The 108,440-nt window shown below is 45.5% G+C and overlaps 3 protein-coding genes and 1 non-coding gene across 5 annotated transcripts; 2 read left to right on the forward strand and 2 right to left on the reverse strand.

Annotated features, from left to right (window-relative positions):
- The first annotated feature begins 1,691 nt into the window (after positions 1-1,691).
- On the forward strand, positions 1,692-22,711 carry cdc37l1 (cell division cycle 37 like 1). Its single transcript, XM_033018430.1, has 7 exons — positions 1,692-2,019; positions 5,760-6,041; positions 7,421-7,523; positions 8,996-9,111; positions 11,985-12,107; positions 16,125-16,307; positions 20,436-22,711. The coding sequence occupies exons 1-7, from the start codon at positions 1,870-1,872 to the stop codon at positions 20,541-20,543; spliced, it is 1,065 nt and encodes a 354-aa protein (XP_032874321.1). The 5' UTR covers positions 1,692-1,869; the 3' UTR covers positions 20,544-22,711.
- Positions 22,712-31,544: 8,833 nt separating this feature from the next.
- Positions 31,545-52,779, reverse strand: ak3 (adenylate kinase 3). Of its 2 annotated transcripts, XR_004411476.1 has the most exons (6): positions 52,415-52,777; positions 39,481-39,600; positions 36,518-36,690; positions 34,886-35,004; positions 32,566-32,893; positions 31,545-32,452 (listed from the first exon to the last, which is right to left on the reverse strand). XR_004411476.1 is itself a non-coding variant. In XM_033018431.1 (5 exons), exons 1-5 carry the CDS (start codon positions 52,560-52,562, stop codon positions 32,794-32,796), a joined length of 660 nt encoding a protein of 219 aa, XP_032874322.1. In that variant the 5' UTR covers positions 52,563-52,779; the 3' UTR covers positions 32,572-32,793. The 2 variants fall into 2 exon arrangements, 1 of the variants encoding a protein (XP_032874322.1); XM_033018431.1 differs by lacking the exon at positions 31,545-32,452 and having other exon boundaries at positions 32,572-32,893; positions 52,415-52,779.
- A 4,986-nt stretch (positions 52,780-57,765) lies between these two features.
- trnal-uaa lies at positions 57,766-57,848 on the reverse strand. The gene has a single exon. It is a non-coding gene; the product is annotated as a tRNA-Leu (tRNA).
- Positions 57,849-64,076: 6,228 nt separating this feature from the next.
- rcl1 (RNA terminal phosphate cyclase like 1) lies at positions 64,077-94,790 on the forward strand. The gene is given in 11 exon segments (XM_033018432.1): positions 64,077-64,265; positions 71,764-71,835; positions 74,436-74,467; positions 74,470-74,536; positions 74,539-74,612; positions 80,008-80,082; positions 81,741-81,865; positions 85,024-85,149; positions 86,340-86,496; positions 89,351-89,454; positions 94,179-94,790. Coding segments are annotated over 11 exon segments (1,134 nt in total). The 5' UTR covers positions 64,077-64,111; the 3' UTR covers positions 94,327-94,790.
- The last annotated feature ends 13,650 nt before the right edge of the window (positions 94,791-108,440 follow it).

The following is a 108,440-nucleotide window of genomic DNA, read 5'->3' on the forward strand; positions in this document are numbered from 1 at the left end:
AGAGGTTAAAAGGTAACTGAGATAGTCATGAATACAGACAAATGTTACTGATACATCAACCACTATTTTATTACAGAGTGGAACAACATGATGGGTCATAAGTAATAGGAGCAGAATTATGCCATTCGGCCCATCAAGTCTACTCCGCCATTCAATTATGGCAGGTCTGTCATTCCCTCCTAGCCCCATTCTCCTGCCTTCTTCCCTCAACCCCTGACACTAATCAAGTAACCCCGGTACTAATCAAGATTCTATCTATCTCTGCCTTCAAAATATCTGCTGACTTGGCCTCCACAGCCTTCTGTGGCAAAGACGCGGTATTCTCCTACCTTGTCCTGGATTATATTTTGTTGGAGTGCAAGCTTTTGCTGAAGAATTGTTCCGACGGCCATTCTGTGTATTTTTTTTTTAATTGCCCGACAAGTTCAGCGCTGGAGTAATTTTAAAATCAGCTTCTAAACCCGTCAACGCCGACAACGGGGACAGATTTCACGTACGGGACAGGTAAAGGAAAGCCGTTTATTTTATGTATAAAAGTGCTCCTTCAGATGCTTTTAATTCACATTTTACGTTGCGAAACGGTGATTTTTTTCCCCATACGAACCGGCAGTATTTTTCCTGCCGATATGGGGTTTAAATTCACTGCAACCGCAACGTTCCAAATGATCGCGTTCCAGAAAAACCCACTCGCAAGATTGAATTGAATTGAATTGAATGCCTTTATTGTCTATGATGATTTATGCCTATGATGACTTAAATGGCCATTAATTTCCAGGTATTAAACATTAAATTCCTTCCATTTGGCCTATAAATCCATGACAATGAGATTTAAAAATTATGTTATATTGTGAATTCTTGTGTGAATGTTATTTGGACACTTAGGCTATTTAAAAATGTTAATCTATTCTTAAGAAATTGATAGATGTTTAGATCTAGTAATTGAATTTTGGTTAGGTAACTAAACTAATTATATGCTTTAATTTCAAGTCACCTAAGTAAGATTGTTTCATATTTGTTTCAGAATGCTTCAATCGATAATAACTGAAAAATTCTTTCAGTTCTCTTAATCTTTAAGAAAGTTATGGGCTTTTGACTCTCCTCGATCACAGCTTTTGAGTTAAGTCAATGGAAAAGCAATAGGGAACAAGATGCTAATTTCCGAGTATGAAAATGGCCCTAACTTTTATAATACTGAAGATATGAAAATGAATTAGGAATTAGACTTGATTTTTAAAATCTCAAAATTTTGTAACATTGCTAGAAATACACAACCCATTCCTTCTCTCCAGAGATGCTGCCTGTCCCGCTGAGTTACTCCAGCATTGTGTTTGTGTGTGTGTGTGTCTTCTTCTGTCTTGAGGTGTGCGGGTCGGAATATGTTGCGGGGGGGACAAAGATGCTTTGGGCAGCAGCAGGCCCATCGGCCCACGTGACCCGGGCCGGGGATCACGTGACGCGCCCCGGAGGGCCGGTGTCTCATGATCTTTGCTGGTGCATTCGCTGATCACGTGACGTGCGCGGCGACGGCGCAGCCGGTGACGTGCCTGATGATCACGTGACACGCGTTGCCGGGGGGCGAGCGGCGGCGCGATGGTTGATCACGTGGCGGGGGGGGGCGATGGGCAGCTAGTGACGCGGACGCTGGTCACGTGTGCCTCTGTGCTGGTCCCCCCGGTGACGCTGGGCTCTGGTCACGTGACGAGGGGGTGCTGGGCCCGGGTGACGCGGCCGCTTTGTTACGGCGGGCGGGCGGCCGGCCCCGGCGGCGCAGCAACAACAGCAGCAGCGACAACGGAGGTGGAGGTGGAGGATGCGGCGGCAGCAGCAGCAGCAGCGAAGAGGGTGAAGGCCTCTCCCTCCCCACCCAGCATGATGGAGTACCGGGCCGGCCTGCCCGGCGCCGCTTCCGACAACGAGCAGGACGAGGACGACGAGGCCGCCGCCGCCGCTGGAGGAGGAAGAAGATACCGACCCATCCCCATCCCCATCCCCGACGCGGGCTGGATGAGGCAGAGTCAGGTTCGGGACCCGGGAGCGCGGCTGGGGGTGTGTGGACGCGCTGCTGGGGCTGGGGGTGTGTGGACCTGGGGCTGGGGGTGTGTGGACGCGCGGCTGGGGCTGGGGGTGTGTGGACGCGCTGCTGGGGCTGTGTGGACGCGCTGCTGGGGGTGTCTGGGGCTGGGGGTGTGTGGACGCGCGGCTGGGGCTGTGTGGACGCGCTGCTGGGGCTGGGGGTGTATGGACCTGGGGCTGGGGGTGTGTGGACGCGCGGCTGGGGCTGGGGGTGTGTGGACGCGCTGCTGGGGCTGGGGGTGTGTGGACGCGCTGCTGGGGCTGGGGGTGTGTGGACGCGCTGCTGGGGCTGGGGGTGTGTGGACCTGGGGCTGGGGGTGTGTGGACGCGCTGCTGGGGCTGTGTGGACGCGCTGCTGGGGGTGTCTGGGGCTGGGGGTGTGTGGACGCGCGGCTGGGGCTGTGTGGACGCGCTGCTGGGGCTGGGGGTGTGTGTGGACGCGCTGCTGGGGCTGGGGGTGTGTGTGGACGCGCTGCTGGGGCTGGGGGTGTGTGTGGACGCGCTGCAGGGGCTGGGGGGGTGTGGACGCGCTGCTGGGGCTGGGGGTGTGTGGACGCGCTGCTGGGGCTGGGGGGTGTGTACGCGCTGCTGGGGCTGTGTGGACGCGCTGCTGGGGCTGGGGGGGTGTGTGGACCTGGGGCTGGGGGGGTGTGTGGACGCGCTGCTGGGGCTGGGGGTGTGTGAACGCGCTGCTGGGGCTGGGGGAGAGAGGAGGACATTTTAATCAGAGGCTGGTGAATCTGCAACTCACTTTTCTTCCGTCGCCTCGACCTCCGTGCCTTTTTCTGTGGGAAGTTGTCCTCACCAACCGGTGATGACCCTGTCTCCACTGCCCCCCTCCTCCTGGACTCCCCAGAACGGCCTTTCTAGACCTCTTTATTTATAACTGCCGGCGGGACATCAACCGCCTTAACTTTTCCACTTCCTTCACCTACTCCAACCTCACCCCCTCTGAACGTACAGCCCTCCGCTCACTCTGCAGCAACCCCGACATGATAATCAAACCCGCCGACAAGGGAGGTACCGTGGTAGTCTGGCAAGCTGACCTTTACCGGGCTGAGGCCAGGCAACAACTCTCAGACACCTCCTCCTACTTATCGTTGGACCATGATCCCACAGACGAGCACCAGGTCTTAATCTTAAACACCATTTCTGATTTCATCACTTCTGGCTGTCTGCCTTCCACAGACTCCAACCTTATCGTTCCCCAGCCCTGCACAGCCTGGTTTTACCTTCTTCCCAAAATCCACAAACACAACTGCCCTGGCAGACCCATTGTTTCTGCCTGCTGTCCCACGGAAATGATTTCCACGTACCTCGACCCCATACTATCTCTCCCCCCCCCCCCTCCCTCGGTCCAATCTCTCCCGACCTATGTCCAAGACATCTCACATGCCCTTCATCTCTTTAATGACTTCCTCTTTAATGACTTCAGCTTTCCGAGCCCCCACTCCCTCATCTTTACTATAGACGTTCAGTCACTCCACCTTCATCCCCCACCAGGAAGGCCTTAAAGCCCTCCGTTCCTTCCTCGACCACAGAACCATCCATTTCCATCTTCTAACTCTATACTCTGCCTGGTGGAGCTGGTCCTAACCCTCAACAACTTCTCCTTTGACTCCTCCCATTTTCTCCAAGTCCAAGGAGTAGCTATGGGCATGCGCAGGGGCCCCAGCTATGCCTGCCTCTTTGTGGGTATGTTGAACAATCCCTCTTCCAAGCGTACACTGGCCCTATCCTCGAACTCTATCTCCGTTACATTAATGACTGCATCGGTTCTACCTCCTGCACACATGTAGAACTCATGAACTTCAACTTCACCAATTTTTATCCCGTACTCAAATTTACTTGGACCATCTCCGACACCACCCTCCCCTTTCTTGATCTCAGTCTCCCCATCACAGGAATTAGACTATTGACTGACGTCTATGACATACCCAGTGATTCCTACAACTATCTCGACTACACTTCTTCCCACCCTGCTTCCTGCAAAGACTCTATCACCTACTCCCAATTCCTCTGTCTATGTCGCATCTGTGCTAATATGAGTTGTTCCATACTAGAATATCTGAGAGAAGAAGGGGTCTCGAAACATCACCCATTCCTTCTCTCCAGAGGTGCTGCCTGGCCCGCTGAGTTACTCCAGCCTTTTGTGTCTAACTAATTTTTAAGGCTAGATTCTTGATTAGTTCAGGTGTATGGGGAGATGGCAGGAGAATGGGGTCAGGAGGGAGAAATAGTTCAGCTATGATTGAATGGTGGAGTAGACAATGGGCCAAGTGGCTTAATTCTGCTCCTATAACTTGGGACATAGAGGGTGGAGACCTGGGGAAGGGTGGGGGGGGGGGGTGAGGGGATAGAAAAGGGTTGGGGGGAGGAGATTAGGGTGAATGGGGGGTGCGAAGGGAGGGGATGTGGGGGTGTTTCTGCGGGTTAGAGGATATCTGGGGGGGGGGGCGATTAGGTTTATCAGTACTTAAGTGATAGGAGTAGAATTGGCTATTTGGCTCATCAAGTCTGCTCTACCATTCAATCTGATGGCTGATCTATCTCTCCTGCCTTCTCCCCATAACCCCTGACACTTAGACTAATTGAGAATCTATCTTATCTCTGCCTTAAAAATATCCATTGACTACCTCCACAGCCTTCTGTGGCAAAGGATTCCACAGATTCACCATCCTCCGACTTAAGAAATTCCTCCTCATCTCCTTCCTAGAGGAACTTCCTTTAATTCTGAGGCTAGGACCTCTTGTCCCAGACTCTCCCACCAGTGGCAACATTCTCTCCACATCCACTATTTGTTTTGGGTCGTAACCCATCTTCAGACTGAAAGCAGGTGATGGGGCCCCAACCCGTACTTTTAGTCTGAAGAAAGGTCTTGACATGAAATGTCACCTATCCTTTTTCTGCAAAGATTGAGAGTCAATATTTAATTTGCACACCTTCATGAGTGGGGTCAGGTTCTCTCTACCTGCCACTTTTACGCCACTTGCGTTACCTTCATGCTGGGTACGTGTTGCTGTGTTCTGGCAAGGATGGCACAGTGGTGCAGCAGTAGAGATGTTGCCTGACTGCGCCAGAGATCCGGGTTCGAGACTGACTATGGGTGCTGTCTGTACAGAGTTTGCGCGTTCTCCCCGTGACCACGTGGATTTTCTTTGGGTGCTCTGGTTTCCTCCCATATTCCAAAGATATACAGGGTTGTAGGTTAATTGGCTTCTATAAAATTGTAAATTGTTGCTCGTGTGTAGGATAGTGCTAGTGTGCGGGGTGATCGCTGGTGGGCGAAAGGGCTTGTTTCTGTGCAGTATGTCTAAAGTCTAATGACTTATCTTGGAGAACTGGTTTCATCACAAGGAGATGTAAAGTTCATTTTAGAGATACAAGCATGAAAACAAGCATGAGGTCAGGTAACCAACCAACCGGCACATCTTTCAGATGTGGGAAGAAACAAGAGCACCCGGAGGAAACCCGCGTGGTCACGGGGAGAACGTGCAAACTTCACACAGACAGCACCTAAGGTCAGGATTGAAGCTGGGTCTCTGGCGCTGTGAGACAGCTGCTCCAGTGTACCACACTGTTCTATTCTGGGTTGTTTTATTTGTGCACCTCGCCCTGCTCCACAGTGAATGGGTGGTGAGTCCAGCTGTCCTTTGATGCTGACTGGCAATGCCTGTACGTTCCAGGTGTACACGGGTGGCGTGGAGAGCGTTTGTCACAAGCAGCAGGAGCTGATGCAGAAGACTGTGGAGTGCCGGTGGAGGCTGGCTGAAGCCCAGCAGAGACTTTGCAACCTGGAGCTGCACAACTCCGAGTCTTTGGAGCAGGAGCGTGCCAAAGCACAGACTGAATACTGGGAGCTGAAAAAGAAAGAGGACGAATGGAGGCAGAAGGAAGAGGAGCTGATCTGGAATGAGAGGTTGAGTTCGTGGAATATTGACACTGTCGGCAAAGAAGGATTTAATAAGGTGCGGTATCTTTGCAGCATGAAGCATGTCGCAGAGTTGTCCCTGGACCAGTGGGGAGAACCCCAACACCTTTGCACCGCACACTCATCCCAAAATTGGGGTACGAGGTTGTAATAAATAATATAGAGCTGCTAAACAATAAAGCTGGAGTAACTCAGCGGGACAGGCAACATCTCTGGAAAGAAGGAATGGGCGACGTTTCGGGTGAATGGTCTCAACTCGAAACGTCACCCATTCTCCAGAAATGCTGCTGAGTTACTCCAACTCTTTGTGTCTATCTTCGGCTTAAACCAGCATCTGCAGTTCCTTCTAACACAAAGCTGTTAAGATGTTGTGAAAACCCGACTGGTCCTTTTTGATGAAGGAAGCACATTCTTTCCGTTGGATTCCCTACTTGCACTTCTATCCTTATCTCCTAATCTCACACCTTTTGCCGCTTACCTCCGTCCAACCATCTGCCACTCAACCTCTGAAGAAGGGTCTCGACCCAAAACATCACCCATTCCTTCTATCCAGAGATGTTGCCTATCCCGCTGAGTTACTCCAGCCTTTTCCGTCCATCCACCTTCCTTCCTCACCTGTATCACCTATCACTTGCCAGGCTTTGTCCTACTTCTTGTCTCTTTCTAGTTTGTCGTCCCCTCCCCCCCCCCCACCACAGTCAATCTGAAGAAGGGTCCTGACCCAAAATGTCACCTATTTGTGTTCGCCAGAGATGCTGCCAGAGATGCTGCCAGACCTGCTGAGTCCAGCACTCACTGTCTTTTCATGTAAGGCACAAAGTTGTTTGGGACCACAAGCCATTCAATAAAGCACTCTGGGGGTGGACAGCAACCGTGCACTGAGAAAAGATCCATTGGCTGAGCTGCGTAGCCTTTCCATTATTGGTCGTGTTGGGACAGGGGTGTGTTGGGTGGGTTGTGTGAAACTGGAATGGATTCAACCTGGTGCTAACCACAGCCCCAGCCAGCGTGCTGCACTCTTCATGTAAAAACTCGGCCCACACATCTCCATTGAACTTTGCCCCATTGAACAATGTCTCTCTAGTCATTGACATTTCCACCCCGTGGAAAAAGGTTTTGACTGTCCACCCTATCTATGCTACTCATAATTTTATATACTTGTCTCAGGTCTCCCCCCCCCCCCCCCCCCCCCCCCCCCCCCCAACCTCCGGTGCTCCAGAGAAACCAATCCAAGTTTGTCTGATCTCTCCTTTTAGCTAATGCCTCCCCTAATCCAGGCAGCAAGGTTAAATGACACGGAGAAACATGTTTCTCCCCCCACCCTCTGGTGTGTCTGCAAGACATGCATCAAAGGTGATGAGATGAAACAAAACTCAGCTTATAAATTGATTCTTGTTTTTTTTTTTGTAATACCAGAGTGTGATCAACAAAAGCATAAAGTGTAAAGAAGTCGAGGAAGAGAAGTATGGGAAAAATGCAACATTTGCACAGAAATATGAACAACAGATCAGGCATTTTGGTAAGTGGACAGCACGTGGACAATATGTGGTAAGCTATGATAAATGGTTTGAGTTTATTATTGTCACAGAGATACAGTGAAAAGCTTTGCCAGCCAAACAGATCATACATCTATATACTTATTTGTGTGTTGGTGTATTTGTGTGTTTTTCTGTGATTCACATCTCATACATGACGTGCTATCGGTGAAATCTCCCCCCCTCTCCATCTCCCCCTCATCTCCACCCATATAAAACAAATGAATGAAAGATATACAAAAAAGTAATAAAGTAACGATGACAAAAGAAACAGGCCACTGTTAGCTGTTTGGAAGGTAGACAAAAATGCTGGAGAAACTCAGCAGGTGAGGCAGCATCTATGGAGAGAAGGAATAGGCGACGTTTCGGGTCGAGACCCATCTTCAGACATTGTTGTCTGTTTGCTAGTTGAGAACGGGAGCCTGGCGCGACTTGGGTGGGGGAGGGATGGAGACAGAGGGTGCAGAGTTACTTGAAGTTAGAGAATTCAATATTCATACCACTAGGTTGGAAGCTGCCCAAACGTATTTAAAAGTATCCATTCTGGCTTCTTTCTACATCCAGAATTCGTTTTTTATTAGTTTAGAGAGAGGGAGAGCATGGAAACGGATCCTTCGGCCCATCGAGTCCACAACAACCATTGATCATCCACTCACGCTAGTTGTGTGTTATCCCACTTCCTCATCCACTCCCTGCACATGAAGGGTGATTTTAGAGGCCAGTTAATCCACAAACCCGTATGTCTCTGGGATGTGAGTGTGCAAGCAAAGAATTTCACTGTGTCTAGTCGCATGTGACAATAAAGTATTCCATTCCAAACTGAAGCATCTGGAGGAAACCCATGTGGTCACATGGAGCGTGTGCAAACTCATCATAGACAGAGCCCGGGTTCAAAATCAAACTCGGGTCACTGGCTCGGTGAAATGCAGCTCCACCAGCTGAGCCACTGTGCTGTTCTAAATTAGAAGGGCAACGCTGCATTGAAATTCCACCTCCTGCAAATTCTTCCCCCATCTGCAGTCAGAAATATGCAGTTTTTAAGAGACGCAGTGTGGAAACAGGTCCTTCGGCCCACCAAGTCCATGCCGACAGCCAATCGCGCTGTCCTGCACACTAGGGACAATTTACAGAAGCCAATTAACCCACAACCCTGTACGTCTTTGAAATGTGGGCGGAAACCGGAGCACCCGGAGAAAAGCCACGCGGTCACTGAGAATGTGCAAACTCCGTACAGACAGCACCCGCAGTCGGGATCGAACCAGGGTCTCTGGCGCTGAAAGGCAGCAACTCTACCGCTGCGCCTCCGTGCCGCCCACATTGTCACCTTGAAGGAATTTTGTAGCCAATGCACAATACATGTTTTACTGTGTGAAATTGCCTCTTGCTCATTCTCACCAATGTAATGGTCGCATTGGTGGCAGCAAATGCTGGAGTAACGTACCTTCTTTCCCGTCAGGCATGTTGAAGCGGTGGGTTGACAGCCAGAGATGTTTGTCCGACCACCCTCACCTTGTTTGTCAAGAGACTGCTAATTACTTGATAAAGTGGTGCTTTCATTTAAAAGAGGAGGAGGTAAGTGGGAGAGAATTAATAACTTCTGCTCAGGGCTGTGGGGAGCATATTTTTGCCTGGTCTGTCTCATTCGGGTCCATTTGCCTGGACCCGAATGAGACCATTAACCCTGGTCTAATTTGGGTTAATGCCTCCACTTTAAATTGAGCAGGCCTGTTCTGCTGCTGAAGGTAGCAATTTCATTGCTCTGTTCTCTGTACGTCTGACAGTGAAACATACATTTAAAGCAAAAAAAGACTGGAGTCTTGATTGAAAGACGAAATGGGGCAAATCAGGTGGCATTGGTAGAGAAACAGTCAATGTTTTGGGCTGTAGATAGCCACAAAATGTTGGAATAACTCAGCGGGACAGGCAGCATCTCTGGATATAAGGAATGGGTGACGTTTCAATAGACAATAGGTGCAGGAGTAGGCCATTCGTCCCTTCGAGACAGCACTGCCATTCACTGATCATGGCTGATCATCCACATTCAGTACCCCGTTCCTGCTTTCTCCGCATATCCCCTGACTACGCTCTCTCTCTTGAAAGCATCCAGAGAATTGGCCTCCACTGCCTTCTGAGGCAGAGTATTCCACAGATTCGCAACTCTGGGTAAAAAAGTTTTTCCTCATTTCCGATCTGAATGGCCTACCCCTTATTCAGACCCTTGCTTTCGGGTCTGAAGAAGGGTCTCGACCCGAAGCATCACCTTTCCAAAACCAGCATCTGCAATTCCTTCCTGCGCAGTGTTTTGGGTTGATTGTACCTGAGCAGTTCAATTGATGCCTGTTTATTGGCATTTTCTATATGGGGAAACAGTGGGTTCAGAAGCAAAGGTGCTTTTACTAAATGTCGGTGAATTTTTAATTTATAATGTGGTTATGTTATTAAAGAACCAGCTGGTGACCTGCAAGGAAAGCATCATACTTAATCCAGTGACAGATAGTTTACTTACCCAGTGATGCACGCCCCTCACTTGTGAAAGGAATAGAAGATGATAAGAGTTTTTTCTAGGGATCATGTTCAGCACAGGTATTGAGGGCCAAAGAGGTGGTTCCTAGGCTGCACTGTTTGGCTTTGCATTTGTTATTGTTATAGTGAATAGTTTTTTTTTGCATGCGATCCAATCACACCAGATACACCATACCTGGATACAATCAGACGGCCGTCAAGCACTGGAGTAACTCAGCAGGTCTGGCAGCATCTCTGGAGCACAGGGATGAATGACGTTTTGGCTCTGAAGCAGTTTTTATCCTGCCCTCTTCTCTTCCAGCTTTCTCTCTCCCCCCCCCCCCCCTCACCCCAACCATCAGTCTGAAGAAGGGTCCAGACCTGACACGTCACCTATCTATGTTCTCCACGGATGCTGCCTGAGTTACTCCAGCACTTTGTGTCCTTTTGTGCATTAAGGTGCATCTGCAGTTCTTATGGGATGCCCAGTCTCTAACCTGTTCTTGCGGCCATTATAATTATCTGGCCTGGGTTCAGCTGGCTTCTGATCAGTGAAACTCAAATACATCAATAGAGCAAAGGGGAAGATACAGAGTGCAGAATATAGATCTCGGCATTGTCGCGCGTCAGTTCCATAGGCACAGTCCAACGTCCTAAATGCGGTAGAGGTGAATCGGACAGTCGCTAGCTTCTGGAAGGACCCATCCTGCTTCCTGTAATATAGACTACACTTCTTCCCAACCTGCTTCCTGTAGAGACAATCCGCTACTCCCAATTCCTCCATCTACGCCCTAGAGAGGTCCTCATTCTTTAGGGAATGAGGGTTCCCCTCTTCCATCATAGACAAGGCCCTCACTGGGGTATTCTCGAAATATCCCGCAGCTCCACTCTTGCTCCCCCTCCCCCAGTCGTAACAGGGACAGAGTCCCCCTTGTCCTCATCGTCCACCCCATCAGCCGTCGCACACAGCACATAATTCTCCAACATTTTCGCCACCACCAATGGGATCCCACCACGAGTCACACCTTCCCATCTCCACTGCTTTCCACAGAGACCGTTCCCTCCGCAACTCCCTTCCCACCCAAACCACCCCCTCCCCGGGTACTTTCCCCAGCAACCGTAGGAGATGCAACACCTGTCCCTATACCTCCCACCTCGACTCCGTCCAAGGACCGCAACAGTCTTTTTAGGTGAGGCAGAGGTTCACTTGCACCTCCTCCAATCTCATCTACTGTTTTCGTTGTTCCAGGTGTAGACTCTTATATATTGGCCAGACCAAGCGCAGGCTTAGTGATCGTTTCGCTGAACACCTCCGCTCAGTCCGCCAAAACCTATCTGATCTCCTGGTTGCTAAACACTTTCCCTCCTCCCCCTCCCATTCCCAATCTGACCTCTCTGTCCTGGGCCTCCTCCATTATCAGTGGGACCCAGTGCAAATTTCAGGAACAGCACCTCATATTTTGCTTGGGTAGTTTACACCCCAGCGGTATGAACATTGACTTCTCTAACTTCAAGTACCCCTTGCTTTCCCTCTCTCTCCATCCCCTTCCCAGTTCTCCCACCAGTCTTACTGTCTCCCACTATTTTTTATTCTGTTTGCTTTGAACAGAGACAAAAAAAGCAGCTAAACTCCCGGCCAAAAGTGATCTATTCAACATTTTCATTGATCTCCACTCCCCTTGTCCTGTTTTCACACTTTGTACTTCCTTATCTCTGTACCTCCCTCTCCCCTAACATTAGTCTGAAGAAGGGTCTCGACCCGAAACGTCACCCATTCCTTTTCTCCACAGATGCTGCCTGTCCTGCTGAGTCGCTCCAGCATTTTGTCTATCTTCTGGAAGGACCTGTTCTATGTTATTGTAATACAGCTTCTCCTTATTCTTGCTGCCATACACTTTAGCACCAAAAGATAATTTGTTTGCTTCTTCTTGTTCAATTTGCAGAAACAGGCACTGATGGAGCAAGTGGCTCATCAAGCTGTTGTTATGCAGTTCATCATGGAGCTGGGAAGAAGCCTTCAACAAGATCCCCGGGGCTGCTTCCGGCAGTTCTTCGAGAAAGCAAAAGTAAGGTCATGACCAAATAAAATGGTGGAAATGGGAATAGAATATAAATGCAGCACAGTGGCGCAGCTGGTGGAGCCGCTTCCTCCCAGCTCCAGGGACCCTGGTTCGATGCTGACCTTGGGTGCTGTCGTGTGTGCATTTTGCTCATGCTCCCTGTGACCGCCTGGGTTGCCTCCTGGTGCTCCAGATTCCTCCAACATCCCCAAAACGTGAGGGCTTTAAATTTAATTTCCCTGTCAATTCCTCCTGGTGTGTGGAGAGTGGATGCGTAAGCGAGATCTTGTGTGATCGATGGTCAGCGGAAGAGCCTGTTTTAGTGCTGTATGTTTTGTTTAAAGAGACCGTCGGAAATGGACCCTTTGCCCGTTCACACTAGTTCTAGCTTATCCCACTTTCTCATCCATTCCCTACAAATTGGAGCAATTTTACAGAGGCCGGTCGACCTCCCAAAACCTGCATGTCGTTTGGATGTGGGAAGAAACCGGAGCATCCGAAGGAATCCTATGCAGTCATGGGTAGAACATGCAAGGTATACCAGCTGCGCCAATGTGCTGCCCACACTATCGTTCAATTAATTACTCCCTTTAAGTTCCCTCCCCATAAAGATTAGAAATCCTGATCGTAAAGCTCAATTGTTGCTCCACTGATAATGATGTTGTTTGTTGGAGTAACTCAGTGGTTCAGGCAGCATCTCAGGAGAACATGGGTAGGTGACGTTTCGGGTTGGGACCCTTCTTCAGACTGAAGAAAGATTCCAACCCAACATGGCGTCAGCTTGAGGAAGGGTTCCGATACGATACATAGAAACATAGAAACATAGAAAGTAGGTGCGAGAGTAGACCACCAGGTCCGTCGAGCCCGCACCGCCATTCGCTCATGGCTGAACACTAAACAGACACACTTACCCACAAACAGTAGACACAAGACACAGAACACAAGACACTACCCTCCCCTTCATACCGCTATCACCCCTCTCCACCCCAAGAACCGCGTGATCTCCTGGGGGAGGCAAAAAACCGGATAAAAACCCAGGTCCAATTCGGGGGAAAAAATCCGGGAAATTCCTCTCCGACCCCAATCCAGGCGATCGACACTTGTCCAGGAGATCACTCAGGTCTTACTATACTAACCATACCTAGGTCCATATCCCTGCCCTCTCCCCGTAGCCCCTTATCCCCTCGGCAGCTAAAAAACCATCTATTCTAGACTTAAATATATTTAACGTTTCTGCTTCCACTGCTCCCTGGGGCAGTGAATTCCATAAATTAACCACCCTCTTGGTGAAGAAGTTCTTCCTCATCTCAGTTTTAAAAGAGCCCCCCCTTATTCTGCAACTATGTCCCCTAGTTCTAGTTTCCCCGATCATTGGGAACATCCTCGGTGCATCCACCCGATCAAGGCCCCTCACGATCTTATATGTTTCAATGAGATCGCCTCTCATTCTCCTAAACTCCAAAGAGTAGAGCTCCAGCTTACTTAACCTTTCCTCATATGTCAATCCCCTCATTGCAGGAATTAATCTTGTAAACCTTCGCTGCACTGCCTCCAGGGCTAGTACATCCTTCCTTAAGTATGGACCCCAGAACTGTACACAGTATTCCAAATGTGGTCTCACTAATACTGTGTACAGCTGCAGCAAGACCTCCGTGTTTTTATACTCAATCCCCCTAGCAATAAAGGCCAAAACTCCATTGGCCTTCCTGATTGCTTGCTGCACCTGCATACTGACCTTTAGTGATTCATGTACTAATACCCCTAGATCATATTTGATACAATACGAAAAGACTTTCTTCATCCCTGGAGGGAATTGGTCTGCCGACAGTCACAACACACAAGGTACACAAAGTTGAAATTAAAAGTGAAAACAAAAAGAAAAAGACAAGCGACTGTTTTCAGGCTGCCGTGTGCACAGAAAGAACAAATACCTATCCCCGGGGCAGAGGATTCTAAACTAGAGTGCCCCCCTCCCCCACGCCGGGTCCCCATTGTCATCACCTCTCCCCTCACGTTCATCGACTGCGAGGCCCCACTGCCACTGAGTCTCCAGCTCCCGCCGAGGTCCATGTTGCCACCGAGGCTCCCGCTGCCGAGGCTCCCATCGCTGCCACCTCTGAGGCTCCTTCTGCCCAGACAGGCCTCGCCGTCCGGCTTCACCGCAGTCACCTGGGGGGGGGGGGGGGGGGCAAGTTGGGCTACCGGGGCGCATTGTGGTCATCAGTCGTCGTTATGGTCTTTGGTGTCGCGGTTTTTCAGCAGGTGGATCGGGCCTGGGTGGCTCCCCGGGAACTACCGACCCGATATATCACCTAACCATGTTCTTCTCCTGAAATGCTGCCTGACCCACTCTACTGTCCATTCTGTCCAAAACAGTGGTGCAGCGGTAGAGTTGCTGCCTTACTGCGCCAGAGACCCAGGTTCGATTCTGACTACGGGTGCTATCTGTACGGTGTTAGTACGTTCTCCTCATAGCCGTGGGTTTTCTCCAAGATCTTCGGTTTCTTCCCACACTCCAAAGACGTACAGGTTTGTAGGTTGATTGACTTGGTATAACTGTAAATTGTCCCTACTGTGTGTGGGATAGTGTTAATGTGCGGGGATCGCTAGTCGGCGTAGACTCGGTGGGCCGAAGGGCTTGTTTCCACGCTGTATCTAAAGTAAACTAGAAAACTAAAATAAATTAATCAAGCCAGTGTTTTGATACATGATAAGGGCATAACGTTTGTAGCTGCATCACTGGCCTGACACTGGTACAGATGAAATAATACTCCCCTTCCGTAGTCGAGAATAATGGAGTGAGATTTTTAAAAGTTAGATGGCACAGTGTACATCTCTACCTTTGCTTTGGGTACATGAAAATCAAAAGAACTGCGGATGACCGCGATGTCACTGCTGCACTGCATGTAATTTACTGAAACGGACATAAAGTGGCTTTTCATTGTAACTGGAGGCCATTCATCCCACCTCCTCATTGCCAATTCTCAACACGACCATTAGACAACTTTCTCACGTATCTCAGCAGCTATTCTATCTTTATTTGCGCAAAGCTCGTGCTACATGAAGAGATTGCACTGTGCCGCCTAATGTGTATTCATTGTCTCCATGGCCCTTTGGTTCTCCTGCTACCCGCGTAATTTGGGACATTTACACGAGCCATGTAACATGCCAGCACGTTTCATGGGATGTTGAGGGGAAACTGGAGCACCCAGAAAACCATACAATTACAAGAAAGGCATGCAAACTCAACAGGAAAGATGCCGTATGTAGTATAGTTTTGAGATACAGCATGGAAACGGGCTCTTCGGCCCACTGGGTCAGCCCTGACCAGTGATCACCCGTGCACTAGTTCTATCCTACATACGAGGGATCATTTTTTGCAGAAACCAATTAACCAACTTCTTCTTATCGAGTCCACACACAAGGTTAGAAGTCGTTCAGCCAGAGCTGAACACACTTCTCGGCATCTGCACACGATGGTGTCTGTCGAGCGCTTCTTGTGCGTGGCGGTGGAAAGATAGGTGGCAACAGGGCCACAATGTGAACGCTCTTTCCTTGACCCCATTAACCTACCAACTTGCATGTGTTAAAGTGGGAGGAGACTGGAGCACCCACACCATCACAGGGAGAACTCGCAAACACCGTACAGACAGCACCCGTAGTCAGGATCGAACCTGGGTCTCTGGTGCTGTGAGGCTGCATCTACCGCTGCGCCACCGCGCCGCATTGTTGGGATCAATCCTGGAGTCCGGGGCAATTGGCTTCCATTGCGATTGGAGCCATTGGCAATCAAACCAGTGTTAAATCTATTCCACCCATCTTGTTTATTACCAAAGCAGAACCAAAGGGAACTAATCGGACTGCCTAAATCTTTGCCTTCCTACTCAAAGATATGTTCTCCTGGTGTACTGTCCTGTTACATTAGGTAGGGCTGCACAAGTCCTTCACAATCCTGAAATATTGAATTGTTCACAATGCCATCTGTTCTTGTTTCTCACTGGCTCGCTTCACCCCCACACGAAGATAGCTGAAGAGGGATACATGGAAGCTTTCAACGCTGAACTAGACGCATTTATCCAGAGGGTCCGAGAATTTGCCGAAGCAAAATCCACTGAGACTGTGCCAACGCAGAAGGCAGTGTTACACCAGAATCGCTTGGATGCTTGTGCTCTGCATCCTGTGGAGGTGTTCAAGTCTTTGCCACAGGCAAGTACCTTACACTATTGGATTCACTTCATTTTATCCTTCGTGTCCAGGTTTGCAATGCGGCAAAATATCGGAGTATGTGGTTTGTTTTTTAGCAAATTGAGTTCAAGTGCAGTCAAACTTGTGTTTGGGGTTGAAGCCGTGTGCATACGTCTGCCATCCAGCTTTTGCTTTGTTGTCCATCTTTCCCATTTTTCTTCTCGGCCTGCCTCATCTCCGTGTTCCAAAAGCACTGCAGTAAAGCTTGGCCCAAATTAAAAGCAGTCTGCTCTAATCTGCACATTTCGGAATGTGCCCCTGTATGATGTGAGACCCTAAACGTTTGCTACATACATCTAGAAATATATTGTTCAGCTCCTGTTGGTCCCACCAGAAGCAGCCTTCCAGTCACCAGAGTACCTGAAGACCATTCCTTGAGCATGTCTTGGATTTGAATTGCTGCCATTCCATGGTCTATACTATTCTGAATTCATTGCCACAGAAGGCTTGTGGAGACCAAGTCCATGGATATTGTTACGGTGGAGATTGACAGGGTCTTGATTAGTACTCGGGGTGTGGGGTGAAGGCAGGAGAATGGGGTTGAGAGGGAAAGAAAGATCAGCCATGATTGAATGGCCTAGTTCTGCTCATATAACTTATGAACTGACCAGTCAGCCAAGTGGAGCGATGTCAAAAGCCTTGCTAAAATCGATACTGGACCCCTCTCCTCAAAATCAATCCTAGACCCCCTCACCTTGCCATCATTAACACCCTTGCTTAACCTGTTGAGTGTAGAGATACTTCCTGCAACTCTTTTGTGGAAGATTGTCAAAAGGTCATTCTGTGCTTGCAGCCCAGCCAAAAGGTTCCACCCCTCTCGCTCCCATGGAGATATGGAATGAGCTCTTGGTCTCCTTTATAATGAGTTCTTTCCGCCTTCCAGGAGCTCAAACGGTGTTTCCAGTTGCAAGATGTCCACATTCTCCAGAATGTGCTAAGCAACAGGTATGTTTTGCACTGTCTGTCCCTTTCTAAAGTTCTGATCAGGCTTGAAAAGGTCCTTTTTTTTGTTTTTTGCTTTTCCTCCCTCCTACTTTCTGGATTCAGCTTCACGGAACATTCCTTCCCAGGGAGATGAGCTATGACTGGTCTCCCCCAACGTGTGTGTTTTCTTTGAAAATCTGGCATGCTCCCATCAGGCGGGAACGGGAGGGAGCCTTCCGCACCGTCCTCTGATCAGCAAACGCGTTGCTTCCTAGGGGTTCCCATCATAGAGTCATACAACACGGAAGCAGGCCCTGTGGCCCAATTCATCCATGCTAACCAAGAAGCCCCTTCCAAGTCCCAGTTGGTCCATATCCCTCCCCCCTTCTTAGGCCCCCATCAGTCGTGGCTGACCATATATGGACCATATATGCTATTCCCTATATGGAGGACGCCTGTGCGTGACTTTGTTTAACTTGGGGAGACTGGTGCACAGACAGCCACCCCACGGTCCTTGACACATCTGGGTCAGGATCCAGTGGCTTGGAGTCCAAGAAGACCGGAGACCCTTTTCTGCTGCAGCCTTCATCTGCCTTCCCAGCCGTTGTGACGCTCCACTAAGGTCAGCCATCGTCCTCCGCCTGTTCCACCGTCGAGGGCTTGGTCGAATTGCTCTTTGTCAGAGACCTCCCCCTCGACCTTACAGCCATGGGTGGCCCTACCAGGAGCATCGCTCCAGACGGCATCGCTCTCAGGATCTCAGGTCCACACAAGCTTTTCCACCACGACAAGATGACAGTCCATGGAGAATCCCCCCCCAAACCGAACCTATCCATGTAACTGTCCAAGTGTCCATTCCCCACTAACCGGACAGTTCCCCTGTTGTGATGGGACAAACTGCGTACCATCACCAGAGTACTTGGAGACTCTGGGTGCCGGTATTGTTGAGCACCTCTGGTGATTGCTAGATTAAAATCCTCACAGATCTTTGCAGATGCATTTGTCAGTAGCCCTCACCTTCCTTATGGGAGCCTTGTACTTGGCTCCCATTTTCCATAAATCTTTCACAATGAAATTCCATGTGTAGGAAGGAACTGCAGATGCTGATTTACCCCAAAGATAGACACTAAATGCTGGATTAACTCAGCGGGGCAGGCAGCATCTCTGGAGAGAAGGCTTGGGTGACGTTTTGGATCGGGAACCATCTTCAACACGTCAGTCTGAAGAAAGGTCACAACCCGGATTGTCACCTAAGCCTTCTCTCCAAAGATGCTGCCTGTCCCGCTGGTTATTCCAGCGTTTTGTGTCCATTCGCAATGAAACACCAGCTCGCTTGACTGCAGTGAAATAACTGCATTGTTAAAGTTGGAATATCCCTAATTTAACACACTCCCTACATTGCACAGCATTTGCACTTTCTGAAATGGTCTGTTCCCGATATTCACCAAATGGCAGCCCAATTTTGTGTGTGCCCCAAGGCTGATCTGTGATTCAGCTTTGTGTTTAGTTTAGAGATACAGCGCTGAAACGGCACACCGAGTCCGCACTGATCAGCGATCCCCGCACATTGACACTAACCTACAACAGGAACAATGTTTGCATTTATGCCAAGCCAATTAACCTACAAACCTGCATGTCTTTGGAGCGTGGGAGGAAATTGAAGTTCTCGGAGAAAACCCAAGTGGTCTTGGGGAGAGCGTACAAAGTCCATACAGACGAGCACCCATAGCCAGGATCGAACCTGCATCTCTGGCGCTGTAAGGCACCAACTCTCCCGCTGCGCCACCGTGCCGCCCCAGGCGCAAGGCTTTGGATACAGGCTGCTGCATCAATGTTGTGTGGATCAAGCTGGGGGGGGGGGACTGCATCCCTTGGCCCTAAATGTAATGGCAGTCTAGGTTAAGGAACGTGGAAATCAAGACAATCTTGGCTGCTAGCCCCCATGCTTTGTCATTAGATTCTGAGGCACAAGATGCACGTGGGAGCTGGTTTCAAGTGGTCCTTCATTCTGTAGCATTGTTTATATTGCATTTGTGTAATGTATTTCACATCTTGGGAATGTCCTGTAGTGGGTCCATTCTATTGATCCCCGATCACAGAGATTTCAGATTTGGCTGTTTGAAAAATAGTTGGTGTCTGGGAAGCTGAGGCAGCTGTGTGTTTTGGATAATTCCTCGGCAACTTTTAGTACCGGACAGAACCAGCAGTGGCCTGAACTCCGCCTCCACAAGCAGTTTACCTAACCAAGATGATGGGCGTCAGAGGTTAAGAGGAGTCCAACAAAGGGGGTTGAGAGTGGAAATATAGATCAGCTATGATTGAATAGCAAGGAGACTCGATGGGGCAAATGGCCCAAATCTGCTCTGGTGTCTTGTGGTCCTATGAACCCCACAAGTATGGGGTTGGGCCAGTATGGCAAAGCATTTTAGTTTAGTTTAAAGATACTGCACGGAAACAGGCCCTTCGGCCCACTGAGTGTGCCGACCAATGATCCCCGTATGCAGAGGGTAGTCGAGGCCAGTTCATTGGCTATATTTAAGAGGGAGTTAGATGTGGCCCTTGTGGCTAAGGGGATCAGAGGGTATGGAGAGAAGGCAGGTACGGGATACTGAGTTGGATGATCAGCCATGATCATATTGAATGGCGGTGCTGGCTCGAAGGGCCGAATGGCCTACTCCTGCACCTAATTTCTATGTTTCTATGCTAGCACTATCCCACGTACTCGGGACAATTTACAATCTTTGCCGAAGCCAATGAACCTTCAAACTTGTCTGTCTTTGGGGTGTGCCAGGAAACTGGAGCTCCCGAGGAAAATCCATTTAGTCACGGGGAGAATGTCCAAACTCCACGGAGAGCATCCGTAGTCAGGATCAAACCTGGGCCTGGTGCCGTGAGGCAGCAACTCTGCCGCTGTGCCACCTTTTAGTTCGGTACCATTTTTAAAGCACCGTGTGCCACTCATTTTCATGTATTTCCTTCTCTTAATTTCCATTCACAACCGATACAGTTTCCATGACTTAGTCGGCCAGGAAGTTGCTTTCAAAGTGAGCAAACATCCCCTTTGACAGTTTGAGTGCAAGCACATGTCGCCTTAATGTTGTGTTCTTCGTCCCCCTGTGCCAGGTCAGCAATCGTGATCGAGCTTCCTGTGTTTCTCTTCTACAGGTTGCCGAGCAATACTTGCAGCACTACATTGATGCAGGCCTAAGGATCTACCGTACTCAAGAAGCCAAAGAGGAGAGGAGTGAAGAGCCTAGAATGGACATATCGTAAATGTTTAGCAATAACGCTGTCTACTAGAAATCCACATAAAACATTTTCACTACAGTGGAAGAGAAGCCGGCTATTTTTGTATGTAACTGTTAACTTGCCTGTTCGAATGCTGCACTTTATATTCGGCAGGAGTGTTTTAAAAAACAAAACAAAATTAGCTGTGTTTTATTGAACCCCAAACTGATGGTGGTATGAATCGGATGTTTGAGCATCTTGAGGCTGGCTGTTTTGAAGTGCAGTGCAGGATTCGTGGATCCATGTTCTCTCCTCCTCCCCCATCCTCGACAAGAGCATGCTATCCACTGGAATTGGTCCGTCAGATTCCAGAGTAAATTATGCACAGGGTTTTTTCTCCTCCGCCTCAATTTCTCTGGTGTGCAGCTGCGTCATAGGGCGCCGAGTTCCTGACAAGCGAGGCAGGAGGCAGCCCAGCGGGAAGTAGGTACTGAAAATTTTGTTTTTGAGACAAAAGGGAATCGTGCCTTGGACCCCTGCTGCAGAGTACATTTCTCTCAGCGCAAGCAATAATACTGTGAGCAAGAATAGATTTCCCATCCGTACTAACCTTTCAGCAAATTTACCCTGCTGTGCAGTACTGTAATTTTAACAAATTAACATCTGCCTAAATCCTGGAATGTTTGAAATGAAAAGTTCATAGGAAACTAGGAGAGAAGGCCGCACTTTGCAAGCGGATCTGAAAACCGACTTCTCTCATCGCCCACTTTTGATTTTTTTTTTGATTTTTTTAGAAGGGGTTCATTGGCAGCTTGGCAAATCTCGAGTTCTGATTTGGGAACCGTTTTGGCATTGGTAATACTAAAACAGGGTTCTGCTTCCATTCAAGCAATGCTTCGGCCTTGGAAGTTCATGGCGTCTGGGTCAGACTGGCAACGCAACTTTACATCTGGCGTCAGTAAAGCACGCTTGTGCTCTGTGGACAATAGAATCCTGATGATCAGCAGCAGGGCTTAATAGGCAGAGGATTCGCACGTGGGAATCCCAAACTCGACATCCCATTCGGATCTGCAATGTCTTTCAAGAGGCTTTACCCCTGCCACGACCTCTCCTCCAGCTTTCCCCCTCCACGTCACTCCCAATCAGTCTAAAAGGTCCAGACCCGAAATGGCGCCTGCCATTCCCTCAGCAGATGCAAACTGACCTGCTTAGCTCTTCCAGAGCTTTGCTTTTTTTTTTTTTGCTGGAGATTCCAGCCACCACAGTTTCTTGTGGCACAGCTTTTGGACCGTGGAGGAAAGATTTGGAGGGTGGGGTTCTGGAAACGAGAACAGACTGCAGTAGAGGTGGGTGGAGGAGTCGCTGTTGTGATGTGCAGAGAAGTTGCTGCAGAGCTCTCAAGCAGTACAGGGCAACCCTGATTTCACAGCCAGGTTATGTGAGTGTGTGTGCGCGCGCACGCACTTTCAAATTGACAGCACAGTTGTGGAAACAGCTGTCTACCTCTTTTGTCATGGACGTCTGAATCACAGGAGCAGAATTGATTAATTATATTGCATTTTGGGGGGATGGAATTTACTGACTCTGGTTCCCAGTTAATCTGTATAACGCAATGATGCTTCTATATATTGGGGCTCAAGTTCTCTGAACTTAAAAAGTGAAATCCTGAGTGATAAAGATAAGGAGTTTGTACAATCCGAGCTGCTTGGAGCTGCAGTGGTTTGGTTGGGGCGATCCATGAAAAACACTGACTTTTTGTATTCTTGTGAATAAATGTACAGTACTGGCACCTGTGAAATGAGTGTCAAAAGATATTGTTTGACTGGACAAGCTAAACCTGATACTGTGAGGCTCGGATATTTTGTAATGGGTGTCTGGCATTGCACTCTTCACGCAAAACTTGAATCGGTAATAGCGGAGGCAAGATGTGGTTCTAGAAAAAGCCATTGACTGCAGAGTCTTGGTTTCCAAGTAATCTCGTCTCTCCTATCGTTCACCCAATTTTATTTAATCATTGTCCATGATGTAACTGCTTGTATATGTGTTTTTTTTTGTTGCCAAGTCTATCTGCAGATCTGTATACAAACGCTGCAAAATGAAAATTTGCACCTTCTAAGGATGCTGAACGATAACTTAGTTGCACTGATTTATTTACTATGCTTTTTAAAAGAGAAAATTAATTGCTTGGTATGAATAAACCTGAAAATAAGGATGGTAGTTCTCCTAGGATCTTCATTCCCATCACATTATCTCAGATACAGGATTTTAAGGGAGATCCTGAACAAGATTTAAACAGGGGAGGTTTATTGGCTTGGAGTTTATTTTCTATCATTGATAGAGTCAAATGTTTAATTGTTATATGTATCAGCGGCAGAACAATGACATTTATTACTTTTGCTGCAGCTTAACAGTGTAAACATCACACATGAATATAATAAAAAAAATACAACAAATTAATAGCAGTAATGCTAGGCATAAATCTGAATTTTAATTTGGTGATCGACGTGGCTATGCCTCGAGGTTGAAGATGATGGTCCACATTCTGTTGTTTTTATGGACTCTCAGGTGGCTTATGAGTCCAATCCTGGCTTTGCAGCTCAGAACGAAGACGCCTGTGCGTGTGTTTGTTTAACGTGTACTTGATGTTGCACTCCAAGAAGCACACGCTCCTTCACAAATCAATCAACTCATTCCCATGGCAAGGGAGCCAAGACAATTGTAGCTGATAGACCTGTTGCAGCCTTCATCCGCCTTCACAGCCGTTGAGTTCAAGATAACTGTCTGCCAAGTCTGCCGTTGAGGTCTTGTAGATTGGATCATTCTTAGTCTGGACCCTCATCCTCGACATTACCGCCATGGGTGGCCATACCAGAAGCTGGTGCTTCCGACGGCATCGCTCTCGGAATCATGGGGTCACGCAAGCCTCTTCACAACAATGTAACTGATCCGAAGAGGAATTTGAAGTTGCAACGTGAAAATGGGCCCTTCAACACACTGAGTTCAGAATCACCTGCACACTAATTCTATGTTATCCCAGTTTTGCATCCAACACACTAGGGACAATTTACAGATGCCAATTAACCTGAACCTGCACCTCTGGGATATGGGAGGAAAACGGATAAAACCAATGCGGCCACATGAGAGCGTGCAATCTCCGTACAGACACCGTGGTCAGGATTGAACCCGGGTCTTTGACACTGTAAGGCAGTAAAGGCCCTGCCCCACGATGCGAGTTTACCCAAGAGCTCTCCCGAGTTAAAAAAAAAATCTAACTCGTGGTAAGTACATAGAATGTACATAGTCGGAGCTTGTGGATGTCTCGTAGCGGCTCGTAATGCTAGCGGCAGGTACTCGGGGAAACTCGTGACGTTTTTTCAACAGTGAAAAATTTCCAAGAGTTAAAAAATACTCGTGATGAAGTACCACGAGTTTGATTTTTTTTAACTCGGTAGAGCTCTTGGGTAAACTCGCATCGTGGATCAGGGGCTTAACTGTGCCACCGTGCTGCTCAATTGTTTATTTTGATAATGCAAATTGTTACAGGTTGCATAAAGATGAAAGCAATTACAGTAAGTAACCAAAATTAACATTCTAAACATTCACTCTACATTTAATAGCCCTCCAGTAAGTTTGACAATATGCTACCCCCTTTTATTTACTCTTGTGGATCAATTAATTTTACTCCTGCTTTTTGGACGAATTATGCCTTGCACATTTGTGATTCTCCATGCCGCTGTTTGACATGTATTCACGTTGGCCCTCTGTCGTTTAGCTGAAATTAATTTTATGCGTGTCCTCAAATCTAAGGTTTTATCGTCAAGGTCCGTGTCAGCACGAAACATACAGCTTGTCCCATTCCTTCTCCGCTCCTTTCTATCATCAGACTTTATAGGACTTTGCTCAAGCTACATTTGGAGTATTGTGTGTAGTCCTGGTCGCCCCACTACAGGAAGGATGTGGTGGCTTTGGAAGGGTGGAGGAGGTTTACCAGAATGATGCCAGGATCAGGACGACGAGAGGTTGCAGGAAGACCTGAGAGAGGTATCTAAAGTAATGAGAATTATAGATTGGAGGTAGAGAGTCAGAATCCTTTTCCCAAGGTGGAAAAATCAAGTACAAGAGAGCTTAGCTTTTGAGTCAAGAGCCAAGAGTGTTTTATTGTCATATATCCCAGATAAAACAATGAAATTCTTACTTGCAGCAGCACAGCAGAATATGCAAACATAGTACATAACGGGAGAAGGACATTTGTGTGTGTGTGTATATACACACACAAACCCAATAAACAAACGATTATAATGCAATAATAATAATAGTCTATTGTAGTTCAGAGCTTATTTGTTGTCGTATTTAATAACCTGATGGCTGTAGGGAAGTAGCTGTTCCTGAACCTGGACGTTACAGTTTTCAGGCTCCTGTACCTTCTTCCCGATGGTAGTGGTGAAATGAGTGTGTGGCCAGGATGGTGTGGGCCTCTGATGATGTTGGCTGCCTTTTTGAGGCAGCGACTTCGATAAATCCCTTCAATGGTGGGGAGGTCAGAGCTGGTGATGGACTGGGCAGTGTTCACAACTTTTTGCAGTCTTTTCCGCTCCTGGATGTTCAAGTTGCCGAACCAGGCCACGATGCAACTGGTCAATATGCTCTCTACTGTTCACCTATAGAAGTTCAAGAGAATCCTCTAAGGTGAGAGGGCTGAAGTGTAAAGATGATTTGTGGGGCAGGTTTCTGCACACAGAGGGTGGTGAGTACCTGGAATGTACTGCTGTGGGTGGTGGTTGAAGCAGATATGTTAGTTGCATTTAAAAAGACACAAGTATGTGTATGGATTTGCAGGGATTAAATGCAGTGCAATTTCTCCAACTTGAAGTAATCCCTGTATTCCCTCTCTCTCCATCCCTCCCCCACCCATGTCGTACCAGCTTCAAAGTCATCTTGTTAAGTCTCATTGAGTCTGTACTCGTTCTCACCTATCAAGCAGCTAACAATGGCCCTTCTTTTGTCATCATTGCTTTTTTGCATATCTTTCATTCATTCGCTCCATATCTCCCCACATCACCGTCTATATCTCTCGTTTCTCTATCCCCTGACTCTCAGCCTGAAGAAGGGGCTCGACCAGAAACGTCACCTATTCCTTTTCTCCAGAGATGCTGCCTGACCCGCTGAGTTCCTCCTGCTTGCTGCGTCCGTCTTTAGATAAGTGATGGTCTTGGCACAAACATTGTGGGCCAAAAGTACTGTTCCCACACTGTGCCGTTCCATGAGCACAATCGACTGGATGTTACTCCTGGCACTGCTGTCTACACCCCATGTTCTTGCTGTCCTGAAGATTCTGTCACTTGTTTCTGTTTACAGGATGTCTCCTTTTTTCTTTACTCGCCAATTTTTCTGCTATTTTAAGTATATGTACCTGATTCTTTTTCCTCTGATTCCATTTTAAAATGACCTTCGGGCTTTATTACCTTTTCTTAGCCTTCCTGCACTTTCTCGTGCTATTTTAGTACCAGCACCCTAATCATCTGTTACTGTTAATGTCCTTGTAGTTTATTATTTTGCATGTGCCATCTTTGCTTAATGCGCCCTGTATGTTCACAGCCAAGTCATTCATGTCTGAGTGCGGGCTGTGTCAGCAAGCAGATTCCATTCATAAAGTCTGGAGATGGGCCCTTTGGCCCAATTTTGCTTGTACTGACCAATATCCCTATCTACACTGCTCCCACTTGTCTGTGTTTGGCCCATTTCCCTCTGAAACTTTCCAATCCATGTACCTGACCATGTACCTTTCAAAATGTCTTTAAAATATTATAGGATCTGCCTCAACTACATCCGCTGGCAGCTCGTTCCATATACCCAGCACCCTCTGTGTGGAAAAAGTTGCCTTTCAGGTTCCTTTACATTTTTTCCCCTCTCACCTTAAACCTAAGTCCTCTAGTTCTTGATTCCCCTATTCTGGACCGTGGATAACCCCTGTGGCAATGCTGCACCCCCACAGGACTGTATTGGTCTGGCAGCCTAGCAGTGTTTTGCCTTTTTCTGTGTAGAATTTGATAACGTGCATCCTTTTAACTCGTGGTAAAAAAATTACTCAACCAGTTGAAACTGGCACTGGGCAGCCAGTATTCTAGGACTGTGTGTCTACTCTCATCTATTCCCCTCATGATTTTATACACCTCGAAGATTACTCTTCATCTTACTATGCTCCAAGGAAGATAGTCCAAGCCTGTCCATCCGCTCCAGCAGCACACCCTGTCAAGTCCTGGCAACATCCTCGTAAATCTTCTCTCCTTTTTTTTTCCCTGCAGATTTCTCCATTTAAAAAGCACATAACACATTTGATTATAGTAAATGGTGTTGTAATTAATAATATCAACGGCGCAGGTCTGAGAAAACAATTACTGAAAGTGGAGAGAGGGGAAATAAGTTCTGTTGTTCGTTAGAATGAATGTTTCAATGTATGTTAGACTGTTGAATTTAATATTGTGGGCAGCACAGTGGTGCAGCAGTAGAGTTGCAGCCTTACAGCGGCAGAGACCCGGGTTCCATCCTGACAGGCATATGGCTGCTAATTGTACGCTCTCCCTGCGATCGCGTGGGTTTTCTTCGGGTACTCCAGTTCTGTCCCACATTCCAAAGACGTATAGGTTTGTAAGTTAATAGGCTTCTGCAAATTGTCCCCAGTGTGGAACCAGGGGACATCCTTGTGATTGAGGCAGTGCAGCGTAGATTCACGAGATTTATCCCTGGGATGGCGGGACTGTCATATGAGGAAAGATTGAAAAGACTAGGCTTGTATTCACTGGAGTTTAGAAGGATGAGGGGATATCTTATAGAAACATATAAAAATATAAAAGGACTGGACAAGCTAGATGCAGCAAAAATATGTATTTAAGCCACTGCTAATTACTTGTTTATTATTTCTAAATTTCCCCACAACATAAGATGGCCTGTAGGTTATGTTTATCCTTGCACCATTGCTTTAAAAAAATGTTCACCATTTTAGTTTACTAGCCATACACAACCCCAACATGTTACAGATATTAAGGAAATTATGGTTCATATTTTGCTCGTAATTTTCATATTCTGGCCTGTCAGGCCAGTTAGGGTCTCATTGAAACCTACGGGATAATGAAAGGCCCATATAAAGTGGACGTGGAAATGATGTTTCCAGTAATGGGAGTCAAGAACCAGAGGGCACAGCTTCAGAATACAAGGATTTAGCTTCAAAATGGAGATGAGGGGGAATTTCTGTAGCGAGACGTAGGTGAATCTGTGGAATTCTTCTTTTTATGTCCATCTTGTTACAAATGTTGGCCTCGCTGTCATCGTCCGTCCTGAAAAGGACGCAAGCTTCCGGCGACAATCAGTGGGAGCCATCACTTTTCGCAATAGATGATGGCGGTAGCAGAATTACCTCAGGATACTTTCAGTTTCCAGCCCCGCGACGTGGACGTTTCTGCTATTGGGCCATCTGTGGAATTCATTGCCTGCCAATGATGGCTGTGGAGGCCAAAACATTGGGTATTTTTAAGGCAGAGATTGAATAGTTCTTGATTAGGATGGACATCATAGGTTATGAGTAGAAAGCAGGAGAATGGGGTTGAGAGGTAAAAACAGATCAGCATGGCAGAGTAAACTTGATGGGCTGAATGGCCTATCTCTGCTCTTATGTGCAATGGGCTTATTTGCTCTGCACCTGCCCCTCAACATCCCTCGCACTTAAAAAAAAAAATCTGAATTTCTCATAATCAAGTATTTAATTATTAACCTGATAAATTTATTATTTTTCACACTTGGTGCCTTGGCTTTATCTCTTAAAGGGCACTGTCAATGCTGTGCATACTTTGATGGGTGAGTCTAAGCATTGTTATAATTAACAATCTAAAACTCAGAACCCAGTCCTTAAACCGTGTAATTTCCATTTGTTCTAAATTTGTTTCCCACGCTTCAAAAGCTGTCTCAATCACAGCAGCAGTTTTGTAATATGCTTATAATAAGCATATTATAAAATAAGTTTTATAATGTGCTTGTAATAAGTGAAAACAATAAGCTCAAATTGATAATTTGCTTTCATTGTGTGCAATATTTCCATTGGCCATTTGGTGGCGTAGTGGTAGAGTTACTGCCTCACGGCACCAGAGATCCAAGTTTGATCCTTACGGACGGGTGCTGTCTGTACAGAGTTTGCCCTGTGACCGTGTGGGTTTTCTCTAGGTGCTTCAATTTCCTCCCACATTCCAAAGATGTGCAGGTTTGTAAAATAATTGGCTTCAGTAAACCGTCCATAGAGTGCAAGACGTAAAACTGGTGCCCGGGTGATCAATAGTCAACCTGGACTCGGTGGGGCCGAAGGGCCTGATTCCACGCTGTAACTCTAAACTCTTCATGTGTACATTGTGTAATGATTCCATAAATGCACGTGTAATTCAAGGTCACAAATGTTTAAATTCCTTAACCAAATTTGCAAAAAAATAGACACACAATTCTGTCTACATCTGCAATTTATTAATTTGCTCATTGCACAATATCACATTGCACAATATCACAGCACAAGTCACAGCCGCATAGGCCAAGGATGTTTGAGTTTTATTACGTGTTGGAATAATTGCAAAGCAAATGGAAAACATGAATCTAACAAACCTCAACTTTCTCCCATGTTAGTAACAGTTTCCAGGAAAACAGGAAAAACATATTTCCCTTTGAATTATACTTTTGGATTTTGACTTAAATTTTGCTTTTGCACAAAATACTATTGTGACATTCATAAATAGCAAATCATTTGATCTCAGATGCTAGGCTTTCTCCAAGCATTTCTAAAAGCATTTAAAAAAAAAAGATTATTTACTTGACACAGCAGTAAAAGCAAATGGGAGGTCAAAAAATGAAGATTCAGATGGACACTATCTGCTTAACCTATTGGGACGAAGCAGAATTAAAGGGATTTGAATCGTTTAGATCTATTTTTGTTCATATTTAGTGTGAAATTATTGAACAACTGCCCCTCCTGCCTTTCAAACAGGTATGAAGGAAGAAAATGAACTTGCCCATCTGTGTATTTTAATTCACATATTATCCAGAGTTTCATCCTTCACAGGAAGAACGTACAATATTCACTGTTGTGAGACTCTGCAGTTCTGGGCAAGTATCCAGATCACCTGGGATTAACTGGCTACTACCTACAGTGTCAGCTAAAGGTTGGCAGTTACTTCAAACCTGTTTAACAGGCGCTTGCCTTAGCAGACAATGGGGTGACACCATGGAGCTGCTGTCTCACAGCGTGAGCCCCAGGTTCGATCCCCATCTCCGTTACTGCCCTTGTTGAGTTTGTACGTTCTCCCCGTGACCTTGTGGGGTTTCTCTGGGTGCTCCGGTTTCCTTCCACATCCCAGAGACGTGTATGTATGCAGGTTGATTGCCCTCTGTGAAATTAGTCCCTTGTGTGTCGGGAGTGGATGCGAAAGTAGGATAGCATAGAACCAGTGTGTGGACACAAAATGCTGGAGTAACTCAGCGGGACAGGCAGCGTCTCTGGAGAGAAGGAATGGGTGACGTTTCGCGTCAAGACCCTTCAGTCAGAAGAAAGGGTCTCGACCCGATACGTCACCCATTCCTTCACTCCAGAGATGCTGCCTGTCCCGCTGAGTTACTCCAGTATTTTGTGTCCACCTTCGATTTAAACCACATAGAACTAGAGTGAACTCATGATCGATAGTAGGCGTGGACTCAGTGGACTGCAGGCCCTGATTCCATGCTGTAACTCTGAAATGCACAATGCAGGTCGGTGTTCTCTGAAATAAAGGTTACTGTTTATGCAATGTCTAGACCAGTGCTTCTTAAACCTATGGTGAATGAAATTATTTTTGAGGTGAACGAGTTCATTTATGTTTTTTTGCTCGCGTGACAAAATAAATTATATATAAAATTATACACAAGGGAGAATGAGACGAAAATTACCAAAAAACATAAGAAAATTTAGTCGAGGGTGAATGAAATTTTGTGATAAAGACTCAAGGGTGAATGACACTGAAATAGTTTAAGAAGCACTGGTCTATACCATCCTCAGTCCCATGTCCTCTTGAAGAAAATGAAGTGCTGTTTGGGAGTCAATTTAACATGGGGAAACTGTTAACCTGCTTATACTGTATTCCCATAAACATATTGTTAACCTAGATGCATATTGGCCAGGGCACCAGGATTAACAATGTCCACCAGAACTGGCGGACAAGGTCTTGGTTTAGTGTCTCCTCCGAAAGACAACTCCTGTGGTAGTGCTGCACCCCCTCAGGACTCTATTGGTCTGGCAGCGTAGCTTTTTTTTTTTTTTGCTTTTGTCTCTGCAGAATTTAAAATGCGCATTCTTTTGACTCGTGGCAAAAATTCCAATCAACCAACTGGAACTGACAATTAGCAGCCAGATGCCTTAAAGATAAATTCTTCCCAAGAAATATAACTTCTGTCAAAAAGTTCAATCACTTGATCTTTAAAACACTATATTTAAAAAAACAAACTAACAATATACTTCTCTAATGCTTTTTAGCTTGAATGTATTTCACCACATTATAAAATATAATTAATTAATGTTGTTGGACAAATGTATGGATCGGAAGGGTTTAGAGGGCTATGGGTCAAATGCAGGCAAATTAGACTAGCCCAGCATCGGCAAGGTGGGCTAGTCTAATGAAAGCAACTAAACGTTTAAGATGAAACATTCAAAGATGCAGAACCTAGCCCTGATTCTGACAACTGACACACATTGAAATGTAAAAGATCCACAAAACTGAATGTTAAAATAAACTTGGGATTGTCCTAAATCAAATTCCCTTTCACTACTGTTCAAAACTAGGAGCAATGTGCGGCCTCTTGTAAACAGGCAATGAAGAATCGGCGAATAAAATTACACGTGTTCTGATAAAATTGATCTGAAACATAAATTCTGCCTTCCTCTCAATGGATTCTACGTCACTGCCTGAATGTTTCCAACCTTTCATATTTGTAATTGCTGGTTCTGGTTTTATTTCCAGTTCTTGTTTCTCCTGTTGTTCACTTTTACAGCATTTAGTTTGTTTCTTTATCTTTTCCCTGCATCTGCACATCCTTAAAACCTGTTGTATCTCCTCCCACCCACCCCCCCCCCCCCCCAGTTCAGACCAAAGGTCACGAACCCTTGTCTAACTTTTCTGATTTTCATACTGTGTTTTACTGCCCAACCATGGGTGTGGGTGCCATAAATTATATTTAAGCACCTGACGACATTCTTTGCTTCAAAAACTGCAAACAGATTCGTGAACTAGTTTCCCTTCCCATTAAGGCCAGTGACAATGTTTCAGAGAAGGGCTTCCACTTCTCCAGTCTTCACTTACTCCAGGAAGCCATACTAACCAACATGACTGGGGACACTTCAAAAAGACCTGCAATCGGTCATCGTACATCTTCCTCTGCACATACTGTGTCAGTGACAGGAAACGTTGGTCGGTGACTGAAGGACTCAGCTTGGTGTCAACCAGCCGGCCAACGTGCAGTTCCTGAGCAACACCGCGTATGGCCTCGGAGGCACGGGGGATTGCAGATGCTGGCGTGGAAAGAAAAACACACAAAGTGCTGGAGTACCTCAGCGGGTCTGGCAGCATCGCTGGAGAACATAGGCAGCTGACATTTCGTGTTGGGACCCTTGTTCAGACTGAAGAAGAGCCCCAATCCGCAACGTCACCAATCCATGTTTTCCAGACTTGCTGCCTGACCTGCTTTGTTACACCAGCACTTGGCCTTTTTTAAAACCACATATAACCAGTTCTATCCTCGTCCGTTTGGAAAAACTGCCTCATCCTATCTTTTGTAGTAGCCCATGATAGGGTCCTCATTCAACTGGACATCACACAAATTGTTCCACAAATTATTGGTCCGTGTGAAATAATTAATACTAGTACAACACGTTGTCAACCTTGTAAACAAAACAGGGAAGGTACACAAAATTGCTGGGGAAACTCAGCGGGTGCAGCAGCATCTATGGAGCGAAGGAAATAGGCGACGTTTCGGGCCGAAACCCTTCTTCAGACTGGAAACAAAACAGGGATTTGTGTTTTAGTTCTCAACACTAACTTTTGTTGTTTAATTAGCTACGAACAATACTTTTAAAATGTTTCCTTAAAATTTCTGCTAAAAATACATTGAAAAATCTATATCATTTCTGTTTAAAATATCAAAAGATAATTTTCACAACATTTCCCCTTCTATTAGTTATGCAATCAGCACCAAAGTCATTTTAGAGAGCTTGCTTTCTGTCCTCTTGCCGTTGCTCCGGTTAACACAGCACTGGCAGCTTCTTACTGAGGAAGGCATGGACATGAGGCCAGATCTTGTCGGTTTCTGTTCCCGAGAAGACCTCTAAAACACCTCTACTCCTATAAAAAGCACAAATAGCAGGCTTAGAATCACAGAGTAATACAGCACGGAAACAGACTCTTCAGCCCAACCCACTCATGACACCCAGATTGCCCATCTGAGATAGTCCCATTTGGCCATGTTGAGCTCGTCGCACCCCCCCCCCCCCCCCCGCCCCAAAACCTTCCCTATCCAAAAACTTGTCTAAAGTGTCTATTAAATATTGTAATTGTATCCACTTTCACCGCCACCTCTGGCAGCTCGTTCCATATATGCACCTTCCTCCGTTTTAAAATTAGTTGCCCCTCGGGTCCCTTTTAAATCTTTCCTTGCTCACTTCAAACCTGATGTATGTCCTCTGGTTTTTGATTCCACTGTGCATGTGTGTATTCATCCCATTGATTTTATAAACCTTTATCGGGTCACCCCTCAGCCTCCGACATTCCTAGGAATAAAGTCATATAGTCATACGTCATAGTCATATGGTCCAACTCGCCCATGATGTACTTCTAAGCTAGTCCCTAACCCTAATGCACTTGACCAATATCTCCAAACCATTCCTATCCATGTAGCTGTCCAAATTTAAGCACCTGCCCCAACCACTTCCTCTGGCAGCTTGTTCCATACACAACTACGCTGTGTGAAGACATACTTGTATTCTTAGATGCCTCTGCTCTACACCACTCCCCAAGGCCCTACCATTTACTGTGGAAGTGCTTCCCTGGTTTGACTTCCCAAATGCAACACCCGGCAATCATACCTGACACATTCTCATCCAAACGTTGATTTAGATGACAAACACCAATAGTCCCAGCTTGCGGCACCAGTAGCCGCAGGCCTTCAGTCTGAAAAACACCTTCCACCACCACCGCCCTCTAGTTTCCCACCATTAAAGCCCATTCTGAATGCAGTATCCCCCCACCACTCACCGCAATCATTCTGAAGAAGGGACCCGACCTGAAACATCACCTGTCTATGTGCTGCACAGATGCTGCCTGACCTGCTGTGTCAAGACTTGGTGGTGTTCCTGTATCCAGATAGCTAGATCTCCCTGCATCCCGTGCGATCTCACCTTCCAGTGCAGCCTACCAATTTATCAAAGGCTTGCTGAAGTCCATACAGACCACAATTTGGTAATTTTAATGACAGATTTATTTAATTACATGAATTTAAACTTCCCCATTGTCTTAGGCGGTATCATAGAATCATAGAAAATAGGTGCAGGAGGAGGCCATTCTGCCCGTCGAGTCAGCACCGCCATTCATTGTGATCATGGCTGATCGTCCCCAATCAATAAGCCGTGCCTGCCCTCTCCCCATATCCCTTGATTCCACTAGCCCCTAGAGCTCTATCTAACTCTCTCTTAAATCCATCCAGTGATTTGGCCTCCACTGCCCTCTGCGGCAGGGAATTCCACAAATTCACAACTCTCTGGGTGAATATGTTTTTTTTCAAATCAGTCTTAAATGGCATCCACCTTAGTTTAGTTTATAGATACAGCGTGGTAACAGGCCCTTCAGTCCTCACTGACCAACGACCACCAGTACACCAGTTCTAGCCTACATGCTAGGGGCAATTTGCAGAAGCCAACTAACCGACAAAGAAGAAGGATTTCGACCTGAAACGTTGCCTATTTCCTTTGCTCTATAGATGCTGCCTCACCCGCTGAGTTTCTCCAGCATTTCTGTCTACCTTTGTTAACCAACAAACCTGCATGTCTTTGGAGTGTGGGAGGAAACTGGAGCACCCAGGGAAAACCCACATGGTCAATGGGAGAATGTGCAAACTGCGTACAGACAGCACCCGAGGTCAAGAATGTACCGGGGCTCTGGCGCTGTCGCAGCAGCTCGAATGCTGCTCATCACTTGTCATGTGAGAATTTGGTCGCAACACCACCCAGACAATCTGACCCAAAATCTTTTTGTCGAATATGTTGATTCCATATAAAACCAAAATTCAATAAATAAAATTTGCCATCACCAACAGTTGAGCACTGCTGTTTCTTCACTCACCGATAGTATTCCAGAACCGGCTGGGTTAATTCTTCATAGGCCTGGAGTCTTAATGTCACCGTCTCTGGCTTGTCGTCGTCACGCTGAACCAGAGGTTCTCCTGTGAGATCATCAATCCCCTTGGTTCAGATCAATTCAGAGAATAAAATCAGTGAAGGAAACTGGGTTTCACCTACACCCCCACCCCACCCTACCATAATTCCATAGAGATGCTCATGGACAGGACAGGTTTTGGAGTGATGTGGACCAAATACTGGCAGGTGGGACTAGTGTAGCTGGGACATGCTGTCCAGTGTGGGCAAGTTGGGCCGAAGGGCCTGTTTCCTCACTGTATCACTCTGCCATTCAAACATGGCTGATCTATTTTTCCCTCAAACCCATGCCTTTGCCCCATAACCTTTGAGGTCCCTACCAATCAAGAACCTATCAATCTCACTTACAAATACCCAATAACGTGGCCTCCACAGCCACAGATTCACCACCCTCTGGCTGCAGTAAATCCTCCTGATCTTCACTCTAAAGGTACGTCCTTTTATTCTGAGCCCACTGGTTCTACACTTCTCTCATACTGGAAGCATCATTTCTACGTCCACTCAATCCGAGTTTTTTTTTAACTGTAAATTAGAGGGATTAAAAACAAAACAATACCACACTTCCAAGTAAATAAATTTAAGTAACTATTTTGCAAACATGACAACAGTCTTAATGACAAGGTTCTGGAAGGGAAACAAGCCTCCGTGGGTGTATTTTAAGTTTTTAAATGCGATTTTAAACCCCGACGCCTCTACTCCCTTAGTAAGTTTATGGGGCTGTCCCACTTAGGCGATTTATTGGGCGACTAGAAGCGACTGCCACTGCCACATGTTGAAAGTTTTTTGGCGACTAGCAACAATTTTTGCTGTTATAGGTTGTAGTAAGTGTTGTCGTAGGTTGTCACCAGGTGTCGTAGGTGAATTCCATTAAAATGAGTCCCTGGCAGTCGGCCAGAGTCGCCTAAATGGGACGGGCCCATTAGTAAGTTCGGCATGTCCCCAACAACCCTCAACAACTTCTCAAGCATTTTATCGGGATGCATCACAGCTTGGTTTGGGAACAGCTCCATCCAAGACCGCAAGAAATTGCAGAAAATCGTGGACGCAGCCCAGACCATCACACAAACCAACCTCCCTTCCACTGACTCCATTTACACCTCACTCTGCCTCGGCAAGGCCAGCGGCATAAACAAGGACGAGTTGTACCCCAGTCACTCTGTCTTCGCCCCTCCCATCGGGCTAAAGGTATAGAAGTGCGAAAACGCACACCTCCAGATTCAGGGACAGTTTCTCCCCTGCTATTATCAGGCAGCTGAATCATCCTCCCACCAACTAGAGAGTGATCCTGATCTACTATCTACTTCATTAGAGAACCTCGGACTAACTCTGATCAGACTTCACTGACTTATCTTGCACTCATTATCATTCACGTAAATCCATCTATCATGTATCTGTGCACTGTAGATGGCTCGGTTGTAATCATGTGTTGTCTTTCCGCTGACTGGTTAGCACGCGACAAAAAGCTTTCCACTGTACCTCGGTACACGTGACAATAAACTAAACTCAAGGCTGATGAAGCCATTAATGTGGGATACTCAACTGCCACTGTGGGCGGATTGAAGTTCGTGTTGTAAACCCTCCCGCTGCCAGGGTGGATCCAGCGGGATGTCAGGCGCTCTTTGATGGTCTCAAAGGGAACCTTCAATTTAATGACGGTGTCCAGCTGGTAAATTTTGTGCAGTTCTTCTGCCTGCGGGACAGTTCTGGGGAACCCTGGTAAACAATGGCAAGAAGCAAACAATGTAGTGAATGGCGATAAACCTTTTTCGAAGCAACATCAAAGGCTTCCCTTCATAATGTTTAACGGAGTTTAATTTCTAAAAATCAAACAAACAAAGCTAGCTGTCGTGAACTAAGAATGTTGCATGAGGCATGTGTGAATGTAGTTGGTTAATGTACATACGGGCACAAAGCGCTGGAGTAACTCAGCAGGTCAGGCAGCATCTATGGATCAATGACCTTTCAGGTAGAGAAGGGTCTTGACCCAAACAGTCGTCTATCCATGTTCTCCAGAGAAACTGCTTGACCTGCTGAATTACTCCAGCATTTGTGTTCTTTTGAGTGAATGTTACCTCTTTTATGGGCGGCACAGCGGTAGAGTTGCTGCCCAACAGCACTTGCAGTGCCAGAGGTCCGGATTCGATTCCGACTACGGGTGCTGTCAGTACGGAGTTTGTTCGTTCTCCCCGTGCCAGCGTGGGTTTTCTCCGAGATCTTTGGTTTCTTCCCGCACTCCAAAGAAGTCCATGTTTGTAGGTTAATTGGCTTGGGTTTGTATACTTGGTATAAAGGGCCAGTCCCACTTGGTGATTTTTACAGCATATCAGTGTCGCCAAAAGACTTTGAACATTTCAAAATCCAGTGGCGCCAAAGAAAATGTTGCGACACTTGAAAAAACACCACGCGTTGCACGTCATCACGCCGCGTCACGGTGGCATCACTCCGCAAATTTTTCGGTGACCAGATATGTCAGTCAATGATGCCAGCAGTCGGCGAAAAAATCGGCAAGTGAGACAGGCCCTTAAGGATAAATTGTCCCCAGTGTGTGTCGAATTGTGTTAATGTGCGGGGATCGCTGGTCGGTGTGGACTCGGTGGGTAGATGGGCCTGTTTTTACGCTGTGTCTCTAAACTAAAACTACATGCTCCACATTAGCAAGAAAACTATCAGTGAGAAATTGTTCATTACTATCTATCATATTAATTTGTAGAAGTAAATTTAACAAGTCCTTCTGTGTTCACACATAAAAGCAAAAGATTGCAAAAGCAAAAAAAGGGTCTCGACCCGAGACGTCACCTGTTTCTTTTCTCCAGAGATGCTGTCTGACCCGCTGAATTACTCCAGCTTTTTGCGTCTATGAAGAGTAGTTTTATGAGGCCACAGGGAGCATTAAGTGTTAATCACAAGTCTTTGACTAACAATTCCCCTCACGGTACCTCATGCTACTAGAAACAGTTTCACCTTATTTATCTCCACTCTGACTGGTCCTGCGTCTATCACTAACAATGACCCCCATTTAAAATGAAAGTATTCCATCTTTATTTAAAACGCAAATTAAAGGCTAAATTTGTTTGCGAATAAGATTCAAGATTCAAGATTCAAAATAATTTGTATTCAAGCTGAACAAAAATAAATGATAAAACAGAAGGACGTTACATTGACATCTACACGTTAATATGATTGAAAGCGATGAACAGTTATGCACAGATAGTTTTCTTGCTAGTGTGGAGCATCTAGAAGTAACATTCACACAAAAGGGCACAAAGTGCTGGAGTAATTCAGCAGGTCCGACAGCATCTCTGAAAAACATGGATAGGTGATGGTTTGGGTCAAGACCCTACTCGTCCTGAAAGGTCACAGATGCTGCCTGATCTGCTAAGTTACTCCAGTACTTTGTGCCCTTTGTACATAAACCAACTACATTATAGACAATAGGTGCAGGAGTAGGCCATTCAGCCCTTCACTGTGATCATGGCTGATCATCCACAATTAGTACCCCGTTCCTGCCTTCTCCCCATATTCCCTGACTCCGCTATCTTTAAGAGCTCTATCTAACTCTCTCTTGAAAGCATCCAGAGACTTGGCCTCCACTATCTTCTGAGGCAGAGAATTCTACAGATTCACAATCCTCTCTGTGAAAACGTGTTTCCTCATCTCCGTTCTAAATGGTTTACTCCTTATTCTTAAACTGTGGCCCCTGGTTCTGGACCCCACAACTTCGGGAACATGTTTCCTGCCTCTAGCGTGTCCAAGCCCTTAATAATCTTACATGTTTCAATAAGAATGCCTCTCATCCTTCTAAACTCCAGAGTGTACATGCCCAACCGCTCCATTCTATCAACATATGACAGTCCCGCCGTCCCGGGAATTAACCTCGTGAACCTGCGCTGCACTCCCTCAATGGCTAGAATGTGCTTCCTCACATTTGGAGACCAAAACTGCACACAATACATTCCACACAAGCCTCAGACAACATCATTAACTCACGACACCGAGCAGGCAGCAGATTGGACTGTTTGGTACATTGTAGGTGCCAGGCACGTGGCAACACTTGTGTACTGCCGAGCTTGTCTACAAAACAAAGTATTTCACAGTACCTATGTGCATGTGACAATAAGGATCATTCATTCATTCATTGTCGTAAGCTGGGAGCTGCCTGCACTCTGTTTCCAGTCTTATCTTTCACAAGCTAGCTGGCTTTACCAAACCAAGCTAAGTAAATAAGGGGTTATCTTTAAGGTGTGAATTTGCTGTGTTGTATCATGTTCTACCTACATGTAAACTTGATCTCCCTACCTACAGATTATCCCAAGTAACCAGCCATGATATCTTGTCTTGACTGCAAGAATTCAAACATCAAGATAAGGCATTACACTTGTGTTACACTGATACAAATTGGTGAGTCACTTCCGAGCAAAGATCATAGAGCGCTCTAGTATTGGTTCCGAGCACCATACTTTGGTGCATTGTTAGTGCCCAGTCAGAGGTCCGTCAGTGCCTTACCATCCAGCAGCCAGCTGTACTGATCTATATTCTTTAGTTCTTGCAGTACTAGCCGAGTGATTACATTATCGGGCACCAGTTTCCCTTTGTCAATAAACGACTTGGCGAGCGATCCAACCTCTGCAACACAGGAAACACCTTATTACTATTGTTACGGACAAGTGTAAGGTCCCATTTAACCACCTTGACTCTCAGAGATGCTGTCTTATGATAAGAGTGTGTAGGAAGGAACTGCAGATGCTGGTTCTACACCGAAGACAGACACAAAATGCTGGAGCAACTCAGCGGGACTTAAGTGTCACCCTGCAGATGATGTCTATTACGTTCGGCAAAAAACAAAATGGGCCGAAGGGCCCATTCCTGTACTGTTCTGTGTTCCACGTGATTCTGCAGCAAGTTTACTCCATGGTAAATTTGATTACGAAATCAACCACACACGATGAGTGTTCAAAAGGGAACTGCAGATGCTGGAATATCGAAGGTACACACAATTGCTGGGGAAACTCAGCGGGTGCAGCAGCATCTATGGAGCGAAGGAAATAGGCGACGTTTCGGGCCGAAACCCTTCTTCAGACTGATGGGGGGTGGGGAAAGAAAGAAGGAAAAGGGGAGGAGGGGACCACATTGACGACTGCTTTGGTGCCACCTCCTGCACCCACACACAACTGACTGACTTCATCCACTTCACCACCAACTTCCATCCGGCACTCCAATACACCTGGACGATTTCCGACACTTCCCTACCATTCCTTGACCTCACCATCTCCATCGCAGGGGACAGACTGATGAAGCTGAATTTTAGTTAAAATATAAGAAGATATTAAATTGGCTTCTGGGCTAGCTTACATCTTATATTTAGTCTCAAATTAGGCTTGCCTTAGGTTGCGGGTGTGTGAGATAATAAATACCATAACATTGTCTCCCAAGTGACAAGCAGAGAAGAGCTAGATCTCTTTGAAGTAAGATGCCATAAACCAAATGGCCAATGTTTATGAGGGACCAAATGACAGAGAGGAAGCAGCGAAAGAGCTAGGGTGATCTCTGTGAAGATAAAATGGCCTTATCCAAATAGCCAATGTTTATGAAGGACGAGAAAGGAACCAGGGAAGTAGAAAGATAAAATGTCGTAAACCAAATGGCCAATGTTATCTTGTACTATGTAAACAAAAGGCCTTTGATGTGATGCATTCTGTGGAAACCTTTTCCTGTACCTCTGACCATGACTAATGTCTGAAATGTGCTAAGGGGACAAAAAAAAACTATTTAAGGCAATGTAATTCTGTTGTTCAGTGAGGTGAACGGAGGACGGTCAAGTGTCTGTAATGGTCACTTGACTGGAGTTCTCCCTCCCTTCCATCGGCCGATAATAAGTAAAGTTTTGAACTGGTCTACCAAACAGTTTGTGTGGTGTCTGTTTATTAAGAAGCGAACCTGGTTTAGTAGTTAAGAAAGTAGCTTTTTCATTGGCGTAGTTATGCAGGCCTCGCTGGGACCACATCAACAGCTGACTGTGCAAGAGGTTGCAGAGGTTGCCGGGATTGGAAGGGAGATAACTGAGCTCTATCGGCCCCCTTGTAAGACCGACTCCCTAGAAACTCCCGGGAACATCTGTGATCCTTCAGCAGACATTGAATTGGTTCCCTGCCGAGGTTCTTAGAAACAGACAAAGGTAAGACCAGTTGGGTTTTATATGTTTTTTTAAGAAGGGATTGTGTATGAATTTTTAAGACAGCATTGTGCATGTATTTTTAAGAAGGGCTTGTGTATATTTTTAAGAAGGACTTGAGCGGTTTCTCTTTCTATCTCTCTTTGTTTTCTCTTTTTTATCTCTCTCTACCAAGGGCTCATCGGCCTCGTTGAGACATCCGTGATTTGTCGGGTTGAGATACTGGGGTTGAGGTGTGCGTCTGGCCCATTGAGACATCCGAAGAGTTGTCGGATTGAGAAATAAGTGGCGTTGTATATTAAGTTTAAAACGTCTGCCAGGTTGACACTGGGGTCTCGGTTATCGAGTTGGCCTCGTTGAGACACTTGGGTCGTATATTAAAGGGTTAAAAAGTCAGCCAAATTGAGAAACTGGGGTCTCATTAGCGGGTCAGCCTAGTTGATATATTTGGAACGATTCGGAATTAAGAAGTCTGTTTTCTCTTTCTTTCTATCTATCTATGGGGAATGCTCTGGATAACAGTCCAACATATGTGTTATTTGAATCCTAGGTATAATAAGAAATTTAGAATGTTAAGTTACAAGTTGACCAAACGGTTAGGGGATGAAGCCTGGCCAGTAGGGGGCACATGGAATGTCGAGACAATTTAAAAAAGCAGAGGTGTTGATATGGGAAAGGAAGGCAGGAAAGAAATGGAAGAAAGGAATTAAAACATGGGACGCAGACGCAGTGAAGAAGCATGAGGAGAGTATAGAGTTTGAAGTTGGATGGATGCTGTATGTAAGAAGGGGATACGGATAAGAAACAAGGATAGCACTCGGAAAGGATGGAACGTATTGCAACTAGAATGCCAGTGGGCAGAGGAACAAGCGGAAATAATTAAAAGACAGACAGGAGGTGAGAAACAGGTGATGATTAGTAAAAAATAAACCCAGTACTGGTAAATACTCTGGAGGAGACTTCATGTCTGGCACGACGACCCTATTTGGTAATGAAGATGAGGAGTTAGATAATCTTGGGAGATGTCCACCTCCCTATGCCCTACCAGTAGCAATTGCATCTTTACCTGGGACAGTTCCGTCAGTAACATCCCTATACCTTGAAGTTCTGACCTTACAAAGCTCCCCAGGATTGGGAGCACGGGAATGCCTTTCTGTGCGTAATTTGTTTAACGCATTGATGCTACCAGAACAGCTGGTCATTGTTAAATGTACTGCACACACTGGTGCTGGGGACCCTATAGCAAAAGGTAATAGGTTGCTGATAGTGTATCCAAACAATGCAGCCTGTACATCCAAATGCGTAGTGACAGCACGTAAACAGATGCTAGCAAATAGAACGGTCCTGCCAAACATGAAGGAGGTATGTACATTACAGAGGGACGCCTCTCATATATAATAATAACTATGGAAACAAGAGGGCTGTGCCATTGATTCAGCACACCCCGCTTGGACAAGTTGGTGTATACGATACATTTTTACCCGTCTTACCCATGCTGGTAAGGAGGGAATGATAGGATAACAAAGGAAATGTGGTGGCAGGCCTCTGAATGTAAAATTTGCCAACAAAGTAATCCAGGCAAAGCAACTAAGATACCTTCAGCGGTGACGCCAATGCCATCACGATCGTTTGAATGCATACAGATTGATTTTATTGAAATGCCAAGGGCCCAGTGTTATAAATATTGCTTAGTGATTTTAGATTTATTTAGCAGGTGGAGTGAAGCTCTACCAACCACTAATAATACTGCTGAAACTATGGTAACATTGTTGTTAAGAGAAGTTATTCCCAGGTTTGGCCTACCTAATGTCATAAGCTCAGACAATGGTCCTCATTTTAACCACTATTAATAAGGAAATATGTGCACATTGTAAGATTCAACAGCAATTCACTGTGTACACCACCCACAGGCATCTGGGATGGTGGAAAGAGTCAATGGGGATTGCAAAACAAAATTACCCCGGAGGTAAATCCTTTTTCTGACAGGCAACTATGTTATAAAAAAATTGGGGATGAAGGAAAATTTGATGGAGAAATTAGGATAAGGTAGGGAGACTGAAAAGTCAAGGGGAGTCTGACTAATCATGATCTGGATCAATGTCCAATTAGGGTTAGGTAACCAGGATTTTGGTAAACAGAAGTCTTGTCAGAAAAAGGGAAAGTAAATTACAAAGAGATGTCTTTGAAGATGAAATATTATATACTGCTGGTAAAACAATGTTTTTGTATATGTACTGATTGTAAAGCAATGTTTTTTATGTGGAATGTGTGAAATTCGAAGCAATGAGCAAAGTTGTGTGTCGCTTTAAGAAGTTTGTCCTTTAAAATGCAAATGGACAGTTTATGGTGTGCTCCGTGAAGAAACAGGCATGAATGGGGGGCGGAGCTATACTCGAATGATAAAATGTGTTGGTTGATTATAAATCTTTTGAACCAAGTTTAAAAAAGACTCATCCCGATTAAAGTGTTAAATGAGATTGGCAATGACAAAATTACAGAGAAAAAGAAAATGTATTATTGATTACTGATTCTGAGTGAGTTCTTTTGGGAAAGGTTGTTTTGATATGATAACAGAGGTTTTCTTTTAAAACGCAAATGAAGCAAGATTACTGTTTGCAAGCAAACAAAAAGATGTTGAAGCATGTGCTGTTTGAGGAACATGAAGGTAGATGAAAAATTGTATTATGACTTACAAAAGGGGGTTAGAGGGAACTCACAATGAGGGATGAAAGGTGAGAACATAAAGTAGATTGGGGAAGAGAACATATTTGGAGAATTGAATATTTAGGTGGGGAGAGCCTCTTCGGATATAATCGGATTAAAGAATAAATTCACAGGGAAGTGTTAAGAAGGAACTGGAGATTCTGGAGGATCAAATGTAGACAAAAGTGCTGGAGAAACTCAGCTGGGGAACAAGATTCACAACTTTTTATTGATACAGGAAAAGGCTGCTGTGTCCACCCCCTGGAGAGTGGGGGGAAGCCACTTACAGGCCCTGGGCAATTAACTAATTATGTATGGACGGCAATTAACCCATGTCTTGCCAGATCTACATTCCCAGGTTGGAGGAGTTTTTGCTGGAAACCAGTGACCAAGGCCATAAAAGCTATACGATGATGGTGCTGGGACAAGAAGAATTGAGACTGTGTTGAAAAGAACAACCAAGTGTTGTGCTAACAACATGAACTGCTGTAAAGATTGAAGCTCATCGTCGCTGGATACATTTGATTGACTGTGAACAGTTTGTGGAAACAAGGACGATGGGCTATTGATGCTCCCTGTATTCTGGGGTGGCCCAGCCCACATGGACTGAACTTTCTTCAGACTGGCAAGCTTGTGGACTAACCCACATTTAAAGGATGGTACACACCTCCTTTTAAACAAGATTGAAGTCAAACATGACAAGCACAGCAAAGATAGCCTGACTACAGACAGTAAGAGGTCTGCAAAGGCCAGTTAAATCTACCTGTTTTTGCCACAACCAAGGCACTGGTGTATTTTTAGGAAACAGTATATTTGTGACAGGCATTGTTATGTTGCAAATGCAGTGCCACACAAGAGAAGCATGAACCAGTTACACCAGCACACGGGGAATTCCAAGCGAAGCCGAATAAAGGCTGAGCAATTTTAATGATCCTTTTCCTGTCCTATGGTAGTATCTTAGTGTCACGTCCGGGGGAGGTTGGTGGCCATTTAAAATGTTTGGAGGGACTTGTGGAACGATTGTCCACTATGAAATGATTGTGTTACTAGTGTACTATTAATTTGTCTGATGAGATGCTTATGGTCTTTCGTATGTACTCAGCAAGGACTGTAGTTGTTATCAAAAATTTGATAAAAGGATGGAATGATGAAGCTGAATTTTAGTTAAAATATAAGAAGATATTAAATTGGCTTCTGGGCTAGCTTACAGCTTATATTTAGTCTCAAATTAGGCTTGCCTTAGGTTGCGGGTGTGTGAGATAATAAATACCATAACATTGTCTCCCAAGTGACAAGCAGAGAAGAGCTAGATCTCTTTGAAGTAAGATGCCATAAACCAAATGGCCAATGTTTATGAGGGACCAAATGACAGAGAGGAAGCAGCGAAAGAGCTAGGGTGATCTCTGTGAAGATAAAATGGCCTTATCCAAATAGCCAATGTTTATGAAGGACGAGAAAGGAACCAGGGAAGTAGAAAGATAAAATGTCGTAAACCAAATGGCCAATGTTATCTTGTACTATGTAAACAAAAGGCCTTTGATGTGATGCATTCTGTGGAAACCTTTTCCTGTACCTCTGACCATGACTAATGTCTGAAATGTGCTAAGGGGACAAAAAAACCCTATTTAAGGCAATTTAATTCTGTTGTTCAGTGAGGTGAACGGAGGACGGTCAAGTGTCTGTAATGGTCACTTGACTGGAGTTCTCCCTCCCTTCCATCGGCCGATGTTAAGTAAAGTTTTGAACTGGTCTACCAAACAGTTTGTGTGGTGTCTGTTTATTAAGAAGCGAACCTGGTTTAGTAGTTAAGAAAGTAGCTTTTTCAAGACTCCTGACCGACATACATTACAAACCCACTGACTCACATGGCTATCTGGACTACACGTCTTCCCACCCTGCCCCCTGTAAAGACTCCATCCCCTACTCCCAATTCCTCCGCCTACGCCGCATCTGTTCCCAGGATGAGACATTTCATACCAGGGCATCGGAAATGTCCTCGTTCTTCAGGGAACGGGGATTCCCCTCCGCCACCATAGATGAGGCTCACACCAGGGTCTCATCCATACCCCGTAACACTGCTCTCTCTCCCCATCCCCGCACACGCAACAAGGGCAGAGTCCCTCTGGTCCTCACCTTTCACCCCACCAGCCGGCAAATACAACACATAATCCTCCGCCATTTCCGCCACCTCCAACGTGACCCCACCACTCGCCACATCTTCCCATCTCCCCCCATGTCTGCCTTCCGCAAAGACCGCTCCCTCCGCAACTCCCTCGTCAATTCTTCCCTTCCCACCCGCACCACCCCCTCCCCGGGCACTTTCCATTGCAACCGCAAGAAATGCAACACCTGTCCCTTCACCTCCCCCCTCGACTCCATTCAAGGTCCCAAGCAGTCGTTCCAGGTGCGACAAAGGTTCACCTGTATCTCCTCCAACCTCATCTACTGCATCCGTTGCTCTAGATGTCAGCTGATTTACATCGGTGAGACCAAGCGTAGGTTGGGCGATCGTTTCGCCGAACACCTCCGCTCAGTCCGCAATAACCTACCTGACCTCCCGGTGGCTCAGCACTTCAACTCCCCCTCCCATTCCCAATCCGACCTCTCTGTCCTGGGTCTCCTCCATTGCCAGAGCGTCCTTATGGCATTAACATTGAATTCTCCCAATTTGGCTAGCCCGTGCTGTCTCCTCCCCTTCCTTAACCCTCTAGCTGTCTCCTCCCACCCTCCCATCCGCCCGCCCTCGGGCTCCTCCTCCTCCTCCCCTTTTCCTTCTTTCTTTCCCCACCCCCCATCAGTCTGAAGAAGGGTTTCGGCCCGAAACGTCGCCTATTTCCTTCGCTCCATAGATGCTGCTGCACCCGCTGAGTTTCCCCAGCAATTGTGTGTACACACGATGAGTCATTGTTTCTCTGACTCTCAGTCTGAAGAAGGGTCTCGACCCAAAAATGTCACCTATTCCTTCTCTCTATAGATGCTGCCTGCCCCGCTGAGTTACTGCAGCTTTTTGTGTCACCCTTGCTGTATGGCATGGTCACCGCACGGAATTGGTGAGGGGTTCCAGGGTGGGGAGAGAGAAGCAAACGTCACGTAAGGCCCAAGCATTGGCACCGCAACACTGACAGGAGGTGCCCCAACCTGCCCAAAGTGAAACAATTACTCATCTTGTGTAGGAAGGCACTGCAGATGCTGGTTTACACCGAAGATAGACACAAAATGCTGGAGTAACTCAGCGGGACAGGCAGCATCTCTGGAGAGAAGGAATGGGTGACATTTCAGGTTGGGACCCTTCTTCAGACTGAAGGGCCTGTCCCACTTGATGATTTTTTTCGGCAAACCTCGGTATCAATCATTGACGCATCAGGTCACAGAAAAAGTGTTTCCTCGAGTGTCGCAACTTTTTTTTTGTCGCGGATGGATTTTGAAATGTTCAAAATCTTTCGGTGACACATTCGTCAGACAATGACTCCGGCAGTTGTCGGAAAAATCACCAAGTAGGACAGGCCCTTGAGAGTCTTAGAAACTATCACCGTGTGTGGTTGATTCTGTCATGAAATTTCACTTTTCTTCACAAACTGGGTGCATTTTTGAGTAAAATTCAAAAGAGCCCTGAGCAAGACATTAAAAATAATCCACTCAGTCGCAGCACAGCTCAACGTGGTTCATTGCTGCTGAACTTTGGTCATGTTTAATTTATTAATGGTTGTAAAATTCACATTAGCTTATCTAACCAGTAAACCTGGATAAAGAAAAAGATACAAAGAGCCTTGGTGTCATACAGCATGGAAAACAGGCCCTTCAGCCCAACTTGCCCATACTGACTAAGATGCACCATCTACACTTGTCCCACCTGCCCGGGTTTGCTCCACATCTGTCTGAACCTGTATTAAGTGCTGGAGCGACACAGCGGGTCAGGCAGCATTTCTAGAGAACGTGGATAGGTGACCTTTCGGGTCAGGATCCTTCTTCAGACTATACAAACAAAAAGATGCAAAGTGCTGGAGTGACTCAGCGGGTCAGGCAGCATCTCTGTAGAACATAAATAGGTGACATTTCGAGTCGAGACCCTTCTTCAGACACACAGGACTCACAAATTTGGATAAAGTGCTGGCCAAGTGCATAACTTCACCAATTTATATGTCACGGAGGCCATCAACCCATATTTTCCATAATTCCTCACGTCATAGATGGAGATCGTTCAGCCCAATGTTCCGCTGGCTCAGGGAACAATCCCATTCTCCCACTGTAAACTATTCACATTCTCATCAATCCCTCCCAGATTGGACCATCCACCTAAACAACAGAGGCAATTTAGAGCAGCCATCCGATCCACCAAACTAAAGATAAAGACACAAAAAGCTGGAGTAACTCGGCGGGTCAGGCAGCATCTCTGGAGAAAAGCAATCGGTGACATTTCGGGTCGAGATCCTTCTTCAGACTGAGAGTCAGGGGAGAGGGAGACGTCTCCCTTTTGACAATGGAGGAGGCCCAGGGCAGAAAGGACAGTGTGGGAATGGGAGGGGGAGTTAAAGTGTTTAGCAACCGGGAGTCCAGGCAGATTCAGGCGGACTGAGCGGAGGGGTTCAGCGAAACGATCGCCGAGCATACTTTATTGCCCCTCGAAGCACCCCAGCTACTACTGTTCATGACATGACAGGTCCAAGGTTCAGCAAACAAGTGATAAAGTATCATGGTTCCAGTTCAACAATAGGCTTTACCTTGTGAATTAACAGCCAACATTAGATAAGTATTAGACAGTAGAGAATGTCTGACCAAGCTTTTTCCCTCAAAGTTAGCAGACAATTCTGCAATTGTTGATATGGGAATAATTGATCACATTGTCGATTTTTATAGTCTTTTGGCTTTAGAGCAACAGTCCACCGAGACCGTTCTGACCAACGATCACCCCGTACCTTAACGCTATCCGGCAGACTAGGGACAATTTTCAATTTACAGAAGCCAATTAACCTTTAAACCTGAGATAGACACATAAAGCTCGAGTAACTCAGCGGAACAGGCAGCGTCTCTGGAGAGAAAGAATGGGTGACGTTTCAGGTCGAGACCATTCTTCAGACCCAACCTGAAACGTCACCCATTCCTTCTCTCCAGAGATGCTGCCTGACCCGCTGAGTTGCTCCAGCATTTTGTGTCTATCTTCGGTTTAAACCAACATCTGCAGTTCCTTCCAACACAGTTAAACTAGTCGGACGACTAGGGTGGGGGTAGTACTGATATTCTATTCCAAAAAAACAAAGATTTCAAATGGTATTAATCTAAATAATAGGCGTTGTCCTACGCTATCAAAGTGAACACATTTCAACAGCACTTCATTTGGACAGCACAGTGGCGCGGTGGTAGAGTTGCTGCCTTACAGTGCCGATGAACCCGGGTTTGAACCTGACAATCAGCTCAGTCCGTGTGGAATTTGTACTTTCTCCCTGTCATCTCGTGGATTTTCTCCGGGTGCTCCGATTTCTTCCCACATCCCAAAGACGTAGAGATTTGCAGGTTAATGAGCTGGTAAATTGTTACTGGCGTGTGTAGGATGGAACTGGATTAACGGGTGATCAGTGGTCTGTGGGCCAAAGGGCCCGTTTCCACGCTGTATCTCTAAACTGACTTTCTGTGCCATGCTTCAGAATGTCACAAGATTACTCTGCAAATTAAAGCTCATTACTCAGCATTTCAGTTCAGCCAGCTGCAAGATCAGCAAATTAAATGCAGCCTCAATATAGAGACACGAGACACTGCAGCTGCCGGGAGTCAGGCCAAATTAAACAAAATGCTGGAGGAACGCAGCAGGTCCGGATCAGGCAACGTCTGTAGACGGAAATGTACAAACAACGTTTCCAGTTGGGTCCCTTAGAAACGCAAGTTGTTGCCGCTATAATAATGATTTAAAGATCCAAAGTAGGGTCCCGACCCGAAACGTCATCTATTCAAATGTTCTCCAGAGATGCTGACTCACCCGCTAAATCACTCCAGCACTTTGTGTCCTTTTCAGGACCTTATTTACTTTAGTTTAGAGATCCAGCGCGGAAACAGCCCACCGAGTCCACATCGACCAATTAGTTCCATCCTACACTCGGGTCAATTTACAGAAGCCAATTAACTGACAAACCCGCATGTCTTTGGAGTGTTGGTTAAACCGGAGCACCCGGCGGAAACCCACGTGGTCCCAGGGAGAACGTGCAAACTCTGTACAGACAGCACCCGAGGTCAGGATTGAACCCGGGTCTCTGGTGCTCTAAGGCAGCAACTCTACCGCTGCCCAAAGATCTAAACATATAGTGTATAAACCCAACACAATTCACATCAACTGAACGGGGACACACACTGTATGCCCAAAAAAGGTTATGTTTTACTGAACTTTTCAATACTACACTGATACGGCAATTTTATTGTTCTAGATACAAGGACCTACTGTTCAGCCAGTTTATGCCTTTCCCTTACCAGAACTGCTGTGCATGCAAAACAGGCCGTAAAGAAGCTGTGTAAAAAATACTCAAGCAACCCGATCTTTCACGTGGCAATAAACCTCCCAACCACCTATTACAGAGGTTGCAATTAAACATGTATACATTACCTCCTTCTCAAAGATACTAATTATTGCTATTCATTATAAATATAACCCTTCGTGCTTTAAGAAAGAACTGCAGATGCTGGAAAAATCGAAGGTAGTCAAAAATGCTGGAGAAACTCAGCGGGTGAGGCAGCATCTATGGAGCGAAGGAATAGGCGACGTTTCGGGTCGAGACCCTTCTTCAGACGTCACCCTTCGTGCTTTCATCAGTCTTAACTGAATTGAAGAGCAAGGCTGACACAAATTCTGGGCATCAGGTTATAGGAAAAATATTGTCAAGCTTAAAAAGGTTCAAAGAAGATTTACGAGGATGTTGACAGGAACAGAGGGTCTGAGCTAGAGGCAGAGGCTGAGTAGGCTGGGTCTCTATTCCTTGGAGCGCAGGAGGATGATGGCTGATCTTATTGAGGTGTATAAAATAATGAGAGGAATAGATCAAGTAGATGCACAGAATCTTTTGCCCAGAGTAAGGGAATCAAGGACCAGAGGACATAGGTTCAAGGTGAAGGGGAAAAGATTTAATAGGAATCTGAGGGGTAACTTTTTCACACAAAGGGTTGTGGGTGTATGGAACAAGCTGCCAGAGGAGGTAGTTGATGCGGGGACTATCCCAATGTTTGAGAAACAGTTGTCCAGGTACATGGATAGGACAAGTTTGGAGGGATATGGACCGAACGCACGCAGGAGGGACTAGTGTAGCTGCGACATGTTGGCCAGTGTGGGCAGGTTGGGCCGAAGCTGGAGTAAAGCTGGAAGGAATGGGTGACTTTTCAGGTCGAGACCCTTCTTCATACCCGAAACGTCACCCATTCCTTCTCCCCAGAGATGCTGCCTGTCCCGCTGAGTTACTCCAGCATTTTGTATCTATCCAGTTTAAACCAGCGTCTGCAGTTCCTTCTTACACATTTAAACGAGTGGGGTTTGGACTGATATTCTATCCGTGAGAGTAAGGTCTGATCAGTTTCCATGAAAATGGTGAACTTGCAATTATTTGGCACCTTTCATAACTTCACCACAACCAAAGTGCTTTGTTACCAGTGAGGTACTTCTGGTAATCAACATCTACTTCTGGTAATCAACCACTAATGTAAAACACTAAGGGCAGACAATGTGCAGAAACACACTGCAGACTGACGATGCATTTTGTCGGCCTTGGTGAAGAGTAACTACTGCAACGTGAGGCTCCCCATAACAACAACAAAAATCCACTGTTCGGTTTTGTGTGCGAACCGGGAGTCTCTCCACTTTTGAAATATACTCGGGTCTCCTCAGTGGATGCTGAGGCTACACTGTTCGGATTCAAAGGCCACAGTATAAACAACGCGGGGAGAAGTTGCACTGGCGGGCGTCTAAAGCCTTCATCAGCCTGAGCCGGAGCGACCTTCTGAGTGCCTCCAGCAGGTTGGCGTTGGTGTTTTGTTTTGCTCTCTGGCTCCGTCGTCTCCAGATGAGGCCAGACCACCGCTAACTGCTGAAGTTGTTCAGTGCACGGAATCCGTTTCCCCGCATTGTGAGACCTGTCCACTCAGCCCGGCAGATAGACGGTGCGGGCTTGGATGGTGCGGGGTGGGGTTAGATGTAAGCTCAGACTGAGCCCGGAGCTGGGGGATCCTGAGAAATGAGCGAGGATAGAGACCCGGGGGTAGGAGATAGAGGCCGAGGGTGGTGGAGATAGATCCGGGGGTAGATAGGTGTGGAATAAAAGCCGGGGATGGGGGGGGGGGGGGGGGGGTGAGAGACGGGGATAATACCAGGCGGAAGGGGGATGGACGGAGATACTACTCTCCCCTCCCTTTCCCACCACCTCCCTCCATCCCCTCCTCCATCTCACCCCTTCCCACACTCTCACCCCCAACTTCCCTCATACCCTCCCACCCTCACCTTCCCATCCCACTCTTCTCTTTCCACCCCATCCATCCCCTTCCCCACCACCTCCTCCCCCCCCCCCCATCCAGCCTCCCACCCTCCCTCCCCCCCGCTACCTGTGTGGTCGCGGATATTGGCGCGCAGCACCTCCCCGCTGGAGAGCTGCTTCAGACCGAAGCTCTTGGCGATGCGCTCCGACACGGTTCCCTTTCCAGAGCCGGGAGGGCCCATGATGAGCGCACGGAAGAGCGGGCGGCTCGCCATGGCTGGGGCTGCTCCCTGTCCCGGCGCCAGCCTCTCTCAGCCCGGCAGCAGCAGTAGCCCCACCGCCGCCGCCCGGGACGCGTGGACTTCGCACCCTGCAGGAGCCGGCATCGGCTCCGCAACGCAGGAAGTGACAGTGAAGCGGGGAGGAGGGATCGCGGGGCGTGAATGCAGCGGGATGCGCTGTGCAGCGGTGCGAGAAAGCCGTGCGAGGAATCTGCAATCGCTGCCGGAGGATCATGCAGCCCACAAACCCGTGCAGGGATTAGGCAGTGCTGCAGGGGATCGGACACTAAGTGCATGGATTATGCAGTGCGACAATGTGTAGCTGAGAAGCAACGCATGGATTGTGTAAACGGAGAAACGGTGCAAGAAATGTGCAGTGCGATAGGGGAGCCATGCAGGGTTTGTGCAGTGCGGCAAGGATAGTATTGCAGGGATTGTACAGAAGGGAAGCAGTTCCAGCAGTGCTGCAAGTATTGCATAAATTGTACATCCAGTGCAATAAATGAGCAGACCAACGGGGAAACAACACTGGTATTGTGCGGCACAGCGGGGAAGAAATGCAGGGAATGTCCAGTGCAACAGCAGGGAAAGCTGTGCATGGATTGTGCAGTGGAGAAACAGTGCACAAAGTGTGCAATGTAACAGGGGAGTAATGCAGGGTCAATGGAGTGCAGCAGGGAAGCAATGCAAGGTTTGTGCAATGCAGCAAGGAGAGTATTGAAGGGATCACGCAGTGCATGTTATTATGCAGGAGGGAAGCAGTGCCAGCATTGTGCAGTGCTGCAAGCATTGCATAAATTGTACATCCAGTGCAATAAATGAGCAGACCAACTGGGAAAACAATGCAGGTATCGTGCAGCAGGGAAGGGAAGAAATGCAGGGAATGTTCAATGCAGCAAGGAAAGCATTGCGGGAAATGTGCAGGGAAGCAGGCAAGCAATGCATGGATTGTGCAACAGGGACGCAGTGCAGGAGTTGCAGCAGGGATTGTGCAGTGCTGCAGAGAAGCAAAGCCTAGATGGTGCAGTAGGAAGCAGTATGGACAGTGGCGCTGTGAAAAACAGTAACGTGCACAAGGTTCAAGGTCTTTTACTGTCAAGTGTACCAATTAAAGTTCAGTGGTATTCGATTTACCATACAGCCATACTAAAAAAAAAGCAATGAGACATACAACTTCATGAAAGTTAACATAAACATCCACCACAGTGGACTCCCCACATTCCTCACTGTGATGGAAGGCAATAAAGTCCAATCTTCTTCCCTCTTTATCCTCCCGCGGTCGGGGCAGTCGAACCATCCGTTGCCGGGGCGGCCAAAGCTCCTGCGGTTGGAGCTCCAAGGTCGATCCCCGACAGGGATAGCCAGCTCCACAATGTTAAGTCCCGCAGTTGGAGTGCCCGTTGATCTCCAGACAAGGCCGCCAACTCCATGTTAGGCCGCAGTGCAGACGGAGATATACGATACAGAAAAAAAACGCATCTCCGTCGAGGTAAGAGATTAAAAAAAGTTCCCCCAACCTCCCAACCCCGCATAAAACAAACTAAAGATATACTAAAACATACATTTAACATATACTAAAAAAACAACAAAGAAGGAAGGGACGAGAGACACTGTTGGTGAGGCAGCCATTGCTGGTGCCACCCGGTGGATGTGCGCAGTGCAATAGGGGAGCAATGCAGGGTTTGTGCAGTGCAGCAAGGAAAGAAAGCACAACGGGGTAGCAATGAAGGCATTGTGCAGCACTGAAGCAATATCCAGGGAAGCAGTGCATGGAATGTGCAGCAGGGAAGCACTGCAGGATTGTGCAGGGACAGTGTAGTGCAGCAGCGAACTACTGTATGGATTCTGCAGTGCGGGGGGGGAACCAATGCAAGGAAATGTGAAATCCATTGCGGATATGATTTGGAACACATGCCTTGCAAGAGGTAGTTTAGTTTAGAGATACAGCGCGGAAATAGACCTTTCGGCCCACCGGGTCCACACCAACCAGCGATCGCTGCACACTAACATCCAACACACACTAGGGACAATTTTACATTAACATCAAGTCAATTAAGCTACAAACCTGGATGTCTTTGGAGTGTGGGAGGAAACCGAAGATCTCGGAGAAAAACCCAAGTTGGTCAGGGGGAGAACCTATGAACTCCGCACAGACAAGCACCAGTAGTCAGGATCGAACCTGAGTCTTTGGTGTTGTAAGGTGGCAACACTACCACTACGGCACCGTGCTGTCCATGTAAATTTAATGTAGCAATCTGACAATTATGCTAATCTGCAGGGCAATATCTAGTCATTAAATTCTTTACTACCCCTCTACAGATCTGTGGAAGGCTGCCTGATCCGATGAGTTCCACCAGCACTTTGAATTTTGCTCAAGATTCCAACACCTGCAGCTCCTTGTGTCTTCATCACACTTTGAAAGTTTTTTTTGAAGCTCAGGCATGATTTTAGGCCAATAAAGAAAGTGTCAATCTTCAACCACACAAACATCTCTCGTTTCCCTTTCCCCTGACTTTCAGACCAGAAGAAGGGACTTGAGTCGAAACGTCACCCATTCCTTCTCTCCAGAGATGCTACCTGTCCCGCTGAGTTACTCCTGCTGGGTTTTAGCTACCCAAGCAGAAGATGAGGTGCCGTTCTTTCAATTTGCGTGTGGCTGCACTCTGGCATGGCCAGGAGCAGAAAGGTCAGTATGGGACGGGGGGGGGGATCTTACCTTGCGCGCCCTCAAGGTCATCTGTGGGAGGTATTCCCGGGGAACAAGGGCTGAAGATGGCCGGGCGAGGAGGAGGCGACGGCTGTAGCCAACTCCAGCTGGGACTGGGAAACGGCCCCAAAGCCTTTCCACTCTTGCATATGGACTCAGTGGGCTGTTCTGCACTGACCAGGGCGTATGTACTTATGTATGAGGATAGCCTTGCTGAGCTGTGTGCAAAAAATATACCGGCCCTAAGATGTGCGGGTTTGTAGGTTAATTGGCTTGGTTCTTGTTCTTGGTTTCTTGGTCCTCCAAAATATTCCAAATTGAATTTAAACTGGAGGTGGTGGAGGGAGGACTTAAGCTATAAAGGGTTATTGGGAAGAAAGAGCTACTTTAAATTTAGTTGCATCTGGTTGGGTAACTATAGTAGGGTGGAGATTATTCCATGCTTTAATTGTGCGGGGGAAGAACGAATTGCTGTACACATCTGTCTTTGTAGCTGGGATCACAAATTGGATCGAATGCCCTCGTCTGCTCCTGATTGGTTTGGGTTTGGTGTAGGTCTTGTAATCTATGTCCAGCTGACCATTTAACATTTTGTAAAAACAGGTCAAAAGTTGAGCTTCACGTCTGGGAGAGGGTTCCACCCCAGAGAATTCAGAAGTTTGGTGACACTCGCTTCTCTCTCATAGGTGTTAGTAACAAATCGAGCTGCCTGTCTTTGGACACGTTCGATGGAAGAAATGTTTTTATTTGTGTATGGGTCCCATGCTGCAACTGCGTAGTCCAAATGAGGTCTAACGAGGGTGAAGTATAGCTTCTCCTTGACAGAAGTTGAACAATGATGAAAGTTGCGCCTCAGAAAGTTTAGGACACCTGTTGCTTTCACCGTTGCATGATGAGTCTGACCATTCCAACGCAGATCATTCTGCAATTTGATGTCAAGATACTTGGTTTGTTTGGATTCGTCAAGGGTGGCACCAAGTATATTGTAAGATGCACATCGGGACAGAGCTACCAGCCTTGGAGGGCATCTACCACACGCGGTGCCTCAGGAAGGCCCTCAGCATCCATAAGGACTCATCACACCCCTGCCACGGTCTGTTTCAACTACTTCCCTCCGGCAGACGTTACAAGTCCTTCTACGCCCGAACCTCCAGACTCAGGAACAGTTTTATCCCAAGAGCTATAGCGGCTCTGAACCGGCCCTAATGTGTGCCCCCCCACCCACCCCCTTTGGACAGTCTCCCTCAGATGGTCTCGTCAATCAATTCAGCTTGCTTATTTATGTATTGTATTTATTTACCTTTCTTGTACATCAGTGGAGCTGCACACTAAATCTCGTTGCACTGACGTGCAATGACAATAAAAGATATTATTATTATTATTATTATTATGTTTCGCCTGGATTCCTCTTTCTGGTGACACGCATGGCTTCACATTTGGAAGGGTTGAACTGCATGCCCCATTGTTGTGACCACTCAACCATAGTATCGAGATCCTTTTGGAGAGCATCTTCATCATCAGCTGACTTAATTGGACGGTACAGCATACAATCATCAGCGAATAGTCTGGTCGTACTTGCGACTTTTTCATGGATGTCATTTATGTAAAGTAAAAATAGTAAATTGCCCCTAGTGTGTAGGGAGTGGATGAGAAAGTGGGATAACATAGAACAAGTGTGAGCGGGTTATCGATGGTCGACGTGGTGGGCCGAAGGGCCTGTTTCCATGCTGTATCTCTAAACTAAAAAGAAGGGGAGTAGAGGGGGTGCACAAATTAGTTGGGCCTATGTTCAAAGAATCGGGGGGCTTTCACACCATCCTGGTGTGGAATGTAGGTATGGGGAGACATCCACGGTGAAAATCTGGAAACTGAAACTGTTACGGTGGTGGAAGGCAATGGGAGGTTTCACGGGTGTAAGTGAGAAGAGTATGGACACGAGGAAAGGGTAGAATCAAGGTATACAGAACAAAGTTCGGTAAAAGCTATGGTTATGGTTTCTTTATTGTCACGTATACCAGGTACAGTGAAATATTTTTTGCACACAGCTCAGCAAGAATATCCTCGTACATAAGTAAAAACTCCCTGGTCAATATAGAACAGCCCACTGAGTTCATATTCAAGAGGCATGACCCGTGGCCCAGTCCCAGCTGGAGTTGTCCACAAAGGCCCGCTGCAGCCGTCGCCTCCATTCCAGTCATCCCATGAACTGTCCTCCCTCTCCTAGCCTGGCCACCTCCAGCCCTTGTTCCCCGGGGGTCCGCCTCCCACAGCCGACCTCGAGGGCGCGGAAGCTAAGAAGGTAGGGATGTGGGAGGAAACCCCACGGGGGACCTGGAGAACACCCAAGTGGTTAAAACCCACAGGGAGAACGTAAATACAGCACCCAAGACAGGATCGAACTCTGGTCTCTGAGGCAAGCATGTCTACAGCTGCATCACCGTGCCGCACTAAATCAGTTCACTGGTACCATGGTTGTCACAAAAATCTTAATACCAGGAGTGGGGTTTGAACCCACGCGGACATGTGTCCATTGGATCTTAAGCCCAACGCCTTAACCACTCGGCCATCCTGGTTGGTGATGGCTATCCTGGTCAGAGGCTCTTTACATGATTAAATTTATTGAATTCATTTTCATCGTTTTTTTCTTTAACTCTAATCACACTCTACAAACTGAAGGCATAGATATGTTAACCTCCATGGGCCCAAGCTATGCCTGCCTCTGCAGGATACGTGACACAGTCCTTGTATTTGTCCTCTGCAGCTTCCCTCCCTCAGCATTTTCTCTGACACATTAACGATTGCATTAGACAGACACAAAATGCTGTAGTAACTCTGCGGGTCAGGCAGCATCTCCAGAGAAAGGGAATAGGTGACGTTTTGAGTCAGAACCCTTCTACAGACAGAAGATAGATACAAAAAGCTGGAGTAACTCAACGGGACAGGAATGGAAAAGGAATGGGTGATGTCTACAGACTGACTTGAAACGCAACCTTTTCTCCAGAGATGATGCCTGACCCGATCACAGCCTCAGAATTAAAGGGTGATCCTTTAGAAAGAAGGTGAGGAGGAACTTCTTTAGTCAGAGGGTAGTTCATCTGTGGAACTCATTGCCACAGATTAGAACGTGTGTCAAGGTTTATGGATAAAAAGCAGGAAAATGGGATTAGGAGGCAGCAATCAGCCATGATTGAATGGCGGAGTGGAATCATAGCCGAATGGCATAATTCTACTCCTATATCTTGTGAACTTGTGACCTGTTGAGTTACTCCAGTATTTTGTGTCTATCTTCAGTTGAAACCAGCATCTGCAGTTCCTTCCTACATAATGATGGCATTGGTACTGCTTCTGCTCGCATACAGACATCAAAAGTGTCTTTGAGTTTTCTGCAAGTTCTCCTACTTTTTACTTGATCCATTCAGGACATTTTTCTTTCCTGACTTTGCTAACTGTAGCTCAGGGGATGGGTAAATGCCTAATATCCACCATAAACCACTGCCATTTTGACTACATCCCCTCTAACCTTGCGCACCCAGTTAGGACTTAATTCCATTCTCCCTGTTGCTCAGGCTCCCTTCTCGTCTGTAGAAACATGGAATGCAGATACTGGTTTACAAAAAAAACCCACAAAGCACTGGAGTAACTTTGCGGGTCGGGCAGCATCTACTGCTTTTGTGGCCTCCTGTACATCGGCGAGACCAAGCATAGACTATGCAACCATTTCACTGAGCACTTGTGCTCAGTCTGCCAAGGCCTGCTGGGTCTACCGGTTGCTAACCATTTTACCTCCCCTTCCCATTTCCATACTGACCTTTCTGTCATGGGCCAAAAAAAATTAAAGCTCTCAAGAGACGCTGACTGACCCGCTGAGTTACTCCAGCATTTTGTGCCCTTTTTGTAAATCAGCATCTACAGAGCGTTGTGGCTCTGGGGTATAAAACTGATGGGGGGAGTTGCAATTGATGGGGTTTCAGACAGGTAGGTGGGGCTTGAGAACTGCAGGTGCTGGTTTAAACCGAAGATAGACACAAAATGCTGGAGTAACTCAGCGGGCCAGGCAGCATCTCTGGAGAGAAGGAATGGGTGACATTTCGGGTCGAGACCCTCCTTCAGACCCGAAACATCGCCCATTCCTTCTCTCCCGAGATGCTGCCTGCCCCACTGAGTTACTCCAGCATTTTGTGTTTAACTGGGGCTTGAGACTGGCGGGCGATGCCTGAAATCAATAGACATGGACATAGACTGACGGGCGGGGTATGAGTGTGATGGACTTGGCCTGAATCCAATGGGTTGAATCAGAGATAGACACAAAATGCTGGAGTAACTCAGCGGGTCAGGCATAGGTGATGTTCGGATTGACACCCTTCTTCAGACTGAGAGTCAGGGGAAAGGGAAACAAAAGATATGGACGATGAAATAGAGAGATAAAGAACACATGAATTAAAGATATGCAAAGCAGTAACGATGATTAAGGGAACGGTCTATTGCTGTCTGTGGGGTGGGTGATAACGAGTTATTCAGACAATCAAACCCATCAGGATGACAGTGAGATTATTACAACGACTAGGGTGGGGGAGGGACAAAGAGAGAGAGGAGATGCAAGGGTTAGTTGAAGTTAGAGAAATAAAAATTCATACAATTGAGTTGCAAGCTGCCCAAGCAAAATATGAGGTGCTGTTCCTCCAATTTGCACTGGGCCTCATTCTGACAATAGAGGAGTCCCAGGACAGAAATGTCAGTGTGGGAATGGGAGGGGGAGTTTAGCAATAGTAAGATCAAGTAGGTTCAGGTGGACTGAGCAGAGGTGTTTAGCGAAACGATCGACCAGTCTACATTTGGTTTAATTTCTAAAGGGTGGTGAATCTGTGGAATTCTTTGCCACAGAAGGCTGTAGAGGCCAAGTCATTGGAGTCCACACCTTGAACAACGTATACAGTAGACGAGGTCGGAGGAGGTGCAAGTGAACCTCTGCCTAACCCGAAAGGACTGTCGGGGTCCCTGGACAGAGTCCACATGTGGATCAGTGGATACAGTAGACCACTTGATAAGACACAAAAAGCTGGAGAAACTCAGCAGGACAGGCAGCATCTCTGGAGAGAATGTGTTGGAATGAACTGCAGATGCTGGTTTAAATCGAAGGTGGACAAAATGCTGGATAACTCAACGGGACAGGCAGCATCTCTGGAGAAAAGGAATGGGTGACGTTGCGGGTCGAGACCCTTCTTCAGACTGATGTCAGGGGAGTGGGCGGGACAAAGATTGAATAGTCTGAGACAGTAAAGGGCCTGTCCTACTTGGCGATTTTTTCATATCAGTGTCGCCAAACGATTTTGAACATTTCAAAATCCAGCGGTGACAAAAAAAATGTTGCGACACCTGAAAAAACACCACACGTCATACATCATCATGCCGCGTCACCGCTTCATCACGCAGCAAATTTTTCGGGGACCTGATACATCAGTCAATGATGCTGGCAGTTGCCGAAAAAATCGCCAAGTGGGACAGGCCCTCAAGACTGATGGGAGAACTGGGAAATGGGAGGGGATGGAGAGAGAGGAAAAGCAAGGGCTATTTGAAGTTAGAGAAGTCAATGATCAAACCGCTGGGGTGTAAATTACCCAAGCGAAACATGAGGTGCTGTTCCTCTAATTTGCGCTGGGTCTCACCGATGTACAGAAGTTGACACCCGGAACAGCAGATACAGATGTGGTTGGAGGAGGTGCAAGTGAACCTCTGCCTCACCTGGAAAGACTATTTGGGTCCTTGGATAGAGTCGAGGAGGGAGATAATGGGAAAGGTGTTGCATCTCCTGCGGTTGCAGGTGAAGGTACCTGGGGAGGGGGTGGTTTGGGTGGGAAGGGACAAGTTGACCAGGGAGTTGCGGAGGGAACGGTCTCTGCATGTGGCCAGTAGTGGGATCCCATTGAAGGGGGCGAAAGTGTTGGAGGAATATATGCTGTATGCGACGGCTGATGGGGTCGGTGGAAGGTGAGGACAAGGGGGACTCTGTCCTTGTTGCGAATGTAGGGAGGGGAAGCAAGAGCGGATCTGCGGGATATCAAGGAGACCCTAGTGAGAGCCTCATCTATAATGGAAGAGGGGAACTCCTTAAGAATGAGGACATCTCTGGAGAGAAGACCACTTGGTTTAATGTTTTATGTGTCATTAAACAATAGACAATAGGTGTAGGCCATTCGGCCCTTCGAGCCATTCAATGTTACAAAAATTTGAGATTTAAAAGATCAAGTCTGCAATTTATCCCATCAGGTAAAGCATAAAAAGAAGTTTAATTTGACACCTAATTCACTTTCATATCTTCAGTATAAAACAAGTTATGGCCATTTTCATACTGGTAAATTAGCATCTTGTTCCCTGTTGCTTTTCCATTGACTTAACACAAAAGCTGTGATCAAGGACAGTCAAAAGCCCATAACATTCTTAAAAATTAAGAGAACGGAATGAAATTTACAGTTATTATAGATTGAAGCATTCTGAAACAAATATAAAACATCTTACTTGGATGGCCTGAAATTAAAGCATATAATTAGTTAGTTACCTAATTGTAGCTAATTACAAAATTGACCGTTGTGACGGAAATAGTAATAAACACTCAGACTGCCTTGAAATTAAAAAATGTGATATTCTCAAGATCAGAACTTTAATATTATTGTATATATGCTGTAAGTCCATAACAGATAGCTAAATAAATTACAATTTCTAGCAATAGACCAAGTCTTTATGGAGAAGATCAGTTGCTAGCTTGTACAATGACATATCATCATCGGTAGCATCATCATACTCCTCAGATTGTAACCAATAAGCAACTCTGTACACCTTGTTTTTCCTCAACTTTTCAATGTTGGCATTGTAAACAACAAGTTTTTGCTCTTCAAACCACGCATGACATGCCTTTCTGCTCACTACTTTCCCATTAAGAATGTCCTGTAGATTCAATTTCTTAAGAAAAGGATATTTTTTTTTAAATAGCCTAAGTATCCAAATAACAAATTAATCCCATTCACACAAGAATTCACAATATAACAAGATTTTTAAATCTCACTATCATGAACATATGCCAGATGGTAGGAATTTAATGTTTAATTCCCATAAATTAATCTAGAAACATCCACTTTCAATATAATCAAAATTATTATTATTTGCACAATAAATGTGGCTAAAGCTGTTGTGTATATTTAGTATAAAAATATTGATTATGGATGGACAATTACATAAAATATAGACGATTTAGATGCTCTTATGACATGATTGTCCAAAAAAAGAGCATTTAAATCATCTTGTGAGTGGGTGTTTCTGGAATGTGATCGATTGGAATGTTGCCGTTGCCATGAATTTAAACCCCATATCGGCAGGAAAGACACTGGCGGTTCGTATGGGGCCCAAATCACATTTTCGCAACGTAAAAATAGATTAAAGCCACCCCAAGAAGCAAGATTATATGTAAAATAAACGACTTACCCATTCTTTTATCCTCATATTGCGATCCTTCACGCTGTAGGCGTCGCTTTCTATTTTAATCAAACTATTAAATTGTACAGCGATTTAAAAAAAAACAGGAACGGAAGTCCGATCGATTTTTCTTCATCGACTCGCAGCCCGAGGAAATCCCTCTCCGATAAAGAGTACAAAACTGCATTTTAATCCCACCCTCCCCCCCCCCCAAAGGCGCCAAAGTGGCTCACACAGCCAGTGGCAGAACTACAGCGCCGCTGAAGGTAAGTTTTGTAACATTGCTTTTCAATGTAATCATGGCTGATCATCCACAATCAGTACCATGTTTTATGTGTCATTCCTAACTACCACTGTATGTCATGTTGTCACTTGGCGGGTGGAGCACCAAGGCAAATTTCTTGTATGTGAATACTTGGCCAATAAACTTATTCATTCATTCATTGGTTGACTCGTGGCACCAGGGACGGGTGGGCGGGACCTGAACTCAATGGGCGTGATCAGAGAGGGTTGGGCGGGATCTTGGCGTGATGGATTTGGCTGGCGGCCAATTAGCGTGGCCAGAGAGCTGTAGGCGGGACATGCGTGTGATGGACGTGACATAGCCAATGGCGGAAGCCGGAGAGCTGTGGGCGGGATCTAGGTCAGATGGACGTGAGTTGCAGCCAATGGCTGCGGCTTGAGGGTGGAGCGGGTTGTGCGTAGTTAACCAATGGGCGGAGGCCGATGGGCGGGACATGAGCGCGATGGACGCGGCCTGGGACCAAAGGCGATGGGCGGAGCGGCCGAGGGACGGGCTCCAAGTGCGATGGACAAGAGCGGTTAGGCGGCTCAGGTGCGCGTATCGTTGGACGTGTGGTTCCTCCGTCGGCGGTGGGCAACAGGTCCGGGTTGTCCGTGTTATGGGCGTGTGATACATCCAATGATGGCCAGGAGGCGCTGCGGGCGGGACCCCAGCGTCCAATGGCGGGTTGACCAGAGGAGGCTGGGAGCGGGTCAAGAGGACGTCACTCACGGACGTGGCTTCGGACCAATGGTGGGAGCGCAGGGTGGAGTGGGCGGGCTCTCGGTGCGATGGACGTAGGTTTCATCCAATGGGAGCCGGGGATGGGACCGAGGGGCGGGATCTCCGTGTGATGGACGTGGCCGCTTTGGTTGGTGGGCGGGACATGCGTATGATGGGCGTGTCCTGCATCCAATGGCGTTGGTCCGAGGGCGGGACATGCGTGTGATGGGCGTGTCCTGCATCCAATGGCGTTGGGCCGAGGGCGGGACATGCGTGTGATGGACGTATCGTGCATCCAATGGCGGTGGGCCGGGGGCGGGACATGTGCTGGATGTCCCATGTGCGGCAGCGGCGGCCTGCTGCAAGATGGCGAGTGGTCGTGGGCACGGTGGCGGCGGTCAGGCGTTGCACTGGGACGGTGCTCGCTTCCTGCGGCCGCGGCTCGTCCTGGCCACCCTTAGCGGCCGCTCCGTGCGGATCACTGGCATCAGAGGCGCAGAGCTGGAGCCGGGCCTGCGGGGTGAGTGAGATTGTGGGTGGGTGGGTGAGTGAGTGTGTGAGATTGTGGGTGAGTGAGTGAGATTGTGAGTGGATGGGTGAGTGAGTGGATAATAATAATTATAATAAATTGTATTTATGGTCGCCTTTCAAGAGTCTCAAGGACACCTTACAAAAATTTAGCAATTAGAGGAAAAACATGTAAGGGGAATGAAATAAATAGTAGAGACATGACTAGTACACAAAGTAAAGACAGAATACAATTCAAAACACAATATGAGGCAATTAATGCACAGATGAAAAGGAGGGGGACGTGGGGCTAAGGATAGGTGAAGAGATGGGTCTTGAGGCGGGACTGGAAGATGGTGAGGGACACGGAATTGCGGATCAGTTGGGGGAGGGAGTTCCAGAGCCTGGGAGCTGCCCTGGAGAAGGCTCTGTCCCCAAAACTGCGGAGGTTGGACTTGTGGATGGAGAGGAGACCGGCTGATGTGGATCTGAGGGACCGTGAGGGTTGGTAGGGGGAGAGGAGGTCAGTGAGATATGGGGGGGCCAGATGGTGGAGGGCTTTGTAGGTGAGGATCAGGATTTTGTAGGTGATCCGGTGGGAGATGGGAAGCCAGTGAAGTTGTTTGAGGACTGGAGTGATGTGATGCCAGGATTTGGTGTGGGTGATGAGTCGGGCGGCTGCGTTCTGGACCAGTTGGAGTCGGTTGATGTAGGCGGAGCTGATGCCAAGGAGAAGTGAGTTGCTATAGTTCAGTCGGGAGGAGATGAAGGCATGGATGAGTCTTTCAGCAGCGGGAGGTGTGAGAGAGGGTCTGAGTTTGGCGATGTTGCGGAGATGAAAGAAGGAGGTTTTAATGACATGGCGGATGTGAGGCTCAAGGGAGAGGGTGGAATCAAAGATCACGCCAAGGTTGCGGACCTTGGGAGATGGGGAGACAGTGGTGCCGTCGATGGTGAGAGTGGGGTTATTGATTTTGCTGAGTGTGGCTTTGGAGCCTATGAGGAGGAATTCTGTCTTATCGCTGTTGAGTTTGAGGAAGTTATGTTGCATCCAGTTTTTATAGCTGACAAACAGGAGTTGATATGGGAGAGGGGGGGGAGTTGTGGGGGGATTTGGTGCCGAGGTAGATCTGGGTGTCATCGGGGTAACAGTGGAAGTCCAGGTTGAAGTGGCGGAGTATCTGACCAAGGGGGAGGATGTAGATGATGAAGAGGAGGGGGGCGAGTACGGAGCCTTGGGGAACGCCTTGAGTGACTGTGGCTGTAGCAGAGGTGTGGTTGTGGAGAGAGATGAAGTGGGATCTGTTGGAAAGGTAGGAACGGAGCCAACTGAGTGCAGAACCTTCAATGCCGAGGTCTTAGAGTCTGGTGAGCAGGATGTTGTGGTTCACTGTATCGAAGGCTGCGCTCAGGTCGAGGAGGATGAGGATGTTGAGGGAACCAGAGTCAGCAGAGGTGAGGAGGTCGTTGAGGACTTTGAGGAGAGCAGTTTATGTGCTATGGAGGGGGCAAAAGCCAGATTGGAGGGGTTCAAGTAGGTTATACGCAAGGAGGTGGGAATGAAGTTGCGACGCAACGATACGCTCCAGGATTTTTGAAAGAAAGGGGAGGTTTGAGATTGGGCGATAGTTAATGAGAGAGGAGGGATCAAGACCAGGTTTCTTTACGATTGGTGTGACAGCAGCAGTTTTGAAAGCGGAGGGGACAATTCCTTGGGGCAATGAGGAGTTGAAGAGATTAATGAGGTACGGGCAGAGAACGGGGAGGCAGGACTTCAGGTGGGGAGAGGGTCGAGGGAGCAGGTAGTGGATGAGTGAGATAGTGAGTGAGTGGGTGAACGAGTGGGTGAGATTGTGGGTGGGTGAATGTGTGAGATTGTGGGTGGGTGAGTGAGTGAGTGTGGGTGATTGAGTGAGATTGTGAGTGGGTGGGTGAGATTGTGAGTGAGATTGTGGGTGAGTGAGTGGGTGATCTGGGCAGATGGAGGTTGCAGCCGGCGGGCAGGGCAGGGCCCGGGGGGTCGCTCCCTTCCTTCATCCTTCCACTGAGGTTGCGGGGGTATTGGGCCCCTCGCTCGGTGAGGGACCACTCGCCGGCAGTGCCAAGGGCAGAGGCGACACTGAGACCTGTCCCTTCACCTGTGCTCCAGCATCGCAGGTGGGGTGCGGTAAACTGTACCAACACTCAGTGCTCCGCATCTCCAGAACGGTCGAGGTTTCAGCTACACACCCTGCATCAAAGCTGGGCGGTTGGCAATGATTTCCATCCCTTCTACCGAGGTCTAGCATTGCGGGTGAAGTACCAATGTTCAGCACCTCAGGGATGGTCGAGGTTTCGGCTGGACACCCACCCTGAGCGGTTGGCAATGGTTTCTGTCCCTTCACCTGAGATCCAGCATCGTAAGTGGGATGCAATAAACTCTACCAAAGCTCAGCATCTCAACAAGTCTGCTGTTGGGACAAAGGTGGGGAAAGGAATGGTCGAGGTTTAGGCTGATCACCCTAGATCTGGGCAAGTTAGTTGGTAAAAAATTCTGTCCCTTCCCCTGAGATCTAGCATCGCAGGTGAGGTCAAGTCAAGAGCATTTTATTGAATGAAATTCTTACTTGTTGCAGCACAACAGAATATGTGAATATGTAAACATTGTACATAACGGGGTAAAAAAAATAAATAAATAACAAATATAGTGCAAATAAAATAGGTGTGGTAAACAGTACCAGCACTCGGCCTCTCAGTGCTCAGTACATTTCGGATGTCGAGGTTTCGGCTGGACACCCACCCTGCGTCAGTGCTGGATGGTTAGCAATGGTTTCTGTCCCTTCCCCCAAGGTCCAGCATTGCGGGTGAGATGCAATAAAATGTACCTATGCTCAGTTGTTGAGGGAGTGCTGCCTAAGCTCACAAGGTTAATTCCCAGGATAGCGGGACTGTCATATGATGAAAGAATGGAGCGACTGGGTTTGTATACACTGGAATTTAGAAGGATGAGAGGATATCTTATAGTAACATATAAAATTATTAAGGGATTGGACACGCTAGATGCAGGAACCATGTTCCCGATGTTGGGGGATTCCAGAACCAGGGGCCACAGTTTAAGAATAAGGGGTAGGCCATTTAGAACTGAGATGAGGAAATACTTTTTTACACAGAGAGTTGTGAATTTGTGGAATTCTCTGCCACAGAAGGCAGTGGAGGCCGATTCACTGGATGCATTCAAAAGAGAGTTAGATAGAGCTCTTAGGGCTAGCGGAATCAAGGGATATGGGGAGAAGGCAGGAACGGGGTACTGATTGTGGATGATCAGCCATGATCACATAGAAGGGGTCGAATGGCCTACTCCTGCACCTATTTTCTATGTATCTATGTATCAGCACTTCAACAAGTCTGATGCTGGGACTCGGGTGCGGAAAGGATTAGTCCAGGTTGCATCTGGACACCAACCCTGCATCAGGACTGGGCGGTTGGAAATGGGTTCTGTCGGACATTCCTGATGGGGATATGATTGGAGATGGTGTGGCATTTAGTGGTAGTGTTGGTGGAAGAACATGTGGAGTTCATTGGCAAGGCAATGGATATTTTTAAGGCAGACATTGCTAGATTTGTTCATTTGCAGATGATACTGAAGTGGGTGTTATCATAGACAGATGGTTATCAAAATTTACAGCAGGGTCTTGATCTAATGAGCAAGTGGGCTGAAGAATGGCTGGTGTATTCAATTCAGATGAGGTGTTACATTTTGGGAAGTCAAACCAGAGCCGGAACTTCACCGTGAATGGCAGGGCACTGGGGTGTGTTGTTGAGCAGAGGGATCTAGGACTGCAGGTACACGCTTCCTTGAAAGTGGTGTCACAGGTAGATAGGGTGATCAAGAAAACCTTTGGTACATTGGCCTTCATCGGCCAGGGTATTTAATATAGATGTTGGTTGTACAAGCGAGTTATGTTGCTGTTGGTGAGGCTGTATTTGGAGTATTGTGTTCTGTTTTGGTCACCCTGCTGTCGGAAGGGTGTTGTTAGGTTGGAAAGAGTGCAGAGAAGATTTACGAGGATGTTGTTTGGACTTGAGTGTGTGAGCTGTGGAGAGGTTTGGCTGGCAGGGAGAATGTTCCTTGGAGCACAGGAAGATAAGGGGTGAACTTATAGAGGTGTATAACATCATGTAGGGAATAAATGGGTAAATACACACACTTAACCAAAGTAGGGAAATCAGATGAGAGGGGAAAGATTTATTAGTAAAGTGAGGAGCAACCTTTTCACTCGGAGGGTGGAATGGAATACTTTATTGTCACATGTGACAAGGCACAGTGAAATTCTTTGCTTGCACACCCAATGTGTACAAATGGCGGCCACCTCCGGCGCAGACAAAGTCACAAAGTATGCCGGCTCCTCCTTTGTTCTCTCCCCCACAGTGGCTCCCCCACGCCGGGTCCTCCATTGTTCTCCCCCCCCCCCCACGCTCTCACCGAGCACGGGTCAACCCGCGAGGCATCGCCGCCGCAAGGCTTCACCATTGAGGCCCCACTGTGTGCAGTTCTGGTCACACATCGATAGGCAATATGTCATTAAGTTGGAAAAGGTGCAAAGGAGATTCAAGTCAAGTCAACTTTATTTGTCACATACACATGTAAGATGTGCAGTGAAACGAAAGTGGCGATGCCTGCGGATTGTGCAAAACAACTGAACAGAACCAATATTTACATTTTAGAAAATAAAAATACACTACAGTAAATTAGTCCCTGGTGAGATTAGAGTTTACAGTCCTAATGGCCTGTGGGAAGAAACTCCATCTCATCCTCTCTGTTTTCGCAGTGTTGCAGCGGAGGCGCTTGCCTGACCGTAGCAGCTGGAACAGTCTGTCTGTTGCTGGGGTGATAGGGGTCCCTCATTGTCTTGCTGGCTTCACCAGGATTTTAACTGACCAGGCTGGATAGACTTATTGACGTGTGCATGAGGACGAGGGAGGCTGAGAGGGGACCTTACGGAGGGATACAAGAGAATCAGGAACATGGATGGAGTGAACCCTTTTTCCCAGGGTAGATGGTTCTAAAACTAGAAGGCATAGACTTATGGTGAGAGGAGAGAGATTTAAAACGGACCTCAGAGGGCTACTATTTCACTCGGAGAATTGTTTGAATCTGGAACGAACTGCCAGAGGAGGCTATAGCAGCGGATACAAGTATGACTTTAAAAAAACATTTGGAAAAATGTGTGGGTAGGATAAATGGACAAAGGGATATAGATTAAATGCAAGCAAACTAGCCCAGAATAGCAACTTGGTTAGCGTGGACAAAGTTTTGATGCTGTGTAGCTCTATGACTCTTTGTTCAGAGCTCTTTGTTCTGTTTGTATCAATTTAACCAGTTGCTTTTACTTGGCCGTATGATTTACTGTATCAAAACAAAACATCTTGTGGCTTTTTAGCCGATTAATATAGCTGTGTTTTCTGGTTATCAACTATCCTTTACTATAGACACTTAAATGCTTATGTAGCGTGGGTTTACTAACTCTCTGGGTGAAGAAAAATCTTTTCATCTGTCTTGACTGCTTTTCATTTTGAGACTCTGACTGCTGGTTCCAGACACAGTAAGGAAAATAAACCATCATATATCCTGCCAAGTCTTGTAAGAAGCTTTGTCTGTTTCAATTAAATTAAATCAATTAAATCACTTAACATTCTTCCAAATTCCATGGAATGTATGCGTAGTCTGTTTAATCTGCCATTGTACGATAGTTAGCATACCCTAGGAATGAGCAAATAAACTGTTATTAAACTTATTATAGTTCCCATATCACAAGCATATCCTTCCTTGAGTTTCAAGACTCAACCAGTACTTCATAATTTTATATACTGCGATGAGTTCACTCCTCATCTTCCTATGCGACAGGGGAATAAGACCTAATCTGTCCAACGACCCTCCCACTCAGGCCCTCAACTCCTGGTAGCTTCCTTGTAATCTTCTATGTTCTCTTTCCATCTTAGGTCATAAAAAGTAGGAATAGAATTAGGCCATTCGGCCCATCAAGTCTACTCCGCCATTTAATCATGGCTGATCTATCTCTCCCTCCTAACCCCTTCCTATAACAGGGTTAGACTTTAATCCTCTAAATCAAATACTCTGCTGTATATGAGTACTGATAGGATGCCATTTATTTACTTCAAAACAAAAAGACAGTGGTCTTCCAACATAAGATTATCTTGTTAATATAATTTCTTGATTGCAGGCCTTGCGATGTACAGGCTTGGCTAAAGTATTTCTTTGACGAAAATCTGCTCTGCCATTTAATTAAATTACAAAAACAATCCACAACAGAAATAATATGCCCATAACATAATTGATTATATTTACTGATCTTGGCTTTTGTCTAAAATCACTTTGTGAAGTCTTGCATTCTGGCATATTTGGATTCTTATCTTAGATTTTCCAATGGAGGCAGTGCCATTTGAATGATTTGCAGATATTTGTATGCAACCATTCAATAAAACTGCACAAACCAGAGGCACAACATTAAAATCTATAATGTTAAATTGTAATCTTGTCTGTAGCAATATAAGAACATAGATGTCACTTGAATTTAAAGTAGTCATTTTTGAAGTAACTTGTTGAGTCTTTTGCTGTTCTTGGTGAGAATATTCTGCATTTGTTGCACAACTTGAATTCATCTTTGGGTCCACTTGCTTGCAACTGGGGCATTTGAAATCTTCGTATCCGGCCATTTGAAATGTACAGCCAAAGAACCCGAGAATGATTAGTATTGATGTTGGAGAACTGGTATGCTCTGAAGTTCATCATGGACCTGAAATGCTAATTGTCTACTTTTCTTTTCACATCTGCTGGTTGACTTGCGAACCATTTCCAGCATTCTTTCTATCTATGTTTCCAACATCTACAGTCATTAGCTTTTGTTTTATTTTACTAGGTTTGCAAGGTGCTTATGCAAATAATGTTGTAAAATCTATCTTTATTTGAGTTGATCTAAGCAGTTGGCTGACTTGTAAGCTCCCTTGACTAGGACAAAATCTCACTGGTAGCCGAGGCCTGTGCAAGAGTTTATTAAACAGGCATGATGTCTTACATTGCATGCATTGGGAGCACCGTGTAAACTGCTACAGGAAGAATAAGGGGTATGCCATTTAGAACAGTGATGAGGAAAAACGTTTCACGCAGTGAGTCTGTGGAATTCTTCTGCCTCAGAGGGCGGGGAGGCCGGTTCTCTGGATACTTTCAAGAGAAAGCTAGAAAGGGCTCTTAAAGGTAGTGGAGTCAGGGGATATGGGGGGAAGGCAGGAACGGGGTACTGATTGGGGATGATCAGCCACGATCACATTGAAAGGGCCGAATGGCCTACTCCTGCTATTGTCTATTGGAAATTCGGAACCTTTATGTCTGTAGATTGTATTGAAGCAATTTGGCCAAAAAACATTTATATTAAAAAAAATACCTGGAATCTAAATTGATGACATGTTTTATCATAGCCGCAGGCACCTTCATGTGACTTTCTTTATATTTCCAGATTTTGAAGCAAGCTTTATTCGGTTAATTGACAAAGTGACAAATGGCTCCCGAATCGAAATAAATGAAACTGGTGAGTTCTTTGTTCACCATTCTTAGACACGGACTTTAGAGTGTGTTATGATCGATATGAGCTTATTGTACCCATAGATCTGATTTGATTTGTGTACATTATAATTTATCAGAAGCGGCAAACCGTCAAGATGAAAAATGTAGAATGTGTCAGGCTGTAACGATGTGCAGTTTATTTTGGGATCCTTATGCTCTCATTTAACAACAGTGTGATACTTTCTTTATTGAAGTATCCTTTCGGTGTGAGCCATCATGATGTTGGACTGGCTATTCACTTACCGTTCAATGCTGCCATCAATCTAAGTTCTGGGAGAGACCAAACCTAACACAATTTAAGATTCTGGCCTTGGCTGGCACATCAATACTGAGAGAAGTAGACAAATGCTGGAGAAACTCAGCGGGTGAGGCAGCATCCATGGAGCTGAAGAAGGGTCTCGGCCCGAAACGTCACCTATTCCTTCGCTCCATAGATGCTGCCTCACCCGCTGAGTTTTTCCAGCATTTTTTCTATTTTTCCAGCATCTACAGTTCTTTCTTAACATTACCGGAGAGAATGTCGCTTTTGGACGAGACATGAAACGGGTATCTAGCCTGCTTTCTCTGCTGGAGGAAGATCCATCGTGTTGTTTGATTGCCCGCCATGTATTGTCCTTGCGTAGGTAATGGTGAGGTGCTGCCTTACGTTGCTGCAGTATGATTAGGAAGCCCGTGATTAGGAAACAAGTCCATGGCAGTGCAAGAGGTGGTCCGTCACGTTCAGTCGCTGGGGAAGCATTCGGAATGTGCAGGTCAATTCAAGAACATGATGGTCGCTGGAAGGTAGCTGTCCCTGAACGTGGTCGTGTGGGACCAAGCTTCTGTACCTCACGAGAAGAAGGGCATTACCGAATGGGCATGGATTACTAATGATAGATGCCATCACCTTGAGGTTGCTCCTCCTGTAGATGTTTTTGATGTGGAGCGTTCCTCCTGTGATGGACCAGGCTAACAGTCCACCACTCTCCATCACCTCTTGCATTTGTGTGCGTTGGACTTGCTATACCAGTCCATGTGCAACTAGTCAGGATACTTTCTGCAGTCCATGTGTAGAATCTCTTTAAACTTGAGCCGCTGCTGTGGCCTTTGATTATATCTACATACTATGCCCAGGACAGGTCATCTTGATAGCACCCAGGAATTTGAAATTATCTTTAACAGTTGAGTTTTTAGAGCAGCAGGAAGGTTGGCTAAGAGCAAGACAGTATTTATGGCTATATCGACTTTCAGGAGTTCTATAAATGAATGAATAGGATAATCAAAATTGGAAGCCTATGATCTTAAGGAATCATACCACATTATCACCTTATCTACTTGAAAAGAGGGCTCTGATCCCGAGATCCCTCTGTACATCAATTATTGAAGGACTTGACATTAACGTTATACTTTCTCCTTGCATTTGATCTACCAAACTACAGCGCTCTCCCTTGTTTGGATTAAACTTCATTTGCCATTTTTCTGCCTCTGTCTGTAACCGACATAAACCTCACTGTCCCCAAATCCGCTGATTTTGTTGTCTTCAAACATACTGACCGACCCATCCACGTTTACGTACAAATCGTTTATTTATATCATAAAAAGCAGAGGTTCGAGCACAGATCCCTGTAAAACACCAGTGGTCACAGACCTTCAACTAGAATGACATCCTTCCACCACTGTGTTCCGTGGGTAAACTAGATTTGAATTTGAACTAGCAAGTCACCATGGCTCATTATCGCCTGGATCAATCTACCAGGAAGGACTTGATGAATTGGCCTAATTCAAATCCAAGTAGACAATATCGATTGCCCTACCCTCATCAATCAATTCCACAACAAACTCAATCCATTTTGGATTAAACGCAAACCTTCTGTTCCCAAGGGTCGCTCCACCATTTGCGAGTGCATGTTTTTTCTTGTTTTGTTATTTTATTAAATGCTTGTCGTCTGTAATATTTACAAGCCCTGAGGGAGAGTCCAAAATGGAGTGTAATTTTTGTTGTGCCTGGCAAACCCTTTAGTTACTGAAGCTCAAGGCAAGTTGTCAAACTTTACCCAGATTGGTATATTAGCAATTTGATGTGATGGCGAATTTGGGGTGAACAGTCTCAGAATGTTAATCGTTTCTCTTTCCATAGATAATGCCTGACTTGCTGAGTTTATCCAGCATTTTATTATTATTATTTTTTTTTTTAAATAATCTTTTTATTAGAGGCAGGTACATATCATATTAAAAACATTTCATGTATATCATTCCTACATTACTAATATTATCAATTGATATTAACTCTGCTTCTAGTATTATTTTTTTTTATATATAGATAGAAAATAAGAAAGAGAAATAAAAAAGGAGAAAGTATAATAAAGAGAATGGAATAATTACTAAAAACATACAACTTTGGAGATAAGTTCGTAAATTATAAATTATAACTTTTCATCTGATCCTTAATTCGAGTTTCAGTCAGGTCACGTGCCGAGCCAGTCTGCCCCTTCAAGTAGTCAATGAAAAGCATTTTAATTTTGATTGAGCATCCTTTGTTCATTATTTTCAGTGATTCTTTTTAAGGGGTTTCTTTGCTTCTTTCAGGTACCACACTGTATTACCAACCGGGCCTTCTTTCGCGGAGGGGACCGTTGAACATGATTGCCATCCCCAACGTTCCATCGGCTATTACCTAGAAGCCCTGTTCGCCTAGCTCCGTTTTGTAAGAGACCATTGAAAGCCATATTGAAAGGTGTCACCAATGATCAAAAGGATCCTTCCGTAAGATAACATTTAAGAGACTTTTCAATTGCTATTTGACCTATTGCCAATAATGATAGTTTGAACATCTTGATCTGAACATTTGCCTTTTTTAAAGTATTGCTGGAAAGATCAGCCATTGTGCATCTCAACGTGCTCTGAGAGATGGTTTGCGTTGGCTCTTTACAAACTGCTAGTGGTGTTTTGAATAGCGTGTTAGACTACTTCCTAAGTCAGATATGGGCCGTTCCAACCCGAAATATCACCCATCCATGCTCTCCAGAGATGCCGCCCGACTTGTTGAGTTACTCCAGCACTTTATCTGTTTTGTAAACCAGCATCTTCCATATCTTGTGTTTACCAATATGGGCTGTAATAAGATTATATAATGATCAGAATGGGTAAGGTAGTCTTCACTGAGGGAAATAACAAACAATTTTACCAACAAGTGTAGCTTATTGATAACATATCCAAATTTTCAATGCATTTAAATGATCAAATTGTCATATTATGATTCAAATTTTTCTCTGCGCTATGAGCTTGGGTCTTTGGTTTATTTTCCTAGTGAGATGATAATCTGTTATAATGCTGTGCCAGTGTTTGATCATGGCATCTGGTTCATTTAACGGGAAGCCTCCTTTTCCATAGTCATGCAGGTGTTTATCATTCACAGTCCATAACCTCCACTGCTGTTGTCAAAATGAATGTGTGGTAGAGGAATTTATGGTTCTCGATAACACGTTAAAATGGGATTTTTGGTTCCCCTTTCTTTGCATTCATTCTGGCTTAGAAAATGTCATTTCAAAGCAGCAATGCCTTCTGATTTGTTGCACGCGAACACCGTGATAAAGCTTCAAATTTTTCCCTTTAATCCACGATTTCCCTCTCATTTTGTTTCAGGTCTTTTTATTTTACTACTTTAACTTTACTAAGTGAAAGAGTTATTTCTTGTACAGCGGTTGCTACATTCAAAATAACTAATAATAATATATTTTATTGTCATTGCACATAGGTACAACGAGATTTGGTATGCAGCTTCCATGCAATGTCATAACTTAAACAACCAATAAAATTTAGATACCCCGAGAAACATGATTTATAATAAAGAACAGTAAAACAGTCTAAAGTGCAAATAGGTCTGTGCCGGGTCAATGTGCGACGTGACCTTCCGAGGGAGACAGTTCATAGGGGTGGGGGGCACTCAGCAGGGCCGGTTCAGAGCAGCTATAGCTCTGGGGATGAAGCTGTTACTGAGCCTGAAGGTGCGGGCATAGAAGGCCCTGTAACGTCTGCCGGAAGGTAGGAGCTCGAACAGACTATTACAAGGGTGTGAGGAGTCTTTGTGGATGCTGACGGCCTTCCTGAGGCACCGTGCATAGTAGATGCTCTCCAAGGCTGGTAGCTGTGTCCCAATTATCTTCTGCGCTCTGTGGACAACGCACTGAAGAGCTCTCCTCTCCGCCTCCGTGCAGCTGAGATACCACACAGAGATGCCATATGTTAGTATGCTCTTGTGCGCTTGTTGACATTCACTCATTTCTAAAATGAGAAGTCTGCACTATCACAAGCTATATTCTCAAGGCTTGGCATATCCCTTATTCTGCCCTTAGTGTCAAGGCAGACGATCAATCCTGGTTGAACAAGTGGAAAAGGGCATGTCGGGAATAGCACCAGAAATGTCTAAGAAATGAATGGGTACCAACCTGGAGAAGCTTCAATACAGGATTACTGGCATGCTAAACAATGTGCACCTAATGAACATTATACACCTAAATGAACATAACCAGTGGATGAGGTCAACGATCTGCAGTCCTACCACATCCAGTTGTGAATAGTGGTGAACAGTTGGTTGAACGAGTGTGGCCACCGCCTCAAGGCTCCAATGACCCGGGTTCCGTCCTTAACACGTGGTGCTGATACTCTGGTGTTTGCACGTTCTCCCTATGACCACATGGGCTTCCACCAGGTTCTCCTGTTTCCTTCCACGTCTCAGAGATGTGGGGTTAATTGGCCGCTCTATATTACCCTTGGTGTAGAAGAGGGGTAGGGGAAATCAAGAGAGAGAAAAAGAGAGAGAAAATAGGTTGCAAAGAAATACGGATAGATGGGATTCTCGAAGTTTAGCCTGATGCCGAATACAGTAAAACCTCCATAATCCAGCATCCTTGGGACTTGGTAGTGTCAGACATGCACACTTGTTTGGACTATTGGATGGGATGTTCGGTCTATTGCCCCATATTACTTTTACTTCACTTTTTTAACTGTAATGTAATAGATTTGCTAGCAAACCCGGGGAGTTTTAAAATGGTCGGGGAATACTGAGCCCTGGTGAGTTTCAGTTTAGTTTAGCTTACTGTCACATGTGCCAAGGTACAGTGAAAAGCTTTTTGTTGCGTGCTAACCAGTCAGCAGAAAGACAATGCATCATTGCAATCGTGCCATTTACAGGGTATAGATACATGATAAGGGAATAACGTTTAGTGCAAGATAAAGCCAGCAAAGTCTGATCAAGATTAGTCTGAGGGTCTCCAATGAGGTAGACAGTAGTTCAGCACTGCTGTCTGGTTGTGGTAGGATGATTCAGTTGCCTGATAACAGCTGGGAAGAAACTGTCCCTGAATCTGGAGGTGTGCGTTGTCACACTTCTATACCTTTTGCCTGATAGGAGAGGGGAGAAGAGGAAGTGGCCAGGGTGCGGCTTATTCTTGATTATGCTGCTGGCCTTGCAGAGGTTAAAGAGATTGGGGAAATATACCCATTGAGTTTCAGCTTGACCAAATTTCTGCATGCCGGTAACGTGCGGCCAGCCTTGCCAATGCACGGGACTGTGGATAGCAGGTTCCCTGCTTGATCTGGGCTTGGTAAACCAACAAGCGAGCTAAATGCCAAACCATTGAGATACTGGATAAACAAATGTTACTGTGGCTGCAGCAGCTCAGCTTCTTCCGGAGATCCGTCGTCACAGAAATAAATCTCTAGACAGTAATTCAATCTACATGATATCAAAAAATGGCTGAGAGTGCAGGATACTGGAAAGGCTATGGGATCCTATGTCAGTCCAGCTGTAGACCTGTATTCCTGAAGCAGCTGTCCCTCGACCCAGCCTCATCCAGTGCAGTTGTAACACTGACAAGTAACAGACAACATGGACAATTCCCCAGGTATTTCTTACTCAGAGTAGGATGACTCCAGACTCCCATCTAGACTCGTGACTGTTGCTCCCCTCCCCCTGCACTCCTGCGTCTGGCTTCCCAATCTACAACTCTTTCACCCTTTTGTCTCGTGCCGTTATTTCCCCCCGTCCCCTTTGTCCATCATTTGCTTATCAAAACCTCCATCGCCTGTGTTCACCTATTACCTTGCGCACTTTGTTCTGCCCCATCTCTCTTCTATCTCTCTCCCCCCCCCCCCCCATACATTCAGTCTGAAGAAAGGTATTGTTTTTGACTACTGACAGTCTTGTGCATCGCCAATGAGAAATTCCACCATGATAGGTGCCATGTAGTTGGGAGATTATTATCTTAACTTTAAATATTTAATTCATTTACCCTGTACTTTTGTTCCATGTTTTACGCTGATGGCCATGGTAAAGAATGAGGCAAAATTACATCAGTTGCTTACGCTGTAACATTCAGCTAAAAACATGGAATTTTTTCTTTTTTTATACTATTTGAGTTCCTGATGTGAAGAAAATGGGCCATCACTGAATATGAGTACAGGTGCACAACCTTTTATCCGAAAGCCTTGGGACCAGACACTTTTCGTAATTCAGAATTTGTCAGTCTTCGGAATGGAAATTATTTAGCGTAGATTTTAATGGCTGGCTCAGTGGTAGAGTGCTCGGCTCATATCCGCAAGGTCGCGAGTTTGCGCCTTGATCCTGGCAGTTACTCGATCGCGAGTTTGAGTCTTCAATGTCGTTTTTTCTTGCAGAATAAATGTTTGTATGAAATACAGTGTAGGAGAAGTGTACTGACTGTGTGGGCAGAACTTTGGAAGTGATTGCCCACCAGTCTAAAAGCCGCTGTGTCTCCCTGTCCCTGGGATAGCAGGGGGCGATCAAACAGCACAATACCCCCCTCCCCCTCCAACTCCAGAGGAATCCGCTCCCCGATGGGCCGCTACCAAAGATCATAGAGGAGCTCCTCTATGATCTTTGGCCGCTACAGCGACAAGTGGCAGTTCGCCCACAGCCCGAGCTGCGCCCCCCTCATCCGCCACCCCAAGAACAAGACGTACCTTGCACACCATCAGCTTCTGCCCCGACGTGTTCCTCTGGAGTTGGAGCGGGGCTGGGCTGCAGTTGCTGCTGGCTGTGGGATCTCCGTGCTTGCAGTGGGCCTGGGGGTCGGTGGGCGGCGGTGGGAGCTGTGGACCTACGGACCTACCTCCGTGGAGCTAGCCAGCTTCGGAACGTGGAGAGCTGCGGGGGCGAGCTGCTGCGACCCGACTCCGGTGGATGGTGACACCGGGAACTCGCGGGTCTCCGGTGGGAGACCGCTTTGCGGGGCACCGGCAGCGGCGACTTCTCCCGCCCGAATTACGGGGTTGAGAGCAAACATCATAGAGGTTGAGAGTGACCTGGAGGGGGGCCTTACAACGCCCGGCGCGGCTGTAAATTGCCGCGGACTTGCTAGCGCCCGCCGGGGGCTCCAACATCAAGACCGGGGCAGGGCCCTACATCTCCCGGCGTGGCTTTGAGTGGCCGCTCCCCGATGGGCCCCTACGACGCCCCGAGCTGCGCCCCGTCATCCGCAACCCAGGTTCCTCTGTAGTTGGAGCGGGGCTGGGCTGGGCTGCTGTTGGCTGTGGGTCTCTGGGATCTCCGTGCTTGCGGTGGGCCTGGTGGTCGGTGTCCAATTGGTCCTGACACGGTCCTGCTGCATCAATCGCCGACGTGAAGACAGTGCAAAGCCCCCGCGCCGGTGCAATGGGCGGGGAGCTGGAGAGGGGAGGGAAGGGGTCACACACATGGCCGGGAAGCAGAGGGGTGTAGGTGGGGTGATACTGAAGCGAGCGACAATCTGCTGCTGCCTGCCCCGCTGAGTTAAAAAGTTCCCACGCAAGACTCACGAAACACTGTATATCGTGAGTCTACCGTGGGAACTTTTTAATTCAGCAGGCAAGCAGCAGCATATTGTCAATTATTAACCCTCCCGCGCAATATACCCTCATCTTCTCTTTTATGAATGGGGATTTAGTTCCCCTTTCTTCGAGGACCGACCGGAGGTTCCGCTGTCACCTCTGCGGGCCGCCCTCGGTGAACGTTTTCAAGGACCTTTCTTCAAGGACCGAAAAAATGGCCGCTATTCGGAGGTTTTCGTTATTTGGATCTTCGGATAAAAGGTTGTGCACCTGTATAATTTATGATTTTTAAATTAATTTTAACACAACTGTTTTTCATCTATCTTTTCAGGTCGATACTCTAAAGGCAACAGCGCTGCCAATAATGAAGAGATTTGGTATAGATGGTGAAGGTCTTGAGCTGAAGGTAAGAATAGCTCCTTGGTTTGTTTTTTTTATCAAGGTAATATAGTTTCTTGTAATTCATTTGTTGATCTATGATAGATTGGAGCAACAACTGTAAATCATTGAAGCGATAATTTGTTCACACAGCTGCAATTAAATGTTTTTTAAAAATTGCGGACGGGACAGTGCAGCGGCTAGAGTCGGTGGCAGAGATCAGGTTTAATTCGGACCTCGGATGCTGTCTATGTGGAGTTTGCACGTTCTACTGTGACCACTTGGGTTTCCTCCAGGTGTTCCGGTTTCATTGGTTTATAAATTCTATGAGCAGAATAAGGCCCTTCGGCCCATCAAGCCTACTCCGCCATTCAATCGTGGCTGATATATCTTTCCCTCTCAACCCCATTCTCCTACCTCAGTCCACGTGACAATATACTAATAAACTAAACTAAAAAAAAACCTAAACCATAGAAATGTGCAGAATACCATTGGTTATTTCTGTACACCGTTTCGGTTAAAAACATCCTTTAAGATAAATTCAATGCATTGGATTAGATATACTCAGAATTTATGGTATGTCCTGCATCGAGATTTTAATGCCTGCTTGATTCTGGAAATCGCCATGGTAACTGTTTTGTGTTGAATAAAAGTGGCTGCTATCTGCATTACTAAATTTAAACAGCTATGTCGCTGGAGCATTTTGCTGTTGGTTGGACAAGAACTATCCTTTGGGATGATGCACTTAAGTTCACGTTTTATTTAGTTTAATTTAGAGATACAACGTGGAAACAGACCCTTCGGCCCACCGAGTCCGCACCGACCAGCGATCCCCGCACGTTAACACTACCCTACACACACTAGGAACAATTTTACATTTATACCAAGCCAATTAGCCTACAAACCGGTACGTCTTTGAAATGTGGGAGGAAACCGAAGATCTCTGAGAAAACCCTCGCTGGTCTCGGGGAGAACGTACATACTCCGTACAGACAGCACCCGTAGTTGGGATCGAACCCGGGTCTCTAACGCTGTGAGCGCTGTCAGGCAGCAACTCTACCGCTGTCCACCATGCCCCCCTTTACCATTGCATTTACAAACTCAAAAATCAAGAAAGAATATTTACATTAAAATTCGCTTGAAAATCGTCCAAAGACCCAGTGCATACTGTTTCAAGATGTATGCATGTAAATGCAAACCATAGTTTCTATAATTGTTGTGTGCACCTTACTCTACAAAATGTAATGTCTCCTTTTAAAAATAGTTTCTGGTTATGGGATGTGAAAAACCATGTTATTCTCTTGATTTAAATTTATCGTAAAGAGTTGTGTTTTCTTATCTCAATTCCCTACACCCCAAAAACCAAATTTGTGTTCAAACTTGATAACTGCCTAAAAACAATCTGCTGGAAGAACTCAGCGGATCGAGCAGTGTCTGTGGAGCAAATTTAATTATTAACGTTTTGGGTTGAGACCCTGTATCCAGCCCTCTTCATAGCTGCCTAAATGGTTAAACAGAACAATATTGCTGCAGTGCAAATAAGTGCACTAAATATTGTTTCTTTCTGAACACAACTGCACAATCCTTAGCTAACTATAAAGAGAATTAAACGGCAAATGTTTTTTAAAAAATGATATGCAGTTGGTTGTAGTGTTATTAAATCTGTGTTATTGCTTGCTTGAACAGATAGTGCGGAGAGGCATGCCTCCTGGTGGAGGAGGTGAGATTATCTTTTCGTGTCCAGTGCGAAGATTTTTAAAGCCCATTCAGTTGATGGACCCCGGCAAGATAAAACGAATCAGAGGTGTGGCGTATCCTTTGGCAAGGAGACAAACTTGCCCGAAACCTAATTTATTTTTATGGGGCTAGTCCTTTGAGGAAGAAGAGGTGGGGAAATTTTTGAAATGCAGACTCGTTCATCCTTTAAACTTGCATTGACACGGCTGTTCAGTTTGTCAGAATGCTTCCTAACCGGTGTGGTACTTTAAAATGTGAACATTGTTTTAGTGTTGAGTTGCGTTTAGGGCAACACAATAGATAGAGTTGCTGCCTTACAGCGCCAGAGACCCGGGTTTAATCCTGACTGGAGGTCAGGTACTGTCTGTATGGAGTTTATACATTCTCCCTGTAACCGCATGGGCTTTCTCCATGTGCTCCAGTTTCCTCCCACACTCCAAAGACGTTTGTAGGTTAATTGGCTTCTGTAAATTGTCCCTATTGTGTTGGATAGTGCTAGTGTACGGGGTGATCGCTGCTTAGCACGGACCTGGTGGACCGTCGGGCCTGATTTAACCTTGTATCTAAAGACTAATGTAAAGTCTAACATAGCTAATTTGCATTAAACAAGATAATTTCAACTGCACCGATGCAATTCCAGCTGATTATATCCATCCATACCTCAATATTATGTTCCCAGTTTAACAATAACGTAATGAAGGCAATTGATAAGATCCCATGTGAAAGCTGGTTCCAAGGGATAGAGCCTGTGGCATCCAAGGCATATTGGATCCAACCTTGGCTTAGAGTGGAAGTGATAACTTTGATGTTAATGTGGGAGGTATTAGTAAATTTGCCGATGACGTTAAACTTTGCTGGTGTTGTGGATGGTGAGGAGAATAACACTAGGCAGCAGAAAAATATCGATCAATTGGTCAGGTGGCGAGATGAGTGACGGATGGAATTTAATCCTGGTGAATGTAAAGTGATACGTTTTGGGATTTTAAATAAAGGTAGCACGCACACAATGACTGATAGGACCTGAGGGAGAGTTGAATTATAGTGGTGTAGAAGTCCACAGATCCTTGAAGGTGGCAGCTCGTGTAGGTGGTGTGGTGAGGAAGACAGGAGGAATGTTCACTTTCATTACTTGGGTTATATAATAGAAGGGCTGGAAACTTATGATGTGTAGGTTTACCAGCTGATGCTGGTTTACACTGAAGATAGACACGAAATGCTAGCGTAAATCAGTGGGACAGGCAGCATCTCTGGATAGAAAGAATGGGTGACGCTTCAAGGTCGAGACCCTTCTTCAGACTTTAAAAGCCCTGTCCCACTGTACGAGTTAATGCAAAGAGTTCTCCCGAGTTTGCCCTGATTCGACCTCGGAGATTTACGGTAATGGCCGCTCATCGGTACTCGGGGCTCTCGTGCACATTTTTCAACGTTGAAAAATCTTCACGAGTCTTCCCGAGCTTACCTGCCGTTAGCGAGTCTTCCCGAGTACCTGCCGTTAGCATTACGAGCCGCTAAGAGACATCCCCGAGCTCCGATGTACCCGCTACTTTCATTCTCCGTGCTTACCATGAGTTTGATTTGATTTTTAAACGCGGGAGAGCTCTTGAATGAACTCGCATCGTGGGACAGGACCATTAGGTTTTGATGCAGCTTTGTAAAACATTGAGGTCACAACTGGAACATTGTGTGCCGTTTGTTCAACTTCATTATCAACGTTATGAGATTACGCTGGATGCAGAGGAGGTTCACCAGGATGCATTGTTTGAGTTCTGGAGAGAGGTTGTAGACGCAAGGGACTGCAGCTGGTGCAGAAGGGTCTCAACCCAAAATGTCTGGATAGATAGAAAGATAGATGCTGCCTGAATTGCTGAGTTACCCCAGCTCTTTGGGTCTTTTCGGAGAGATTGCATTTATTTTCCTGGGAGTGGAAAAGATTGGAGGGGAGGGGGGAAGCATAGACGGGATAGACAGTGGTAAACCTTTCCTCACAGCCAAGGTGTGTACACAGAGATTTTTAAGACAAAAAGTAAGAGCCATATAGGGCAACTCAGCGGGTGAGGCAGCATCTCTGGAGAGAAGGAATGGGAGACGTTTCGGGTCGAGACCCATCTTCAGACCTCCTTCAGTCTGAAGAAGGGTCTTGTCCCGAAACGTCGCCCATTCCTTCTCTCCAGAGATGCTGCCCCATCCGCTAAGTTACTCCAGCATTTTGGGTCTACCTTCGATTCAAATTAACTTGGAGGAAGGCGTCAAGGGGTAGTTATGGAGGGTTGTTTTTCACATTGGAGGCTTGTGACCAGTGAGGTGCCGCAGGGGTTGGTGCAGGGTGCGCTGTACGATTTGGATGACGGTGTTAGTAAATCCGCAGATGACATCAAAATTGGTGGTTTAGTGGACAGCGAGGAATGGTATGGAAGTTTGCAACAGGATCTAGATCAGTTGGGAAGGTGGACAAAGGTATGGCAAATGTGAGGTGCTGCATTTTGGTATGGTAAAGCAAGGCAAGACTTTCGCAGTAAATGGAAGAGACAATAGACAATAGGTGCAGGAGTAGGCTATTCGGCCCTTCGAGCCAGCACCGCCATTCAATGTGATCATGGCTGATCATCCCCAATCAGTACCCCGTTCCTGCCTCCCCATATCCCCTGACTCCGCTATCTTTAAGAGTCCTATCCAGCTCTCCCTTGAAAGCAGAGAACCGGCCCACCCGTCTTCTGAGGCAGAGAATTCCACAGACTCACAACTCTGTGAGAAAAAGTGTTTCCTCGTCTCCATTCTAAATGGCTTACTCCTTATATTTAAACTGTGGCCCCTGGTTCTGGACTCCCCCAACATCGGCAACATGTTTCCTGCCTCTAGTGTGTCCAAACCCTTAACAATCTTATATGTCATCCTTCTAAACTCCAGAGTGTACAAGCCCAGCCACTCCATTCTCTCAGCATATGACAGTCCCACCATCCCGGGAATTAACCTTGTATGAGCCGTCGGGTATTGCAGAACAGGGAGATTTGGGAAAGACATAGTGTGTATATTTATCCTGTGTACCAATTATACTGTATACCCTTATACTGTGTACCTGTCAAAGTGTCTTTTGATTAACCATATCTTGCTTACCATCAATTACTTTAGAGTACAGATGAGCCTTTTGTTACCCCGAGCGAATCAAAGTAATGATCTCTTCTGGGTTTACTTCAGTGTTTGCTGCCATTTAATTTTCCTTCACTGAGAACCGCAGGTACTGCACCAGAGTATCTCCACAGATGGCCAATAGAATTGTTGATGCAGCCAGAAGCATTTTAAACAAGTTCATACCAGACATCTATATCTACACTGATCACATGAAAGGAGCAAATTCAGGAAAGTGAGTCAATCTGGAGCGGTGAGGACTTGGTCTGACAACTATGTTTGATTTTTTAAAAATATGCATTAAAGTATCTTGTGACTTTTGTTAAAATATAGTGGATGATACAACTAAAATGCCCGCTGATTATCGCATTAGGAGTGCAATTGAAACTTCAAATGGCTTTTGATCTAATACTGAAAATAGCTACCAATATTGGAACTGAGGTGAAAGCAGAAAATACTGGCAATAATGAGCAGACTAGATGGCATCCTTGAGAGAGAAATTGAGTTACCACTTGGTCAATGTTCTTTGTGTAGATTCTAATGAAAGGCCATTGAGCTGAAGCATTAAACATGTTTTCCTCTCACTACACATGTTGTCTTACTTACTATCTCCAAATCTTCTGTTTTTCATTTGGTTTCGTGTGTTATTTTCATTTACACTGGAATCATTCCCTTATTTTGCTGACGTGACAGATTTTAAACACTTGGTTATATATTTTCACATGTTTTATCTGTACTCTGGCGGTATGTTATCCAAAATAGGTGGGTCAGTTTATTGTCTCAGTGTATAGGCATTCCCTGGCTTTATTTAATTCCATTGCTTAAATGACAACAGCTCTTTCATACATCACTTCAGAGCCAATGTTTTGATCCTATGGGAAGCAGACTGCAACCCAATTTACATGATTTTGCAATTCAAACCTGATTTTATAATCTCTTATCAACTTCCAATGCTGCTGGTCTAAAGCATTTGTGTTATCCATTTTGTCTAGATTGTTAAAATAGTGACATTCGGAGAGGTGGTGGAAATTGAAAACAATCAAATGCAGGATGAAATCCCTGCTGCTTTGCCATATCTGTGTAATTTATATTGAGAAGCTCTAGAAAGCATTTCCTCCTGAGCAGCTTAACATATCAATGTTGATCGAGGAGTATTTAGAGAGAAGTAGGTTATATAAAATTAAATAATTGATTCTCTAACTGACATTGTCTTCAACTAAGCTTTAAATTGAGAATGTTATTTGGTCATTAATGCGCACTTTATTGTGACATATAGAATGATATAATACTCCAACTAATTTGACTTAAAAAAAAAAAAACCTTTCTCTCTCTCGGAACTGTGTGTGCTTTGTGGTTGAGTTTTCATGTTGACGTGAAGTGCCATCTGAAACCCCTGACAGTATGTATGTGTGTGATTATGTTTAGGTCTCCGGGATTTGGCTTGTCTTTGGTGGCAGAAACAACCACTGGGACACTGCTGAGTGCGGAGCTGGCCTCAAACCCCACCGGCCAAGGGTCCCCGCTCCTGCCCGAGGATCTCGGCAAGAACTGTGCAAAGCTGCTTTTAGAGGAAATCTACAGGGTAAGTTCCTGCGAAAAATACTTTGAGGCTTTCAGGATAGCCATTAGCGAGGGGAGTGGGTGCTAAATATTGGCAAGGTAGTTAAGAAAGCAAACTCGATGCTAGCATTTATTTCCAGAGGGCTTGTACTCAATCAGGCTGAGGCTCTATAAGGCACTGGTAAGGCCATATTTGGAATATTGTGAGCAATTTTGGGCACAATATCTGAGGCAGGATGTACTGGCTCTGGAGAGGGTCCAGAGGAGATTTACAAGAATGATCCCAGGAATGAGTAAGTTAACCTATGATGAGCGTTTGTCGGCACTGGGCCTGTACTCGCTAGAGTTTAAAAGAATGAGGGGGGGGGACCTCATTGAAACATACAGAATAGTGAAAGGCTTGGATAGAGTGGATGTGGAGAGGATGTTTCCACTAGTGGGAGAGTTGAGGACTAGAGGTCACAGCCTCAGAATTAAAGGACGTTCATTTAGGAAGGAGATGAGGAGAAATTTCTTTAGTTTGAGGGTGGAGAATCTGTGGAATTCTTTGCCGCAGAAGGCGGTGGAGGCCAAGTCAGTGGATATATTTAGGGCTGAGAGAGATTCTTGATTAGTACGGGTCAGAAGTTATGGGGAGAAGGCATGAGAATGGGGTTAGGAGGGAAGAGATTGATCAGCCATGATTGAATGGCGGAGTAGAATTGTGCACCAAATGGCCTAATTCTACTCCTATTCGTTATGACCTTATGAAAGGAATTTCATAGAGTGCAAAGCTGTTGGCTCCAATCAACCAACTAGACTTGATTTCAAATTATTTTATTGCATTTCCATAAGAACATTTTAGTAGAAGAAAGAAACTAGATCCTGGCTAATACACAAAGGGACACAAAGTTCTGGAGTAACTCAGCAGGTCATGCAGCATCTCTGGAGAACGAGGATAGGTCATCATATCCATGTTCATTGTTCAGCTATCCATGTTCTCCAGAGATGCCTGATCTGCTGAGTTAACCCAGCACTTGATCCTTTCAAGAACATTTTTAGTTCCAGGTTGAAGCAGAGATCCAGACTAGAATTTGTTTAATTGTATAGAATGACTTGTTTGTTTTTTTTGCTGTTATACATGGCAGTGCTTTGAATTTTTTTGTGGATTACTACAGTTGTGGGCATTGCAGACAAGGCTGGTGTTGTATAGCCTGCCCTGTGTGCCTCTAAAGAGATCATTCACCCTCCTTTAGTTTTCATCCCCTCTGCTTTTACAGCTTGAGATTTAAACCAGTTACTCTTCTGGGGTTATGATAAAAGCGAGTCATCTTTTTGTGGCATCCATAGTATACACTTTAATTTAAGAGCGCAGTATTGTGCACTACAATTCATAACTTTAGCTATGTATCCAGGTGTTTCACGATTGTCTTATCTGATGATTAGTGGATAGGAGATCAGAGCGTTGTGGTCAGAAGACAAAAACTACAAAGGATTTAAGGGCCTGTCCCACTTTCACGACCTAATTCACAACCTTTTTCACTCATGGACATTTTTCATCAGGCTAGAAAAAACGCCGCGACCTACTTGATGCCACGAGTACTTACGACTAGCATCACGACCCACCTACGACCTTGTGACGACCCTGCTGCGAGTATGAGTCAAGGGCAAACTCGGCAGAGGTCGTGAAAGTGGGACAGGCACTTTAGTTATCTGAACTCATCCGAACAGATATTTTGTTGAGAACTAAGAGGGCTTTGATGGACTCTTTTGAGATCAGCTACCTGTGTAAGGAAGAATTCCTAGCCACCCAGACTGATTTTCTTTTTATTATTAGTTCACCTTTTGTTATGTGGGGATGTCAAGAACCCTTTCCCTGAAGAACATGAGTGAAGCAAGTGCTGTTTTAACCACAATCTTGTCAGCTGGTGGTCATTTTTACTGAGACTAGTTCTGGTTTGTTTTTGATTCCAGTTTATTCTCTGAATTTCAATGTCACCTTTGCATGGTGAAATTTGGTCGCATCTCTCGATTGTTGCTAGGTTGCTAGTTGCTCATTTGGTAATAACAGCTACGCCACTATCACACCTCGGGTGCAGTGACTTTGCTGTTATTCAGTAATCTGTTAGGAGAGGGTGAAGTGGCCATTGGGAGGAATTTGTACATCTTCATCTGTGCAATGGTAGGTTTTGTCTAGAACCTATTAAAGGCCTTGACTTCAATTTTCACCTAAACATAGGAATCTTTGAAGCAGTGCTCCCTCAATATTGGGTGTGGGGGTAGTAGCTTTGATTATAGTATTACTTGCTGATTATCATCTCTGGAATTGACAGCATGAGTAAACAATGCCAGGAGAGTCTGTTTTGATGAGGGTTGGAGTGGTCATGTCGGGGGGAGGGGAGATCCCCCCCCGCCATGGGTAACATGTAATCCCCGTGTTACCTGCTCCATGGTCGGATAGTCGGACCCACCTGGTTTGCCAGGTGAGGAGGGGGCTGTGGAACCCCAGCAGGACCTGTCAAAGGGCGGATGAGCTTCTAGTGAGCCGATGGCCATCCACACTTCAGTAGAAGTTGCTATCACTGTCGTACGTAGCATTGTAAGGGATGATGAAAAAAAGCGCGCACACACCAAAATCCTATACTTCCAGTGGCGGAATTCCACAGGAACTGGAGGACAGAGGTGTGTGGTGCGTCCGTCACCGTTCCCGTTGGAAACCAGCACCACTGCGTAGCTAATGTTTTCAACGATGATGAAGTGGGGTTGGTGTCCGTTTTAATGCAGTGTGTTTTCTGTAGAATCGAGCGTGGGATTCTGCGTATGGTTTTGAATGTTGATTTATTGCCAGAGAAGCATTGGTTGTTTGTGACTGACTTTCTTTTTCTCTGCTTGTACAGGGTGGCTGTGTAGATTCAATAAATCAGAGTCTGGCTCTGCTGTACATGACCCTTGGTCAGCAGGATGTTTCAAAAGTTCAAATGGGTCCATTGTCTCCTTATACGTAAGTGAATGCCTAACAGTGCACAAGCATGATATGGCCTTGTACTTTGTGCAAAAGGTTCAGTTTGCTTCTGTTGTTTTCTTGTCATGTTAATTTTCAAAATGTTCCCTCAGCTGGAGATGGGAAGGTCCAGCAATCTGAACTGTCCTCCTTCAGTTATCATGGTACCGGTGCTGTTTCTTCAAGAGGTACAGTACTGTGATAACTGAAGGGTGACAGGGCCAACACAAGCCTGCTGACTCTGCTGGGTTACTCAACCTGCACCTCATGATGGAGCAGTGTCGATGTGGTAGCCATTTAATTTAGTTTATTTTTGTCGGGTGTCACAATGAAAAGTTTTTTGGCATTCCAGTCATCTAAAAGACTATACATGATTACAATCAGGGCATCCACAATGCAGCTACACGATAAACGTATAACGTTTAGTGCCAGGTAAAGTCCAATTAAAGATAGTCCGAGTGTCTCCAATGGTGTAGATGGGAGATTAGGACCACTCTCTAGTTGGTGAGAGGATGGTTCAGTTGCCTGATAACAGCTGGGAAGAAAATGTCCCTGAATCTGAAGGTACGCATTTGCAAACTTCTGTAACTGTTGTCTGATGGGAGAGGGGAGAAGAGAGAGTAACTGGGGTGAGGCAGACCCTGGATTCTGCTGGTGGCCTTGACGAGGCAGCGTCAAGTATACATGGGGTCAATGGAAGGGAGGTTGGTCTGAGTGACGCACATGAAGCAGTTTCTCCTCCCTGTTTTTGAGATGGGAAAACACACCACACGTATGTCAGTTGCTTTAGGATTTCACACTCATCGTAAGCAGTCTGAGGCAACCTCACCGTTGGTTTACCATTTCTGGATCAGCCAAAGGTGCAGGGTATAGGCATTCATTTTCTTAAAGAGCCCAGTCAACTAAACTAAATCTCGAGATGCAGTGACCCCCCCCCCCAACGAGAACCAGAGGAGAAATTAGCTGCTTTTTTGCAAGGAGTCTGAACAAAAATGTACCACCTGAGAGGGAGATTAAAGTAGGGCCAGTAGTAACTTGCAACAGGGAATTGGATACATGCTTAAAAAGGAAAGAGTTATGGGGTAAATGGAAAGAAATGAACACTCAAAACGCTGGTCAATATTGACATGCGGTTAGCTTTTCAAAGAATCCGTTTTGCCACATGCCCTTGATCTGTGCTTTAGGTTTTTTTGATCTTTGTTCCAGTATATTGCTCGAGGAAATCATATGTAACATTCACTGTCAGATCACACATTGTCCCTCAAGCGTTACCAAGGAGTATATTATTTCCCAGTACACTTCCAAATGAAATAAAGCCAAAAGTCCATTTGTGGTGAAATCCATATCACATTACAGTGTTAATCATTGGTAAATTCAAACTAAATATTCTGTGCAATTATGAAATTTGTAATCTACTATCATAGATTAACACTGAACCTTGCATTAGAACCTTGAAGTGTCATGCCGTTTATTTTACCCACTAATGTGTCGTTAAATATCTTAGTTGATCATACATTTATGCTTTAATTTGCTACATTCATCTAGCTCTTCATTGGAATGAAGATAGGCCAGACTCTACTGCATTATAAAGGAACACATTGCAACCATGTTACACATTTCTCGAGTATCTCAGCAGGTCAAAGTTTTCGGTCGAGACCCTTCTTCAGATCCTTGAATTGACAATAGACAATAGACAACAGGTGCAGGAGTAGGCCATTCGGCCCTTCTAGCCAGCACCACCATTCACTGTGATCATGGCTGATCATCCACATTCAGTACCCCGATCCTGCCTTGTCACCATATCCCCTAACTCCGCTATCTTTAAGAACTCTATTTAACTCTCTCTTGAAAGCATCCAGGGAATTGGCCTCCACTGCCTTCTGAGGCAGCGAATTCCACAGATTCACAACTCTCTGGGTGAAAAGGTTTTTCCTCTTTTCCGTTCTAAATGGCCTACCCCTCATTCTTAAACTGTGGCCCCTGGTTCTGGACTCCCCCAACATCGGGAACATAAGAAGGGTCTCCAGCAAATTCATCACCTATCCATGTTCTCCAGCTAAGTTACTCCAGCACTTTGTATCCTTTTGTGTATTAACTAGCATCTGCAGTTTTGTTATGACAAATAGCAGCCGTTTGCAAGTGTTTTAATTGAGAAATGAGGAAGGAAATGGGTGCAGGTTACAACATTATTGATCGGTTACGTACATCTTGATTAGTACGGGTGTCAGAGGTTATGGGGAGAAGGCAGGAAAATGGGGTTAGGAGGGAGAGATAGATCAGCCATGATTGAATGGCGGAGTAGACTTGTTGGGCCAAATGGCCTAATTCTGCTCCAATCACTTATGATCTTATGAACATTGTGAAGACTGTTTTTCATATGCACTGGGAGCAATTAAATTCTTACTTGCTGCATCTTTATAGGCACTATAACGCAAGAGCGCCGGAAATAAATATACAATAATACAATAAATTGTCAGTTATAGTAGTGTAACCCGACAATAGTGCAAGCCAAAGTACGTGGTCCAGCCTAAATGAAGTCCATAATTTGGTGCTGAGGTTGGGTTGTGGTTAGGATTGTGCAGTGTGTTTCAAGAGCCTAATGGCTGATAGGAAGAAGATGTTCTTGAACGTGGAACTGATGGTTCTCGGACCCCTGTGCCTTCCCAATAGTAGCAGTGAGGTGAGAGTGTAGACAGGGTGGTGTGGGTCTTTGATATTAGCGGTGGGGAGGTCAACACCCATGATGGACCTGGCAATGTTCACCAGGTTCTGCAGCCTCTTTCATTCATGTTTTCATTACCAATCCAGTATGCTCTCAATCAGTATGCTCTCTACCATACACTTGTAGAAATCCGATAAGAGTATTCAGCAACATGCTGGCTCTCCTCAAACGTCTGACGAAGTAGAGACATTGATGAGCTTTCTGTGTGATCGCATCAGTGTGCTGGGCCCAGGAGAGACGTGCACACCCAAGAACCTGAAGCTGTTGACACTCCACAGTCATCTCACTGATGAAGGCAGGTTCATAGATCCTCAGTTTTACCCTTCCAGAAGTCACCAATCAGCTTGGTGATATTGAGAGCAAGATTGTTTAGTTTAGAGATATAGCGTGGAAACAGGCCCACCGGGTCCGCACCGACCAGCGATCGCCGCACACTAACACTATCCTACACACACTAAGGATCATTTTTACATTCATACCAAGCCAATTAAACTACAAACCTGTACGTCTTTGGACCCACTCAGTTTATGGGGAGAACGTACAAACTCCGGACAGACAGCATCCGTAGTCGGGATTGAACCCGGGTCTCCGGCGCTGTAAGGCGGAAACTCTACCGCTGCGCCACCGTGCCACCTTAACGTTGTTCTGGCAACATTCAACCAGAATATCCATCTCCCTCCTGTGTACCGAACTCAATGTTGCCCGTGATTCACCCAACCACGGTGGAATTGTCAGGGAAGTTGAATGCGGTGAATTTGGTTACAGAGTTCGTGCGTCATAGAGCAATGCAGCACATAAGCAGGCGATCATGGGCATTGACGAAATAGAGCAAGGGTCTGAGCATACAACCTTCAGCTGTTCCTGTGCTGATCAGTGAAGAGGAGAAGGTGTCGTTGCTAATTCATACTAATTGACGACTGATCATGAAGAAGTTAACGACCCAGTTGCTCAGGGATGTGCTGAGACCCCATAGGGCGGGTGTTGAACGCTGAGCTGTAGTTGATAGACAACAACCTAATGTACATGTTCTTGTTGTACAACCTTCCCTCTGCTCAGGCCCAAGATGAGGTGACTCTGCTCTCTACTGTGGGTACAAATGAAAGATTTCCATCTAATGTCAGTCTTTTTCCGCTATTGCTATCCATGTTGGGCTACAAAGTTGCCTTTTGTTCTTGACCAGATGGTTGAGTTCTCATTTCAGGTTCACCACTTGGAGGTGAGAAATTCATTACTTAACAAACACTCTATTTATCCAGAAGTAGAAACAAGGAACTGCAGATGCTGGCTTATGCTAAAGATAGACACAAAGTGCTGGAGTAACCCTGCGGGTCAGGCAGCATCTCGGGAGGAAAAGGATCCATCTTCAGGCCTTTATTTTTTTTATCATCTAGTGATTTATAGCGGCAAACATTTGTGCTGCCTCACAGAGCTGAAATATCTATTTCATTGTGAAAGCTGTTTAGTTTTGTTTACAGATACAGTATGGAAACAGGCCCTTCGCCCCACTGAGACTGCGCCAACTGGCGATCCCCATACACCTTACACAAACACTATCCTACACACTAGGGACAATTTATAATCTTTACCAAAGCCAATTAACCAACCAACCTTCACGTCTTTGGAATGTGGGAGGAAACCTGCTTTCTGAAATTGTCCATGTCTGTGCAAAGGAAGGTTTGCCTGGTTAATTCCGCTTTCTTTCAGTAGAAACATTGAACAATGTTGAACATTTAAATACTTGGAAGGGCTGCTTAAAATGTAATGGAGATAGAAGTTTGTTTTTTGAGCAGTAAAAGAAGATGATTTTTATTTTGTCTTAATGCATTTATCTTTGCATTATTGCCCTGCTGACGTCCTTACTCGTGTTGTTCACTTTTAAATGGTTCTAAAGTTCATACTCATTACCCATCCATATTTGGGTGAAAAGTTGAGATACATATTCTGTGATTATATGATAGTGAAGATGTCATACCTGATAAGTGTAACTCTTAATTTGTTTAAGGATTGAGTTTCTGCGTCATCTGAAGAGCTTCTTCCAAATTATGTTCAAGATTGAAACCCAGTCCATGGAAGAGAGGAAAGGTGGAGACAAAGTATTAATGACTTGCATTGGAGTTGGCTATTCTAACATCAGCAAGATTGTCACATAGAAATGACCACTGCCACTTTAGATGCGCTTGGAATTGTTATTTTTACATCAAAACATTGGAAAACCTTCACTTGGAAATATTTTTCTAAAATTTTATTAACTTAAAAATCTCTGAAATTGACATTCCTTTTCTCTTTGACGTGTGCAAAATGCAAGTGCTCAATGCGATATTTTCTGGACCGAAGCCAACATTTTTTTTCCAAAGCAATTAAATCTTAGATGAAGAATGTTTGCATCATGCTGTACTTGCCATTGAGTGGAACCTCTTCAAACTGTTTGTTTTAATCACATTGGAATGATTACAAATCATTCAATGGAGACACAGCTACTTGTGAGAATGTGAAGCACTGTTTTTGGCAAATCGGAAGTAAACAGAATTGGTTCAAGTTATGGCAATTCTCTCATTTTTTTCTGATCCTTTTTCCCTTTGTCCAAATCAAAAAAATAAAACATGGTGAAAGTGAATTAATTTGTCTTAAAAAACCAGCAATGAGAGACCGGCAACGCATTCCATATACCCCACCAACTCAACACGGTCGCCCTGAAGCTGCCTACATTTTGGACCTCGCAGCCGGGGGTATGGTACCGTCAGGTCGAGTCACAGTTCCACGTCCTCGGCGTAATGGTCGATGAGACCCGTTACCATTACGTGGTAAGCGCTCTAGACCAGGAAACGGCTGGTCGGGTCGTGCTGTACCTGGATAATCCGCCAGCAGTGGGGAAGTATGCAAGCCTCAAGGAGCCGCATGGAGCGAGCGGCGAGGGTTCTCAACATGGGAGTGCTCGGCAACCGGAAGCCTTTGGCCCTCATGAGTGAGATGCTCGATGCTTCGTGTACACCTACTTGCAGCAATTGCCGCGTTACATCCGCCGGCAGCTCTCGGGGGAGAGCTTCGAAGAACTACTCAGGCTAGCGTTGCGCTGTGGCTGGCCGAGTTACTCCAGCATTTTGTATCTACCTCCGGTTTAAACCAGCATCTGCAGTTCTTTCCTACGCAAACTTCCTCATAAATCTTCTCTGCACCCTTTACAGCTTGGCAACATCTTTGTCCTAAACCTAACATGTTGTCCAAAACCGAGCACAATACTCCAAATGTGGCCTCACCTATGTCTTATATAACTGTAACATGACCTCCCAATTTCTATAAATCAATACTCCAATGAAGCCCAAGTGCCAAAAACCATTTTTGACCACCCTAAGTACCTGTAACGCCTCTTTCAACAAACGATGTACCTGTACTCCTAGATCCCTCTGCTCTCGAACACCCCCCAGAGTCCTGCCCTTGTTAGTCTTCCCAAAATGTAACGCCTCTCATTTCTCTGTATTAAAATCCATCAATTATTCTTCAGTCCACCTGCCCAACCGATCAAGATACTGCTGCAATTTTTGACAACCTTCACTATCGACAATACCACTCACTTTAATGTCATCTGCAAACTTGCGAATCATGCCTTGTTAATTCTCCAAATCATTGATATGGATGACAAGCAGTAATGGACCCCAGCACTGAGCCCTGTGGCACAGCGTTAGTCACAGTTCACATTTTAATTAAGAGCTGGAAAAGTTCCCTAGTACCTGTCAAATATTGATTTTTTTATTACCAAAAATCGACTTTCAGATCTCCAAGAAACTGATGTTTTGGAATTTGTTGTGCATTTCCTTGCATCACATCGGCAGTACTTAATTAGTTATAAAGCCCTTGGATATTGAGCGACCCAAGAACACAGGTCATCCATTCAACCTGCTCAAGTTTCTTCTGCCATTGTTGGCAATGCCTCTTGACTCTGTTAACTTGCCACAGCTCCTTATAATCCAAACACCTTTACCTAGTCAATCATCAGTATTCATTTTTGGCTCTTTAAACAGATGTGTTGTCAATGTTTTTGGCAGTTTGGGGACATGAGACTTGGGTTGGGAGGAGTTGCAGAGTTTGCTGTTCCAGATTCCATTGTTCTCGCTACTTTGGGAACAGTTTTGCTGACATTATTACCGGTCAGGCCTTTTTGACAGTTTCCCTCTTTTTTTCTGAAATTCAGCATTGGAGATGCATTGTAAGTGCTTTAATCATCAGATCACCCTTAACTTTCCAACCACATGCAAATATTAAACACAGTAGGGCCACCTTAACTTAATGTAAACTTGTAAGTCCCGGTATCATTTTGGTAACTGCAATCTTTTTGAAGACTTTAGTAAATGTAATAATAAATCATATTTCAATGGAACTGACTGGTGAGAAACAAGATTGGAGTGTACTAAACTATATTGTTATAATACTGTCCATTGATAAAGCATGTTTTTGTAATAAAATTCCTGTTTTGTAAATGCTTCAATATTTGGTCGACCAGCTGGGAATGATCTACGGTTAAATCTATAAAGGCTCATAATCTGCTGTGTGCTAGATCGCAGTGTTTCAGACTACGTTCTGACAGGCAACGCCCTTTGGCTCTGTTTTCTGTTGACTTCTGGGTTTTTTCTATGACTTCTGTTTTCCAGGCCCCCACTCCCTCATCTTTACTATGGACGTCCAGTCACTCTACACCTCCATCCCCCACCAGAAAGACTTTAAAGCCCTCCGTTTATTCCTCGATCGCTGTTTGGCCCATCGTCTACTCCGCCATTCAATCATGACTGACAATAGACAATAGGTGCAGGAGTAGGCCATTTGGCCCTTTGAGCCAGCACCACCATTCAATGTGATCATGGCTGATCAACCCCAATCAGTACCCCGTTCCTGCCTTCTCCCCATATCCCCTGACTCCGCTATCATTAAGAGCCCTCTCTAGCTCTCCCTTTGTAGTGTATTTTGGGTACTTGGAACTGACTCAAAAGAACTCTCAGATACAGGAGTAAACTAACCAGCTTCTTTATTGCAGGACGCCACCATGAGTCTCCTCTAGCGCATGCGTCCCCTCGCACAAGACATAACATATGCTAATTACATTATATACATTACACTGCTCCCGCTTTAACTTGGAGGCAGGTTACACCATTTACATTATATACATTACACTGCTCCCCCTTTAGCTTGGAGGCGAATAACACAATTTCTAGTACATTAAATATAATTGATTAACACACAGTTGCAAAATTATATTATTACAGTCATCTTACATTACATCCTCATAACTGTAAACTGTATCTAAACTTAGCACTTATAATCGTTCATTCCACTCATCTTTCTAATCACTCTAGCTCTACCTGTATCTCTGCCTCTTCCCTTTTTAAATATCCTAATCTAATTTGCAGATTTCTTCCTGTTCTTGAAATTCTGCTAAAGTTAACATTTCCTCTGTTTCTGTTCCTTATTTGTAGGTGGGATCTGACACATGACTGCAGGCTTTCGTTTTTCAGTCGCTCTCTGTCGCTCAATTTCTTGGCGCTACGTATTTATCTGCTCTTACCTATTACCTCCAAACCTAAACCAACCATAAAGCCTATCAATAATACCATCAGGATGGGTCTGCTTAATGTTAGGTCTCTTAATAACAAATCATTTTTAGTCAACGATTTTATTACCACCTCTAAACTGGATTTTATGTTTTTAACTGAAACATGGCTAGAACAAAATAACAGTGCAACCATTCTGATCGAGACAGCTCCTCCAAACTATAACTTTTTTGATGTATGTAGATCTGGAAAAAGAGGTGGAGGGGTTGCTGCTATATTTAAAAATGTATTTCAGGGGAAACAGATGTCACTTGGTGATTTTCCATCATTCGAATACCTTTGTGCTGTATTGAAATGTTCCCCCAGAGTTCTATTAATTATTTACAGGCCTCCTAAATATTATGCTAATTTTTTCGATGACTTTACAGAATTATTGTCTAGCATCTCCACTGACTTTGACTGTCTAGTTATAACTGGTGATTTTAATTTTCATACTGATGATTTGAATGACGGGTGCAAAAGAATTTAAAACTATTTTAGACACATTTGACCTGTCTCAACATGTGAAAGAGGCTACTCATTGTAATGGGCACACCCTTGACTTGATTATCACAAAGGGTCTCATTGTTTCTGATATTTTCGTGACTGATCCTTCATTGTCTGACCACTTCTGTGTTTTCTTTAATATATCTTTTATTTCCGACATACAGACAAAATCAAATACTGTCAAAAAACGGTATATAAATGAACATTCTAATGTACTCTTTAAAAATGCCATCTCCCTCTTACCACCTCTAAACCCATGTTCTGCTGATGATCTTGTAGATAACTTTAACTCCAAAATTGTGAAAGTTATAGATGTCATTGCACCTGTTACGGTTAAAACGATTTCTGGTAAGCAAAAGGCACCCTGGAGAAAAGCTGCTTTTGTAACAGCCCAGAAAAGAGAATGCCGGAAAGCTGAGCGCATCTGGCGGAAAACAAAACTTCATATTCACCATGACATCTATAAAGAGAGCCTCCGTGCCTACAATTTAGACTTAAAAAGTGCTAGAGAAACATTTTTCTCCAATATCATTAACAACAACACTAATAAGGCAAAAACCCTATTTGCAACTGTTGACAGACTGACCAACCCCCCAACACAATCACCACCTGAACTCCATTCCACGCAGAAATGCAATGAGTTTGCATTATTCTATACAGATAAAATTGAAGGCATCAGACGTGCCATCAATATCACCGCTTCAAACAAAAATGTTGGATCACCACCCTGTTTAGGCAAAGGTAACGTGGCAATGATGACATGCTTTAATGTCATAGACTCTAAAACTCTTGTGGAAACGGTGACACAACTAAGGCCATCCACCTGCTGCCTTGATGCTTTACCTACCAACTTCTTTAAGAATGTTTTTGACTGCCTAGCAATAGACATACTGCAAATAGTTAACAGCTCTCTTCAATCAGGCAATTTCCCAAAAGCCTTGAAAACTGCAGTTATTAAACCTCTTTTAAAAAAGCGGAGCCTAGATGCCTCTATTATTAACAACTATAGACCAATTTCAAACCTATCTTTCATAAGCAAAATCATTGAGAAAGTTGTCCTCCAGCAACTTAATCAATTCCTGGCTTCAACTGGCTGCTACGACAACTTCCAGTCAGGATTTCGACCTCTTCATAGCACCGAGACCGCTCTTATTAAAGTTGTAAACGACATCCGTCTTAACACAGACTCTGGCAAAGTTTCAATATTAATGCTATTAGATCTCAGTGCTGCATTCGACACTGTTGATCACTCAATACTTTTGGACAGGTTGGAAAAATGGGTGGGGCTCTCAGGCACAGTCTTAAGTTGGTTCAGGTCATATTTACAAGATAGGAACTATTTTGTTTCCATTGGAGACTTTGTATCAGAACCAACCAACGTGACGTGTGGAGTACCGCAAGGTTCGATCTTAGGGCCCTCTTTATTCAACATCTACATGCTCACACTAGGGCAAATCATGCGATATAATAATATTGACCACCACTGCTATGCCGATGACACTCAAATCTATGTAGCGCTATCACCAAATGATTATCGCCCCATAGATCTGTTGTGCCAGTGCATTGAGCAAGTCAAAGACTGGATGTGCCAAAATTTTCTCCAACTAAATAAGGACAAAACGGAGATAATTGTTTTTGGTGCTAAAAATGAAAGGCTTAAAGTAACCCAACACCTTCACTCTCTGTCCCTGAAAACTTCAAACAAAGCCAGAAATCTTGGGGTCATTATGGATTCAGATTTAAATTTCGACAGTCACATCAAATCAGTAACAAAATCGGCCTACTATCACCTCAAAAACATAGCAAGATTAAGAGGACTCATGTCAGCTCAAGATTTAGAAAAACTTGTACATGCCTTTATTAATAGTAGGCTAGATTATTGCAACGGTCTCCTTGCAGGTCTTCCAAAAAAAACTGTCAGACAGCTACAGCTTGTTCAGAACGCTGTTGCTAGAGTTCTAACAAAGACCAAAAAATTTGAGCATATTACACCAATTCTTAAATCCTTACATTGGCTCCCTGTATGTCAGAGAATTGATTTTAAAATCCTGCTGCTCACCTATAAATCACTACATGGTTTAGGGCCAAAGTATATCACTGACATGCTTCCACTATATAAGCCTTCTAGACCGCTAAGATCTTCTGAAACCAATCTGCTAGTGATTCCCAGAGTAAATACAAAACATGGGAAAGCAGGATTTAGTTACTATGCAACAAATAGCTGGAATAAACTTCCTGAAGATTTAAGACTTGCCTCAACTTTGACCACTTTTAAAACAAGACTGAAAACTTTTATGTTTACTTTAGCTTTCAGCTAAATCTTAACTACATTGCACTTTTAACTTTTGCACTTTTTATAATGCATTTTTAATTTTGTTTTTCTTTTCTTTTAGTTCTTCTATTTTATTTCATTTTATTATTTCATTTATTGTATGACATGTTTTTATGTGAAGCACTGAGTCTGCCTCGTGTATGAAATGTGCTATATAAATAAAGTTGCCTTGCCTTGCCTTGCCTTGCTCTTGGTGTATAATGACATTCTGCAATGCATAAACATTTGTCCATTGCTCAGTGAAGGAAGCTCCATGCTGGACTATACTGAAGTGTCCTAATCACAATCGGTCCTGCATACTTTTGTCTCGACTGACAAGCCTCTCTTCTTTAGACTTTTCTGTTAACAGCTTTTTGCTCATCGTCACACATTTATTTAACCGTTCTTTGCAACGTTTAAGCCTTTTCTGCTGTTCGTCTATTTGTCTTCTTAAATCACCTTTATTCATCAAGAAGTAGGATCTATATTGTCCTTGCAATACAGCAGTGGCTTTGATTTGCGCTCTGTATATTTCTCTTACTACATAAGCACGGTAGTGAGACTGCACTACAACTGCTGTATAAATCGGTTTGAGGAAGTCTCTCCTATATCGTTTAAGTCTTTTGTATCGTTTCAGCCTTTTCTGTTGTGCGTCTATTTGTCTCCTTAGGTCTTTCCTATACCAACTCATACGGAGTACTGACTGCACTTTTACAGTAGCTCTCTTTTGCTTAACCACCATACTCTTGTAGGCAGTTTGAATGGTAATAGTTGCATCCCTCATTGACTGATATTGCACAAACTGGGAATGCCCTATTTTACATCTCTGGATCGAAATGACGGCTTGTCGCATAGCTCGGTACCGTACCCTTAATCGGTAACCATGGTATGCAGCTTGCAGAGTGGCTACAGCCGCCTTTTGCATCAAGAAATGCTTTCTTGTAATGCACATTCTTATGAATGACTTAATACAGCGTGCTGCCTTGGTTTTCTCTACCAATACTCTGCCTTGGTTTTCTCTACCAATACTCTGGCTTTGATACTGGGCCTGAATACACACCACTGCTTCCCTCAAACTCTTATACTGTCTCACTTGGACATCTCTTATCTGGCATGCTCTATCGTTGCTGTACAGCAATGGCAGACCAGCGTAGTTTCTTAAAATACTGACGCTGTTTATATCTGATAATAAGTCTATGACCTTGACAGATTTATGCATGCCCCGCAGTTGCCTTCGGACAAGCATTCCACGGTAGGCTGCCTGAAGCAGTACAACGCTTCTGCGTACCTTAATGTAAGTTTTGCGATCACTTTCCATTTGAAGGTGTGCCCTATAATGGGTTTGTACAATTATAGCTGCCAATCTCATTGCCTTGTATTGACGGTATACTCTGTGCCTTCTAAATGCTGCTTGTATTACCGTTGCTGCCTTCTGTTTGTTCCGGATTTCTCTCCGTACCTTCATACCCCTGAATGCAGCTTGAATAGCTAGCGTTGCCCTTTGGATGGCAATTTCTCTTTGCCTTTGACTTCTGCCACTTTGCATTTGCCCTTTGTACCTTAGCACTTGACCTGTGTCATTTTGCACTTGACTTGTGTCCCTTTGCACTTGACCTGTGTCATTTTGCACTTGACTTGTGTCCCTTTGCACTTGACTTGTGTCCTTTTGCACTTGACCTTTGTCCTTTTGCACTTGACCTTTGTCCTTTTGCACTTGACCTTTGTCTTTTTGCACTTGACCTTTGTCCTTTTGCATTTGACCTTTGTCCTTTTGCACTTGACCTTTGTCCTTTTGCACTTGACCTTGGTCCTTTGAGAGACTCTCTGCCCTCTTTAGTTCAGGCTCCTTGCCTCTGGATACCCTTGGAGGTTTTTGCGAGAAATGAGCCATTAATGCCTCCTTGCACTCCTCATACATTTTATCTGTGGGCTTTGCTGGCAGTAGTAACATACGTAAGGTCTGATAACCCTCTCTTCCTAAGCCTAATATGAACCATGCTCTCTTCTCCTTTGCAGCGATATCATTGGAAATGAAACAAGCCTCCAAGACATTGGTCCATTTCTCAAAATTACACCCAGAATCTAACTGGGGTACGTTTCATACAATTTGAAAAGCCATGCTACCTGTTGCTATTCAGGTGCACTATCTTCTTTTCTCTCACTGTGTATTCTGCACTAGACTTAATCCTTCTACACACTAAGAAGTGATCCAGCCCACTGACTATTACTAATTCTTATAATAATAGATTTATATTATTTACCAACATTTCATGTTAATAGATATTTAGAACATTTTAACCATATTCCTGCTATGCACACAGATTTACTATTAATAACAGTGACCAATGCATTACATCCAAACAGTCCTGCTTTTACTGTGAAGGAATAGTGAACAACGCATTACATTCTACAGTCCTGCTTTTACTTTGATGGATTTCACTTGTCCAGCTTGTCGGCCTATGGACACCGGTGCCTTCTCGACCTCTCGAGCTGTCCCCACCGGTACATTTGCTGCTGGCCTCGCCAGACCTTCACTTTTGCTGCTTTTGCTGGCTAAACTGCAGATGCTGGAATCTTGAGCAAAACTGAAAGGTGCTGGATTAACTCAGCAGGTCAGGCAGCATCTGTGGAGGGAATGGACAGGTGACATTTTGGGTTGGGATTCTACATCAGAATCGAAAGACAGATGTGAAAGACTCTGGGGCATCCGGGTAGTTTTCTCTGAAAGCAATTTGTATTTGAAGTGCCTGGACACATTGAAGAGCGTGTGTTTGTTTTGCAGTGTAGACACAAGGGACTGTGGTTGCTAGAATCCGGAACACCAAGTGCTGGAGTAACTCAACAGATCAGGCAGCAGACGTAATGTGTAGGAAGGAACTGCAGATGCTGGTTTACACTGAAGATAGACACAAAATGTTGGAGTAACTCAGTGGGGGCCGGCAACATCTCCGGAGGGAAGGAATGGGTGACGTTTTGGGGTCGGGCAGCATGTCTGAAGGACATGGGTAGGCAATGTTTCGGGTCGGGATCCTTTTTCAGACTTTGTGTTCTAGTATGTAGTAGGCCCCCCCTCGGTCATGACTGACCATGGGTGATGCATCCTAGTTTGTCGGATGCCAGCCTGGGCGATGTCATATGGAAGGCAGGCTGTTGCCCATGCAGCATGTCACCCCTCTCCACATCGCTGATCGATCTAAAGGAACAGCCGGGCCGTTACAGTTTAGCACCAGCGCCGTAGCAGGAGTTGCCAGAGCGAGTTTGTCGACAACCACAAACTGCCTTAGGGGCTCAGACTCCGGATTTTCATGAGGTTTACTCCAGAAGCCTTTTCCAGAACTGGCCACAAGGCAGTGGAGGTTTTAAATCAGAGTTTTCCCTCTATAGGGTGATTTCACGAAAGGTCACTGGAGCGTAGATCCGCACCCACGTGACCGACATTTTTAACTGGGGGACAAGCGTCACTTCCGGTACATGTTAGTGGATGGGAAAACACGCACTTTCACACCCGTTAAAAACATCGAAAACGGCCCGTTTTTGAGCTGCAATTAACTGTACCGGTCGGGGTGACCGTGAGGAACAGCTACCTAAATTTACAGTCAAAAAACAAGATAGAAACTAAGGTAAATTCAAGAGGGAGCTGAAGGTGTAAATACAGCGGAAGTGCTAGCGGACATTTGCCGTGGAGATTTAAAGATCCACAATATCGGGAATTATCGCGTTTGCTCGCTGCATTTCATCAAAAGTGGCATTATTGACTTTTCATCTTTATTCATTTGTTATATGAAAAGTATTAAAAGTTAAAAATCCATCAGTAAAATTGCAAAATCGCCCATGGTTCTCAGGTGGGTTTTAACATGCAAAATGAAAATGCTAATCATCTAATAACAGACAAGCCTGCAGCATGGAATGATGTCAACAATCCTGATTGGGCACCCACGGTGAGCAGGATAGACAATGTGCACATGTCTGTTATTAGATGATAAATAAATAAATAAGTAGTTTGGGTGATTGTGCAGGCTTTAAACAAGAAACATTGAGAAATATATTTTGGCAAATAATAAAATGTCCTGCTTTTGTCCAACTAACAGCTGACAGCTTGCATCTCAGTAAAATTTATTTCAAAACGCATTGATAGTTTACGATTATTTAAATGGTAAATGGAGCTTCAGAAGCGTTTTCATTTTGCATGTTAAAACCCACCTGAGAACCATGGGCGATTTTGCAATTTTACTGACGGATTTTTAACTTTTAATACTTTTCATTTAACAAATGAATAAAGATAAAAAGTCAATAATGCCACTTTTGATGAAATGCAGCGAGCAAACGCGATAATTCCCGATATTTTCGAGCTTTAAATCTCCACGGCAAATGTCCGCTAGCACTTCCGCTGTATTTACACCTTCAGCTCCCTCTTGAATTTACCTTAGTTTCTATCTTGTTTTTTGACTGTAAATTTAGGTAGCTGTTCCTCACGGTCACCCCGACCGGTACAGTTAATTGCAGCTCAAAAACGGGCCGTTTTCGATGTTTTTAACGGGTGTGAAAGTGCGTGTTTTCCCATCCACTAACATGTACCGGAAGTGACGCTTGTCCCCCAGTTAAAATTTTCGGTCACGTGGGTGCGGATCTACGCTCCAGTGACCTTTCGTGAAATCACCCTATTAGATGGACTGCCTTCCCAGGTTGACGAGCCCCATCTGCATGAGACCCATGGGGGCAGGAGCGTCTACCTTCCCGTGCAGGTCTATAGCACCTGCCCACTACCTAGTATGTATACAATATGAATTCCCCTATTCAATGGTGCCAGCGTGAAATTTGCAGATCCTGGTGTTAATTTGTTGCTTGCGGGACCTTGTTCTAGACGGGGATGTAGCTCAGTGGGAAAGCGCATGCTTTGCATGTATGAGGCCCTGGTTCAATCCCGGCATCTCCACATTGGTGACCATTAATTCTCCATACAGAGAGCTGCTCCGGGAGAAATCCAATCCAATCCGCCTAGATCTTAGATTGGATTCGGACTTTAAATATCGAAAGGATAAATCATCCTCACTATTTTAACACAAGGCCGTGTGAGGAACTCCGCAGGTAAGGCAGCATCTCTGGAGAAACTGATGTTTCCTGTCGAGACCCTTCTTCAGTCTCAAGTTTCTTGTTTAGTTTAGTTTAGTTTCGAGATACAGCGCGGAAACAGGCCCTTCGGCCCACCGAGTCCGCACCGACCAGCGATCCCCGCATATTAACACTATCCCACGCACACTAGGGACAGTTTACCAAGCCAACGAATTAGCCTACAAACATGTTTAAGAAGTAGGTACACAAAATTGCTGGGGAAACTCAGCGGGTGCAGCAGCATCTATGGAGCGAAGGAAATAGGCGACGTTTCGGCCCGAAACGTCGCCTATTTCCTTCGCTCCATAGATGCTGCTGCACCCGCTGAGTTTCCCTAGCAATTTTGTGTACCTTCGATATTCCAGCATCTGCAGTTCCCTTTTGAACATGTTTAAGAAGTAACTGCGAATGCTGGAAAATCGAAGGTAGACAGAAATGCTGGAGAAACTCATCGGGTTTCGGCCCGAAACGTTGCCTATTTCCTTCGCTCCATAGATGCTGCCTTACCTGCTGAGTTTCTCCAGCATTTTTATCTACCTTCAAACATGTACGTCTTTGGAATGTGGGAGGAAACCCACGCAGGTCACGGGGAGAATGTACAAACTCTGTATAGATCTGGGACTCTGGCGCTGTAAGGCAGCAACGCTGCCGCTGCGCCACCAAAGTTCTCCAGAGATGCTGCCTGACCCGCTGAGTTCCTCCAGCACTCTGTGTCCTTTTTGTGTATGAACCAGCGTCCGCAGTTCTTTGTTTCCACTCTCACCCTTTCCCTCGCCAATCCCAATCCATTGCTGTGTGGGCACCCGGTGCTCACAGAACAACAGCGACGGCATACATTTCCAACGATGCTTTTTGCGCTCCAGAATGCATGGGGGAGTTGTTTGGTGCTTCGAGCCCGCACAGCCCACGGCGGCCGTTAGCAGGCGCTGCTCACTCCAAGTGCCAGCGCCCAGTCCGACTCCGTTGCCATTTCACTCAAGATGACGCCGAGGTACCTGAGGTGTTCGAGCTGCAATATGACCTTTAAATCCCCCAACCTGCTGCAGAAACACCAGGAGAAGTTTTGCATTGGAACCGAGATCGGAAGAGGACTGATGACTAAAACCACAGAAAACGTGGCAAGTGATAAATCGTGTTAAATTATATATAACAGCACATTGCATGTCCAGTAACAGCAATACGCTCTGATCTCTCCCCACTGTTGCTGAGAGTTAGTGCTAGCATTAACAGCAACGCGAATTTCCTCGCTGCAAGTTCCCCCTGCTTCGGCAAGTGCAATGTTGATTCTTAAACACAGAAGTTCACTGCTCCATTTGGTTACGACAATTAAACAACAGAATGTGACACAGAACGTTTCTCTTGTGATTTATACTCCCCCTTTTGTAGTATTTTAATTGTCCCCCAGATTAATTTTTGTTTTGGCCTGGAATTTATTGCAGGCGTTAGTTTAGTTGTAAGTTTCTGCACTTCACTGTATGCTGTCGCAGGGCTGTGTCTTGAATGCCTACACTCTGAAACCCAGCAACAAAACCGAATGTTTACTGCAGCTCCTCGATGTGTGTGTGGGTACAGCGTTTGGAGAAAGGCTGGTTGCCATGGACTGGCGAATTAGTAAATAAAGCAACATCGGCCTTTATTTACCCAGATACTCAACCCATCTTGTCGGATGTTTTCAGGAATCCAAAAGTTTAAGATACATTTTGTTTTTAGTCGGAATAGAAGAGACCTCTGTGAATAATTACTTTCCTGCATGCAACTAAAAGACAGAAAGAAGTGTTGGCTCAAAAAGGCTGTCCAAGAACTTAAAAAAGGGTGGTAGGTGTATGGAACGAGCTGCCGGAAGAGATAAACCTAGAAACATAGAAAATAGGTGCAGGAGTGGACTATTCGGCCCTTTGAGCCAGCACCGCCATTCAATGTGATCATGGCTGATCATCCATAATCAGTACCCCGTTCCTGCTTTCTCCCCATATCCCTTGATTCTGTTAGCCCTGAGAGCCACATCCAACTCTTTCTTGAATACATCCAGTAAATTGGCCTCTTCTGCCTTCTGTGGTAGAGAATTCCACAGATTCACAACTCTCTGGGTGAAAACGTTTTTCTTATCTCGGTCCTAAATGGCCTACCCCTTATTCTTAAACTGGTTCTGGATTCCCCGAAAATCAGGAACATTAGTTGAGGAAGTTGAGGCAGGGACTATCCCAATGTTTATGAAACATTTAGACAGATACATGGATAGGACAGGTTTAGAGGGATATGGGCCCTCAGTGCTGGAGTAACTCAGCAGGTCAGGCAGCATTCCTGAAGGACATGGATAGGTGCACACTCTGTCCAGCAACTTGCTAGGCTTTGTCCCGCCCCCACCTTCTTTCCAGGTCTCTCCCCATCACTATCACCCCATTGCCGCACCGACCCAATGCCACTGATAAAACAACGGACCTTTTTGGCCGAGTTAAGACTAACATTTAAAAAAAATCAGACCTGAAGGTTACAAGATGGGGCCTAAAACATGGCGACTCGTGTAATTTAGTTTAGTTTAGAGAAACAGTATGGGAACAGGCCCTTCGGCCACCGGGTCCATGTCGACCAACGATCACCTGTACACTAGTTCCACCCCACGCACAAGGGACAATTTACACAAGCAGATTAACCTGCTCATCTTTGGAATGTGGGAGGAAACCAGAGCACCCGGAGAAAACCCACACGTTCACAGGGAGAACGTACAAACTCCGTACAGACTGCACCTGTAGTCAGGATCGAA

The sequence above is a fragment of the Amblyraja radiata genome, chromosome 3 (genome assembly GCF_010909765.2).
Source record: "Amblyraja radiata isolate CabotCenter1 chromosome 3, sAmbRad1.1.pri, whole genome shotgun sequence".
Classification (NCBI taxonomy): Eukaryota; Metazoa; Chordata; class Chondrichthyes; order Rajiformes; family Rajidae; genus Amblyraja; species Amblyraja radiata.

Coding starts and splice junctions, on each gene's coding strand:
- cdc37l1 (XM_033018430.1), top strand. CDS start 1,870: ATGATGGAGTACCGGGCCGGCCTGCCCGGCGCCGCTTCCGACAACGAG. Junction 9,112..11,984: donor TTCATTTAAAAGAGGAGGAG/GTAAGTGGGAGA, acceptor TTCAATTTGCAG/AAACAGGCACTGATGGAGCA. Junction 16,308..20,435: donor TGTTCAAGTCTTTGCCACAG/GCAAGTACCTTA, acceptor TCTCTTCTACAG/GTTGCCGAGCAATACTTGCA.
- ak3 (XM_033018431.1), bottom strand. CDS start 52,562: ATGGCGAGCCGCCCGCTCTTCCGTGCGCTCATCATGGGCCCTCCCGGC. Junction 39,601..52,414: donor CAATATCCGCGACCACACAG/GTAGCGGGGGGG, acceptor CCTGTGTTGCAG/AGGTTGGATCGCTCGCCAAG. Junction 35,005..36,517: donor TCAATCCGCCCACAGTGGCA/GTTGAGTATCCC, acceptor ATCTGAACCAAG/GGGATTGATGATCTCACAGG.